The 121095-nt window shown below is 39.0% G+C and overlaps 3 protein-coding genes across 9 annotated transcripts; 2 read left to right on the top strand and 1 right to left on the bottom strand.

Annotated features, from left to right (window-relative positions):
• Positions 1-4031: 4031 nt before the first annotated feature.
• On the bottom strand, positions 4032-10946 carry ebag9 (estrogen receptor binding site associated antigen 9). The gene is made up of 7 exons (XM_061675530.1): positions 10861-10946; positions 10339-10433; positions 10010-10091; positions 9613-9765; positions 7371-7481; positions 5499-5590; positions 4032-5322 (listed from the first exon to the last, which is right to left on the bottom strand). The coding sequence occupies exons 2-7, from the start codon at positions 10419-10421 to the stop codon at positions 5205-5207; spliced, it is 639 nt and encodes a 212-aa protein (XP_061531514.1). The 5' UTR covers positions 10422-10433; positions 10861-10946; the 3' UTR covers positions 4032-5204.
• A 1123-nt stretch (positions 10947-12069) lies between these two features.
• Positions 12070-35455, top strand: ttk (ttk protein kinase). 3 transcript variants are annotated; one of them, XM_061673843.1, is made up of 25 exons: positions 12070-12149; positions 13921-14008; positions 14089-14314; positions 15693-15799; positions 15875-15962; positions 16669-16767; positions 16860-16926; positions 17081-17196; positions 18335-18422; positions 18532-18640; positions 18758-18980; positions 20218-20324; positions 20497-20640; positions 21707-21828; positions 23746-23879; positions 24042-24171; positions 25370-25465; positions 25587-25744; positions 25939-26090; positions 26185-26309; positions 28444-28518; positions 28609-28785; positions 29571-29667; positions 34567-34652; positions 34724-35455. In XM_061673843.1, exons 2-25 carry the CDS (start codon positions 13921-13923, stop codon positions 34787-34789), a joined length of 2880 nt encoding a protein of 959 aa, XP_061529827.1. In that variant the 5' UTR covers positions 12070-12149; the 3' UTR covers positions 34790-35455. The 3 variants fall into 3 exon arrangements, with proteins under 3 accessions (XP_061529827.1, XP_061529826.1, XP_061529825.1); XM_061673842.1 differs by having other exon boundaries at positions 15875-16018; positions 16656-16767; positions 25373-25465; XM_061673841.1 differs by having other exon boundaries at positions 15875-16018; positions 16656-16767.
• Positions 35456-36645: 1190 nt separating this feature from the next.
• Positions 36646-109108, top strand: bckdhb (branched chain keto acid dehydrogenase E1 subunit beta). 5 transcript variants are annotated; one of them, XM_061673836.1, is made up of 11 exons: positions 36646-37067; positions 37879-37956; positions 40528-40596; positions 50311-50444; positions 53899-54054; positions 55668-55776; positions 62539-62636; positions 63468-63578; positions 85682-85768; positions 100022-100173; positions 108630-109107. In XM_061673836.1, the coding sequence occupies exons 1-10, from the start codon at positions 36872-36874 to the stop codon at positions 100160-100162; spliced, it is 1179 nt and encodes a 392-aa protein (XP_061529820.1). In that variant the 5' UTR covers positions 36646-36871; the 3' UTR covers positions 100163-100173; positions 108630-109107. The 5 variants fall into 5 exon arrangements, with proteins under 5 accessions (XP_061529820.1, XP_061529822.1, XP_061529821.1 ...); XM_061673838.1 differs by lacking the exon at positions 85682-85768 and having other exon boundaries at positions 108630-109108; XM_061673837.1 differs by lacking the exons at positions 100022-100173; positions 108630-109107 and adding an exon at positions 98236-99394.
• Positions 109109-121095: the final 11987 nt, after the last annotated feature.

Genomic DNA, 121095 nt, shown 5'->3' with positions numbered 1-121095 from the left:
CCATTAATTTTAATCATTTAGTTACGAACGTCATGAAACAAATGAAACTCTTATGTAAGAAGGCTGTAAAAGCTGGCAAATTATTTATTAAAATGTTCACAACATGAATAAATAAAGGGGAGCTATCCAGACTTTATCCAAACAGCATTCCCATGACTGCTCATTTTCGGTAAAAGCTTTGTCAATCTGCATTTTCACATCCCTTGGGGTAAAACAGTTGACAGGTTAAAGTGCATTAAATCGACTTAAGGGGTAGTCACTGAAGCTGTAAATCTGAAAACAAACTGGGTTAGCATCACTGCATATGCCGTATCCATCTACCCACACTTCGTCGTGATGTAACACCAATTCAAATATTCTAAAGAAAAATCTGACAACTCACGGAACGAACACTTAATTTCATCCCTATGATGACAACATTCCATTCTGCCATGCCGTGGTATCTCCATGTTACATAATCAACATATCTTGGTTCAGTAGGCATCAAAAGCCTGAGTCATAGGATGCTGTAACACCCTTCATGGTAGGCTTGTCTTCGGATGATGTGTGGTGAAATATTTACCCTTCAGGGAATAGGAAATATCGTGTATAAAGTTGTCTTTCTGAGCACACTGACTTATTTTCCAGTTTTGAAAGGACTGTAGTTCATCTCAAAAGCAGTTTTATCCAGCAAAAAGCAATCTCACAGGAGAGGCATCAGTGATTTCAAACATGAAACAAAGCAGTTCGAAGTGAGCAAACATGTTTTGTCCCCATGGAATATATCAGAACCTAATCATCTGTAACCGCCTTGGTAAATATATGACCTTTCTGACCTGTTTATCCATGCAGACAGAATATTGATGTCAAAATCTGAAATTTACTCCGGCGAGCGGCAATGCATTGTGGTCTAACAAAGCTTCAAGTCCTTCTTCAGTCACTTTTATCTGGCATATTCATTTGGTAAAAATGTTTTGTTTAGTTCATGGCTAGAGGTGTTTTGTTTTATTCATTTAGCAGCTATATTAACTAGAGCCTGAACAATATGGAATTTGAGGGCTGATGGCAATACTGATATTGAAGGCTAACAAAAAAAAAAGCAGATATCAGCTCTATTGACGGATATCCAATATAGCGATACTGATATCTTATATACTTGGGAAATACTGTATACTGTACATGAGCACAAATTGCTATAATACCCAAAATAACTTTCAATATAAAGAAGCAGAAGAATACTAAATTACAAGGAACTTTAAATATTAACACTGTGAACATAAAGACTGTAAATTGTAAGATTTATAATAGTTTTATTTTAGAAACTGATGGACATAGGAATAAAGTTGCATAACTGTTTATCCCACAAAATTTACACCACTTCCTAAATGTGGACATGCGAATTAACAGTTGTGTATATATTTCACAAAAATGCAACTTAAACAATGATATGCTCTCTAAAACCTATATTTGCCCGTTATTAGAATTCCCCCAGTTTCTCGGCAGGACATGCCCCACTACAACATGATTGGCTCCTGCGTCCAGGAAGGGCAGGCTACGCAGATGTAACATGATGACCATCCCAAACATGTCTCACATTTGTGCGAAATAAAACAAAGAAGTTTGTAATTTATGGTTAGGTTTAGCCCTTAAAGCGGTTTAGGATGGGTTAAGGTTAGGATTGGGCCCTTTTAATGCACCACATACACCCATCTCTAGGGGGGACCTGCCAGTCATAGTAACAGGGGGGGAGGTGGGTTTTCACTAGCCTTATGGCGGTGACCCTGACGACGGGCCCCTTCGGGCTGAATTGCTGGGGGGATGGCATTAGGTGCCCGCGTCCTCCTCCGGGTCGCCGGTTCTCAGGGCGCCTCGGTGGGGCCGGTGTCCCGTCCACCGGGCTTGCTCTCGGGTGGACTCTTAGGCCCGACCCTGCCTCTCAATTGATTGGGTGGGGTACTCAGCCTCTGCGGTGCAGGCACAGCAATTACAGGACACTTCTGTCAGTCATTGGGCATGTCCAGTCCTGTCCTATTTTGTCCTGTCCTTTCCTCACAGGGTGTAACACTACTGCCCCATACTGCTTTGCCTTTTGTTGTCTTCTTTCTTCACTTCCCTCTAGAAACCTTGTTCTGTTCGATTAATCTACTCTTTGATTTGAAATAAACATCTATTAAAATACTAAGAAACCACAGCGGCAGCTTAAAAACTCTACTGTGACACAGTAAAGCTGTGTCGGCATAAAAGGGATACAGATCCTACTTTCTACTTGACCTAACAGCCAAACAGGACCAAAATTAATCATTTATGTACACACAGCACCCCATATTGAAAGAAAAAAAACATAATTGTTGAAATGTTTGCTGATTTATCAAAAAAAGAAAAACTGAAATATCACATTATACTGATTGGACTTGATGAGGAAAGCCACACACCTGTCTATATAAGACCTTACAGCTCGCCGTGCATGTCATAGCAAATGAGAATAATGAGGTCAAAGGAACTGCCTGAAGAGCTCAGAGACAGAATTGTGGCAAGGCGCAGATCTGGCCATGGTTACAAAAAAAAAATGTCTGCTGAACTTAATGTTCCTAAGAGCACACTGGCCTCCATAATCCTGAAATGGAAGACGTTTGGGAGGATCAGAACCCTTCCTAGAGCTGGCCGTCTGGCCAAACTGCGCAATCGGGGGAGAAGAGCCTTGGTGAGAGAGGTAAAGAAGAACCCAAAGATCAGTGTGGCTGAGCTCCAGAGAAGCAGTCGGGAGATGGGAGAAAGTTCTAGAAAGTCAACCATCACCGCAGCCCTCCACCAGTTGGGGCTTTATGGCAGAGTGGCCCGACGGAAGCCTCTCCTCAGTGCAAGACACTTGAAAGCCCGCATGGAGTTTGCTTAAAAAACACCTGAAGGACTCCAAGATGGTGAGAAATAAGATTCTATGGTCTGATGAGACCAAGATATAAATTGTTGGCCTTAACTCTAAGTGGCATGTGTGGAGAAAACCAGGCACTGCTCATCACCTGTCCAATACAGTCCCAACAGTGAAGCATGTTGGTGGCAGCATCATGCTGTGGGGCTGTTTGTCAGCTGCAGGGACAGGGAGGCTGGTTGCAATCGAAGGAAAGATGAATGTGGCCAAGTAGGCCAGAGCCCTGACTTAAACCTAAAAATCAAAACCGTACCATTAATTTGCTAAATTGTGTGCCGTATCCATTAAAGACCTCTTTCGTAAACTATGAATTTTAGTTAGTCTCTTGTCCAAAAATTGATAAATGATGTATTACAAACGAAAACACAAAAAAATTAAAAAGTGTTGCGTTTAGAATGAAACCCATTTTACCCAAATTGTATCACACGAGGCGGTACGGTGGATGGTCGACTGGTTAGCACATCTGCCTCACAGCACCTTCTGGGGACCCAGGTTCAAATCCAGCCTCCCGTGTGGAGTTTGCACATTCTCCCCATGCCTGCGTGGGTTTTCCGGTTTCCTCTAACATCCCAGAAACATACATGGTAGGTTAAATAAAGATTAAATTGCCCGTAGGTGCGAATGTGAGTGTGAATGGTTGATTGTTTATCTGTGCCCTGCGATTGGCTGCCGACCAGTCCAGGGTGAACACAGTCAGCTGGGAAAGGCTCCAGCACAGCCCATTTCTCGAGGATAAGCGCTACGGAAAATGGGTGTATAACTAGGAATAATAATAATAATAAAAAAAAAAAAATTCAAGTGGTCAAAAGTTTCCATGATATCTAAGCAATATTACAGATACACATTATTTAAAAAGCAGAAGTGGAAAATTTCAAAATCTGACAAAAATCGCCACAGTTAGGAAGTTTCATTTCATTTGCATTAATACTAAGCGTATTTTTTTTTTTAAAAGTTTAAAAAAATTAAATCTGCCGCATTCTGTAAACAACAGTGTGTTAATGTTGGTACAAAATGCCACTAAATTCTTGGGTGTCAGCAGTTATCATTGGCAATTCTTTTCAAATTGTGTGACCATCTTTGCTTCTGTATAAGGTTAGCTCAATTCTGGTGAGACATCCTTCACAACCCATTTTATTCAGAAAGCATGTTATTCACCTGAATCATAGAAGTTTATTCAAAAAGCTGTGAGGGTATACTTCAGGATGATGACTTCAGTGACAGTCCTGTTTCTTTAATAATCAAAACACTGTGTACTGCACATCAGAAATAATAAGAAACAATTCAATTTCTGAATCGACACACCAAAGTACCGTGCAAACTGTTGGTGAAACAGGGCGATCTTATTGCTTAATAATCTAGATTCTCAAAGGCAGTTCAATTAACTAAACCTGCTTTCTTTGTTTAAGCCTGATCATATCTTATCACTCGAGCTGTATTAACAATGGCCTATGTGGTTAAGTGATCCCTGACTTTGCATCCACCGCTTTCAGAAATCCAGACCACAAAGAAATGCACATTTCACTTCACAAAGGCTGCCAGTGAAAATCTAAAAGACAAAGGTAGGCTACAATAAGTGATGTAGCTAGTGAGAGCGATTCATACCTCATAAATAATGGCACCTATTTGCAGTTCTCCAAGACCAATTCATAAAAAATGACAATGAGTGACAGTATATTTTTAAATCAGTCTGTGGCTCATGTTAGTAGCCATGTTGTTACCATAGGAACCCACAGCTCATCCTTACAGGCTCGATTATGCCATTTACTAATTTTGCAGAGGTACAGTGCAAGCAATCATTGGGGGAAATGCTTTTTAAACAATGAAACATAAATATAAAAACAATTATTAAGCTGACCAATGTCACTGATAAACGGTGATTCTTAAAAAAATAGTTACACCTATGTCCTTTGCAGTTAGAAAGAAAGAAAAGCAATTGTACACCTGATATGAAAAGGTAGTACAGTACAGGTTCAGTTTATTGACATAGCTTTAATAGGGCACGTGCTAACTAGCACATACACCGAAAATAAATTGGGGGCACAGAAATCCTAATTCAGGCTTAAAAACCAAAATGGTTTCGAAACATGGGAAAATGGGGTTAGTGCGCTAACCCAAGAAGGAGTCACTGCTGCTGCTCGTAAACGCACAGGAATGGCTGCTGGACGAAGACACGTTACTGAAATGTTGCAGTGCAGCATGAGAACTTTGGATGGTTTGATGATTTTAAAGATAAACTCACAACTGATTCAGTGTCTTTCCCTTGTATTCCTCTGGCTCAAAACTGAGCATTAACAGAATGTTATGAAAGCTTAACAGCCATCTTCTGCTCTTTCTTCATCATCCTCTGAGCGTCTTTCTCAATCTTCTTCCTTTGCTGCTCCATGGATCGCTTTTCTCTCTCAGCCAGCTTCTGTTGTCTGTTACAAGGATTAAAAATTGTAAAATATGTCTGTTGATCATGAACGCAAACTCCACCTCTATTTCCATGTTGGAATACACTGTAGTGGTAAACGCTGCCATCTGTTGGTCAAAGAATGAACCTACACGCCTATGGACTGTGAACGTAGGTACAGAACTACAGTAGATGCATTACCTGAGCACCTCCTCTGCTTCCCAGGTGGCATCAGACTCATCCTCCCAAGCATTGGTGTCGCCCTGCCAGTTGTCCATTTCACCAAGCTCTGCCTGTACAAAGTGATACAATCGCACCAATAAGAATTTTATAGCATAAATACAACAGAAAGAAATCAAACTCCACTATATGACTCGCCTGTCATACAGCTTTTCTTTGTGTGTCATGCATCAGATGTATTATGAAGACTGCCTTTACTATAATTTCTAAGCTTGAACATATGGAGAGGGATTTTTGTTTTGAGTCAGGAGTTTGAATGGGTTCCAATGTACATTTTACTAGTAGACAAATGGATGAACTTTCATAATTAAAAAGCCTGGTGTCAGTGTATTTGGAATATAATAGTTGCCTTACAAAACACTGAATAAAGAGTAAGCAGAAAATGTAGAGTGAAATAGTTAATGTACAAAAATGTACCAAAGTCATTCCATTTGCATTTTAGACACATACATCTTAATAATTTGCAAACAACCATACCTAACATTTCTAACGCACTGGAGGTTTGAGTATCCACTTCAGTTGGCTTCATCACAGGTTTACTAATAACACTGCAAGAATTTGTGCTGCAAAAGTACCTGTATTTTCAGCCACAACTACTCTATGTATGGATCTGAGGACTCCTGCTTTGAGGTGTCAGGGGATGCAGGTAGTACTGTGCAAGTCAGTCTACTAGTCAAATGCTTGCCTTTTTATTTCTGCCTGTGTTCGTCTCTGCTTGCTTCACATATGATGCATCACTCTTCCTTTCTTTCTCCTTTGTGCAATAAAGGTTTCAAGGTTACACTTAAGTTCAGGTTATGCTTAAGACACTTTGTCAACTGTTACTTGATTCTAGTTTTCGATGTTTGTTTATTAAGTAGTTCAAATTTAATACAATTTGAATGTCATTGTAGTAGCACAATTTAGAATTTGTCCAAAATAATTAAGAACATATGCCTTTAAACTTAAAAAACAAACAAACAAATGAAGTTCAAATTACCATGTTGTGTGATGTCCTTTATTCCATTATTAGTATTAGTTTTAGTAGTACCGGTGATTGCATTGTTTTGTGTGCTTAATATTCTCACTGGGGGCTGTGCATCCCTAAATCCTGATTTGTACCCCGTGAAGACCTCTTTTTAATCCTTTAAACTTCAGTCAGGTAGGTTTTAGCATTGAACCGTTCCAACTTTTAGTCAGTCTGAAGAAATGTGAGTCCATGCTTCTTAAACTATAGCCCACAGTTTGGTCTGGATGATATAGACATTAAATGTATGTGCCAGAGGAGTAGTTCTTTCATAATTTGGAGCTGGCTCACTATGCTAATGTTGCAATATGGAGTAGATGCTCTTCTTAGTAGGGTTCTTTTACCATTTTACACATCACCAAGAGTTCTCCAGACCAGATTTCCCCTATGATGCCTTCCACATTGTGTTGAGCATGCATTTATTCATACATCTCAACATTGTTCTTGTGCATGATGCAAACACTTAAATTAGGGTTTTTTAGTCTGTGAGACCTTTCTTACAGTCTCTTTTTCAGTAAACCCACATTTAGTTGATAACAGCTCTTCTGTGATCCGATGACCAGACCGCTCCAAGTTCACACAGAATGCAGAGGTGACATCACTTAGGATCAAAGTTTTCCCCCCACATTACAAAAGGAGACATGGGACAGGGACTTCCTGACAAGCCCTGGCATACAATAATAGTATTACCATGTTAGGTGAAGCATTTACATGAGGATACAATTAATGTTAACGGTCATCAACAATAAAACCTTCACTTTCATGTCTTTCTCAGCCATAAACAGAATGCATGCCTGAAGCTTAAGAGAGGATAAAAGAGAACTCACTGAAGGTGGGCAGAAAGTCATCATATCCTGAGAGGCTGCTAGTCTGCTGGAGAAACCTGCTGAGCCATCAGGCACCAGGTAGTTCAATGGCTCCCTTTTCTTTAGCACTATCTGCAAAGTTGAAAATAGACAGAAACATGCCAAGTTTTTTTCACAAATCGATATTATTTATCTGTGCCCATGTCATCTGTTTTTTTTTTGTTTTTTTTTAGCATTACTAACCAATTAACAGTTGAAAATAGTTTGAGAAAAAAAATAGTCTGAGAAGTGATGTAAAACTTTGCCTATTCCCTATTTCCTCACTGTGAGAGATGTGTGGCATAAATTCACCTCGAAATTGAAAGTCTTGATATTTTTTAAGACAATAACGAGGTTTTAGGACCTGTGCTCTAGATGCAATGTAACGACACAAAAGTTAAATTGTCAGATGTGTCATTAAAGGAGACATTATGGTGAATCGACTTCTTAAATTTCTTGCATCCAAAAGTTGTAAGCCCTGACTAAGGTCCAAGTAAATCTTTTACCAGTCTATTTCTGTTAGTGAGCCCTTCTGAATTCCATCCCCACTGTTATGAAACAGTGCAGCCAAATTTACAGAACATGACGGTTCTCTGCCAATTACTTGGCAGCTAGGCTGGGCAAAGATCTGCCACTTTCAAATGATGGCCACAGTCCCGCCACCACACTACACTGTCTGAACACTGTATCAAAACCTAAAAAGGTAAGCGAAGCTCAATTGCATAATTGTGCATGCACGGATTAGCTGAGCTTCTGATAAATGGCACAGACTTGCTTGGTGCAGTTGCCGAAGAAGTGGAAGTATTTTTCTTTGGCGATGTGCGCTGCATGCGCCAGATACACTCATCCATTAATTGACGAGGGTAATTTGGCAGCTTGGCAAAAACAGTGCCGCTTCCACAAGGGAAGAAAATATTGCACGTATTTCGCACCAAACTTAAAAAATAAATAAATACATACAAAAATCAAAATTATACATTTTTTAAACTCAGGTCTCAACATGCATTGTATAACAGAAAAATGTGTGGCTTTCTGCTATTAAATATGAGCATATGGACAGAATGCAGAAACTTGCGATGGTTTTATCATAAGCTCAAGACGATATTACTTACAATAAACAATATATTTCATCATCTGTTGATTTTTCTTTCAAATGTCACAAACAAAAGTAACCACATAATCAGTTCAAGGTTTCCTGAAGCGTGTCTCCCATATTAGATTTGATACTTAGTAACTACATGATATGCTAACATTTTTTAGTGGGGATGTGAATAACAACTACTATAGTATGTAAGTATTAACAAATTAGCAAAGATGAAGACAAACATTTAATTTGTACAATCAAGTTGCAGTTTAAAAAAAAAAAAAAAAGCAGTAGGTCTATGAATACATATATCATTTGTTTCCATTTTCCATTGGAAATTGAAAAACAAAAAACAAAACAAAAATGCCTGATTTTTTACATTTCAATTTTAGGCTCATAAGAATATACAAAACGGGGAAAAAAGGCCACAGGACAGAATTTAATCGGCCATGTGTCCGCTATTGTTCGGACAGATGGTAACTAACATCAGTAAAGATGCATAAACCTGTTAGCTGCCACAATCAGTCAGGACCACAACCCATCAGCCAAATTAGAACATGGACAATTATGTTTTGTTGAAGGAACAAAACATCACTCTTAGAGAGGAAGGCACAGCAATTGATTCCCCACTGTTTGTCTGTTTTCAAGTCATATCCACAGGGAAGGAACACCACATGTGGACGAGTAGACTTGGGGCAAATCACTTGAAAAACAACGTCACTTTCATTCATTTTCCAACCATTGTGCAATGATACGTGAGGAACTTTGTGAATAAGTCTCGATCGGGGGGGGTGGAGCTCTGGAAAGTCAGTACACAGTATGCCTCAAAAAGACCAAACCAAAAGAAAACATTCACAAACCTATTCTTACTGCAGGAAAAGCATATCTTCCGTGTCAGAAGTAACGCATGAAGATGATTTTAATCACCAATCAAATATTAAAATCAAATTCAGTCCTGTGGCCTTTTTTTCAATGTTGTATTTTTGATTCTAACCTAATATTGAATTATAGTATTTTGTGTCATATTAATAAAACAAATCACAAATTAAGCAGTCACAGTTTCATTGTATTTTCAATTGCCAATTCAAAATGGAAAGAACAGACGCTAAACATATTTATTTGCAATAAGTATGGATATACCTTCTGTGTTTTCCTGATGGTTGGCGCCATGTCTTTGAAGTAGTCGGGCTCGTCAATTTCAGTGGGTTGAGGGTGGACGTTTCCATTACCACCTTCAATCTTAATACTTGTTGGAGCGTCTTCATCCCATGAACTCCATTCTTCAACATCTGGCTGTGTAGATTGAACAGTACAAAACACAGTTTGTAGGGAAATTATTTGTTAAAAATAATCTCTACTCTTTTTTCAGACAGACCTTTCCTGCCAAGTGCCACTAAGGTCTGAAACATTAAGAATCTTCCCACACAAAATGGAAGTACTGTATGATATTAAACCTTACAACATGTTGCTTGTCCTTGTTTTTTTTTTCCTAATCAGACTGGAGCAGCTGGTTAAGTCCACAGAGTTCACTATTAACCTGTTTTGGTACTGATGATGAGAAATCCACTGTTGTCGGGAGAGTTATTTGATCCCCACTGAGCTTTCGGCCCCTTCCGCTCCTTTATTGCCCAAAGATAAGAAAGACGATAAAAAGGGGAATTAGGGTCACACCTGAAGTTTGAGTTTTAACTGTTTTTGCATGCAAGAACAACATTTACATGACAATCAGATAATTGAAATAGAAAATTGATGGATGACTATGTTAAGGGTAAATCTATTAAATGTGATGCCAAAATCCTACAGCTACCACATTAGATAAAATACTGATAGATTTTAGATTGCTTTAATGTTTTCCTGAACTCTTACCTGCATATCAATCTCTTAAAGAAAGAGAGCAAACTGGCTAGGCAAGTGCAGATCTTAAACAGACGGAACTGAGTGATGGCCATGATGAAATTGATCTAGTGGGAGGAAAAAAAGAATCAATATTGGAATTTAGGTGGTTGGTGTGCTCTCTCAAAAGCTACGATATTGTCGTCTAAAACAATGCAAATAGGCAAGCGCCAAATGCAGCAAACAGAATATCAAGTAACCCTTCGTAAAATGTAAGGTTTGTGCCCTTTAGGGCAGTCTTGCAAGCTTTCTCTTTATCAATAACTAAAGAATACAGCAACTAGCGAAAATTACCGAATGCAAAGCCAATGTTTCCTTTTGCGTTGCTGACGAGACAAGTTCATTTATTTGCCGACCGCTGCTTGCTAGCTTCGCCAACGGAAAAGCATGTTCTCTAAAAATATTTCAATAGTCTTTTGGAGTGTGACGAAATTTGCTAGGTATTACATATTACTGCCATATCATGTCATGACAAAGACCACAAGAGCTACATACTCCGAGGCTGTTTCATGACAGAACTCTGATGTGTCGTCGCTCAGCTCATCTCCCTCGCGCAGCTGCCATCTTGGCGCTGAGCTGGGAGGAGCAGGAACAAGGAAATGCGTGCATGCGTGCTGCGTTCACACACTCAAAATGTGTCGGACTTTGTGCAGTCACATGCTATTATTTTGGTGCAGTATTCAAAACTGTACGTTTTGTATTTGTATGTGCTTATTTAATTGATGGATTGACCCGCTGAGTCTTTAGTACAGCATGTTATTGAAGACATAATCTGTGTCACAGACACTGATTTGTGTAGCTATTAATACATTTCGGAATAATACTACTATTACAACGATCTCAAAAACTACATTACAATCCATTATTACAATCCATCCATCCATTTTCCTTACTGCTCATCCTCACGAGGGTCGCGGGCGTGCTGAAGCCTCTCCCAGCTGACTCTGGGCGAGGGTCAGGGTGCACCCTGAACAAAACCCTGTTTAAATCATTGGTTGAACGAGTCTCTGCTTTGGTACAAATCTTTGAAGTTTGTAATGAATAAGAAAGCCCTTAAATTTAATTATCTTCTTAGTAGATTTAACTTATATTTATGAGGCCATCTTCTGTATTTTAAAAAAATTATTTATTTATTTACTTACTTATTATTTATTTTAAAAATATATATTCTTATTTTTCCTCCCTGGATTCTACTGTAAAGTTCGACATATGGCTCATGATGTACAGTATGTGTGATATTTAAGGAATGATTTACATTGTTCATTGTTTACATTTGTTCTTTCAATTAAAAAAATAATCTGTGCAAAATAAAAACAATCAAATTTGTTCAGGTTAGGGTGGGTTAGGGTGAGTAGGATCCATAACAACGCCGCCACACTGAAATCAGATACTGCCGTTTCTGCCTGCCTAAGACAAATGGCAAATCTTCAGTAGAAAAACCGAAAAATATTAAAAGTAAACAGGTCTGGCTAGTAGAATATGGGGAATATTATTATTAGAAATAGGATGTACTGTATGGATAGTTTATTTTGATTTTGATTTTTATGAAATTGGTTTGTAGGCGTACCTAATCCACACTCCATACCAGTAAGTGGCGGTAATGTACCGAAACGTTTCTTGCCAGCCGCCATAAAATACTACTAGAAAAAGAAGAGGAAAAAGAAGCCAATCAACACGCGACTCAGACGGAAGGGATATATTTTGAAAACTGTCAGTTGAGGGCGAACGTATCGTCCATTTTCGGTGGTAAAAAAAAGGATAATCTTCCTAGCATCATAACCAAGGTAAGAGTTGAGCAATTATATTTAATCTTAAAACAAACAAACACATATGCGCCGCATCAGTAGAAGCCACGTATCGTGATCAGTTTCGGAATAAACTGAAAGTCATATGGCGGTGCAACGTGCTAACCTACGTTAGCTTCTGTCAGATTGAAAATCTATAGAAAATAGTCCTTTTGCTGACGGCTATAACCAGGGGTGGACTGGCGCAAACAAAGCGGCCCTGGCATTTTTGGTTGAGCACAACCGGCTAGTAATTATGTATGCGTTCCCCGAAGGAATGCATTTTACAATTATTCAAAACCCAACCGATCTATTTAGCTCTATGCAGTAACTTAAGGTTAGTTTAGATTTTTTTTATTTGTATTTTTTAAAATTATAATCACGAGAGGTTCATAGTCATGCATGACAACAAACAAGATAACCAAAAAAGAGAGGGCTAGCGTTGGCTTCAGGCATGCTTTTAACCAAATAAATAATAGCAGCAGCATATATATATATATATATATATATATATATATATATATATAAAACAGTTAGCCTTATGGCTACTTAGAGTTTAAAGTTAATCATGACTTTAGAAGTCTATCAAATAACCTTTGTGGAAAGCAAATAAGTAAATTTACTCAATGCGTATAGTTCTACCTCCTTATGTATATTCTATTTAGAATATAATCAGGGCTTGACATTATTTTTACTCACCAGCCACTGTGGTGGTTTCCTAGAGTTAGTAGCCATTCAGCCTTTTCACTAGCCCCAATTTTGATGTTGGATAATTGTTTAATATGATTATAAGTAGATTAAAGAACTGGATTTACAACCCTCTTAAAAGTATTTGACCCCTGTGCACAACCAAAACAAGACTACATAAACTATACTGAGTCTGAACCACCACAGACTTCAGTGAGTCTTTTTTTAAATAAAAAATTAAATATAATGGAAAAAAATCATTTTAGTATACACTTCAGCAGGTCTATGTCTGAACAATCAGTTGATTCTCTCACAGCAATAGACATACTGTAAATTCTTCTTTTCCACAGGTTTCCAGAAGCTTTCCTGCAACATCCTTTGCAAGTAGTAGTAGTAGTTGCTATCTGAGAGAGAGGCACTTTTTTTTATCGTTGAAGTGACAAGCTGCTTAGTTTTGCTGTCAACTTACTTTACTTAATACTTGATGTGTAAATAGTTGACTGATTGTCTAAAAGGTGCTCCCTCCCTTAAAAACTATAACATGTATTTTTATCAGGCAAAAACAGGGCTGCTTTGTGATCTCATGCAAAGCAACTACAGTACTCTTTGTTTTAAAAGTGCCTAAGGGGAAAATTGACACACTGTGTCCTATGGTGGTAGATAACATGTCATGCAACCCTGTGGACATTACTTCATTTCACTACAACACTGAAGTGGTGGGACTTCTATGGCTTGATATGTTTTGAAGACAATGCCGAGATGTCTCCCCTGAGAAACAAGTCCATTGATGAACAAATATAGTAATGTCCTTCAGGGGGATGGACAACTCATATAGAAGGGTAAGGTCAACCCTTGGAGATTTCAAATGACCAATTTAATTCCTGAAAACACCCAATGTTACAATATTATATATATGTAAAATTAGTTATTTGCCACCAGATGGTGCAATTTCATAAACTTCCAAAATATTTTCCTTGTAGTCCTCTTGGTCTGTGTTACACCCAACATAATTTTCCTTCATGGAGAAATGGGTCTGGGTTCTTCCGGGTTAATCTGAACAGACGTCGTTATTTTTTTATTTTAGATGGAAGAAGATGATCATACGGACAGAATGCAGAGACTTGCCATGGTTTGTCAAAAGCTTAACAAGATTAGAAAACATCTAAATACAGGTACTTGGATTTGCTGTTGTCATATCACTTACAGGAAATTTAGTCTTATATTTAATTAGCTCTGTTGATTTTTCTTCCAGATCATGACACTGACAATATTAACCAGATCATCAGTTCAACGTCGTCTGAAGCTTGTCTGTCATATATGATAGATCTGGAGCAAAAAGGGGAACCTCACTCGGATCCTAACCATCTCACTCGGCTCCTCAGTTTTTATACCAGAGTGTTCTCAAATTTGCCACTCGGATTACACTGTCAAAATGAGAGCTATGCCAGGATGTTGGTCAGATTTGCAGAGTTGAAAGCGTGAGTGACCTTGATGTACAGTAACTCGTGCAAATGCTTTTCCCTTCTTGTCAGTACTACTCCTACTACCAGTATAGTTCTACTACATTGTACTACAACCCCAATTCCAATGAAGTTGGGACGTTGTGTTAAATATAAATCAAAACAGAATACAATGATTTGCAAATCATGTTCAACCTATATTTAATTGAATACACTACAAAGACAAGATATTTAGTGTTCAAACTGATAAACTTGGTTTTTAGCAAATAATTATTAATTTAGAATTTTATGGCTGCAACGCGTTCCAAAAAAACTGGGACAGGGTCATGTTTACCACTGTGTTACATCACCTTTTCTTTTAACAACATTCAATAAATGTTTGGGAACTGAGGACACAAATTGTTGAAGCTTTGTAGGTGGAATTCTTTCCCATTCTTGCTTTATGTACAGCTTCTCCGTTGTCGCATTTTCCGCTTCATAATGCGCTACACATTTTCAATGGCAGACAGGTCTGGACTGCAGGCAGGCCAGTCTCGTACCCACACTCTTTTACTACAAAGCCACGCTGTTGTAACACATGCAGAATGTGGTTTGGCGTTGTCGAGCTGAAATAAGCAGGGGCGTCCATGAAAAAGACGTTTCTTGGATGGTAGCATATGTTTCTCCAAAACTTGTATGTACCTTTCAGAATTAATGGTGCATTCACAGATGTGTAAGTTACCCATGCCAGATGTGTAAGTTACCCATGGCATTGGCACTAACACAGCCCCATACCATCACATCTTTTGAACTTTGCGTCCATAACAGTCCAGATGGTTCTTTTCCTCTTTGGCCCGGAGGACACGCCATCCACAATTTCCAAAAACAATTTGAAATGTAGACTTTTCCACTTTGCATCAGTCCATCTTTGATGAGCACGGGCCCAGAGAAGCCGGCGACGTTTCTGGGTGTTGTTGACAAATGGCTTTTGCTTTGCATAGTAGAGTTTCAAGTTGCACTTACGGATGTAGCGCCGAACTGTATTTACTGACATTGGTTTTCTGGAGTGTTCCTGAACCCATGTGGTGATATCCTTTACACATTGATGTCGCTTTTTGATGCAGTTCCACCTGAGGGATTGAAGGTAACGGGCATTCAATATTGGTTTTCGGCCTTGCCGTTTACATGCAGTGATTTCTCCACAGGTTGAACATGATTTGCAAATCATTGTATTCTGTTTTTATTTGTTTAACACAACATCACAACTGCTTTGGAATTGGGGTTGTAGTTACTATATCTAAAATGATTAACCCATTATGTTCCTTTTGTTTGCATACATATTTGGCTGGTGTTATTAATATTTGCATTTAAATTCTGCAGTGCTACTTTCAGCTGACTGGTGTTTTTTGTTTCGTAGAATTCAAGATGTTAATGAAGCTGAGGCCAACTTCGATGTGGCAAGATCTCATAGCCAGAACTTTGCATTTGTCCACATTGCACATGCAGAGTTTGCACATTCTCAAGGTACAGACATTTTCACAATAGTCTAAATTAACACGATATCTGACATATTTATCTGTGTTTTTTCAAAATTATCAGGCAACACAAAGCGATCCATGTACATACTGCAGAAGGCAATTGAACTGGGTGCCGAACCAAAGGAACTGCTCGAGGCTGCCTTGCAGAGGTTTCAGGCAGAGAAAAATCCCATTTCTCCCTCAGAAGACAAGGAAAATGACCCATGTAAGAATCTTATCTTTAATGTCAACAATTAGTTTACTGAGCTACCCATCAAAATTAATTTTACATATATTTGAACAAAAAGTACTTAATTTATACTGGTAGTTGGTAGAAGTCTATCCATTTTGTGTATATACATCGTTATTTAAAGATGCAAATGTACCATTAAATTATGTTTGTCTATTGTCATGCATGATCACTAGGGGTGCAACAATACATGTATCTATCAAACCATTCAATAAAGTGGTATCTGTTCTGTACGTATTACAGTATATCAAACAATACACAATTTTATATTGACTTCGGACGGTGAGGATCTGCAGATCGACTAAACTGCCCCTCCCACGTTCATTCAGACCAAGCTGCTGGGACAGAAGCTACATGCGAAGCTAGCCTTTGCAACATGGCTAATACCTTAAATGTACCTGAAATCAAATGTCCTTCATCATCCTTCAGATCTATCTATATATATGTGTATGTATATATATATATATATATATGACTTATCGGCCGATATTTAGCTTTTAATGTTGATTTTATTTCATTCGCTATTCTAACACATCAGTCTTATTTGTTGTATTAAAACCTTTCAAGTTTACATTATATCTGACATTAATGTTCTTCATTGTATTTTTGACAGTATTTTTCAACAGTACTCCACATGATGTCAAAAAAAGCTCAGAGATCCAGAAAGTGAACAGGAAATCAGATGGGAGCAGTTCATTGCATCTGTCAAGCATTTTCAATTTAGGGTAAGGCAAACAACTGCTTCGGTCTTTAAAACCGCTTCTTTTCATTTTGGAAAACATGTCACCTTTTTTTCCTCTCCTCCCACTCACAATAGTGAACTTCTCAGTTCAGATGACCAGCTGCAGAACTGGAGGAGGTCTGCATCTCAATGCAAGAATTTGGTGAGACTGATTTTAAAAAAAAAAAAAAAAATCCTGTTTGTCTTGATTCGTATTTAACTTATTTATTGGGGTTGTAATCTGTGATTTTTTTTCTTTTCTTTTTTTCCCTCTTGTTTAAAAAAAAATAAATAAATAAATACAATTTGCATTCCAGCCAGGCAGCGTTCCCAATGTTCTTTTCTCCGTCCCAGAAAAGGATGGCGATGGAGATTACTTTGATGGGAGCCCATCAAACAGCAGTGATGGATCAGTCATAAAGAATTTGTTCAGGTAATTTTTCCCCAATAAGACTAGTTTTAATGCAGCCGAAAATGCATATACAGTATCTGTCTATGTATATAGCTGGGAAATGGCATAATGACCAAAATCTTGAGGTACAACAGTAAAGGCACCCTTCCGGTTCGCCGCTGCCTTTCAATGCACCGTGCATGGGGCCAGACACCAGAGACACTTGCCCAAATAACACAAAACCAATTACACTTCAGGGAAGATGTTTTTTTTCCAAGTTGTGGGCATAGTTTGTTGGCCAGTTGCATGCTATACTGGTAGTATTGGATCAGGTTAAAATTAATGAGGAAATGTCAATTCAGCCGAATGGCCACTGCATGGAATAAGAGTGCTTGGTATTAATATGGTGGGGGAGGGCCTCATGCTAGAAAGTATATGCCTCAGCCCACTGTTGTCACCAGGCTAGTTTTTAGCCCCGCCTCTAAAAATTAGGCCAATTTAGATGTAAAAATAATTTTTAGCTATAGCTCATCAATTATGTACTATGTTTTTCTCAGTCTTTGCACACGCTTCCAGCACTTCAAACATATTTAATGTCTTTAGAAACAAAACACGACAATAAATTCAGTTCAACTTTAATCAGTCAGGGCCGAGGGCTATTGCCAATAGTTTTTTTCCCCCCTAACATTATAATGCAAATTTTATTTTAAACTGCAATTCATAATTCTATGCTTATAGGTGTGTGAGAACTGTTTCGCGACGGCCCTGTTCTGTCAAGCATGTATATGCGTTGGGAAGAACTTGGAAGCTGGGACTCATCTCTGTAGTGAACTTGGAGATTGTGAGCCAGCTCAATCAACATCACTGACAAAAGTATCAAAAGCTCTTCTTGGAATTGTCAGAACTAGTCCAGTCAGGTCAAATCTTGTAGAAAGCCTTTCCAGAAGTATTATTTACAGGCAAAAAGTACTTCATTCTCCTTTTTGACTTTGTATATGCAGTATGCAATATGCCTGATATTTATTATTTATAGTATGGTTATTTTTGTTACTGATATTTAATGTTGTTTCATCCTCCAATTTTTGACCTGCGTCTGTTCTATAATCAAGTACCGTAATTGCCAAAATTGGTTATCTGCACAACAAAAGTGAGGTGTGTAAACGGTGTGATTGTGTTTCAGGCAAACATCTGGTTCAAACGTTAGTACAAACCTTGGGCTTCTCTCGTCAAAGAAAGCTGCTGTTGATGACTGCTTGGCCAGCTTTCCGGTTAGCATTTTGTATTGTTTAAGTATTAAGAGAGGCATTTTTTAGTGTTTAGTTGAGCAGTAATGTTGTTGCAGGGGTTGAAGAAGAATGTGTTGTATATTGTTTGCAGACACCAGCTGTCACTCCAGAAAGTCAACCTTTGCAAGACCAGGCCTCTGTGGAGTTCACGACCACTCATCTTTATACACATGATATGAAGAACACCCTGAAATTGGACGGTATGATAGCTCTAAGATAAATATATGCCTGCCTACTAATATGTTGTCCAAAGTATAAAGACATTGGAATGTATTTTTTTATGTTTGCTTGACTGATTTTAGCTTTTTCCTTTTCAGATGTAACTTACAATTTTGAGCAAGTCCTCATTTCAAATTCCCCCGAGTCATGTTGGATTTACCTGATTAACCTAGAAAAAAGAGGCAACCCTCATACAGACATCAACCTTCTTAATAAACTCAAGGATTGTTATTCTAAATTATTTTCATGTCTGCCAATAAGACAGTACAGCAAGAACTCCAGCTATGCAAGAATACTGATCAGATATGCAGAACTCAAGGCGTAAGTGTGAACTCTCTACAGACTATTTACTGTATGTTTCCCAACCTTTATTGAGTAAGTTCAGTGTGCACCTCATTTACAGTTGGAAAAATCTCACGGAACACCACCAAAAACTGTCACAAACAGTATGAAGACTGTAATAATGACGTATTTGTCTTAATTTACTCACACACTGACTGACACAGTGTGAAATGTGGGCCAGTTAATTTGAACACAAAGCTAATATACTCGCAGAAAGCCATGACTTATTCTGTTGTTGTATGAAAGGCAACTGGTAGATACACAGGTTTATTGTACCTTCTGTCATCTAATGGAATGGGATTTAATTGTTCTGCCTATCACTATACGATGCTGACATAAATGAACAAAGATATATATTTTTAATTAAGAAATATTGTTCAGGTTAATTAAGTGAAATTGGATAAATTTTCTGATCTTTCGTAGCAAAATCGTGTGCCAGAGCACCCTGGTTGGAATCACTGACCTATACTCCTTGTACTAAGCTATACAGTGGACGCACCCCATACTCTCGTTACGACACCCGCTGAATCGCCTATTCGCTTTATTCAATTTTGTTCATTTAGTTTTTCTTTCTTTTCTTTTTAGGGGGGAACCAACCCCAAAAACGCTTCCTTGCTTTTTGAGATTGTTTTGGGGGGTTTATTTAAAAAAGAGAGCGAGAGAAATAATTATTTCTTTTTAAATCCAATTATAATGGGTGTCAATTAGCTGTGGACTTTTGCTATTCACGGTCTGGCCCGGTCCCTATCCCCCGTGAATGGTGAGCCGTTTTTAAAACTCTTCTTAAAACCCATTTTTATTCTTTGGCTTTCAACTCAGCATGAGACTCTTCACTGTTTTAGTGTTTTATTGTTTTTCATGTTGCTATTAATCTGTTTGAATTTTCCCTATGTTTAATTGTTTTATTTTTATATAATGTACAGCACTGTGTGCAGCTGTAGTTGTTTTAAAGTGCTGTATAAATACGGTAAAGTTTTAGTGTTTTATTGTTTTTCATGTTGCTATTAATCTGTTTGAATTTGCCCTATGTTTAATTGTTTTATTTTTATATAATGTACAGCACTGTGTGCAGCTGTAGTTGTTTTAAAGTGCTGTATAAATACGGTAAAGTTATTCAATTTTAAGTGTGATGTACTGTTAGACCTCCAATAAGACAAATATGATAGTTTGACACATTTTACCTTTTTGTATTGAATTTTCTCTCTTGCCTTTAAAGCATTGATGACCCTGATGAAGCTGAAGACCATTTTGTAGTTGCAAGATCCCACTGTAAAGCCTTTGCATTTGTCCATGTAGCACATGCTCAGTTTGAGGCTTCCCAAGGTATAGTAGTTCAATTTTTTTTTCTTTTTTTTTTCTTTTACGTAACATTTACTACAGACAGCTAAAGTCTCATTTGGAGACTACTATACATTTATTATGCATGGATACTTAAAGCATGTCTGTCAGTTGATTGATTGTAAATTTAGAATGCTATTTTGTCCTCTTTATTAAGGAAATGTGATCAAAGCGAATTCAATACTGCTCAAAGCCCAATCATTAAATGCCAAGCCAGCTGAGCTGCTGGAGGTGGCCCTGCGGAACCTGAAAGCTGGAAAGAAACAACTTGTTTCCACCAAGAAGGAGCAGCTCTCCATCGGTATTGTCAAAGCCAAAAAGAGGAAAGTCTGGACAGCACCTTTTCGCGCCATATTGTTACAACGCCTGACATAATGTCACTATGCAATGCAATGCAACACAGTTGATCATTTCTAAAATGTACCATCTATAAAGTATATTTTACACAAAATTGATAAATTAAGATCACCATCGTGACCAGTTAGTAAAAACTATGGGAGAAATGGTTAAGTATAGTAGAGTATTATACACATACAATTATATATTACATTACATACAATAATCAGTCTATATTGTATCTGTACTATATACTTTAGGGCCGGGGCGATATAGTGTTTCAGTATATATCGTGACAGACACGTGAACAATAGCAATAGAAAATGCGTTCGCTAAAATGTTTGATAGAAAAAAAATCTTGAAAACCATGCTGGTGATGCCGCAAGGCATTCTGCGGGAGGCTACAATAGAGGCTTTGTAGCACATTTCATTTCTCCTATTGCCGGGTTGCTTTCGATGTATATGGAGGAGGTAGAAGCTAGGAAAAGACTTGAGATTTAGCCTCAGCCGTGACTTATCTTATTAAAAAAATAATAATAATAATAATTAATAGTTTCCTAAATTCAGCCTTTTTTCTCCAGGTCCTTATTTTCAATATAAAAAAATAAAATACATTTGATAACAACTGATATGAAATACGTTTATAATGATAATATTTTCAGCCATATTGCTCAGCCCTACTATATACTATATTTACTATATACTCTGATAAAGATTTTATATATTAATTGTATAAATATGAATAGTGTATAGTCTAGTACGGTTTCGATAATATATGTACAGTGTATTGTGTGTAATGTAATATTGTATCGTAAGCATATAGTAAAGAAATTGCCAAAAATCCACTTACAAAAAGCCAGAAGTTGACCATGGGTACTGGTCAACTTCAAAGTGTCCAGGCTTCCCTTTATACAGATTTTGGTATTCTTGCATTTTAAAAATCAAAATGGGGTACATCCATGTAAAGTATCCCTAATCCCTTAAGTTATTTCGTTTTTGAAATTAACGTCAATATGTGGTGTAAATCAAAGTGCCGCAGCTTCCTGCTAGGGTTGCTGTGAACGAAACAGTGGAACAACTCAAACCTGCCAGCAAGGAAAGCGTATCAGTTGGAGAATGGAAGATGCCAACACTGAAGGATACATGTGCAGAGGTTTGACATTTTTATACACTTCCTGCTCTTGCTCACCCAACTTGCAATAAGTTGGTTTGGTAAAATATGGGACCTTCAATGGGGCTGACCGTAATTCCTCGTGTATCATGCAAAGGTCAATAGTGCGCATTATACGTGCATAGGGGAAAATGGGAAAAAAAACTTTCACATTTTATAAATGTATGCCACCATCTAGAGGTTATGAAAAAGCTGTACACTTTCATTCCCATATGCTACCGCCACCTAGAGGTTATGGGAAAGGTGTACACTTTCATTGTAATAGGCCACTGCCGCCTAGAGGTTATGAAAAAGGTGTAGCTTCCACTTTCATTCCAATATGACGGGTACGTATGACTGCATATATGTACAGTTGTGCTACATACCCTGGCAGAATTTGTGAATTTTATTTTATTTTTTAAAATATGACTTGTAGTGTATATTAGTCAAATAAAAATGTAATTAATTTAGAAGAAAAGAATAAGCCAGAAGCGACGCTTGCGTTACTTCCGGTTTACCATAGTTTTAAGTTTAATTGTTAAAATCAAACTAATATGTCTCGAAAAGGGGAACCACGTCACTTTTTATAGGTATAACATTTAGGGAAAGTGAAGCTTTTTCATCAGTCTCGTAATCTGGACGTTGCTACACTTTATGACATTTTAACTAAAGCGGAAGTAACACTAATAATGATAAAAATAAGTAAAATAGGTGTACGAAAAGGGAAATAAAACATTGTGTGTTAGACTAAAGTTGGAAATATTAGCGTTTGCTAGATCCAATGCGGACGGGAGAGAGAGCGGACAAAGTTGAGATTTTGTCTAAAGCTAGTAATTTCCCCGAAATTATTAGTCACTAATATTGTACAGTCTGGCAAAAGTTTTGCTGTGTGTAAATTCAAGCTGGTGGGTGGTAGTCTCTCTCCCTCTCTGGAAGTGACTCAGGAAGCAAGGCGACAGGTTTGGTTGCAGAAGAAAAAGATGTAGAAAAATAAAGCAAAACAAAAGAGGCGGAAGAAGAAAAATTGTTCGTCACGCCTTGTTGGGAGAGTAATGACTGTTCATCTTCCTGCCCGTCAGCTTGAATCCAGTCTACAAATTAAAAAAAATGGGTTTAAAATCATATATTAATATAAAATAACCTCAACTTGGCACTCTCTTTACTCACAGGTCAAGCACATGGAATGTTTATACTTTAGTTTTGGCAAATCAACTGCTTATTCAAGTCACATTCCATGCTGCTGGGAGTCAAATCAAGACAAACAATTCTCAAAATCTCACAGCTGCGTTTGTAAAGTTGACACAATGGTTTGACCTGACTGATTAGAATACATGACCTGACTAGATCAGTGATTTCCAATCTTTATGGAGTGAAGGCACATATTTTACTATTCAAAAATATCACGGCACACCAACAAACAAAAATGTCACAAAAAGTACAACATAGTAATTACTGTATGTACTTCCTGGCATCTAATAGAAGATCGTTTGTTCTGTCTGTCACTATGCCTCACTGGCATAAATAGAGGGAAAAAAAGATACATTATTTCTTGTAAATGAATACTTTTTTGAGCAGTTAAGTAAAATTTTATAATTTCCCACGGCACACCTGAAGATCGCTCATGACACACTAATGTGCCACGGCACACTGGTTGGGAATCACAGGACTAGATAATACTTTTGAAGATACTCAGTATAGAGTACACAACTATATACAGTAAATGAACAAGTCATTTAAATAAGACATTGCTCCATCTTGTGATTGGTTATCCTTTTTTTAAACTCTGTGATCAGTGATCGGCCCCAAAACTCCTGATCGTGTAAAGCCTAGTAATTATCTGTCCACTGTGTACACAATGTATTTAGTGATTGTTTTCTGTCAAAATGAACCTCTTTTTGCATGCACTCATCTTCTTTTCAGGTCCAATGTATAACTCCACCTGATTCCAAACCAGTTCCTTGTGGGTTGAAATCCATTCCGACTCAATCTAGGCCACTTCCATCAAAATTAGATCAACAGACTCCAAACTACTACAGAAACCCATGTGCTAATAGGTAACACCTGATAGCACATCTACTGTATTTTTTGTGCTTGCTTTTTAATGCAAAGAACCTTTTGATTTAGATGTAAATTGGGGTGATTGTTGTGAATTCATCTCTATCTTAAGTTTATGTAGCTGTAAAATAAACCTTAACTTCTATTCTTTTCCCCTTCAGCTCTGTTACTCCTATTGTAAAGAGAGACCCTGCGGTGTTGTATTCATCTGCAATAGTAGCACACAAAGGTGGACCTGTTCAACAGCCATGCAGACTTCTGAACCCATTAGATGGTTTTCATACTCAACAGGTACAGCCCCTTAACTTGTGCCACATTTGCATTCACTCAGGGGTGCACATAAGTGTTGCACGTGTCCACTGAAAACAATAAAAGTGCACCAGTTTAAAGTGTATCACTGTGCATTTAAATAGCAAGCATTTGTTTTGGGGGGTGATAGCGGAGCGATAGACAGGGCTCGAGTAGTGTTGTCGTCCACGCACAACTCAGAGTGAACCTACTGAATGAAATCACTTCATGAACTGATGCGTTTCTTAGTTCAGTTCAGCTCAGCCGTGAGCACGTGCTGCACAAGAGACTCTCCCACAAAAAGGGGCCACTCGTGGGTCATCGACAGTGGCTCATAAGCGGGGAGGGGCTACGATGACGGCATTTTTACCTGAAACTGGTCCGTGGTGCGAAAAAGACTGGGCACCGCTGCCATAGAGAACTGCACCAAATCAGCTGATTGCACAGTCCCATGCTGTCAGCCGTCAAGTGTCAAATCAACTTAAATAGCTATTGAACCGCTGTATTCAGTGTTTCACTGCATTCGCGTTATTTTCCTTACTGCTATATACCAATACTGTTGACGTTAAACTACAAATGCCTCTTTACTGTGCTGTATTTATTCCTTACTATGTAATTTAACATCTTATGGAGTGTTTGTTTATTCTCCGCTCTTAGTTTTTTTTTTTTAAGCGTGTTTTGAGTGCCAACATCTAATTAAACTTTGGAATTAATAAAAAATAATTAACATCATTATTATATGTTGTCAGTTTTTTCTACCAACCTTTGAAAATTGGATAAAGGTTCAGGAAGTTCTGAAAGGTCATAACGAAGGTCTTGACCCCTATTGACTTAAGTTGGCCAGAAATTAGTAAATTTTCACCAGTTTTAAAGATTCATAACATTCTTCACATTTAGCACAGAAAAATTACACTTATATCGCTGGAATCGGCTTTAAAAGATATGTCTGATGTGCTCCTTTGAGAACCAGACCAATATTTTTATCTACACCCTTGGATATACTGTACAGTATAGTCTAATTTCCAGTTTGTATCACAAGCATGAGGATGTTCTTTGTATTTTGCTGTCTGGATACATAATTTGGTATAAATATTAAGTCTAAATATGCTACTTTACTGTTTCCAACTAGGCAACAGCACAAAACTGTTAAACTGAATTTTTTAACCATTTGAAACTAATAAGATGCATTTTCTTATACCAGCAGGCTTCCATCACGTCACTGTCAAATGAATCCATTATCATTAAAGAGAAGCGGTTCTTCATTCTTAAAATGATTGGACGAGGTGGATCCAGCAAGGTAAATAATGACAGATATATGATGCGAATGTGTTGTCTACCTAAGTCATTTATATACTGTAAATATAATGATTGGTATTGGTCCTCATTGTCGTAGTCTTAACTCTTTCTCTTTTCTTAAGGTGTACCAGGTTTTGGATGAAAAAAAACAGTTGTTTGCAGTGAAATATGTAAACCTTGAGGAAGCAGATGCTCAGACTGCGGAAAGTTACAAAAATGAGATTGAACATCTGAACCACTTGCAGCAATACAGTGATCAAATTATAAAGCTCTATGACTAGTAAGTACACAGACTGGTTGAAAAGAATTGAGTTTTATACAAATCAGTGTGTATCATGTTATTCTGGTTATCATATTATGTTAACTGATGTGTGGATTCAATATCACACATAATACTTGAAGGAACAATACATGGAAATGCACCGTACAACAGTTTGGAGTTATTTTAATGTTCTGGTGGTCATGTATTTGCAGTGAAATAACAAACAACTACATTTATATGCTGATGGAGTGTGGTAACTTAGATCTGAACACTTGGTTGCGGAACCGAACGACTGTCAATCCACTTGAGAGGAAGTTCTACTGGAAGAACATGCTAGAGGCTGTCCACACTATCCACAAACATGGTACTTTTTTTCTCTCTATGCCCCTAATTACAGTTACTAACGACTAGTTTTTATTTCAAACCAATCTTATGCTTGCTTTGTCTCTTGTATGCAGGCATTGTCCACAGTGACTTGAAGCCAGCAAATTTTGTCATTGTAAATGCATCACTGAAGCTAATTGACTTTGGCATTGCAAACCGTATCCAACCAGATGTGACAAGCATTGTGAAGGATTCCCAAGTAAGGGCCCTAGATTTAGAGTTAAATTATGGATGTCCTAATCCAATTTTTTCAGTTCCAATGCGATCCTGATATTTCAGCTTTGAGTATTGGTCAGTACCAATATTGATCCTATATGATATCAGCACGAATCATGCATAGTTTTACTTATTTTGTTGTATGGAATGTTCGAAAGGGCTTTATATTAGTTGGTCTGTCAGAAACGGACCCATTTACAGTATTATTAACCAATTAGTTATATAGAGTTTAACCTCAAACAAAAATATACTACAATTGAATAAAATAAAAATTTAATTAGAAAACCCTGGAAAATTACCTCAATAAAACTAACCCAAAAAAAATATTTAAATTGCAACCACGGTTTAGGTTAAATATAAGCATATTCTATAATTGAATAGCTTAAATAAAACAAATTAGAAAACCATGAAAAATAACCTGAATAAATCCAATACTTACAAATTATACTTTTGAAGTGCAAAATAACAATTTAAGTTCACTTCAGTTATTTTTTTAACTGTCATTATATGGTGGGACCAGCATTTGATTTCTCTACATGTGTGCCAATACACTTTTGAACTTCTTTATGCATCTGGGGTATAGTTTTATCGACAATGTCGTGGGGGATAGGAATGAGGCTCATGGTGCTTGGACTACTCATTTGTGTGTGCCTTGTCGAGAGCGCGGGTTCCTGCTGTGCACGTCTTGACCTGAGGGGCAGTGTTGCGCAAGCAATGAGACGCATACTTGCAGTGAAATAAAGTAGAAAAGAAAGTCCCGATCGCATGTAGTTTTTTTCACAGTATTTCAAAAATAAATGCCTGGGTGCTTGTTATATTGCCTGTTTCTATGCATTTATATAGTATTTGTATACCAATATTCATTATTTTGTGACATATAAGTTCAAAGGAAATTTACGGTTGCTCGTCAATTGTGTTTTTCGTTGTGTGCTGGCTTTGAGCTGGGATTTATTTATTTATTTATTTATTTTAAACAGAAACAAACAAAGTTTGATGTATTTCAACATACACTAGTTGTAATCTTTGTTGTTATGTGTTTAGTTTTACAGTGAGCTTCAACTGGAGTGTCAGTATACTACTATCAGCAAGCAACATTCAGTCTTAGTCCTTGCTACTTTGTTAGCACCTGACCAGCACGTTGTGATCACGTCGACTCTGTATGCCGTGTGGTCCGGGCGCTGTTGGATAGAATTCCGGAGAGTCTAGAATGGACTGCTTGTATAAGAGTCCTTATATCAGAGCTTTTAGATCCGGTCCGATATAATGCAATAAAAAAACAAAAACAAACAAAAAAAAAAATTATATATATATATATATATATATATATATGTATATATATATATATATATATATATGTATATATATATATGTATATATATATATATATATATATGTATATATATATATGTATATATATATGTATATATATATGTATATATATATATATATATATATATATGTATATATATATGTATATATATATATATATATATATATATGTATATATATATATATATATATATATATATATATATATATATATATATATGTATATATATATATATATATGTATATATATATATGTATATGTATATATATATATGTATATGTATATATATATATATATGTATATATATATATATATATGTGTATATATATGTATATATATATATATATATATATATATATATATGTATATATATATATGTATATATATATATATATATATATGTATATATATATATATATATATATATATGTATATATATATATATATATATATATATGTATATATATATATGTATATATATATATATATATGTATATATATATATATATATATATATATATATATATATATATATATATATATATGTGTCAGAGAGCAAGCCATTTTCAACACTGTTGATTGGTCAATAATGTGTAAAAATAACAGACCCATATAGAGACTGAACAAATAATATAGATTTGTGAAAAAAAATAAAATAAATATATATATATAAAAAAATTTTTTTTACTGCTATCGGACCGAGATCAGATCTCAACTCTTGGATTGGGACACCCCTACTAAAAAGTGGTAAATGTAGTGTAGTTATGTAAATGTTTCTCAATTACAGGTTGGAACCCTGAACTATATGCCGCCTGAGGCAATTAAAGACACTTCATCCCAGCATGGAAAAGGATGCTCAAAAGTACTTTTCTAATTGTTTATTCAACAATTACTAAATGGATTTCTGATTGCAGAAGTGTCTCTGCTGACTTTTTGGGGTTTTGTCTCTAAGATCAGTCCAAAAGGTGATGTGTGGTCCCTTGGATGTATCCTGTACTGTATGACATACAGAAAGACGCCATTCCAAAGCATCACCAATCAAATCACCAAGCTGCATGCCATCATCGATCCCTGCTATAAGATCGAATTTCCTGATATCTCAGAGAAGGATTTGCTGGATGTGTTGGAGGTAAGAGGCTAAAAAATAAATTTCAATATCCTTTATTTAACCACGTAGAAAAACTTTGTGAGATTTAAAACCTCTTTTCAAAGTGTAACCAAACTCATATTTATAATCAGTCATTTATACAGCAGTTATTCCCCGCATTTTATTATTTCTTTTTATGGTAATTTTCTCAATAATAGACTAATTCATATTTTGTGTTGTTTAAAACAAGCAAAACAAACGAAAATCTCAAGTTGCATACATAGTCAGTCGAAATCTTAATTACAATGTCACATGTACTACATTTGACAGTGAAATACAGTGGGTACGGAAAGTATTTGTAGTATACTGTACAATGTACATTCATATTTAATGAACGTGGGTTTTCTCCGGGTACTCCGGTTTCCTCCCACATCCCAAAAACATGTGTGGTAGGTTGATTGAAGACTCTAAATTGCCCGTAGGTAAGAATGTGAGTGCGAATTGTTGTTTGTTTATACGTGCCCTGTGGTTGGCTGCCGACCAGTTCAGGGTGTACTCCGCCTCTCGCTGGAAGATAGCTGGGCTAGCCTCCAGGACACCTGCGACCCAAGTGAGGATAAGCGGTACAGAAAATGGATGGATGGATGTGAAACTGACATAGCTCCTCTCAAGAAGAGATGATTTTGTTCTTTGGACACTTGAGAATCATTCTGGTCATAAATTATTCAACTTTTGGTGCAAAAAAATGTGGAGTGGTTTTCTTGTTTATAAAGTGTGGTTTCTAAAGTTTCTGTTAGTAACAGCTAATCTGACCTCTTCTTGGACAGAGGTGTTTGGTCCGAAGTCCAAGAGAGCGAATATCCATTGTAGAACTGCTAGAGCATCCATATCTACAACTGAAGCCACCAGGATCTCCGGAGCCAGGTACACACATTCACACACACAAACGCATACAATGTCAGAATCAGAATAATCTTTATTTGCTAAGTATGTAAAAAAACATACAAAGAATTTGTCTTCGGTAGTTGGAGCTGTCAATTGACAAAGACTACTTTTGAGACATAAAAACACAGTCACTGAGCAATAAAAGATTACCAGTAATGTGGTAATGCCGATAATTTTTGTTTTGTTTTTTGACAATTGTGCAAAATGATGCAGAGTCAATACAAAATTGTCATGTTACAATGGAATTGTAAGTTAACTGTTAAAGAAGGTAAGGCAAGAGGGAAGAAGCTGTTGGAATGTCTGCTTGTTTTAGTTTGCATTGAACGATAGCGCCTATCTGAAGGAAGGAGCTGGAAGTGGTGGTGATCAGGATGTGGAGGGTCCAAGAGGATTTTGCATGCTCTTGTCTTAGTTCTGGCAGTGTGAAGGTCCTCAAGGGTGGGTAGGATGGAACTGAAATTTTTTTTTCCAGCAGTTTTGATTGTCCATTGCAGTCAGCGTTTGTCCTTTATTGTGGCAGCACCAAACCAAATTGTGATGGATGAACACAGGACTGATTCAATGAGTGTTGTGTAGAACTGACTCAACAGCTCCTGTAGCAGGCCGTGCTACCTCAGAAGTCGCAGGAAGTACATCCTATGCTGGGCCTTTTTGAGGATGGAGTTGATGTTGATCTCCCACTTCAGATCCTGAGAGACTGTAATTCCCAGGAACTTGAAGGTCTCGATGCTTGACACAGGGCAGTTGGACAGCATGAGAGGCAGCTGTGGCGAAGAATGCCTCCTGAAGTCCACGATCATCTCTACAGTCTTGAGCGTGTTCAGCTCCAGGTTGTGTCGGCCACACCACAGCTCCAGCTGCTCCACTTCCTTAAGAATGCTGTGCTACTTTAGGATCTGCATAGCCACGATCCAGATGGATGGAGTTTTCAGTGAATTGGTGAATGGCCACCATGTCCCAACAAGGTTGCAATGTCAAGGAGGTAGCAGAGTGATATTTTGGTCTAGAACAATAGGGCAAAAGATGGTCGAGGGTGTCAAAATGACCCCTGCAAAATATGTGGAATTTCTGACAATTTCCTGCCATGATACAAAAAGAACAATGCCTTCCGCGGTAATAATTCTCATTCAAGACAATAACAATGCAACGATACGAATGTTGGTATCTGTGCCAATACTGTAGATCTCTACTCGTATAAAAACGCTCTGATACTACAACACCCGATACCAGCCTATCAAATATATACAATTCTTATATTATGTTGTTGCCGCCCCTTTTAGTCATGACCCCTGCGATGTTTTTGAAATTCACTAGACAGTGTACTGTAACAGGTGAGGGGTATTGTAGCCAAACATATTTTTCACCACTGTTCATTTGAAGGTCAGTTAGACCAAATTCTCTTAACATGTCTTATACATATGTTACTCGACAGCAGGGAGCAGGTGGCGGAACATTTATAAAAGTCAAAGCATGCATTGAAAAGGAGAGGAATGAAGATTAGCCAGCCGAAATAAGACGAATATATGTGGATGAGTGGAGGGGGAAGCGTAAGCCTACAGGGAAGAAGAGATGGCGAGGGTGGAGGACTTAAAATACAGTCCAAAGCAATGGTGAGTGTGGTAAGGAGGTGAAGAAATGGGTCCAGGCAGTTTGGAACGGGTGGAAAGTGTCAGGTGTGTTATGTGACAGAAGAGCCTCTGCTAGGATGAAGAGCAGTTTGACAGCGGTGAGGCCAGCCATGATTTACAGATGAGATACAGTGGCACTGGTGAGACAACAGGAAGCAGAGCTGGAGGTGGTAGAACTGAAGATGTTGTGGTTCTCTCTCGGTGTGACCATGTTTGATAGGATTAGCTCATCAAAGGGACAACCAAGGTTATATGTTTGAGAGACTAAGTTAGAGAGAGCAGACGTTGATAGTTTGGAGACATCCAGAGGAAAGAGAGAGAGAGAGAGAGAGAGAGAGAGAGAGAGAGAGAGAGAGAGAGAGAGAGTATATTGGTAGAAGGATGATGAGGATGGCGCTGACAGGTGAGAGAGCTTGTGGAAAACCAAAGAGAAGGTTGATAGATATAGTGGGGCAGGGCTCGAAGTTTATAGATTCCTGATTGCCTGGGGCAACTAAAAAACAGTCAAGGGCAAGCTAGCAAAAACATACAGACCTTTTCCAAAAAATTATAATTTGGAAAAGTTTTCATTTCTATAATTCCATTCAAAAAGTTAAACTTTTATAGATAGAGGGCCCACAATTTAAACAATTTCAAGTATGTTTATTTTTACATATGGGTTTCCAGATCATAAAACCCATGAAATCAGGAATTCAAAAAAATTGAATACTGTGACGAAATCAGCCCATATTTTGCAGGCCATAAATGTTTTAAACTGTGTCACACGCTAATCATTTACTAAACTCAAAGCACCTACACAGGTTTCCCCAGGTGTCATTAGATTGCTTCAGTTTGGTTCAATTGTCTCAGTTGGGTTCAATATGGGGAAGACTGCAGACTTGACAACTGGCCAGAAGACAGTCATTGATACCCTCCATCGGATGGGTAAGTTACAAATGTTCTTAGCTAAGGAGGCTGGCTTTTCACAGAGTGCTGTGTCCAAGCATATCAATGGCAAGTCTAGTGGAAGGACAAAATGTGTCAGGAGAAGATGCACCTGCAAAAGAGATGACCGTGGGCTTCAGTGGATTATCAAAGAAGATTCAAGAATCTAGCAGAAAGCCAGAAAAAGTGGAATAAGGCGGGAGTCACAGCTTCAAAAACCACCACATTTAGACGCATCCAGGTGATGGGTTACAACAGTCAGGTTCCTCTGGTCAAGCCACTTCTGAGGAAACATAGGAAGGGTCTCAACTGGGCCAAGGAGAAAGACTGGACTGTTGGCCAGTCTAAGGTCCTCTTTTCCGATGAAAGTAAAGTGTGCTTTTCATTCGGGAATCAAGGTCCAAGGGTTTGGAGCTAGACTGGTGAAGAACAGAACCCTAGCTGCTTGAGGTCCAGTGTGAAATATCCACTGTCAGTCATGATTTGGGGTGCAATGTCCAGTGCAGGTGTTTGTAAACTTTACTTTCTTAAATCCATTAAATCCAAGGTCACCATAACAGTCTACCAGAATGTTTTAGAGGACTTCGTGATCCGGATCTAAACCCCATTGAGAATCTATGGGGTATTATCAAGAGGAAAATGAGGAGCACCAGACCCAAAAACAAAGAACTGACCGCAAGCATCAAGGAAATATGGGCTTCCATAACTCCCAGGCAATGCCACAGGCTGACTGCCTCAATGCCACGGCGCATCGAGACTGATTAAAGTAAAGGGATTTCCAACCAAGTATTGAAGATTAACATATCGTTTTGAAAGTACCATATTTTGATTGATTTTAATGTGACCCTTTTTTTTCCTACAAAAACTGATAATTAAATGGTGATTCCTTCACAGTATTCACATTTTTGGGGTTTTATTCCGTCCATCCATTTTCTGAGCCGCTTCTCCTCACTAGGGTCGCGGGCGTGCTGGAGCCTATCCCGCGGGCGTGCTGGAGCCTATCCCAGCTCTCATCGGGCAGGAGGCTGGGTACACCCTGAACTGGTTGCCAGCCAATCGCAGGGCACATACAAACAAACAACCAACCATTCGCACTCACATTCACACCTATGGGCAATTTAGAGTTTTCAATTAACGTGCATGTTTTTGGGATGTGGGCGGAAACCGGAGTGCCCGGAGAAAACCCTCGCAGGCACGAGGAGAACATGCAAACTCCACACAGGCGGGGCCGGGGATTGAACCCCGCTCCTCAGAACTGTGAGGCTGACGCGCTAACCAGTCAGCCTCACAGTTCTATTCCATGATATTCAAATTTTTTGGAAAGGGTCTGTACAACAGTCCCCGATCGGGCAAGCGTAAGAAAAAAACAAAATTGTATGTAGGGATGTCGCAATACTCACGGTATCGTGACATTAAAAGTAATTAAAGTTACCGGTGCAGTACCAGCATTTTGGCGGTACTGTGTACGAATGTAAACATTGGATGGATTGATAGATTTGCAAGGTAATCTATGATGTGAAGATGTGTTTTTCCCCAAAAACTGTGGAGAATCTCTCAGAAATTACTGAAGCCTATTGAGAAGGACTCGGCGAGCAACAAAAAGAGAGGTTTTTCGGTATTACTGCTTTCACCTCTTCGCCCCACCTATACTGTCTACCCTACTGCAACACTGTGAGCTTTCCCACAATACTGCAATAATTATCGTACCGTGAGATTAATACCATGATAAAACTGAACTGTGAGATATAGCAAACATTTGAGTGCACTAGACCGAACAGGGCAAGCCAAAATGTTATGGCACTTGCCGAATATTAACTTCGAGCCCTGTGGGGGTAGACATAAGGGCAGTAGGTGTTAGGACGATGCAGAAAATAGGCTTACATGGAAAGGTGTGACGCACTCTGGCGACCCGTAACGGTACAAGCTGAAAGGAAAAGTAGTTTTGAACAATATTTGATTAAAATAAAGCATTTTCATAAAAGTTGCCAGACGTAATGGCCTTGTCGAGTATCTGTATTTATTTGTGGAAAACTCAAATGGAAGTACTTGTACCCTGTCTGAAAAGTCATATTGGTGCATCCCTACAAGAGAACACACAATCCCACGCTCCTAAAATACCTATTTATGCTTTTTCATTTAAAAACAAACTCCAGTTTATTTACGTATTGTAATTTTTGCAAATTTAAAAATATCCAGTTTAAGTTACAATGACGAGTTATGAAAATGAGCAAAAACTCTTATTTGGAACGTCATGTATATCAAAATTAGATTCAAAGGCTGACCTTTGGTGGACCATTTGACAGTGACATATTTTCAACTGTTTCAGAACGTCCATGCAACAGTGATCTCAAAAAAATCCTAACAGACCTCGCAGCCCTCCAGTCTCCCAACACCATCATCAGAGCTGCTAATGTAAGATTTAATTGAAAAATTGACTTATTTTCTCCAACCATTTCATCATCTTATAGTTTTTCTCTTCACAGAATTTGGCCAAAATGTGCAACAGCGGCAGGAAGCTGGATGTGGCAGAGTGTGCTAAGACAACTTAACAATCTAGAAAAAGAAATGTAAATGTTTGCTTTTTTTTTAATTTTTTTTTTTATGTTGATGCAGTAAAAATGTTACATACTGCAAGATAGAACAGAACTACAGTACACTTTTTTTCCTTGTAGCAAAATTGTTCGCCCACATCTTTTCATCATTGCCAAGTCCTGTTATGTATAAATCATAAATAAACTTGGTGTATCCTCAGGAGTTAGCCTAATCATCAATATTTGTTCCTGTAATTTCTCACAGAGTAGTGCCAAACCACAAAAGGTTAAATGTTACACAAAAGACAGTTACAAGCATTTGCAATTTGCTGTAATTTGGGGTATAGAATATAATTCAAGAAAAAGAGACTAGTGCTGCAGCACTTTTCTATTAGACAAGGCTATGGCATGACTAAATGAATGACCCTTTATCATAGTGCCTTGGCCACAAGATGGCACCAAAATAGTATTTTTATATTAGACATGGTTTGCGCCTGAGCACAAAAACGGCAAATATGTGAGCTTTTTCCAGCTAATAATGGAGGATAATTTAGAACTGAAGAGGCCTTTCGGAAAAAAGGTGGAACATCTTTTACAAACAAGAACAGTCCAGTTGCCTTGATTCAACATTTGCAGATTACCATGACCATGATGTTGGCATGTGCCAGTGATTTCGGTAAGTTTTCAGGTGACAATTAAAATTTTGTATTTATTTATTTTTTACATTGCAGTCATCTTTACATGACAGCAACTCTTGGGAAGAGAAGCAACAGTGTTGAACTTTCTCAATTTATAGACAGTTGTCTAACTGGACTGATGAACATCAACACTTTTTTGTGACCTCTTCCTGGTTTATACAAGTTTATATATAAAGTCCTGACCTTTACCCGATTTTTTGAGGTCATGCTGTGACATGACCTCAAAAGAGCTATTCACACCAGACATCCCAGGAATCTTGCTGAACTCCAACAGTTTTGTAAATAGAAATTGTCCACAATTCATCCTGATCATTGTGCACATCTGATTTGCAACTACAGGAAACAATTGGTAAAGGTTATTGCTATCAAAGGAGGGTCAACCAGTCATTAAATCCAAGGGTTCACAGATTTTTTATTTTTATTTATTTTTTTATCCCCAACCCCATGGTCCTATGAATATTTACGTTATTTTCAATAAAAATATGAAAACATATAATTGGTTGCATTGGATTAGTTCAAGCAGACTGTTTGTTTGTTTATCCTTGTGATGATGCTCAGACTACATTTCATGACCAGTTAATGCAGACATTTATGAAATTCCAAAGGGCTCACATCAAATTTTTTTTCTCCCACTGTATCCTATTTCAAGCATTTGCCTCTTTGGTTAGCTACTCGTTTGTATTGAATATTTATTAGTGCACATCTAAATATTTATTGCTTGTTTTCTACAGGCACAATTTGTCTGGACTAGAGAACACCGTATTCAATATTTACATCTTTACTGTAGTAATTTTAATCCCACGGGAGGAAATAAAATTTACACTACCACATTTTTTCCCTGCACACCACACAGAAGCGGACCATACATGCCAGGCAAGCAAAGATGTCAGAGTGACGTGGTGCACAGGCGGTATTGTAGCTAAAGTTGGGATGGAGGGGTGGGTACTCATGATGCAGGCTAGCATCTCTCCAACAACTAGTTGCAATTCATTTTGTCTTCAGGAGTCGAGGCTGCTTGGTAGTTTCTGGCATCTGCAATGTGTGAGGGGACTTATTTTACCAGTTTGGCTGAATATACCGGATTTGATCGAAATTCTCTGCGAACACGCCCCCTCCTCTTAACCAATCAAACAATTGTATGTAACTGAGCTGTTCTTCACGACTAAAGAAAGATGATTCACTCTAGCAACAGCAATTTAATCCGACACTGACACAATTAAATGCAAAAATTCATTTGTATGAAGCTGTTGTTGTATATAAAAAAACAAAATATTAGAGAGAGGTTATTGTATCTGCTAAATTTATATCTTAGATAGTTATTTTGCTCTGTGTTGATCTTGGGCGCTTCTTTTATAGACGATCTTCGTAGTTTAGTTCTGTTTTTGCCCCGGTCACAACAGTAATGGCGGCTGCAGCACGGCTTTTCCTTCGAGGTGTACACTCGAAATGTTCTGTCTCTGGCGTTTCCACCGTACCGCGGACCTCTTTTGGACCCAGGTTGCTGAAACTGTCACCGAGCTGCGACCCCCATACCAAAGCGCAGCGTAGACATGCAGCACACTTTACCTTCCAGCCTGACCTCGTCCCAACACAGTATGGTGAGTAGCAAGCCGTTCAGTTTAGCTTTTCAACTCGTCCACCTAGCATGAAAGATAAATACATTTATCGAGATAATCCCTATTTGCCAGTGCCCTGTGAACATTGTAAAACAATATCAAAACCGTCACCCAACGTTAAAACCTTTTTCTTACAACTTTGTTATATGTCGGACCGACCATCGTTTGCTACCAGATTGACATTGAGTCAGGAAAATGAGTTAAACCAAGACTGCAACATAAAGCATAAAATAACACATGAAAGTAAAACGTCTCCCTAATAATCCACTGAAATATGAGTTTAATCTTGTAAATCAAATTCAAAAACTAGTTTATTCACTCTGGCCATGCATTGCTCAAAAATAATTACTGGTTTGGTCACGTGTCAATCACTCTACTGTCAGCTTTGTCTGCACAACTGATCTAAATCGGTGAGATGATAATAGTAATAATACTGTAGGTGCACCGGGATCGCACGTGTAAATGAGTTAGAATTGATTCTCAGATGTCAACAATGGCTCATTAATTTATTATTTTATAAGTTTTATTTTATTTATTTATTTTATGATTATGGTAACGCTGGCGGAACACAAATGATTATAGAACAGTGAAGTCCTGTGCACGCCGGACAGCCCATGCAAATTTGGAACAATAATACCGTATTTCATTTATTGAGGTCTGGTTGTGTTATTTAAGCGTTCCCAATTGAACTAGTACATAAGTACTGTAAGTAACACATTAACATATTGCTTGTGGAAGTCCTGTATTAAGTACTTTTTGTCTTTGTTTTATTCGTATTTGTACCTCGTCATAGGGCCAACACAGAAGATGAATTTGTTCCAGTCAATTACAAGTGCCTTGGACAACACTCTTTCCAGTGACCCCACAGCAGGTATTTTGTTCAAACAAGATGTTTTAGTACAGAGTATTATAGAAGATTACAGTCATTTTTAACATCCATAAAACAAGAAGTCTACCAATTGATTCTGTTTACTAAATAATGTTTTGTTTGAATGCTTATAAAGTATTCTGCTGAAAATATAATGTTTCATATTCACAGCAGCTCCCAAAGTAATATTGTAAAATAGTTTTGTTGTAGACTTTCTCAGACACTTGTAGTATAATTTTCCAAAATTCTCACAGCTTGTCATACGGGCTCTAAATACTGTAGTATATTAACTTTCTCATTGATGGCGTGCAAATTACTCACGTAGAGGGTGTGTGCACAATTCTCGGCAACTAGTTAACTGTACACACAATTTCAAAAAACTGAAATTTCAACACATGTTCTTGTGATTATTATGAATCATTTTTATGAGTCGGTGTCAAAATTGTTCAGAGACAACTAACTGAAGCCTGGTGTACAGTGGAACCATTAAACTTGAATGCTATCCATTCAGAGGTTGCTTGTTTTACCTACTTACTCATTAAAGTTAAGGGTTTTTCTTACCTACAGTGCCTTGCAAATGGACTCACCCCCTTGGCTTTACATCTAATTTGAATGATTTTTTTTTTTTTTTTTTTTTTTTAAGATCTGACTGTATTTGAGCTGTATAAAATCGTCTTAAAGGGACACTGTATAGGAATTACTCCCATCTAGCGTTGAAATTGTGTATTAAAGCCAAATGAACCATTCACTCTGGCGCCTCAGTTTTCCAAATGTGTATTGCAACAACGGGAACTGTCGAAGACAGCAAAATTTGTTAGAACACCGGTTAATACAGGACCATTGGCCCCTACTGTGTTCTACCGCTTATGGTAAACAACACTGTCGAACAAAACTGAATGAAATTGGGCTTGGAAACCGCTTTACATTGTGCGTTGAGGCGGCCGCAATTGCTTACTAAGTAGGATGTGCAATGGCTGTGTATGTTGTGGACTGAAAACATGTTAAAAAGCATGAAACATGGGATTTTACAAAGAAAAACTAGACCACGAAGCCAGAGACCGATACCTTGAAAAAAATCGCTGTCGCCATAAGCCGTTTCATACAAGTTGGACGCTGGCAGCTAGAGCTATTCTACACATCCGCCGTCCACACACAGATATAATTTCTGAATGTTACTCGGCGGCGGACATATATGCGAGCGCATCGGCCTGAGGTTCCGCCTGTGCGCTTGAGACCTGCTTTGGATACGTCACAGGAGTTGACGAGACCAGAAAAAACACTTCCGCCGCTTCTCCTCCTAAGAAGTAACGGTACTTTTCCTGTTACAATGATCTAAATGTCGCTCGCTACTTTTATTAATCAATTATTGCTTATTTATCAACAATTTTATGCGCGAGACTACGACTTCGTCTTCCACACTGGACACTGTTTGGGTCAATCCAATTTATGCATTAGTGACGTTTAAGTCTAGTGCACCAATCAAACGACACAAAGTCACATGACCTAACACAATGTCTTCTATTGCGTTTCCCGGGCATAGGTATTAACACTAGATAAGCCAGGCCGGCTGATGGTCGTGTCTACGTGGCCACCATGTTGGGAAGGTCGTCATTACCAAGAAGGCAACGGCGCGCAACTCATGTTAACATTTAGACGAACAAAAACAACAGCTTTCATGTATTGTAGTATTTGTCTGGCACTGTCTGCCCAAATGTGGATATTTCAGCTTACTTATAACTTGAGAAAACACCATGCAGTAAATTGCAGATGTTTTTGTTGTTTATTTTTTTAATTGCTTGTGCTACTGTAATTTCTCAAATTTATTGAAACAAATAAAACAATTGAAAAATCATCCCCTTTGTTATGAAGCCCCTAAAAAGTTCTGATGCAACCAATTACCTTCAAAAGTCCCTTAAGTCTACCTGTGTACAATTTGTTACTTGGTCTTTCACGGTATACACACCTTTCTGCTCTTCCACAGTAGAATATCTAGAGTATTTGTCCATAGGGCCAACGTAATCCATGCACTTCATAGAGCTGGGCTTTATGGAAGAGTGGCCAGAAAAAAATGCTTACTTGCAGGTTAGAAATAAAAAAATAAGGATAGCACATTTTGAGCTTGCATAAAGGCGTGTGGGAGACTCCCAAAAGGATGCTCTGGTCAGATGAGACTAAAATTTATCTTTAGGGCCGTTAAGGAAAACTTTGCAATCCCCACTGCGAAACATGGTGGTGGCATTATGCTGTGGGGATGTTTTTTCAACAGGAGTCACTAAGAAACTGGTCTGAGTTAGGAGAGAGATTGTTGGTGCTCAATACAGCGATATTCGTCTGCAAAACCTCTACCAGTCTGCCAGTGACCATCAAACTTGAGGGAGCTGGAGAGGTTTTCCCATAAGGTTATGGGCAAAAATTCCAGTGGCAATCTCGTAGCGACTTATCAAAAACGACTTGCAGCCGTGATTACCGCAAAAGGTGGCTCTACAAAAAAAGTACTGACTTGGATTTTTACAAGACTATTCACTGTTTTTTCCCTGTGCACAGTAAAATTAACTGTGCTGTGTTTATTTGCAGTTATCTTTGGGGAAGATGTGGCCTTCGGTGGAGTGTTTCGATGCACAGTGGGTCTTAGAGACAAATATGGTAAGATTAAGCCTGCTCAGTACCATCCATTTCTTCACCATCGAAATCAAATCAAGCCCATGAAAGGCAGCACTTTATTCTCGGCCTTAATTATTTATTTTTTTGACACAAGATGGCAGCAGAGTATTAAAGACACCAAAAACCTCACTTTATGCGGCTCTTGAAAGAGTTCACTGTTCACCTAGAGGACCAACAGGACCCTTTTGCAAATATTTTTTCATTGTAGCCTAAGAAATCTAACGTGACAATACTTTATGTACAAAACACATGTAATTATTAGTGTTGGTATATCCCACTGTATGTACCTGATAACCTTTTCCATGTGGTATTATAATTACAGCTGTTATTCATTACAGAATCAGTGCCTACAGATCTTAAATACATATTGTTTAGTGTACTACTCGTAGTTAATACGTCAAAGAAGTAGGTATAATTAATGTTAGCAATGACTGAAACACAAAGCTTATCCACATTAAGGTAATTGCCACAGCGTCATGATTTCAATCACAACTGAGAAACTTGAATGGGGGCGAGTTATTGTGAATTGGAGGGTCCACGTTTGCGTATCCCTGCTCCTGTCATTCAAATGTCAGCTGTGAAACAGGTCTACAGTGTTACGTAATGACTAAAGCACAAGCCGATTAAAGTAACTTTTTGTGTGTGTGTTTGTGTGTGTTCTGACATGGTATCTTAGGCTTTAAGAGCTGTAGAACACCGGCTTTAGCAAACGATGCAAGTATTACGAGGAACCAAAAAAATGGATACCATTGTGATACTCATTCCAGTTACCCAGTTCTGGTATACAAGTCTGCATGTATGTATTTGAAAGTATTATATGGACAGGGCAGATGAGCAGAGAAGAAGAGGCAATTGCTATGCCTGTGACTGGAGTTGTCACTAGACTGTTGCATTGCACGTTTCTACAGCAACTGTTGAAACAAACTTGAGGCCTGTCTATCAACAGTTTGTGGAGCTCCTGTAGACTTGACATGATAAATGTGAATACATCATTTGTGTATGTATGACTGAAGTCCATAAGGGCTCAGCTCAAATGTTCAGTTTACAGCTTCTGAATTTTGTGTGACACCATTAAAACAGGTGCTTTTGGTTGCGTTTATCATATACAAAAACGTTGAAATGCAGCATTAGTATAGTACTCAAAATTGTAAATTGCTGTCATGTATGTTTGTTTTCTGTTATGTTTGAACAAGAAACCATGAATGTACTATGGTAGATCCCTCTCAACTCCAATTAGATAAACAAAAATAATTTATCACATGGCAGTAGTGTCATAAAGGTCACAGCTCCGACTCGACTTATGATTTTTTTTTTTCTGTTGTTTTCATTTATAGCTCAGTGTCTTGTTTTTTTGGGGGGGTATATTTTTAACCAAACCCAAAACGTATTCTCCAAATTGCCATATTTATGCTGATTTATACACATCTCTTGGCACTGAGTCATGAAACCTCTTAGACAATGTGGCTAAACAGGAGAAAAATCCCCGAGCCACACTTAGTGATGGGATGAGGATACCGCAAGGAGTGTATTGACACACTACACAAACTGTGTCGGCACTGTATTGGTCACTCAATAGAGACCCCTGCAGTAGTTCTAAAATCATTGCAGCTAAACAAAATTAAAATAAGATGGAAAAGTTTACATGCTGCAAACCCAACATCAGCTTGTGAAATAATATTTAATCGCTAGTCCTTTCCTTAACATATAATCTCATCGTATAATTTCATTTATTAAATTTTTTGGATGAGTTGTTTTTGAGAACAGTTTAAAATTAGATTAAAAGCTCGTTTGTGTAAATGCTAAAATTAGTTGGTATGTAAAATATAGCAAATTTGTCTGTAATAAGATTCTGTTAAAATGTTTAACGTATGGAATTTCATTAATTTAAGTGTTCAAACAAACAAAATAAAAGACTAAAAATGTTTTCATGTATGCATTTTTATTGAGGAACAAAATTTTTTTGAAGTGTCTTTGGTCCAAGGCGATTTCTCCTTAGGCACCTGTTCCCCTGCCTTAGAAAAAAACTCTTTCACAGGGTACAGATGAAGACGATGAGCATAAAAATTTAAGTGCAAGTTGATAAGTTTCAGGAGCTCCCTGAATCCCTCATTTTCAACAATGGTGAGTGGCTGACAATCTTTGATGATCATGTTGACCACAGCCTCATCCACTGCTTGCTTGTTCGGAACTGCAAGCCAAAAGGAAATATGTGGTTAAAAGCTTATTAAAGAACTGTAATTTTTACAAACAATATTACAGAGTCACACGAAGCCTTTTGTGTGTACTAACCCATTTTTGAAAATACATTTTTTTTGGTGAGAATTTCAACATACCTGGGGTACTCACACGAGTATCTGCCAATTCTTCATTGCCATGCCGAGCTCTATAATGCCTCAGCATTGATGAAGTGCTCTTATTGATGTAAGATAGCTCTGTGGAGCAGAGTCGATACTTCACCTACAATAAAATAAAAAGTTAATTTATCTGAAAAAAATTCAAACCTCTTACCAGAAAAGAGTACAAACATATTTAATTTAAAAAAAAAAAAAAAAAAAAACAGTAAACAATGCCCAAAGGCGAAACATATTACCGTATGTGGCATCAAAAGATCAAAATGATTCCAGACTGGGGATAACTTGGAACGATCCATGAAGTCACTGGAACAAGGTGAGGGCAACCAAAACTCCATCCAACAAATCCGCAACATGTCGACACAGTTTGCCTCTTTATAAACACAATTTGGCGCGGCGCATCCAAACCACACACTTCCTGTATTAATCAAATGATTTTTTTTTCTTAAAGCGAAACACACACCAACACGAGGTTTCACTCTTGTGTACTCTGCACAGCGCTGAAGCACCAGTGTTGTTTGTCCCTTCATTAGCCACACTTGTGGGTAGTTGGCCACAGCATCACGAATGTTTATGTAGCTAAAGCTTTTGCTACACTTATCCAGTCCTCTTCAATGGGAAACCAATAAGCTTCAACAATGTGGGCCCAATTAAAACTGTCTCGTCATCAACCAGGAGTTGGGCTGAACAATTTGGGAAAATACTCTAATTATTAGGGTTTTTTTGTTTCTTTCTTTCTTTTAAACAAATATTGTGGTTGCGATTTAGCATGTGATTTTTCGGAAGGAAGTTTATCTTCAGCAAACACAAGAAATTAATTATTCTATAGTATGACCAAAACAACATTGGATATACAGCTGTTGAAATAAGTATTTAACACTTCACCATTTTTCTCACTAAATATACTTTCAAAGGTACTATTGACCTGAAAATGTCACCAGAAAAATCATACCAGAGCAATGCATGTGACTAGTTTCTCCATGCAGGAGGCGTCTTGAAGCTGTCATTCCGAACATTAAATAAATACCTGTTGGCGTGTTCAATACTGTATGCCTGTGTCATTTCACGTAATTATACACAACTTAATTTCTGAGTTTATTTGTTCTACTGTTTTTGTTTGTATGGATTACTTGGGTTTTTCCCCTACGTCTGGTGAAATTTTCATGTTAATGGCACCTTGGGAAATGTAGTTGAGAAAATTGGTCACGTGTGAAATACTTATTTCAGCCACTCTTGCTTACAAATAACTCTTTCGTGTATGCCAGGCCTAAATGTTATGATGAATTGATATGAAGATAATCTTTATTTTCCTATTGAATTGTAATAAGAAAAACCTACAATCACAGTAGAATGTTGACCTGTAAAAATAATACTGTATAATTATGCTCTTGTAAGTAGCAGTAGCGCTCCTGTTAGTGTGAGCAGAGTATAGCAATCATCACCAAGATGTGAGTAAAAAAAGCGGTTGAAATGTTGATAAATGTTCTTATCAATTACATTAATCTTCTTTTCCTTTCGGCTTGTTGATTTACTTATTTGATAATCCTCAAGAAGGATATATACGACTTTATATCGAATTTTCTCAAATCCAAACTTTTTAGTTGAAGATAAACATGAATATTCTGAATCTTTAGTGGTAAATATTAGTAGGCTAACTTTAGCTGTCAGATAATTGTAACAGATTTCAAAAGCAGGACAAAGTGGTCTAAATTATTTATAATTATGGTACTATGTTTGTTTTAGGCTACCAAATCACTAGCCAGCTTTCTACGGCCCTGCTTCGAGCCAGCGCTGCCGGCGCTCAGCATAACAACCAAAGTGGGATTAGCAACCCGTACATTGATGAAGAAGGCAGCGAGCTAGCGCCGAGACCGAACGTAAATTGCAGAACACATTGGCCATTGACGCTTTATTAGGATTACCACTTAGTTTCCAGGCAGGACACACCCTGCTCCAATATTACTGGCTCCAATACGCGTGCTGCTGCAGTATGATTGGCTGTTGTATCCCTGTAGAATATGCCCTACTGCTTCCAGACAGGAAAAGATATGACTTCAGTGTGGCGGCATTGTGTTTCCCACTAACGTGAACACACCCTAATCCTAACCTTTACCCTTCCTAAACCGCCTTAAGACCCAACCGTAGCCCTAAACCAAACCATAATAAACTTCCTTGTTTTTATTTTGTCGAATGGTTGTTTGTTTCTATGTGCCCGGCGATTAGCTGGGGACCGGTTCAGGGTGTACTGTAAGATGGCTGGGACAGGCTCCAGTGGCCCACGATCCTAGTGAGGATAAGCGGTGAAGAAAATTGACAAATGTGATACGTTTGGGATGGTCATCTCTTCACATCTGCGTAGCCTGCCCTTCCCGTGACGCAGGAGCCAATCATGTTGTAGTGGGGGATGTCCTGCCTGGAAACTATGTGGGAATCCTGTTAACGCGCCATCAACACTTCAAACGTACATTGTGGTAATAAATAAGCATGCTTCAATTTGGCGGCAAACGGCATCGGGTCCTGTCTTCCCCGATGAGCCGCTCCCCGCAGCTGGGAAAGACCGTGAGCCTGACTGCTTAGCCAGCAGCGGCTGGACGGCCGATTGAAGCATTTTACGAAGCGGGGGAAAAAGGAAACCAGCACCGTTTACACACAGCAGAATGAGGGCACTCTAACATTTATCAGGAACGGCTTTTGAGTTTTGACGGAGGCAATTTTGATTCGCCAGCGTGGCGAATGTGGGCAATATTCACTTTGCCACATCCTGTTTCAGTGAGCCATTGGCAAGTTGGTGAATGGGCAGCGCGAACCCTGTCTTATGTGATGACCAAAATAGAAGAACAGTCGACTGTCTTCTACGTATTTTCTTCTACGTATTTTCAATTAATTTTGGTGCATTTGTTTTGTTTTTGTTTTTTTTGATAATGTGGAGCCTCAAACAAATTGCGCAGTAGCTGGCGTTGCCTTTTGTTTTCATTGACGTCAGAAATGTTGACCTTTTTGAGATGGATCATTATTTTACATCTCATCCTTGTGTCCAGTGACGAGTGCAAAGCTGTTTTTAATCCCTCTCTCTACTAAAAGGGAAGAATCACGCCTCTACCACCTGCAGCAAGTGTACAGAAAAGAGGTTAAAGCAGGGCGTGCTCTATATGATTGGCTTTTATGATGTCTGTCTCTGCTCTCCTCCACTTCGTTTTTGGATTGCTTTCCATCACAAAAAATTACTATTGTAAATATACTACTTCTAGTACAGACATACAACATATTCTCTCTATTTTTTCCAATAAAATCAGTGTTAGTGTCTGAGTGACCAAACGAATTAGTAATTGAATTACTGACTTCTGTGAAACACATTTGACATGAGAGTATGAAATCAACTTCCTACTACTTCTTGCACAGCGACAAAGTCCAATCTTCTTCGATTGAACATTTGCTGATCAATATTACGGAGACGGAGACATACTGAACCAACTACGCACCTTTCTACTTACTTACAAACCTCCAGTCAGAAAAGATTTTAGCATTTTGGCAGATTACTTTTTACCATTCCAAATCAACATGTGCCATTATAGGAGATTACCTACAAACCTCCAGTCAGAAAATATTTTAACATTTTGGCAGATTACCAAATCAATATGTACCATTATAGGAGATTTAAAAAAAAAAAAAAAAAAAAAATCTATTTTTATTTTACATTGATTGAACGCACAATTTTCATTCAAGGGTAATAATGAATGTATTCATCCTTTTATTATGCCTAGTCAATAAGTAAAGCTACTTTATTTTTCTTTGTTAGAAAAGACCCAAAGAAAACCCTGCTTTCTCCCTGAAACGGGCTTCAGTCAAGCTGAAGGGACTTCTGAACACTTGCAAATACTAGTCAAATTTGGCCCAAATCATTCAGATGTCTGCTAGAAAGCTGAAGCTGACTAGGAATTTCACCTTTTCAGTATGACAATGACCCCAAGCATGCATCCAAATCAGCAAATTGCTAAACCAGAAGAAAATGACATCCGGCCAAAAGCAGCAAACGTAGGGTGAGAGGTGGGGTACTTTGTGTACTGATGACCAAACTATCACATGGCTGACACACATTCACACATGCAGAGCCTTGAATTGACCAAACGTCGTTTTGGATTGTAGGTAGAAGCCAGTGAACCTGGAGAGAGCTTGGCTGAACACAGGGAGAGCATGCTTTTACTCCACACTATGCCTTGAACCCAGAGTCTTCTTTCTGCCAGGCAACAGGACTAACTATGCATTCACTATCCTCTCTATCTTGAATTGGAAGCAGATGTTGTACACCTTAAGACTGAAGACTAAAACACTCATTGTCAGTCACTTATTCTCTCGAAGTCTAAACATGAAGTGGTAGTGTAACTGTGTCACTGATTTAATAAATTGTATTGTAAATATTGTTGAAATAAACTGTAACGTTAATGAAGTTCATCAATATGTCATTGTTTATGTTAGTGTAACACAGGTATAGATATACAGATATTTTTTATGCTAATTTAGTTTATGTATGGCCACAATGTCTCTGACTTGGTGCAGGAGCTGAGTTAATGTCAATACCTTGACGACAGACAAATTTAGAGTCACGTGAGGTTGACTCTCGTCCCTTAGACAGAGTTCACGTTGATCGTTGAACTTTTCATCCGTTTTCAGGTCTGCGGAACTGTCCTAGCGAATTGAATTTAATGAGTTATACTGGCCAGAAAGACATTTTAAGCCGCCACAGACGAAAAGAAAGTAAAGAGTAAGCAAAAATAACATTCTCAATCCAAATTTAGACGACACATTCTTTCAGCTCCATTTTAGAATACAGGGTAGGGAATATGAGTGCTGAAAAAATAGGAACCTACTTTTTCATCTTTCTTTTTTTATTCTTTCTTTGGATAAGATGGATGATATATACAGTGGGTACGGAAAGTATTCAGAATCCCTTAAAATTTTCACGTATTTTCAAGTATTCAGACCCTTTGCTGTGACACTCATTTAACTCTGGTGCTGTCCATTTCTTCTGATCATCCTTGAGATGGTCCTACACCTTAATTGGAGTCCAGCTGTGTTTGATTATATTGATTGGACTTGATTAGGAAATCCACACACCTGTCTATATAAGACCTTACGGATTACAGTGCATGTCATAGCAAATGAGAATCATGAGGTCAAGTGAACTGCCTGACGAGCTCAGAGACAGAATTGTGGCAAGGCACAGATCTGCCCAAGGTTTAAAAAAATTCTGCTGCACTTAAAGTTCTTAAGAGCACAGTGGCTTCCATAATCCTTAAATAGAAGATGTTTGGGACAGCCAGAATCCTTCCTAGAGCTGGCCGTCCGGCCAAACTGAGCAATTGGGGGAGAAGAGCCTTGGTAAAAGAGGTAAAGAAGAACCCAAAGATCACAGTGGCTGAGCTCCAGAGATGCAGTCGGGAGATGGGACAAAGTTCTAGAAAGTCAACCATCACTGCAGCCCTCCACCAGTCGGGGCTTTATGACAGAGTGGCCCGATGGAAGCCTCTCCTCAGTGCAAGACAAATGAAAGCCTTAATGGAGTTTGCTAAAAAAAAAAAAAAAAAAAACCTGAAGGACTCCAAGATGGTGAGAAATAAAATTCTCTGGTCTGATGAGACCAAGATATAACTTTTTGTCCTTAATTCTAAGCGGTATGTGTGGCGAAAACCAAGCACGGCTCATCACTTGCCCAATACAGTCCCAACAGTGAAGGATGGTGGTGGCAGCATCATGTTGTGGGGGTGTTTTTCATCTGCAGGGACAGGACGACTGGTTGCAATCAAAGGAAAGATGAATGCGGCCAAGTAGAGGGATATCCTGGATAAAAATATTCTCCAGAGTACTCATGACCTCAGACTTGGCTGAAGTTTCACCTTGCAACAAGACAATGACCCTAAGCACACGGCTAAATTAATGAAGGAGTGGCTTTAGAACAACTCTGTGACTGTTCTTGAATGGCCCATTCATGGCCCTGGAGTTTGCTAAAAAACAAGTACAAGGATATCCTGGACGAAAACCTTCTCCAGGGTACTCAGGACCTCGGACTAGGCTGAAGGCTCACCTTCCAACAAGACAATGACCCTAAGCACACAGCTAAAATAACGGAGTGGCTTCAGAACAACTCAGTGACTGTTCTTGAATGGCCAAGCCAGACCCTTGACTTAAACCCAATTGAGCATCTCTGGAGAGACCTGAAAATGGCTGTCCACCAACGTTCACCATCCAACCTGACAGAACTGGAGAGGATCTGCAAGAAGGAATGGCAGAAGATCCCCAAATCTAGGTGTGCAAAACTTATTGCATCATTCCCAAAAAGACTCATGGCTGTATTAGCTCAAAAGGGTGCTTCTACTAAATACTGAGCAAAGGGTCTGACTACTTACTGGCTGTGTGATTTTTCAAGTTTTCTTTAATAAATCGGCAAAAATTTCAACAATTCCGTTTTTTTTCTGTCAATATGGGGTGCTGTGTGTACATTGAGGACAAAAAAAAGAACTTAAACGATTTTAGCAAATGGCTGTAATACAGCAAAATGGAAATTTGTTTAAGGGTGTTTGAATACTTTCCATACCCACTGTGTGTGTATATGTGTGTGTGTGTGTGTGTGTGTATATATATATATATATATATATATATATATATATATATATATATATATATATGTATATATGTGTGTGTGTGTATGTATGTATATATGTGTGTGTATGTAGACATATAGACATACAAAAAAAATATGTTTAAATATTAAGGCAGTACAGTGGATGAGTGGCCAGCATGTCTGCCTCATAGTTCTTAGGTAGCAGGTTTGGGACCGGCCTTCCTGCGTGGAGTTAGCATGTTCTTCTGAGCTTATATGGGTTTTCCTTGGGTGCTCTTTGAAGACTCTAAATTGACTCAATAAGAATCTTAGCATGAATTGCTGATAGCCAATCGCAGAGCATATATAGACAGTCAACCAGTCCAGAGTGTACAGTGCCCCGCTTTCCACCTAGAGTCAGCTTGGATAGGCTCCAGCGCACCCCTGACCCTAATGAGGATAAATGGTAGAAAATAGGTGGATGGGTGGATTATTTTTTAAAATATAATATAACATTACTTTCACTGTAGAAATAAACACGCAGGTCAATGGAGGACTGGAGAGGAAGGGGAAACCTCTGCCAAGTCTAGCATGGGTTGAATATCAGTGTGTGACTCCAGCCTCATACAGCTTACCTGAAACTGCTGTGTAAACTGCTACATCTATTGTTGTTTCTAGCAACCAGTGTACTTGTTTTTTTTGCAGGTCGCCAATGTACTTCCATATGTTTTTCTCTTAATGTCACCCCAGGTAAGGATCGGGTCTTCAACACGCCGCTTTGTGAGCAGGGGATTGTGGGATTTGGTATTGGTGTAGCTGTTGCAGGAGCCACAGCGATTGCTGAAATCCAATTTGCAGACTACATCTATCCTGCATTTGACCAGGTAATAATAATAAATAAAGAATCCACAAAATGAAAGTATACAGTACATTCTGGGGAGCCTCACATTTCATTAAAGACCCTGTCGAGTGAGTTTTTCTGAATGCATTACATAATGTTTGCAAAGACTGAGAACTATGTAGTATAAGGCTTTATTTTCCTGAATAGCACAATTCCGGAGTGGTGTAACTATGTGAAGGGGCAGGTTAGACCGGGTTGTTGTAATCTTGCAGACACTCACAGTGTGTAACCAGCGACTTTATTCGCCGCCAATTAACACGGCTTAATTCATTCATTCCCTTTAATTGAGGAGCAATGATGGTCTCGCATGCTTGGAGAGACCGATCCGTGCATGACTGGGCATGCTTGGAGCATTGTCGCTTGGATTCACTCGGACTTAATATGGGGCGTCTATACTGGTGTGGGTGTCACCACAGCCGTCATCGGTCCTCTCCAATCGAAGTGGGTTATTGCTGGCGACTTACAGTGCAAGTGTCTGCAGACCTCATTGATCTATATTCCCCCAAATGATCATTCGCCCTTTTTAAAGGTGTGACTTTGACACCCAATTGTACCTGAGCTTCGGGCTTGTGTGGCTGCTTTAGAGTCCCTTGTATTTTTATCATGAGTACACCCACGTCACAGAGAGGTAAAAGAGCAATCTGAAAAAAAAAATCTCCGATGTGACAGGGGCTTTGGGCAGGTGTGGCCCCTTTATAGCACATTATAGCTGAGTGAAAAAGGCCTGCAACGACTCGATGGGATATTTTCCAGCCACCGGAGGCTTTAAGCAGATGCATTTTTATGGCTCAAACATGTAGTTATATGTAGGCGTAATAAAGAGGCTAGACAAAGGAGCATTCATTTTTCCAGGACAAGTAGTGGTATTTGAAAGTTGAGCGGGGTGTGGTTTCAGTGCTTTTAGCGGACACGTCCATAGTGTCTGAGAGTTTAGAGAATGCTGTGATTTTTCACAATTTTGAAGTAGCTTCCTTTTATATACTTGGGGATTGTATTAATCATTAAAATTTGGCAGGGGTTGCTATTTATGATCTGGTGTGTCAAATTTAGAATAATTTGTTTTTCACTTTACAGGGGCTTTAAACTAACACAGTATTAAATAGGAATTTTCAATTTCTAAAAATAATACATATAATTATGTTTAAGTATTATATAATATACATGTAATTTTTCCTATTTTCCTCATCTACCCTCATCTGAATTTAGATTAACTTTAATTTTTTTGCCATTAATAAGATGGATGTGCATGGCTCCACAAATACAAAAGTAAAACATCCTAGTAGTGCTATTTTTGCTTGGCTAATACATGGTATTTTCAGTGTGATGTTTCACAATTTTGAACTAGCCTCATTTTATATACTAGGATTTTTTTTTAAATTATTATAAAAATTTGGCAGGGTTGATACTATCTAGTGTGTCAAATTTAGAAGACATTTAGTTTCACTTTACAGGGGCTTTAAACAATACAATATTAAATAGGAATTTTCAATTCATAAAAATACCAGTAATTATATTATTATATAGTTAACATGTAATTTTCTCTAATTTGCTCATCTAACCTAGTCTGAATTTACATTAACTTTAATTTATTTGACATTAATAACATGGATGTGCAAGACTCCACAAATACAAAAGTAAAACATCCACGTTGTGCTATTTTAGGTTGGGTAATGCATGGTATTTCCAACAGTGTGAGGGTGTTGTAAAAAGCCCTCAAATGTCTATTGTTTATATATTGCACAACACATCTTCTGAGGGAGATGAATTTGGAATATATATTTGTATGTGCTACCATTAGTGTCATACCGTGTGTCCTCCAGAAGATAAATGTGTGTCCCTGCTCTGTCAAAGGTGCATACAACAAAATATGCATCAATGGTGGTGTTTGAGGCCAATCTTGAAAGAGAATACATCTCCCATCTTCCAGTCAATTGATTAATCATTCAGAAAATACTTCACCTTAACCATTACCTTTCACTTCTGATGAATCAAATTGCTAAATAATTTGTCTGGCCAATTATGTAAATACTGTAGTATGTGAACCCTTTGGAATTACCTTAACTTCTGAATTGGTCTGATCTTCATCCAAGTCAGAACACAAATAGTCTGTCTGCCCAATCTAATAGCACAAAAACAATTGTTTTATTATTATTGGACACACCGTGTAAACAAAAGTTCAGATAGTTTTTCCACCTTGCACTGTGACCTTTATGTGTCGTGTTCAGTAAAAATAATAGAAACACAAATAGCTGTTATTGGTCGACGCCAGGGGGTCACCAACCTTTTTGAAACTGAGAGTTACTTTTTGGGTTCTGATTAATGCGAAGGGCTACCAGTTTGATACACATTTCTGAAATAACATATTTTGGTCAAATTACCTTTTATTGTTCAAGGTATTTACTATTTAGACCTCCATAGAGTGACTCTCATGGATGTATTATAATAGTGTCAATTTCATTAAAAAAATAAAAAAAAACACCTTGGTGTTGTCATACCAGTATCCAGAAAAGCTCCCTCTGATAGCTACGTACGTTTGACCCAATTTCTCATTCATCAGCATTGTCCAGGTTTGGCTCAGACCGTCCCCTTTCCTCTGATTGGTTGCCTCCGTGTAGAAGAACCACTTGTGAGAGCACGCATTTGTCATGTTAGCAGCGCTGGCTCGGGGCGGAGAGTGAGGGGGATATCTTCGCTAGTGACGTAGATAAGCTCGAGAAATTTGAATGACCTGTTTTCAGGCCTCTCGGAGGAACAACATCTGGGACTAAGGAATGCGTAGACGATTTTAATTTATATTTCACATGTTTACTAAGGCACCATTGAGCCAATATAACATCCCAAGTATTAGAAAAAGTTGGTTTGGTAAAATACAGGACCTTTAATGCCTTTTATTATTATTATTATTAATAATTGATAATCATCTATGTGAAGACAGAGCATGTTAATTTGTCAATTATCAACAATTATTTACTAGCATAGGAACCAGATAAATATCATTATGCCACACTTTCTATAAATCTCTGCAAGTCTACATTTTCAAATGATCATGTCTACAACATACTGAGGAAAATTACAATTTCCCATAACATGAGTAGTCCATCTCTTGAACAGGACCGTGGGCTACTCATGTTCCTCTTGGGGGTTACGTGGTTCCCGTGGGCACCATGTTGGTGACTCATAGTATAAGCAGGCTGTGTTTGTCTGATATTGTGGCTTAGATGATCTCATTTTATTACCGGCCTATTCTGAAATCCAGGTAATTCCAAAGGGTTCATGAGTGTTGTTGTAACTATTTGCAGTTGACACCAACATACCATTTTAGAACCTAAAAATAATAAAATTACTTCCCCTGCTACAACACCCAAACTGTGCCATTCGTAGGATTAAATGTGTCACCTACCAATTTTTGTGGAACTAACATATTGGTCTCTTTGTAGATTGTCAATGAAGCTGCCAAGTACCGCTACCGCTCTGGCAACTTGTTTGATTGTGGCAAGCTCACCATTCGGGCTCCCTGGGGATGTGTCGGCCATGGATCCCTCTACCACTCCCAAAGCCCCGAGGCATTTTTTGCCCATTGCCCTGGCATTAAGGTTAGCCTTACAGCACCCTACAGTTTCCTAATTATATTTACATTTTACAGTATACTTGTAACTGCTATTCTGTCAGTATATATATATGTACATATAATATTATATATGTATATATATATATATATATATGTATACATATATTTTTTTTTTTCACAAATCTATATTATTTGTTCAGTCTCTATATGGGTCTGTTATTTTTTTACACATTATTGACCAATCAACAGTGTTGAAAATGGCTTGCTCTCTGACAATGCAATGTTAATGGTTCAACAAACATGCTGGTTCTTTTTTTTGTTTCCTGAAAAGTGACGATTTATGGAGATGCTAGGACTCCGCTTGATGCCGGCGATATTAATGTCCTGCCCACACCTTTGTATACCCTTCATTGCACCACTAACAATAGTGTTGCTGACATGGATGTAACTGCACATGTTCTAAGCAGACATGTTACAATGTCACAAATAGCATCTCTCATTGTGCCTAGAAAAGCGCTATATGAGTGTAATGTATTATTATTATTATTATTGTCTGTCATCCTCTTAACATTCACGGGAACATCACGAAAGCATCTTATTTCACCAATGTCAAAGAATGATTCGATGGTTTACAGCAAATAGCAATTTGAGTAACCCTCTCTGAGAGCAGTAAACATGATGTCTCCCAACAAAGGTCAGGCTGATAAATGTTAATCTTTGTGCATACAGTCAGCACAGCCAGCTCCATCTAAGGGTTAGCAACACCTAAGTTCAACCACCCAGTTGATTGGCTATCATCATCTTTCTTTTGGTGTTGCTTTGACTTGAATGCTATTCACACTCATAGATCATTTTACAATTGAGACTATATGAGTCCCAGGATACACGTTTGGAAACAGCCCCAGAACAATGAGTCCCTGGAACTTACTGTAGCATCAGAGAGTACAGATACAGCAATCATCCGATATATGACGGTTGTTGCTTCGCGGTCCGGCTGTATTGCAGACTTTTACTTGCCCAATTCGTACAATGTTTTTGTGTTATCCACTGCTCTTGCTTTCTCTCAGTGTATTATATTTCAGTCTGCTACGTGAGCAAATTTTTTACGGATATAGTTTCCCAAGAACTATCACGATAAACGATCGTATCGTTTTTTTGTTTTTTTAAATGCCACTGATATAATGATGTTATAGAGCATAGGTGTCAAACTCAAGGCCCGGGGGCCAGATGCGGCCCGCTACATCATTTTATGTGGCCCGCGAAAGCAAATAATGCTCGTCAACTTCCGTGATTTTTGCTAAAATCTGTACCCAAATTCCAAATTGTCATAATAATAATCAATAATGTTGCGATATTGCATTTTTCTGTTACTAAACCCTTCCTCTACAGTAACTTAAACAATACTTGAACAAACTATTATCCTTGTCTTCTGACTGGTATTATCCTTGTCTTCTGACTGGTAAAGGTGGTTTCACTGGTCCATCGCTGTGTACTACAACAGGATACTTTTTCATGTTTGTAAGAACAAAATGTGGATATAATCACAGAACATCAGATACAGAATCATTTTTAGACATACTATTAGTATTACTATTCATAGTACACATGGATTTAACATAATGAAATATGTGTGCGCAGGTTGTAGTACCTCGTAGCCCAGTGCAGGCCAAGGGGCTGCTTCTCTCCTGCATCGCTGATAACAACCCCTGCATTTTCTTTGAGCCCAAGATCCTTTATAGAGCAGCAGGTAAGTTGGATTCCTTGTGAATGTAAATTGCGAGGCAAGTTTATTTACTGTAGCTCATATATTAATAAACACAGCGCTAATTCATGCTTCAAAACTAGTCAGGTAGTTAAGTATCGTTAACAGTAAAATATAAAGATGTTAAAATCCATTCATCAATCAATCAAACCTTTATTTGTATAGCACCTTTCATACTTAAAAGCAATAACAAAGTGCTTCAGAAGGCAAATGATAAAAGACACAAACCTCCCACCTCCACACCCACCCACAGTCTCTGAGCCCCTGTGACACCCAACACCCGTGAGTAAAAGTAGTTATAACAAAAAAAATGATTAAATACATAACATAGCAATTGAGTCATGGCTGAGCACAGAGTGGAGTGAAGAAGCACCACCATGGGGGGCCGTCAGCAACAGCATTTTCTACATTGCTTAGTTATCTTTGTTAGGGTCACAAGAAAGCTGTAAACTATCACAAGTGATTTAGGGCAGTGATCCCCAACCCTCGGTCCATGGACCGATACCGGTCCGTGAGGCATTTCTTACCGGACCACATAGAAGGAATGACCAATTTATATAACTTCCGTTGTATTGCGTTTTCGCGTGTCAAATGGGTTTTATTTTGAAAAATGACCGCATCTTCTCCGTTGCAACAGCTGCGTGTCGTAACTGACACGTCAAAACTGCACAGAATGCTGTAGCAGTTTCCGCTCCCATCCGACTCGTTCATGGCGGCGGCAAGCTCAAAGAACGAATCATTTCATTAACTGATTCAGTTCATTACGTTCACTGAAACGATTTGTTCTTTTGAACGAAACGTTTGCAAACGAAACAACACTAGACTGCATGTCGGTCACGTGATACGTCACTAAAAAAAAAAAGTCCACAAACGAGCAAAAATTAGTAAAAAAAACAAACGTCTTCGGAGAGCTTCTTTTCAAAAAGAAAAAGGCCGCCTGAGGACCCAGAAGAAGAGCCTAGGACCTCAAAGAAAAAGCAAGCTTCTTGTATCCGTTATGCGTTATGGTGAGTTGTATTTTTCATGCATTTAACATATGTTTTCAAGCCGGTCGTGTTACTTTATTTTTGGTCTGTGTGTGTGGATATGGGAGCCGGTCCGTGGTGAATAAAAGGTTGGGGACCACTAGGTCACCAGTTAATCACAGGGGTGACTTGCTCCACAAGCAATCATCTCTCGCTGTCATGGGACTGAAACACCTTGTAATGCTGGACAACAGTACTTGGAGTTTTTTCAATTTAGTATGTGAGTCCTCTTTACAGTACTTCTCTGATCACTGTTATCCTTTGAAAAAGTATTGCAAAAATGGTAAAAGCAAAATACACAGTTAATGCTTTTAAGATTGCTGAATGTACATAAATCTACTCAGATATATGACGGCTCACGTGATATGCTGCAGTCCCATATGATGACGGTTTGAATGTTGGGGTATATTTTTCTGGTACATTTTAGTTGAACTCCAAATTGTCTACATTTTGGGGTGTTCAGTCCTCAAGGTATCACAAAAAGTATTCCAAATGCTGAAATTTATGTAACAGCAATTTAAGAACATAGTTGGAGTAAATATAAAAAAGTGTCAGTATAAATTCTATATTCGAAACTGGTACAGCTCTATGTCAGAGAGAGTTGAAGAGTGCAGCAGCTGTAGTTCACAATAACAGTGGTATTCTAAACAAATATCTCGTAAGTAAGCTGTAACAGATGTTTCATTACGCTATTTATAGGAATAGAAGTGGTATTATAAATTTCCATTTATTTATTTATTTATTTGGTGCAAGCATCTTTTCATGTCTATTGATATTGATTGATGATCAAAGCAAAATCCATTGAAGTTGGCATCAGCACAGCTAGAGGATAAGCATTCTCCATTTTCAGAGCTAATGTTTGACCATCAGGCCTCCGGTTTAGGTTGAGTTTTTATTATTTAAAGGGCCTATCTCACTGGCGGAGACTTCACTGAGACTGATCTGTTGCAGAAAATCCAGGACTCGGGAGACCAAAATATTGCTTGCGCTCTCAACAGGATTGATGTCCGGGAGACGTCTCCCGACAAGGTGACAACCAATTCACCCGGACTTGGCAGCACGTAGCTGCAGGTGCTGCCTGTACCCATTTGAGAGTTCGACAGCAAAATAAATTAATACTTAGGTTACGAATAATTTATTAGTGACTCAAAGTTTCTTTTGCTGTAGAACTCTAAAAACAAAAAGCATTTTTTTTTCAACAGCAAAATGAAAGAATACTAGATCACTTATAATTTATTAATGACCAAAGTATTGTTTTCTTCTGCTCTCACTAATAATTTATTAGTGACCTAAGCATTGTTTTCCTTTGCTGTCAAACTCTCAAATGGGCGACATGTCCCAAAGTTTTGTTGGCGGCCCTCCATGCTCAGCTGCCAGAGCATGGACATCGGAACAGTCCTCTATAATGAGGAAAATGCTTTAAACTCCATAAAATCCAAAATATTGGTACAATTATTCTGATAGTTTTAGTGGTTGAAGTGGCCATAAGTGGAGATGTGCACAAAAATATTAGTGACGATTGTTAGCAGTTTCATGACATTAAGCTATGTTGAGCTTTTAAAAATAAAATGCAACCCTGTATTGCTCAGTGACTGTTTTTCTCAATGTCTTTGTCTCAAAAGTGTTCTCTGTCAATTGAGTGTCTGTTGTCGTACCAGAGCGGCTCCAATTACCGGAGACAAATTCCTTGTGTGTTTTTTGGACATACTTGGCAAATAAAGACGATTCTGATTCTGGTATGGAGGAGTCTTGAAAAGGTCCCCAGTGTAATCGAACATGTATATTGTATTTTTTTACACCATATTTCCCCTCTTGCAATATTCAAGCCTTTTTAAAGGCTGCCTGTCTTTTGCAAGTGAGCCAGCCCTCATTCCGCCGCACATACTGCTGAGCCTGGGCTAAATAAATACCAATTACCAAATAAATTTTTACAGTAACTGGAACAGTTGTTGAACAAACTATTATCCTTGACTTCTGATTTGAAAACTAGTTATCCATCATTTTGATGCGTATATAATACTATGATCAGGCAATGAAACATTTACATGGTTTCACGGTCATAACGGCCCTCTAAAGGAAACCGTATCAACAATGTGCCCTATGACAAAAATGAGTTTGACACTCCTGGCTTAAACATTTTAAACAGTCACAATAATTATCACATCACTCTAGAAAGATTCCCCACTTCTCTTGAGACTACAATTACAGCCTTGAGTTTCTATGTTGGAATGCTTTTCAAGCCCTCTGATCATCTGTTCACACTTGGAACACTGACATTTACAACTGTAATTGTGAAGAAGGTCTGGAAACACTTTGCATGTTGTTGTGGCATAAATATTGTTAATCAGCTGTAGGTACTAAAAAATTCTGTAGTGTGAGACAGGCCCTTTAAGTGGTATTTCATATACAGTGCTGAGTTGCACTATCTTGGGTTTAAAGAAGGGGTGTCAAACTCATTTTTGTCGCGGGGTGGCTTCTTTCATGACTGAAATTTCGATATTCTGCCCCCCATAGAATGTTTTTTTCTTTTTTACGCGAGTTGGCTTAGGCCAACTTGTTTTGTCATGGTGGATCACCTATGTCATATGCAGAACAGTATAAATTACGTAAATCTCACTATGGGTGAGTACTAGGCATGGGCCAAAAAGTCAAGGTTTCAAATCCACTACACTGTCAATTACGGGTAATTTGCTTTTTGGGGGGCGGGGGAGGGAGGGGAAGTCGCAATATGATTGGCTGCTTGCAAAGACGAGACTATCACACGCTAAACAATCAGCCTCTTTGAACTGAATGAGGGTAGCCATCAGCCTTTTTTCTCCTTCACAACTGAGCAGAAGGGGGAGGGGCAGCAGTGCACACACACGTAAGCAGAGTATTACGTGAGACCAACATGCTGACAAGGAAACCGTGACACCGGCACAAAAAGGAGACAATTCAGTTTTATTGACAATACAAATTCTCAAAGCTTGAACTTCTCAGTGCCAATCTTAACTGTAGGCAAGTTATCTGGATGGAGATTTTTTTCTTTTGTTTGTACTTCGTTATATTTCTTGTTTTGTCGTGATTGTTTTTGTTTTTCACAATAAATGTGTTTAGTAGAAAAAAGTTAAAAGCCTAAAATAGTTAAAAGTTGTAAATAAATGTGTTTTTGTATTTTGTATATATTTTTTGTCACACTGTGTAAGGGATCACCAACATCGCAGGCACCAGTTAGCCCCAAATGAAGACATGTAGCCAGCGGGTCTCTTCTAGAAATAGCTCACCATTGATGGAACATTGTGATTTACGAAGTGTAAATATTTATTTATTTAAACTTACCATGGAGCATGTTTTTTAATGTGCCAATTATTCTATATTGTGTTTTTAAAAATAAAATGGCTTGTGTTCAATGGGGAAAAAAAGTTGTTTTTATTCATCCAAATTGTTTTTTTTTTAAACAATAGATTTTAGAGCTGAGCTGGAATTTAAATACCATGATACAGCCGTGTTTTTGCTCAAGGTTATCGTACCGTCAAAATCCGATATCGTCGCTTGCCTAGGGAGTACTGTACAGCTCATACAGATAAGAAGACGCTGTTCATGTAATGACTTGCACGTTCAGCTGATGCCGTAGTGCGGGCCAATGTCATGCTGACTTCAAATTAATCCCACGGGCCGGATGAAATAGCTGCGCGGGCCGGGAGCTTGACATGTCTGGTTTAAAACATGAGTATGAGTCCTCCTCTTTTGGACAACAACAAAACACAGTTTTTCGGCAACGTTAATCAGTGTGTAGTTGGCAAACAATATTATTCACACATTATGTTGTGCTGATAAAAGCACATGCTCTCTCTTCTAGATGATGGCATTCTGGAAAAAGCATGTGGAAGCCTTTGAAATCGGCCAGGCCAGACTAAATGTACTGTTGAAGGAATGTGTGTTCGATGGGGTTGTCATTCCATTAGTTGTTCTACTCTTCTATTAAAGTTAGTCGTTTTGAAATCTTAGTATCTTGATAACCGCAGGGTTCATAATGTGTTCTGCATCAACCCTCATAAGTGTTGAGTCTGCATGTTATTGATTTTCTTAACAACTAAAACTAATACACTGTGTAAATATAGTGAAGAATTGAACTCTGGTTAAAACTGCTGGCTCACAGCAGGAAGGTTTGGAATCCTGTTCTGGATCCTGGCCTTGGGCCTTTCTATTAAATTTTAATGTTTGCCGCATGGATGTGTGGGTTTTCTCTGGTTACGCTGGCTTCTCCGCAAAAATAAGTACTGTATATTAAATGAATTACCCATGGATTTACAGCAAGCTATACTGTACAGTTCAGTTTAGATCAGGGGTGTCCAAACTTTTGCAAAGAGGGCCAGACTTGGTCAGATGAAAATGTATGCGGGCCGACCATTCGGCCTGACATTCCTCGAACCATTACCATTGTAAATTAATATGTAACTATATCACTTTGCTGTCTGCAGCTAGGTCGATATTGCAAATGAGAATCTATTTTCAATTGCATTACCAGGATAGTTAAAGCTTAAAATAATAATAAATTAAATACAAATGAACTATTTTATGAAAGTTATTAATAATAATAGTATTTTTTTAGAAACGTATTTATTCATTTTGTTTTAACAAATCACATCCCAGTGCATTTTGACAAAGAATAGCATAGTCACTATACTATTCTGTCATCTGATTTGACTACACTATAGTCAAATCAGATGACATTAAAATTATTAGTTTTTTTTTTTTTTTTTTAATGAATCCAACCAAATGCTATAAAACGTTGATTCCTTTCCCTACCTACCAATGAGGCAAAAGGTTAGTGTTTGTGATACTGTGAGACGTTTGTGAATTTCTCCCAATTCATTGTGATGTAAAGTTGCTACGGTGACGTTTTAGCTCAATATTAAGGTTGTTTTTTTTTCTGTCATCTGTTCTTACGTTGTTTTGAAGACTAAAATAAACACTAAAAACCATCAGTGTAATCTCAATGTTGGCAAAGACGTATTTTATTGTTTCACTCACCCAACTGACTGAGAGTAGACTTCACTGAAGCTCTGCACTGTGTCGGCTGAGGGTCGGAGCACGAGGGAGCATGTCAGACTTCGAGACATCGTGAAAGGCTCCTTTGCACATTATAATCTTATTCCAAGTGTTGCACTGAGGCGACTGGTTATTAATTTTAACAAACTCGAGAGAGATACTTTTGTTCGACGCCGCCATTGGGCACAAGCATGTCTTCGTCCGCGTTTGGAGGACTGTAGGCATTGAAACTGGGAACCGAAATGCATAAATTTGAACGATTCCTGGAGAACTGGAATGTTAGTCCCGGTTCCAATTGGTTCTCGATTCTCGCTGCCCAACCCGAGTCATGGTGAAGCAGCCACGAGTTTTCCTGCCACAAATCTTCCCTCTTCTCCCATAATGAAAGAAGCAAATGTCGCAGGATCTCTTTGTAGATGTGCTGCTTGATCGTCTGGCCCACACTGAAGGGGAAAACCTGTAGTTTGTAATTTGGATAAATAGATATTTTCTCTGAAACCTTTCTGACATGCCTCCTATTTTGTCCAATAGCATGGTTGAAACACAATGTTGATTGAGGTCGTGCTAGTAATCAAAAATAGATCCCTGTTGTTGATGGTCTAATGCAGGGTGTTAAGATTGAAGATGACCAACTAACTAACTGGATATCTTTGCAGGTAAGGAATTCATCTGTTTGTCTGTGTGTTTGCAGTGGAACAGGTTCCCACAGAACACTACACTATTACACTCTCCCAGGCTGAGGTTGTAGAGGAAGGAAGTGATGTCACTTTGATTGCCTGGGGGACGCAGGTAGGTGATCCTGCACATCATTAACAAGATCTCAATGGGTGTGCTGAATAGTTTAGTTACTGTCTATCTTTGGAACCCTGGACACTAGCAGAAGGGAGTCGCATGAACAATATATATTGGTCAAAGCCAGTGGATTAATTTTAAGTCCATTACTAGCCTCCTGTGTCACTGCAGGGTCTCTCAGCTGGCATGCTTAGACGATATCTGCACAGACATCTCAGCACCAAGGCTGTGCTTGGCTCTCCGGCGATTAACAGCACATGTCTGCAGCACACTTTCCATTGTTGATGGTCTTTTCAACAGTGAGCTTTGATTTATATGGCTTGGTATCACAGAGCCTGTAACTCGCCAGGAGTCAGATTGTGTTTGATTGTTCCCAACTACTTTATCTGGCTTATCTAGGCCCAAATGCACCTACATCTTGGGAGGAAGTTCAGGGGACACTGAGAGAAAGCGTCTCTATCAGAGCCAGTATTATTCTTGAAGTGTGTACTTGGCAAAAGTGATGTTCCAGTAAAGTAGTTGAAACAATGGCCTCCCCTTCTGAAATTCATTTCTTTGCTTCCTATTTCACTACTCCTCATCTGCCTGGCTTTCTAAGTGAGAAAGGAAACTATAGAAGTGGAATTTGAGATCCAAAAGAACAGATAAAGTATTTTCTTATGCTCGTCTTTACCACAGACAATAATATAAAATCAAATTTAAGTGCGATCAACTTGCAATGGACCTGGACTCTGTTGATATAATCACAGAAAATAATCAACAACATTTATTGAAACACAAAAAAGTATTATCATGATCATGTTTCCTTCTTCTTCTTCTTTTCATTAGGTACACGTAATGAAGGAAGTAGCCCAAATGGCCCAGGAGAAACTTGGTGTTTCCTGTGAGGTCATTGACCTGCGCACTATCCTACCATGGGATGTTGAAACTGTTTGCAAGGTACCGTGCAAACAAGTGCTCAGTTTGAGCAAAAATTTATTTCATACAATGACATATGTATTTGTACAGTGGCATAATTAATTTAAATTTACTTACTCACTGAGACTAAAGATGGGAAAAACAATTTAAGACTTCAACTTTAAAGTATTGTACTAGCTCTTTAGCAGTTATAGCCATTTTATTCTGGTTATCATTTTCAGTTATTTGAACAATTATATATCAGTTTGCATGACCTTTTCACTTTTTATTTCTGTATTCCTCAAAGAATAGGGAATACCCTTTGTTAAAATTACAGGGTACCAATATGCCTGAAACTTTAATAATTGTCGATTTTAAACATTTAAACTTTTGTTTAAAAACATTGTTGCAACTGTATTGCAATACAGTCAACCACTCAAATACATTAACATTTCTAAGTAAATTGTAGCATTCCATAGGGTAGATCAGGGATGGGCACAGAAACGCTCCCTCTCTATGGTAAGACATGCAACAAATCTGAAAAATAATGCTGCTCAGCACAGATGGATAGTGACCTAAGTCTTTTAGGAAAGAAAGAAAACTCAGTACCTTCTTTAGACAAATCTTCAAATTTCAAATTAGTCATCTGAATCCAATTAGGTTTGGTTTTCACTTACTGGATACAAGTCTAAATTCTAAAAATCACAGAAGACACAGCACACCGTGTAGCCATTCTTTCCTGGGATATCACATTTTAGTTCATTGTCCATAAAAATGCCACATGCTTCCCGTGTAAATAACTGAGTCACAACATAAAGTACGTTTTCATTTTGCATATTTAAATCTGTCCAATTTTCGGGGTCCTCAACTATATACAATGCAGCTCCTGCTGTCAAGCAACTGTTAATGCCACCACAGAAGGCCCAGGATGGAATTTCATTAGCAGGCAAGTAATTTAATAGGGTGTGAGTTGGAAGTGAAGGCACAGGCAGTAGTGGTTGTCACTTTGAGACTGTTTAAAGAAGGGATTCTCAAGTAACAGCTTTATTTTTAAACTACTGCCTGTCATAAAATGGAATGGTGGGTTTATGTGCCTGATGCACAGGCACGCACAAACACACACACACACACACACACACACACTGTCTCCAATTGTTTCCTGTGATTTTATAGCAACAGTGTTGAGATAAGTTGGTATACCTAGCGTTAAATTTTTCCATTATGGAACTGAAACGTCGGTAATTCGCTGCAGGCGGAACTCAATGAGAGGCGTTAATCAAGCAATTATCTAATTTAAGCAAAGGCACAGCGTGTTGGCTTACTCGTGAATACAGTGGTGGGTCCGCTTTACAACTGCGTTCTACTTAAAACACTGCCATAGTTGTGTCAGAAAAACACTTAAAAAACCCTAAATATAAAATAATCAAATTAAAAACAGTCATGAAAAAAAAATCAATTCCTTACCTTTACTCCTATCATTGGCTTTCTCACTAGAAGGGGTTCAAACTAGTGATGGGACAAACAACACTGGTGCGTCAGCACTGTGCCAAGCACACGAGAGTGAAACCCCGTATTGGTGCGTGTATTGATTTAAGAAAAATAAATCATGTGACCGATACAGTAAATGTCGTTTGGATGTGCAGCGCCAAATTGGGTTTATTTGTTGGATGGAATTTTGCTGTTGCTGTTGGATTTTGGATTTTTGCTTGCCCTCACCTTGATCCACTGACTTCATGGATCCTTCCAAGAAGTTTTCCCCAGTCTGGAATAATTTTGATCTTTTGATGCCAAATAAGGTAAATCTTTATCGCCTTTGGCCATTTTTTACTGTTAGTTTTTCAATTAAATATGTTTGTACTCTTTTCTGGTAAGAGGTTTGAAATGTTTTCAAACAAATTAACTTCTTATTTTATTGTAGGTGACGTGTCGGCTCTGCCCCACAGTGCTATCTTACATCAATAAGAGCACTTCATCAATGCTGAGGCATTAGAGCTCGGCATGGCAATGAAGAATTGGCAGATACTCGTGATGACCCCAGGTATGTTGAAATTCTCACAAAAAAAAATTATTTCCAAAAATTTTATTATACACAAAAGGCTTTGTGTGACTGTAATATTGTTTGTAAAAATTATAGTCCTTTAATAAGCCTTTAACAAAATATTTCCTTTTGGCTTGCAGTTCCTAACAAGCAAGCAGTGGATGAGGCTGTGGTCAACATGATCATCAAAGATGTTGAAAATGAGGGATTTAGGGAGCTCCTGAAGCTTATCAACTGGCACTTCAATTTTTATGCTCACCATCTTCATCTGTACCCTGTGAAAGAGTTTTATTTCTTAGGCAGGGGAACTGGTTTCTAAAGGCTTCTTTATACTCGCGCGGGCAGTGACCGTGCGCAGTTTGCTTTTATACTCGAACGCAACCCACGTGCGCAGTTTTGAAAATGTACTGCAATTCTCCTCCAAGTCGGGGGTGTCGCTACGGCTGATATTGGCTAGGACGCAACAGAGTGGAGTTTCCTATACATTTTTTGGCCATTTCCGATAGCCGTTTTTACTTTCCTTTCTGTAACAAGGAACAAAGCAACAACAATGAAAACCGTGGAACAGTGTCTGCTAGAACAAATAGACCTAAATGACCTGATGATGCGTTTAATTATGCTGCAAAATCGATCAAGAAGGCGACGGCGTAGATGGTATGTAGAACCAAGGGGCACGCTGAGTACTTCATCACGGCATGTGACTAAAACAAATCACGAGAGATGATCTTTGCGGCATTGTACGCGCAGCAACAGTTTTTGCCGTGCGCGGGTCAAGTGACGCAGACGGGCCGCGCCAATGCATCGGTCACGTGATGCAATGTGGGCGTTGTCGGTGAGTATAAAGAGGCCTTAAGAGGAGAAATCGCCTTGGAGCAAAGACACTTCGAAACCTTTTGTTCCTCAATAAAAATGCATAAATGAATACATTTTTGGTCTTTTATTTTGTATGATTGAACACTTAAGTTAACAAAATTCCATCCATAAGTTAAAAATTGTAAATGAATTTTATTACAGACGAATTTGCTATATTTTACATACCAACTAATTTTAGCATTTACACAAACAAGGTTTTAAGCAAATTTTAAACTCTTCTCATAAACAACTCAGCAAACAAATTGAGTAAATGAAATCATACAATGATGAGATCATATTTTAAGTAAAGGACTAGCGATTAAATATTTCACAGGCTGATGTGTTTGCAGCATGGAAAAGGCGGATACAAAACTGGGTCTAACAGAAGTAGCTGTCAGCGGGGCCTTTTCTGGATACTCGCATGACAAAACCAAGGTGTTTTTTTAAATTAAATTGACACTTTTATACTAAGACCATGTTAGAGAGTCACTCTACGGCGGTCTAAATAGCCAAAATCAGGACCTTTAAATGGCCAGTGTGAAAGAGGCTAGTTATGTTTTTGACAATAATTCATGGTCATGGCAATAATAATAATAATTTATTTGAAATTCTATGGAAAATGCGATTTTCACGTTGGTGCTACCCACGTATGTAGTTTCATCCGTTCATTGATGTTGAAATTAGTTGCTATAAAGTTAAATATAGGTTCAGATGTATCTGGACAATCTGATTTTTATTTTTTTATTTTATTTCTTTTATGATTTTGACTTAATGCACCCAGGATTTGATTGAAGTGTAGACCGCTTTGAATATGGTGCAGGTAATTACCATTTTAGGAGGTTATTGGGTCATGTACAGGCCTTATTACATCAAGACAAATCATTAAGTACAAACATAGAGTGCAGAGGAGAGTAGTGTTTTGCTTCATGTCACATTATACATTGCTGTTTTTTCCAGCAACCATAATTATATGGGCTAAATGATCATAAAAGCCAGAGTTTTATGAAGACCTGTATCAGTCTTGGATGAGTGAGGAAACATTACCTTTTTTTACATTCTAACTTTGATATGGAACAAAATCACCCAAAGATATCCAAACATTTTAATCATGTTTAAAAAGAGCACCATACTAAAAAGATGGTTGCGTAATAAGTCTTATAGTTGAAGATTAGAAGGCCACAAATATTTAGAGCAAATCTAACCAAAGCAGTTTTGATTTATAACATAAAAATATTTCTAAATATATTAAATATCAAAAGAGAGCTCAATTAACAACAGATAAGGAGTACAACAGAAAATCTTGTCAGTGAGTGATTCCCCAACATTTATTGTTTTGTTGTAGTCATGGAAAAAATAAACTGAACTAAAATTAATTTCAGTTGTTTAGAGGCTACTCATGCAAGCATTTTTAATAAAACAATGTTGTTGCTGTAAAAGGTGGGATGGCAGGGTAGATATCACCTGGTGATCCGTTGAAGTAACTTCTGTTGCAAATGGACAAACTTGTAGCCTGAACATGGCACAATAGTTTTATCTTTTTTTTTAAAAAGAAAAAAAAAAAAAGAAGTAAATTATGGCCATTATCACATCAAACACAGCTAGGCTACGTTTATACTATTTTCCCAGCAGCCCCCGGCATGGGGGCTCACATGTAGGATATATTGTCGCTCAATAAATGTTTGATATTACTTTTATGTCAATCAACAATACACTAATCCAGCCCTTGTACCAAAACATGCAAAACAGCTTATACTTATATTCACACTGCACAGCGTACATATGAATGTCTCTCTCTCTCTAGCTTTCTCTCTCTCTCACTCACGCTCTCTTTCTCACACACACACACATTCAACATTAAGCCTTATAAACAGTTATGCCACCACACCTGTTGTTTGTAGGTAAATTACACCTTATCACATACTGTCAGGTTTAGTTGCAAGCACTCCGTTTTACTATGGCCGACTTGACTGTCATGATCTTGTTGGCATCCGTGGCAATCACGGCCTGTCACGTGCGCCCATGCCTTACCCCAGAGTTGTCTCTCGAGCATTCCATTTTGTCCACAGTGGGCTGAAATGGAGCTGCCGTGGCCACTGTGAGTGAAGAAATGATGATGAGAAACAGTCATGCAGCGTGTGTTTGTAATTGAACACAAAACAATTTACCTGGTCTTGTTTTTATTGTCCACCCACCCCCCATTTAAAGTTACTCTGAAGGTCTTATCGAAGGAAAATACACGAGACTATGTGGATACATTGGATACATTGAATTTGGAATTTTACAGGCGGTACAAAATAGACGGTGGAATGAAAAGGTCCTTTTGTGTAATACTATGTAAAGATCAGCTATACTTAATTTTCTCATTGAGATGCATCGGCCAGAATTGACACTCAGCACAGCAGTGAACCGACTGTGCTTTAATTTGGAGCTGAATCAGGGATAGTTTAGGCAGCCTGTTACCAATTAGCACCGGCTCTCAGCCATCATTCCTGCTTTTCCATTTTATTTGAGGGGCGTCAGCTAGCATGGGCTTGTTGGCTTACCGCAACAATTGTGATATGTTTGGCCTGCTGTTAGTAAATAAGACAATGGCACTGGAAAAAAGTGACCAAAGGTTTGGAACCCACTCGTTCCATTTGTATTGTTGTCTCTGTCTGTAATTACAGCGTTGCGCACTTTGGATGAAACCAAGAGTACTCTGTGGAGTGAAAGTAAGCAAACATTTGTGGAAAGACAGGGATGGATAAAACCAGTCATGCATGTGAGAGTGGGTACATGTATTTCTTTCAATCTGAGAAAAATGTATTCAGTTTTAGGGTTTATGCCATGGTGTTGGAATAAATATGGCATCATCGGCATGAACCAGGCCACAATGTTTAACTGATATTAACTGATGAAATATATAATGCATTACAGATGTAATTGCATACTCTTTTTTTATCTACTAGGCCCTCGGCTTTCAAAAACATTCTCAATTCCTATAAATGGTGGGTAATATGTACATTTTCTGAGTAAGCCATTTATAGTGAAGAATCTTACCAGCTCATTCTTCTGGTAAAGGTACTAGGCGTTGTTTAACTGTTTTGGACAGAGAGAAATCCTGATGATACTGATGTGATGGAAATTCCATCTTGATGTTTTAAAATAAGCCCCTAGTTTAAAGTATAGAAGGGCTGCTGCTTCACTGGACCATATCTTAGTTCTTTTCTACTGAAGAGAGTACAAATCATTGGCTTGAGCTGTGGGCCAGTTGAGATCATTGGGGTCAGCTTGTTTGCCTCAAAGCAGGATTGGCTGAAAAAGGCAAGGTCTGAAATCATAAGCACACCATCCAATGCCCATACTATCAGATTTTCTGTAGCAAAATGATTCTCCAGATCCTCTGTAAGTTACAAATTATGAAATCAGTTATATAACCTTGAAAAGAGAGAGAGCACATATTGTAGGTGAGCAATGGATTAATCTTTGTTTTATAATCTTATATTGAATTTCCTTTTAAGAAGAAGAATCATCATCTTTTATTGTCACGAACATGCATGCATGCACACAAAATTTGTTCTCTGCATTTAACCCATCACAGTGAACACATACACGTTAGTGGAACACACTGGAGCAGGGGGCAGCTGAAGCGCACGGGGAGCATTTCGGGGTATCAGTGTCTTGCTCAAGAACACCACAGCTGTAAGTCTAGGGGATGTTGGCAGATGGTCCAGTCGGGGTCTTGAACCTAGGTCCCCCACGGTGGCAGGCGATGATCTTAATCATTGGGCCACGGCTGCCTTTCTTTCCTCAATATCACTTTTCTGTTGCTGTCATAAACTACCCAAAGCCATTAATGGGAAATATGTCCAAACCAACTTTACAGGTACTGTATTCGTTTTTTAGTGGAACAACCTGCTTGTAGGGAATGAGCAAAGGTGGCCATATATGCACAGTGGAACCTCGATCGAACGGACTAATAGGGGCGTGTGAGTCTTCCGATATAGCCGATTGTTCATTACATTGAAGTACTTTTGTTTGGATATATTACTGTACAGGACAAAATAGTTTTGTAGGTTTTTTCCGTGGCCTAAAACTCCTAGTACAGGACAAAGTCGTTAAATGTTTTAACAAAATTCACATTCACACATACGGGCAATTTAGAGTCTTCACTTAACATACCATGCATGTTTTTGGGATGTGGGAGGAAACCGGAGTGGCCCGAGAAAACCCACGCATGCACTGGGAGATGTAAACTCCACAGAGGCAAGGCCGGATTTGAACCCGGGTCCTCAGAACTGTGAGGCAGATGTGCGAACCAGTCGTCCACTGTACCGCCCTGTCTGTGTGTGTCTGTCCGTCCGTCCGTGTATGTATATGTGATGTGGAACAGGAAGGGGCCATTCCCAAACTGTTCCCACAAAGTTGGGGCCAATGAATTGTCCATAAGCTCTCTGTATGCTGAATCTTTTAGAGTTCCATTCACTGGAAGTAAGGAGCCAGTATTATGGACAATTCCATGCTCCCAACCTTGTGGGAACAGTTCCATAACGACATGCATGAGAGACTTTGGTGTGGATGAACTTGACTGGCTTGCACAGAGTCCTGACCTCAAACGGATAGAACACCATTGGGATGAATCAGAGCGGAGACTGAGAGCCAAGGCCTTCTCATCCAACATCCGTGTGTGACCTCACAAATGCGCTTTAGAAGAATGGTCAAAAATTCCCATAAACGCACTCTTAAACCTTGTGGACAGCTTTCCCAGAATAATTTAAGCTATTTTAGCTGCAAAGGGTGGACCAATGTCATATTGAACCCTATGGATTAGGAATGGAATGTCACTTACATTAGTATGTCAGTCAAGGCAGGTGAGCGAATACTTTAGACAATATAGTGTATCTACTGTATGAGCACTTCTAAGAGTGAGTAGTAGCGAATAGGTCCAAATGATGCTGCTTGCATCTTTCTCCATAAACAAGTGGCAGCTCTGGAAGCTCGGCAGCTTGCCATGTGCTTGATCCACTGGCTCGCACTCGCAGGAACGCACGCTCGCAGGAACACACACACACAGGACCCTCTACATAATTTCTCAGCTTTTTGTGAGCTTACCTTTGAGACACAATAGGAGTGCTATCGCTTATTTTTTTTGTTTTGGTCCTTTGAAAAACTAGTCCCGTGCAATTTTTGACGTCAAAATACCTCTGTTCAGTACTGGTATCGGTCTGCACTTGATGCAACACTAATGTATGATGTTCAACTTTAGGCTGTAGCGATACACCAAAGTTAGTAGATTTGATTCATATCTGTCTGACCCGTAGGTCGATAGACTATTTAATATTGTTTTATAAATCTCATATTTTCATAAACATTTATAAATAAATGTATACATTATGATTAATATATTACTATTACTTATTGATAATATATTTATTATAGTTATATGTAATTTGTTAATATAATAAATGTCAGGTTGTGTTTTCTTCCCTGCCCCACTTATGAATTCATTTTGGGATGGAGCCTTTGAACGTACATTAAGATGTTGCTTGTGACTTGGGGATGTTTTTTTTAAGCACGTAGGGCAAATAGTCGAGCTCATGCCACCCACGCATTTTCCATCTTTGTTCTCAACTGGGTAGCCGAAATGCTTCCATACAGCTGACCTAAATTCGCTTTGAAGGACCGTAATTTCAGGGTTATTAGTCGTACTAGCCATGATTCTTCCTCTTCTCTGCTCCACTTCCTGTAGTTTAACTAACATTAGGGCTAGCCACAGATTTGCCTTCTCCGGTCAAATGACTGTCACTGGAAAAAGTAGTCACATGGACACACAAATGGAGAAGGCTTGCTAAGAAATACATCTTCAATCTAGGCTTCTGCTTTTTATAACTGACAATAACAACTAATATTATTTATATTAAGTTTGGTAGCGCTGTGAGCTATCTGGAATGAAGGCACGAACTGTGAGTTGGAAATAGTGTGTCACAGTTCTGCTATTTCAAAGAGGACAATGGTTTGTGTCTTAGTGTCGTGTTTCAATACTGTCGTTACAGCTCTAACATTTATGTAATTGTCGCTTTGTGTAGGCTTCAACGTCTTCAATATATGCAATGGACCACCCATTTCTATCAATGCAAACAGGCTCAAGATTATTAAGTATTAACTTGCAATACATTAAACCATGAGGTGATGTATATTTGCAAATTTTCACTTTCAAATATCGTGGGAGTTACCCTTCCATACCAGATTGTGAATGTGAAAATCTCCAAAAACGTTGCCTCCTCTAAAAAAAAATGTTTTCCTAATTTTTACCTGAAATTGCCCTCACACACTCTTTGAACACATTCTAGACACAAATATATGAATATACGTACTGTAACTCATTTTAAAGTCCGTGTACATACCAGCGAATATGCAGAACTGAAGATAATGAGTCCACTTTGCAGTATTTTGTTCTGTATTTGGATTTGACTACAGAAATATTACCTTAATAAGTTCTTTGACAAACTTTGCTACTTGCAATAATTTCTTTCGCCTACTTGGGTCAAAATGTAGCCACTTGAAGCCATATATCTCACAGTGCTTGACTATTGTCCTACACTGAGGAAAACTGTCCCTTTACTAATATGACAAGCACCCTGAATTTTAAGTCATGCACAATGTAGTTGTCACCATCGTAATAAACTGGCCACAATTCCCCAACACTACAACAAAACAATAAATGTTTGACAGTAGTCCTCATGAATAGAAACCTCAACCCTCCGCAGGGCGAACGTTATGTTGGTAAGGTACATTAACAAATTTGCGCAACGTTCATCTCTTGGGTCTTCCACCGCATTGTGTGTGTCTTGCTTGAGAGACGTGTTGCATCACCGGTTCGCCTTCCTGGTCAGTCTGAAATGCTCCCACACTTTCGGCATTTTGTCTTTTTTTCTCGCATTTGTTTTCTCTGACGTCACCTTCTTTTGTCGTGTTTAACGGCGGTTTGCAAACTACCACGTCCTCGCCATTTTTGCACTCCTTGAATCAAATACGTACGCTACGCTTCCGCCTCCTTCCCTTGCGTTGATGACGTAATCAAGTTGTGCTAGTCCATGTATGCCGTTTAGCTTCACAATTAACTCATTCCTGCCATTAACTGGCAGCTACAGTATATACCAAAAGCATCAAACTGAGAGGGCTGGCAGTGAACGAGTTAAATAAGCGAATCCCCAAGGCAGAGGAAATTCCCTGGTCATTTTTTGTACTCAAAGTACTCAAAACACTCGTTCCAACCCTAAAGAATATACTCTATTAAAACATCTGTTGCAGGGACACTTGGAGTTAATTATTGTAGCAGATTCCATTCTGTTGAAGCAAGTAACTGATTTATTGACTGTTGTTGTGAATTGCTCCACTCTTGCAGGATCTCCCATTGTTCCTGGTGACCTTCTCCATTATGATAAGTCAATTAAATGCCCACTGTCGACTGAGAAAGTGCTTTTCATCCTAACTCACATTGTGTGTGTATCATAGTTTCTGTCCGCCCTCAAGAATTAATCTGTTTATTTTCCAGAAGCTTTGTTTAATTTCATTCTATACATAACCTGCGAAGAACAGATCCTCTTTACTAAACACGTTATATCCCATGCAAGAAGCCCTTTAAATTTACACCATTGACCCCTCTATCTGCTCATACCTTCTGGAGCCTGTTAGATATAGTACCTTGAAAGATGGTTCAATGCAGAGGTGGGATACAGTGGTGGTGTTGGACAGACAAGTAGTGTGTAAGTGTGTGTTAGGGTGTAATTGACTTAAATTGGCTTTAATGAGTTTTCATGCGATGTTAGCAGTTATTTCAGTCAAAGGTCTCCTGACATTCTACTCTTCCAGAGGCTGGCTTGGCCCTCTGTCCAGTGTTGAAGCAGTTCCTCACTTTCTTTCCTCTCTTTTTCTTTTGTGCGGTCCCCCCTCCTCCTTTGTTGTAGTTCTCACTCTCCCTCGCTGTCTGTCATAAGCATGAGTAAGTACATCGAGTTTAACACTTCACAAGTGTGTTTCCTTCCACCATCATTCCCTCTGTGTTAATTGAACAGGCCAATAATTCCCCCCTTTTGATAATTGCTGAGCACCAATTTTAAGAAGAAAATGTCATAAAGATAAAATTTTGGCACATGAGTTTGGACCCTTCCATGGTCAATCGATTATAGGGTCAGTGGACGGGAGCAAAGCCAGAGGGAATGAGACTGCTTCTCCATGGTGACACTGAGCTAAACTTTAAACACTTCCTGTCCTGGGAATCTGTGTGTGCGTGCGTTTTTTCTGTCGGTGTCATGACCACAGTTTTGAAGTCAGTGGAAAGTGTGCATTGGAAAACTACAGTAGCTTTAAATTCCATAGAGGAATTGTGCAAAACAGGAGCAATATATGAATGCCTAAGGACGTTTTGTATTATCTTAGAGGTCCCATATTTTGGCTATTTAACCCTCCATAAAGTGACTCTCTAACATGGACTTAGTATACAAATATACATTTCATTTTAAAAAAACCTTGGTTTTGTCATACGAGTGTCCAGAAAAGGCCCCTTTGATACCTACTTCTGTTTGACCCAGTTTTGTAGCCATTTCGTCCATATTTGGCTAAGACCGCCCCCTTTCCTCTGATTGGTTGCACCTGTGTAGAAGACCCACCTGTGAAAGCACACGTGTTTATGTTGACAGCGCTGGCTCAGGAGAGGAGAGGTAAGTGGAGAAGAGCTTCGCTAGTGGCGTAGATAAGTTTGAGAATTTTGAATGACCTGATTTCAGGCCTCTCTGCAAAAAACGTCTAGAACTCAGGAATGTGTGGACGATTTTAATTCATATTTTACGTTTACTGAGGCAGCATGGAAACTAGTACATCCCAAATACTACAAAAAGGAGCTTCTGTAATTCATTGTCATGAATAAATTCAGGAAAAACAGCTCTTGAAAAGCCTTTTGTGTCTGCACTTTAGGGTGTGTACTTCACATACAAGAGTATGCGTGAGTGTTTGATTCCATGTTGCAGTTGGGAGGCTCTCATCTGCCTATGTGTGCGATTGGATATGTATTCCATGGGAAAGTGACCTTAGCCTTTGAGTGTGTGCCAGGTCGTTGACTGCCAACCTTGGTGAGGCCGCATTGTGGGGAGTGCTGGAACTGAATCATGGACTTCACGAAAGCAAGCTAAATGGATGGTTTGAAAAATCGATGAAGGGAGAAGCGTAGAAAAACACGAGAATGAGACAAACCGCATCATGGAGGAACGACTGGGTTAGGAAAGCAGAAGCAGGAAGTGTACTGATGTAAAAAGAGACTGATAATAGAGGTAGTGTGGAATGGAGCAGCTGTGGCAGGATGAAACTTCTTGCTGCTCATTACATTGGGCGTGTATGGGAATGGCAGTAAACATGACATTTTGCTTGCCCGCCTTTGGAACAACTCTGGCATCTAATGACATCCCTATAGCACAATGAGTAGTAACATGGAAGCCACCAAGAGCTGCTGCCCTGCCCAACAATCATGAGCCCTCTATCAGAACAAGGGTAGAGGCTGGGGGAAATTTCATCAGTACACATTAAGGGAACAAACTCACCACAGTTTAAAAAAAAAAAAAAAAAACAGTATGACACTCTGGTGCAACAAAAACAACATATGAACAGGAGTGGCAACCATCATTGTAGACAGTTTTTCTCTTATCATCCTTGCAGACTTACGTCTCCAGGTTCTTCAGTGCCTCGACCAGTAACATGATTACACAAGTACTACATTCAGGTTACTTTGTATTTACCTAGTGCATTAATCTCATTGCCTACCAAGCAAATAGGTCTGCGGATGATGCAGTCAACATTAGTGATAGACCGATATGGTTTTCTCGGGGCCAATACCGATTATTAGTAGTCAAGGAGGCCGATAATTGGAGCCGATATTTGTTTTGCGTAAAAAGAAAAATATTGGTGTCAAACTTTAAAATAATAAAAAATCCAACACTTCATTTAAATGCCTTTAAGCACATTTATTAAACAGCTTTTCAGATTTGCAATGTTTTTTTTTTGTTTTTTTTTTTTATCTTCTAACGAGTCATCTTTGTTTTAAAATTCTAACCAAAAGTGCAAGGAGCTCCTAGGCTCAGCAGCATCTATTACAAAGTTAAATGAAAACTTTAACAAATAGCTCCCTAAAGTTTTCCAAATAAATAAAGGTTTCCAAAATTTCAATATAATTAAAATGTTAATATTTTACATAATGATAATAATAATTTTATTTAAAGTGCAAAAACCAAAAGTGCAGGGAGTTTCAGGGGTCAGCAGCATCTCTTATAAAGTTAACTAAAAATGAAAATAAATAGTTCCCTAAAGTTTTATAAAGTATATAAAATAGAGTTCGAGTTGTCACTTCCACCACTGGAGTGGATCCCTTTTACACCTGTCAATGAGTGGCTCCTTGAGATACAGATGTAGCTCATCCTCAACGCAGCTACTGGCCAGCAGGTCACCAGTGTGATGTTCCAGCAGAGAGCTAAACATCTCATGAGCACGGCTGCAGAAAGATCTAGTCATTCTCATGTGTTCAAATGCAGCTGCCTGCTCCTAATGTAGCAGCAGAAATAGTTAAACAGCCATTATTTCCCAACGATTTTTGTCATAAATGCTTTGCTGTCACGCACACGAAGGCACACACAGTCGCGCACACACAATTCTCGAGCCATCCCCTTAACGTGCGTGCTTCCCTGCAATAAAACTGAATTTTACTCTCCCTCGCTCTCTCTCACTCACAGACATGCATACACTTCTTACTTTTATCACTATTTCCCTATCAATATTATTAGCAGCCCTGTTTCAAGTGGTTAAACCTCTTCTCGGACGCACTAATGTGGTTGACATGGCAAATTAGCAGCTGGCTGGGTTTTAGCCTGCGAGCTAACCTCTTCAATTTGTCTCGCGGGGGTTAGCTCAAAAGACAAGGCACTGGCAGATATATTTATACAGTGCATTTAATGCACAGGGTAACCAAATAATTGAAAGTACATTTACTGTAAGCACCTTCACACGATTAACACTAACAGGCATGTCTGCAGGGACTGCGAGCGAGTAGAGCTGGCACGTGTTTTATATATATATATATATATATATATATATATATATATATTCATACACACATATAGATAGATCGATCTATAAAAACCTTAATGGGGTCATAATAATGGTACAAGTAGTTGTGCGCTGTAACGGACTAGGATTTATTACAATTTATGTAGATTATGATGCTGTAATTTACCTTTGAAACATATATTTGCTCCCTGGACCGTCTCCAGTTGGTAAAACCTTCTCTGTCCCGTGTATGAGACTGATAGCATTGTGCATGCATTGCACAGCTTTTACTTCACTGTGTTGTGGGACAATGCTGGAGAGACGTCACAGACAGAGAGGCTCGCAGCGGCTGCATCAGAGCCAAAATAACCCGGTATTAAATTATCGGCCCTCTCTTGAAGTTTGCAGATGACACTGAGGTCATCGGCCTCATCAAAGACTGTGTTGACATAAATTGACAGGAAGTGGAGTGGTTGGTGCTCTGATGCAGCCAGCAACACCTGGGGTTGAACACACTCACTGTAGAGATGATTGTGGGCATCAGTTAACATCCCTTGCCATAGCTGCCCCTTGCACTGCCCACCTGCCCTGTGTCAACTATGAAGACCTTCAAGATCCTGGGGATTAGTCTCTCAGGACCTGATATGGGAGGCCAACATCAACTCCATCCTCAGAAAGGTCCTGCAGTGGATGTACCCTAATTTCTCATGTATAATGCGCACCTCCAAAGTTGACCTAAAAATTCTGGAAAGCCCTTCTACCTATGTATAATCCATTTTTACAATGCATGATTTTGCTTCTACCCATACGATCAAAACATGACGTATTATCTGTATTTTGTTAGTTTTTTTCAAAGAATTATTTTGCAGTTAAGCACTTTATTTGAACATGTACAACCCCAATTCCAATGAAGTTGGGACGTTGTGTTAAATAAAAACAGAATAGAATGATTTGCAAATCATGTTCAACCTATATTTAATTGAATACAAAGACAAGATATTTAATGTTCAAACTGATCAACTTTATTGTTTTTAGCAAATAATCATTATCTTAGAATTTTAGGGCAGCAACATGTTCCAAAAAGCTGCAACAGGTGGCAAAAAAGGCAGAGAAAGTTGAGGAATGCTCATCAAACACCTGTTAGGAACATCCCACAGGTGAACAGGCTAATTGGGAACAGGTAGGTGCCATGTTTGGGTATAAAAGGAGCTTCCCTGAATTGCTCAGTCATTCACAAGCAAAGATGCGGTGAGGTTCACCTCTTTGTGAACAAGTGCGTGAGAAAATAGTCGAACAGTTTGAGGACAATGTTCCTCAACGTACAATTGCAAGGAATTTAGGGATTTCATCATCTACGGTCTATAATATCATCAAAGGGTTCAGAGAATGTGGAGAAATCACTGCATGGAAGGGGCAAGGCCGAAAACCAACATTGAATGCCCGTGACCTTCAATCCCTCAGGCAGCACTGCATCAAAAAGCGACATCAATGTGGAAAGGATATCACCACATGGGCTCAGGAACACTTCAGAAAACCAATGTCAGTAAATACAGTTCAGTGCTACATCCGTAAGTGCAACTTGAAACTCTGCTATGCAAAGCAAAAGCCATTTATCAACAACACCCAGAAGATGGACTGATGCAAATTGGAAAAGTGTTCTGTGGTCCGACGAGTCCACATTTCAAACTGTTTTTGGAAATTGTGGACGTCGTGTCCTCCGGGCCAAAGAGTAAAAGAACCATCCGGACTGTTATGGATGCAAAGTTCAAAAGCCAGCATCTGTGATGGTATGGGGCTGTGTTAGTGCCAATGGAATGGGTAACTTACACATCTGTGAAGGCACCATTAACGCTGAACGCTACATACAGGTTTTGGAGAAACATATGCTCCCATCCAAGCAATGCTGCTTATTTCAGCAAGACAATGCCAAACCACATTCTGCATGTGTTACAACAGCGTGGCTTCGTAGTAAAAGAGTGCGAGTACGAGACTGGCCTGCCTCCCATTGAAAATGTGTGGCGCATTATGAAGCGTAAAATACGACAACGGATACCCCGGACTGTTGAACAGCTGAAGCTGTACATCAAGCAAGAATGGGAAAGAATTCCACCTACAAAGCTTCAACAATTAGTGTCCTCAGTTCCCAAACGTTTATTGAATGTTGTAAAAAGAAAAGGTGATGTAACACAGTGGTAAACATGACCCTGTCCCAGCTTTTTTGGAACGTGTCGCAGCCATAAGATTCTAAGTTAATGATTATTTGCTAAAAACAAAGTTCATCAATATGAACACCAAATATCTTGTCTTTGTAGTGTATTCAATTAAATATAGGTTGAACATGATTTGCAAATCATTCTATTCTGTTTTTATTTGTTTAACACAACGTCCCAACTTCATTGGAATTGGGGTTGTAATTCTTTCAATGTACGTGTTTTTTTTTTTTTTTAATTCACAGCCGTACGTTTATTTAGTAAATGAGAAAACACTTAGTTGTGCTCATATGTTTAATTACCCAAGCAGAATTTGTAAAATGGGTATAATCCTTTAAAGAAAACATGAAGGACCATGCAAAACACATTTAATTTTATTTTAATCTGATTCAAATTAAACTGTCAAGCATTTCCAAAAAGCGTTATCATAAATAAATAAATAACTATAAAGACATTAATGATGGTTGTTGTTCAGTCATCAGTCATATTCATAAAAACAAAAAACACAAAAAAACCCACAATATTTCACAAATTCTACCAGGTTATGTAAACATATGAGCACAAATGTACATATTTTGCAGTCATATGTACCCCTGTCATATTGGAATGAAAGTTTAGGCTACACCTTTTTCATAACCTGTAGGTGGCGGTGGTATATTAAAATGAAATTGTACACCTTTCTCATAACCTCTAGGTGGCGGTGGCCTATTGGAACAAAAGTGGAGAGCTTTTTCATAACCTCTAGATGGCGGCATACATTTATAAAATGGGAAAGGTTTTTTTTTTTCTTCCAATTTTCCCCAATACCTATGTATAAAGCCCACCATTGATTTTTGACCTTTTTTGGGGGGTAAAAAAAATGCGCATGATACACGAGAAATTACAGAACTTCCTGCGACTGCCGAGGAAGGATGGCATGCTACAGGAGCTGTTGAGGCAGTTCTACACAGCAGTCATTGAATCAGTACTTCAGAAAATCTGACTGGAACATACAGGTAGGAATGCTGAAAGGCGAATTAAAACCAGCAGACATTCGAATACCTTCTTTCCCCATGCCATTAACCTCTAAAACAGTTGACTCTCTCTGTAGTGCCATAACTACTCTAGTCATCGTTATAGCTTCATCACTCTGCATTCTTACCGCACCACTGGACACTTCACAGGTAGGCCTATATTGTTTAATAACTCTAAATTATTTGCAAATTTTTTGCTGGTCAGTATTACCATACAAATGGACACTTTATATTGCTTGGATGATGGAAATCGGAAACACTTGGTATTTTTTGCAGGGGAGAACCCGTTCCCAGTAATTTGATTCCTAGAAATTGTTTGTTTGCTTGCCTGACAATTGCATGTATAGATACTTCTTGCATCGCAAATGAGTGATGTCACAAACAAGAAGTGTATTTTGGTTCTAAACTTTTCCAACATGGCGTAAATATTGTACTACGATACAAAAACGTTTCTGGTAAGATATAACCCGCTTTCATTTATATTGTTAATTTGATGAATGGGATATTGTGTTAGCTCTGTTGCTACACTGTTTTGTCCAAGATGGTCACACAAGTCACTTTTCTATTACAACATCCTTGTGCAGCACTCTTCAGGCATGATCAATGAACCTTTAATCCAACTGGTAGATCAGTGTGACAGCTGGATTGAACGTAAAAAGTATAAAAAGTGTTTTCTAAATAAAAGGATACAAATTTTGTATTGTCATAGCATATATATTGGTATAATGATAATGACATCAGTGATAGCAAAAATCATTTGTACTATTTAATTCCCTCACCCATGGAGAATCAATACGAAAATTGATAAGGAATCACCTTCATAAGCAGTATCGATAATTGAATCATAATTGCTAAATGCTTATCAATTTCCATCACTATTCATGACTTTGCATCATTTGTGCAGTTGTTGTATTGGTATCACCACACTACTAGACACTTTAGATTGCTTTATGACTCACTGTACTTTTGTGTTTATGTCCTGAATGTATATTTTGTTATAGTGGCTTGTTTGCTGTAGTACTAGAGCAGCTGCAACTACCGGACACAAATTCCTTGTGTTTATACGTAACTGGCCAATAAAGATGTATATTGATATCTGACTTATAAACCCTACAAAAAGAGAAAAAGGACATTTGTCTTGCACTTGGATAATAACTTCTCATTTATGCAACCAACCAAACTTCTTTCTGCTCTTACTAAGAGAGTGTTCTTTGGCATGTGCTACTATTCAAATATAAACCAATATGGATGTAATCAACCCAAGGAGGAAAAGGAAAGCCTTGCCAATATGGGGTCTTAAGTTTTTATATTCATATATTCACTTTCCTCAGTTTACACATTGAATTTTCCCCTTTTAAATCCATCAAACTGGTCAACTTGTGTCCAAATATTTTCTAATGGCTTCATCTTTATCTAAAATAATAGTTTCCCCAGGTCTCTAAAGACAAGTAGATGTCAAAGACAAATAAATAATAATAATGCGCCACACATTTTCAATGGGAGACAGGTCTGGACTGTAGGCAGGCCAGTCTAGTACCCGTACTCTTTTACCACGAAGCCACACTGTTATAACACGTGCAGAATATGGTTTGGCATTGTCTTGCTGAAATAAGCAGGGGCGTCCATGAAAAAGACGTTGCTTGGATGGCAACATATGTTTCTCCAAAACCTGTATGTACCTTTCAGCATTAATGGTGCCTTCACAGATGTGTAAGTTACCCATGCCATTGGCACTAACACAGCCCCATACCATCACAGATGTTGGCTTTTGAACTTTGCGCCTATAACAGTCTAAATGGTTCTTTTCCTCTTTGGCCCGGAGGACACGACGTCCACAATATCCAAAAACAGTTTGAAATGTGGACTCGTCGGACCACAGAACACTTTTCCAATTTGCATCAGTCCATCTTTGATGAGCTCGGGCCCAGAGAAGCCGGCGACGTTTCTGGGGGTTGTTGATAAATGTCTTTTGCTTTGCATAGTAGAGTTTCAAGTTGCACTTACGGATGTAGCCCCAAACTGACATTGGTTTTCTGTGTGTTCCTGACCCCATGTGGTGATATCCTTTCCACATTGATGTTGGTTTTTGATGCAGTGCCGCCTGAGGGATCGAAGGTCACGGGCATTCAATGTTGGTTTTTGGCCTTGCCGCTTACATGCAGTGATTTCTCCAGATTCTCTGAGCCTTTTGATGATAATATGGACCGGAGATGATGAAATCCCTAAATTCCTTGCAATTGTACGTTGAGGAACATTGTCCATTCTTTTTTAGTGTCTAAACACCTGTAATAACCATACCGCGCAAAGGAGGCCCCTCAAGATGGGCAGCGCCCGACGTGCCCCGAGGCCCAGCCCACACCGCACGGAGCCCCATCGAAGCCCCCACCGAATCCATTCCCCAGTCAACCAGGCGAGCGGAACAAATGAAATACGTCCATCCCAACACCGAGACAGCCAACAAGGCAAACGGCTGGCCGCACCCCGCACCAACGGTCCTCAGCGCCCACTCTTGTCCACAAACCAACGCAAGCGCCAACGACAGAAAAAACAACAACTCACCAACGAGCCAAATTCAAGGAAAATTGGTAAAGGGGGTTGTTCACCATTATTAAGCACCTGACAGTTTTGTCTTGATGATGATGAAAAGCGTGAAATGCATAGCCCAATGTCCTGCGAAAGGAATGAAAGCATTTTAAGCAAATGTAAGGAAGTACTGTTAAAAACAATTTGTGACTCGGGTTCGTTTGGCAGTTTCTGCAAGACAAATACATTGTATTAAGAGAACAGCTTTTAAAAGTCTACTGAGAAGCAAGCTGGTACTTGAAGCTGCTGGAATCTGGCAACTTTTGCATCCTCAAATGAGACAGGCAGAAACTATCCATGGATTTACAAGTCGATGAGGTACTCCTGTCTTATCATGTAGCTTTGTTCTAGAAGCTCATAGGATTGTTGATTATTGTATTGAAAATCACATGGGCTAGATAGAGAAATGAACAAAAACACCATATACCTAATACAGTAAATGCCTCCTGAGTGGTCAAGTTGATGCGGGTTTCACATGGTAAATTCATTGTCATTTGATAAAATACCAAACCCCCACTTCCAATGAAGTTGGGATGTTGTGGAAAACAAATAAAATTAGGGTACAATGATTTGCAAATCATTTTCAACCTATATTTAATTGAATACACTGCAAAGACTAACTTATTATTAATTTAATATTTAATTTAACTAATGTTCAAACTGATAAACTTTTGTTGTTGTTTTTGTATTCCCCCATTTTGAATTTGATGCCTGCAACACGTTCCAAAAAAGTATGTTTACCAGTGTTACATCACCTTTCCTTCAAACGACACTCAATAAGCAAATTGTTGCTGTGTTGATGGAATTCTTTCTTGATGTACAACTTCAGTTGCTCAACAGTCTGGGGTCTCTTTTGTCATATTTTATGCTTCATAATCCCCCCACACCTTTACAGTTGGGGACAGGTCTGGACTGCTGGCAGCCCAATCTAGTACCCACACTCTCTCTCTCTCTCTCAATACGTCTAGTTTTTTAATTGTCATGTTTTAGGATATGTTTTCTCAAAAACTAACACGACAAATGGTAGTAATGTTGATGTTTTTTTATGCCACTGATGTAGTGATATTAGAACGTAATAATGCAAGTATATCAGAAACCAGATGGTGTTCATGTGTCTGCTATAAAATCGCAGGGATTTTTTTTTCTTCCTCGAATGGCTGGGCGTACAGTTGGACTCTCTCTCTCTCTTTTTTTTTCTTTTTTTAGCAGCACCATTCAGAAATTAGGGCGCCTATGCGACCAAATTAGTCACACTCTAGAGCTCTGTCTTGTCAAAAGAATTCATACGCCGAATTTCCACCACCACGCAGGAATACTAATCCATAGCATTGCATACTCGGACGCAGATTGATCTTCCTTTATGCATCCCTACTCGTTTTTGTGTGTCTCAAACGCGGGACGCACATCAAACGAGAACCCTCCATTTTAATTCATTATTGCCGACTACCTTTTAGTGCATTGGATTAAAATCTATATTTAAAGAGCAGAGGTACTTGTGCAAATGTTTTAACGGTGGGGATTTATATTGTTCATGGGTTAGTGCACCTGTAAAGATAAAATTTAAATATAATGTACAAATTAGCATGTCCACATGGATTCTACCTTTTAAGTGCAAAAGTATGCAAAGTAATGTTGAGGTTTGTAAAGGAAAGAATGAATGAGGCCATGTATTGTGAGATTTTGAGTGAAACCCTCCTTCCATCAGTAAAGGCATTGAAGATGATGCTGGGTCTTTCAGCATGACAATGATCCCAAACACACTGCCCGGGCAACGAAGGACTGGCTTTGTAGGAAGCATTTCTAGCCAGTCTCCAGATCTCAACCCTATCGAAAATCTTTGGAGGGAGTTGAAAGTCTGTGTTGCCCAACAACAGCCCCAAAACATCACTGCTCTAGAGGATATCTGCATGGAGGAATGGGCCAAAATACCAGCAACAGTGTGTGAAAACCGTGTGAAGATTTACAGAAAACGTGTGACCTCTGTCATTGACTATAAAGGGTATTTAACAAAGTATTGAGATGAACTTTTGTTATTGACCAAATACTTATTTTCCACCATAATTTGCTAATAAATTATTTAAAAATCAGACACCTACATACCTATGATGAAAATTACAGGCCTCTCTCATCTTTTTAAGTGGGAGAACTTTCACAATTGGTGGCTGACTAAATACTTTTTTGTGCCACTGTAGCCGTGTAATGTGACTGTATTACCTGAAACACAAAAATAATGTAAACCGTTCAGTTTCTTTCTGCACGCTGTGTACACTTTTGTTTTTAAAATGTTTATTTAACTTATTTAACCCTTTTATCTAAATTGTGTCTTTTAAGACTCTTGCTGTGTAGAGATTCTAGAGTTTTTTGTTTTTCTTTGTATTGCAGTCAGTGGTGAAAACTGGACGCTTGCTCATTAGTCATGAGGCCCCAATCACTGGAGGGTTCGCTGCTGAAATCAGCTCTACAATACAAGTGAGTTTTTTTCTATTTTGAGAGCATTTTTTTAATATTATATCATAGTATTACATTTTTTTGTTTGAGACTCCCACATGTAGGAGAGATCATCTTCATAGGATTATGTCCTCGCCTCAAAGGTTTTGACAATAAAAACCCTAATTTGTATTAAAGCTAAATAGCCCTTCACTGAGTGTTCCAGAGCAGTACAGTCCTTGTGCAACTACCCCTCGGAAGGCCTCACATCTTAATGTTTACTAGAAGTTTTTTTTTTATCATCTCCCTTTTCTGTAAGCGCAACTCAAGAATTCTTCTCTCATGAATAATATAACGTTTTGCTTCCTGCTAATCAAGACATGTATTCAGGGTCATTTATAGGGAGATAAGAAAACACTGACAAAAACTAAAGGACGGTTAACTGCAGAAAGACATCCATCCATTTTCTGAGCCGCTTCTCCTCACTAGGGTCGCGGGCATGCTGGAGCCCATCCCAGCTATCATCGGGCAGGAGGCGGGGGTTGCCAGCCAATCGCAGGGCACATAAAAACAAACAACCATTCGCACTCACATTCACACCTACGGGCAATTTAGAGTCGTCAATTAACCTACCATGCATGTTTTTGGGATGTGGGAGGAAACCGGAGTGCCCGGAGAAAACCCAGGCAGGCACGGGGAGAACATGCGAACTCTATACAAGCGGGGCCGGGGATTGAACCCCGGTCCTCAGAACTGTGAGGCAGACGCTCTAACCAGTTGTCCACCGTGCCGCCTGGACAATGCAATCCAGCTGAGCGGATTGCGAAGTAATATGGAAGTGTGACTAAATGTAGTGTTCCTTTGACCATCCTAATTACATAATTTTTTTTACTGAGAGATCTTTGTTAACACTGTTGGCTATTATTGTTTTAGTCATGAGACTAAACTGTTAGGAGCCTACCACTCCTCTCTCAATGACAGTTCTTTGTTTCAGATGTGATTCTTCAGAAGTTACTATATGAGTAGATCCCTTACATTTTCTGTGAGAAAAGGTTTCCTTGTTAATGTTCATGAACTCTGTTCAGTTATTGTCAGTCAAATTCCCTCCCCTTCCCCTATCACTGAAAGCTTGGATAGCAATGTATCCATGTTTTCACATTGTGAACTGGTGATGTAACTCACCAGTTCACAACTCCCACACAGCCCCAGGCAGTTTGGAAATAATTCTGTTGATTTTCTATTTTGTTTTGTTTTTAAAGACGGTGAAGCATGATTTATATGGGTCTGTTGCATTAAATTATTATGATTAGGATGTTCTTCAAATACTTTTTTCTGTGCTGCTAGAATCCTGCAACAAAGTTCTCATACACACAAAAAAAACTTGCTTGAAGCTGTTTTAATATTATATAATCCCTTATTAATCCCAGTGTTACAGCAGTAAAGAAGATCAAGGTAAAGAACAACCACACAATGGTAATTCTGTGGGGTTTTTGCCAAAGTATACACATAAAAATGGTCTAATGTTATTCTGCATCTTCTATGCATTTGTGAAATCAAAGGTAAATGGGTGAAAACATTTTTCTGACTAATTTAGGTTTCAATTTAAGAAGTTGTTTCGCAAATGTGGAGGTTACATTCCAAGCATCTCACCTTGTCTCGTCAATACAAAATGCAAAAGGGAACTCTTCTGGGATGTTCTTTCATTTGTGAAACAGTAGCTGAAAGGTCATGTGGAACGTTTACCTGGAATTATTCTAGAAAATAAGAACTGGCTCAAAGTATACTATGGTTGGTAATTACTGTATATTAAACTTGCCAACCTTTGGCAACTCTGATTCCCTCTTTAACAGAAGACCCTTCCCTGTGCTCCAGTGTAGGGATGCTTGTTAAATATTGTGTGGAATTGGGATTAACTAGAATCTTGGCCAAGATTACTTGGCAGGGATGAAGTATTTCCTCACAGTCACGATTCAAAATCTGTGACAGGTTGCAGTTCCTGAACTGGCTCAGTGTCCTGATACTTTCATCAGTGGTATGTCACTCTGTAAATACTCCTTGAAATTAGAGCATGGATTGCTCATAATTTGTGAAAGGAGCCTCTTCACAGCAGTACAGTAACATTTAAAGTACCAACAACTCCACTTGTGATGTTTTATTTCTAATGGGTAATGTCACATTTATTGCAGCCTAAAATCTCAGAAGTGGCTTATAGGTATTGAGTGAAATGTTTTCATTTTTCACTTTAATTACTTTAATTAAAAGCATCCCTCTGAGGATACGCACATTAAAGCAGAAATATTGTTTAAAATCTCTCTTAAGGGAAAAAAATCTCCCTTGGAAGCTGTGACTATTTACTGTATACTATATTTTAAGTAAAGTTTGTAAAATGTTTTTTTTCTTACTGCTGCTGCTCCAAAAACATAGTTCAACAGTGAACAGTTGCACTGACTTTGAAGTATTGAGGTGGTGTTTTGAATGTACAGAGTGCCCAAATTCTGAATTTAATGATGACTTGTATTTTAGATCAGTTCGTGGTAATTGTTAAAAAAATTCTATTCATCCACTATCAACCAGCAATAAAAGACAGCATTGTATGCTGGTACTATCTGAACGCAAATATTTGTCACCCATCTAGAATTGTCTACATTACAAGAATAATAATATAGGTGAAAAGGGAATTTACACTGTATGTACCTTATACCTTTATAAAGTAGTGAAGCTTTACTCCTAATAAAAATATAAGGCACAAAAATTTCATCATGGCACAGCAAGCGTTAAAATGGATGGGGCCTGAATTGTGCCTGAGGTCAATGGTGGCGATCTTGTTTTCAACAAAATGAGTGGAGTCTTGAATGAGAGAATGATGAGAGATGGCTGATAATGTTGCTACTGTGCACCAGAGGAATGTAAAGGTACACATTGTAGGGGGGGGGGGAGTGTCCAGACACGGCTGTGTCATGAATTAATCAATGAGGACTTGGACTACACCTCTTACTTTCCCTGTAGTCTACAGTGGGTACGGAAAGTATTCAGACCCCCTTAAATTTTTCACTCTTTGTTATATTGCAGCCATTTGCTAAAATCATTTAAGTTCATTTTTTCCTCATCAATGTGCACACAGCACCACATATTGACGGGGGAAAAACGGAATTGTTGAAATATTTGCATATTTATTGAAAAAGAAAAACTGAAATATCACACAGTATTGAGACACTTTGCTCAGTATTTAGTCGAAGCACTCTTGAGCTAATACAGCCATGAGTCTTTTTGGGAATGATGCAATGTTGCCTTGTAGTTTGATTGCTTAAACATTAGATAGTGCTTGTTTTTGGCTTTGGGTTTCAGCTGTGAAAACTGCATTTGCTGTTACGCAAACATGAAGACCAGAGAGCTGTCTATGGAAGAAAAGCAAACCAATTTACAGCTGAGAGGAGAGGGAAAATCAACTATTCAACTATTGCACAAACATTGGACATAGCCAATACAACAATTTGGAAAGTCCTGAAAAGGAAAGAAACTACTGGTGTACTGAGCAGCAGACATTGAACAGGTCGGCCAGGGGTATCAACAGCAGTTGATGAGAGAAACATTGTGAGAGCTGTGAAGAAACACCCAAAGACACCAGTCAATGACATCACGCCCAACCTCCATTTTCTCTGGGGCTTTTAAATTGCCTGGTATTATTTCCACTCATGGTGTTTTCCATTATATCGGCATGTAACTTGACCCTACAGCATTTTGTCCAATCTGCCAGGCTGTTCTTGTACGTGGTTTAGAAGTGTTTCCCAAAGTTTATTGAGCCAAGGCTCATATTTCACATTGCCAAAAAATCTCACCGCACACCACCAAACAAAAATGCCGCTAAAAAGGATTACCGTACAACAGGCTAATTATGTATCTTTTGCCATCTCGTGGAAGAGCATTTATTCTTGTGCCTCTCACTCTATATATAAATTGCTGGCATAGCTCGTTGAACAAAGATAAATTACTTGTCGTGAATAAATAATTTTCAAACAGATTAAGTAAAATTGGATCATTTCCCACAGCACATTTGATCTCTCACGGCACACTAATGTGCAACGGCACACTGGTCTGATCAATGGTTTCTATTCATGGAACACTGGTCCAAATGGTGTTAACCTAGGATGACGGCTTTTTTTGTCTGCCATTGTTACACATTAGGCATGTATGACTGAGAGGCAACGTCGGCCCAATGCGTCAAGCATTGTGCCCCATCGTAAAAGTAATTGCCCTCCTCCTTCAAAGGATAATGTTTATACAAGAATGTAAACTTTTTACTGACTCAGAAATTGCACTAAAGTACTTCTAGTTTGGTTGGTTGTATAATCATTCCTTTCAGCTGTTATACTCAAACAGTTCCCTGTTTACCCATTTGTTTCCTTTTGTGATAGTGTAATTTTTATTTTTGCAATTCTTGTTGTTCGTGTGAACCCTGTCGTTTCTAAATTTAAATAAATGTGGTATTAAATCAGACATACTTATTTTGTAGTTGAATGTATTGTTTGGCCAAACTCCTTGCATTTTTGCTTTAATGAGACCAAAAGTATCATTGTAAGACAGTTCTTAAGCTACCTGTACAATAGCAAGGCAGCTGGACATCCTTACTCTTCCTCTTTGTTGAGAATTTCGCGTGTGGAATTTGGCAGACAGTGTACAGTTCTTCAAAAATTAAGTGTGCTTGCTTCAATCTGTCTATTTACAATCCCAGTTGACTTTTACAGTAAAACTAATGCAAAATAAAGATAATTACCCATTCTATATTTCAGCATACACATCGCTTCGGCTTGCAAATGACCATTTGCTTAATGCTAACTAGACTTTACACCGATTTGATCGGGCTGATCGGTATCGGCCGATATTTAGCATTTTATGCTGATCGGCTTTAATGTCATTTTTCGCCGGGATCGGATCCGCAAACGACATTTACTCCGCGTCGCCGCATGCACAGTATATTTGAACCAAAAGCTAGTTTATTTTTAGCCTCGTCACGTGTCTTTTGACGTAGTACTGTAAATATCTGACGGCCAATGATGTTTTTAAAAAAAAAAAAAAAACATGTCTGTGGTGTGGAACAGACAACACGTCAGAGACAGGCAACACGTAATGCCCGGATCAGACTACAAGACAAATTTGCTCTTTCACGATTGCACTGTCAGACTACTGCAATAAAATCTTGTATTCCGATACCAGCGCATCCCGTTTTTTTACGATCATTGGGCTTTATCTTGTCAACTAAAATACGACCGGATACACTCGTTACCGTGGCGACGACAACAAGAGTGGAGCGAGCTGACTGTATTGGGGAAAAACGTGTGTTGGTGGTCACCGGTGCTCAGGACAGGAGAGAACGTTCGTTTAAGGCTTGCTTGAGGTATGTTCACGTACTTTTAATACGATGCAATAAAATGTTATGTAGCCTAGCAAGCTAGCGGTAGCACGAACGGTTGGACGTAAACATGCCGCCCGTCTGTCGAATCATGCTCTAACGTTTGTTAGAGAAAATGTCGATAAATTAATTACTGTATTTACTTCAAACCATCTAATAGAAGACCATTCATTTGTTCTGTCTGTCACTATGCCTCACTGGCATAAATAGAGGAACAAAGATACATTATTCATTGTAAATATAATTTTTTGAGCAATTAAGTACACACGTATATACCGTAAATGAACAGGTCATTTAAATAGACACATTCCTCCATCTTGTGATCGGTAATCGTTTTTTTAAACTCGCTGATCGGTGATCGACCCCAAAAATCCTGATCGTGGAAAGCCTAATGCTAACGCATAATGCGAAACACTATGGACGGACTAACAAATAGCATCAATGTAGCAGTAAAAACCTTGTAATAACGAATATATTCAAACACAAATGATGGAGTAGCATATACAGAAAGATGATATCGCAATTCACACTCGCAGACATATTCTTTATACTCTGCAAAAAAAAAAAGTTATATTACTGCAACTTTACCGCAATGTTCTTTGTGTCTTTTCATCAAATCTACATGCATTATCTGCGTGTGTGCACCACACTGCTCTATTGGAGGCCAAGGCATGCACAACAGAAGTAGCACATACCTTGCAGGCAAGTGGTGTGGGATACTCCAATTGTAGAAGAAGTGTTATATTTAAGTAAAACGTATGCAATGTTCAAGAAAAGTCCTGGCACCCGCCTGGGTGCCCCGCTCTGGCTACTGGTGAGGGCGGTGGGGCCCCCCTGTCGCTCCTCGGGCCTGCTTCCTCCTCTTCTCTCCGTTCCTTGCGTCCTGCTGCGATCACCTCTTCCTCTTCCCGTGGGGGAGCCGGGCGGTGCCCTGCGGGCTGTGGGGCCTACTGTGGGGTTCTTTTCCCTTGCTAATCACTCACTTAGCATGCACTCACACACTGTATATATTTTTCTCACTAAACACATCTGGGCACATGCACATATCAAAGGGTTCCTGGGGGACTGGTATGGGATCGGGAGGGTGTGGGTGTCAGATCGGGTTTCAGCACGTTTGTGCTGTGCCAATGACTGCCAGTCGGGGACCTGGCTGTCATAGTAACAGGGGAGGAGGTGGGTCTCACTGACTTGCATGGCGGTGCTCCTGAGACTGGGCCCCCCGGGCTGGATGACTGCTTGGTGTTGGGGCTGACCTCTCATGGCCCGCGGCTGATCCTTGCCCCCCCCCCCCCCCCCCCCTTTATCGTTCCCATGTCAGGTGCACCTATCTGCCCTCCTTTCCAACAATCATGGGACACTTTCCCGCCCTCGGGCTGGGCGGGGACTGGCTGCATTGCGGGACCTGCGTGTTGGCGGGGCCTCTTGCTCTCCTGGGGGTGGGGTGGCGTGGCGTGGCGTGTAAAGCGGTGGGTGGGGTGGGGAGGTTGCCTGGGGGGGTGGCATTGCGTCCATGCGGTCCCCACTGGGTGGCCATTGACCTGGGCGGACCGCCCTGGGTCCCTCGGTGTGGGATGTGTCCCGTTCGCCGGGCTGCTCTCGCGTGGACCCCTGGGCCTAATCCCGCCCCTCGATTGATTGGCTGGGGTCCTCAGCCGCCGCGGTGCGGGCACAGCAATTACAGGACACTTCTCTCAGTCTTTGTGCATGTAAAACGGTACCAATTCACTTGCATATATCCGCAGACACACTCCCCTAGGACTCTTTCACTGGGTGTAGGGTCACGCACTTACTGCGACAAATAACTCATGAATATGCAAATCACTTGTGTATCCCCTCACTTATACTCTCGTCCTGTAGACTTTTATAATTCACATAATTAATGCGACCACACTTCAGTTGTATAGTCGGATTCACAACCCTTGTCCTGCATGCTTCTTCTCCTGTCCTTTTCCTGTTCTATCTTGTCCTGTCCTTCCCTCACAGGGTGTAGCACTACAGCCCCATGCAACACTCATATTTAATGTTTCATTGTTGTACATAATGTAATGATTTACTTCTCTCATCCTGTTTACAATTAGTGCTTTGTCTTTTGTTTTTGTTTCTCTCTCCCTTCTAGAAACTTTGTTCTGTTTGACTGATCAAGTCTGATTCTCAATAAAGCTCAATTATAATACCACAGCGGAAGCTTTAAAACTCCACTGTGACACATTAAAACTGTTACGGCATGAAAGGGATAAAGATTTTCCATTCTGCTTGACCTAACAGCCGAACAAAAAAAAAAAAAAAAAGAAAAGTCCGTTTTGAATAGTATTTGATTAAAATAAAACACATATTCATCAAACTTGCAAGACATAATGGCTTGATCAAGTATCGGTACTCGGTATGAGCGAGTACGCAAATGTAAGTACTCGGTCTGAAAAAAGTGGTATCAGTGCATCCCTAGTTCACAGTATTTACAAATACAGTGCGTCCCTGCTAATCCTAATACGTTTTCACGGCACTGTATGTTGTCCGAAAACATTTTGGTCTCTCCGAATGAGTTCTCCTGTCCCATACAAAGGGGTTTTTCAATGGTAATTAAGATTGATGTCACTTTTCAAGAGTATGACATTCACATCATTTGCTTCAGGCCAAGTGTATCCATGTGTACTCCGGCTCACTTTCCATTGCTTAAAATAGCCAGAAATAGGCTTCGGGTGCTGTACTTAAAAATTACAGTTTTAAAATATAAGCTAATAGAAAGTGTTGCTTAAAATCTGTGAGTATTAGAGTATTAAAATAAAATGTAGGTAAAAGAGAGGATAAGCAGTTGAAGCATGTACTCGTGGTAGCGACACTTTATGCAAATTACTCTATCTTTCAGTGTAGCTGGCATTTTCAACGAGCATTGTCACCTGTACTCCTGCAAGAGTGGGTCTTGATGTGGTTCCAAACAGTGCATATGTGCGGTAACACAACAATATTAGTGATAGTTTTGGCAGCTAACTGGATGGGGCAAAGTGTTATGCTCTCACCATGTTCCAAAATCAATTATATTGATGTCATGTAACTACTGTACGCGGGATGTAAGCAAACTGTTGAATTAAGGGTTATGTGCATTTCTATCTGCTAATTTGTCCAGATAATTATTATTTATATTTCAAACCACATGCTTTGTTGTGATACATTTACACTTTACATTTACACTTTTAATGTTTGCTGCCTGAACCCAAACGGGGGACAGTCCATGTTTACAAATTTATCAACAGTTTCGTGCAGAAAAAAACAAAACAAAGCTATTTCACTATCCCTGATATAGTTAGTCTTATTTATAGTTTTAGCACTAAATACAATATTCTTAAAGCAAAGAGAAAAAAAACTTGGAAAATAGAGTTCCAGTTTTACTTGTATATTTTGGTTATTGTTTGGATCTACCACAGTCTGTTGGAAAGAATCTGTCAAGTTGTGTTCCAGTCAAAGGCTGAGGGCAAAGAAAGTGATGAAGAGGAGGGTGTGTTCAACTCATTGTCCCCATTCATTGCACATTAATTAAACTTAATTTCATATAATAAAACAAATAGCAATTAATTAGCTTTTTAAGTCTGTGTTCAGACATAGTACCACAGTCATAACAGAGGTGGGACAGCACCTTTGTGTAAGGAAATGCCATAATGCAGGAACAGGGCTGTGAAGTTTAGATCTAAGCAATTGTCCCTTGATGACATGCAGTGCTGAACATACAGTGGATACGGAAAGTATTCAAATCCCCTTAAATTTTTCACTATTGCAGCCATTTGCTAAAATCATTTGAGTTCATTATGTTCGTCATTAATGTACACACAGCACCCCATATCGACAGAAAAAAAAAGAATTGTTGAAATTTTTGCAGATTTATGAAAAAACGAAAAACTGAAATATCACACACAATATCACCATAAGTATTCAGACCCTTTCCTGTGACACTCATATTTAACTCGGGTGCTGTCCATTTCTTCTGATCATCCTTGAGATGGTTCTACACCTAAGGGTTATATTATTAATTTCAAAATTTGCATTATGCCAGATTGGGGAGAGCATACTGGGAGCTAATTGAGATCCTGTAGATTCTAAACTTTTCCACCAAGCCGTTAAGGTGGATGTAATTATTGGGTTCTTGAAGCATTTATGGCATTTATGACTTGAGATGTTATTGCAGTCTATTTGTTCCAATTCTAGCCCGGAATGATACTCCTCATTGTGGTGCAACCATTTGATGAGGTATTGTAATTGGTTAGCTAAATAATAGTGTTTTAAGTTGGGAGCATTTAGGCCTCCCTCCTGTTTACTTCTCTGAAGAGTGGATAGACTAATTATATTTTTCTTATTTTTTGAATACAAATTTAGTACAGCAGAATCTAATGTTTGAAACCATTTAAATGTGGTCTTAAATGGAATCATTGAGAATAAATAATTAATTTGAGGTAAGGTTTTCATTTTTATTGTTGCTATTCTTCCCAGTAATGATATAGTTATTCCAGCATCTTAAATCAGATGAGAGTTTTAACAGAAGTGGTGTGTAATTTAGATTGGTTAACTCTGTAAGTTTTGTTGAAATTTTAATACCTAAATACTTAATGTTTCCTATAGGAATGGGGTAAACTGGGATTTGATCTGCAGGAGTCCATGAGGTTGCTATTATTGGGAGTATTGTTGATTTTGTCCCTTTGATAGAGTAATCTGATATTTGTGAAAATGTTTTAATGAGATTGAAAACTGACTGAAGAGAAGACTTGGGTTCCTGTAAATAAAGATGAATATCATCAGCATACAGATTGATTTTGTGTTCTGTCACAAGTGAACAGATACCTTTTAATATTAGCATTCTGACGTATAGCGGCAGCAAGAGGTTCGATGAATATTGCAAATAGCATTGGTGAGAGTGGACATCCTTGTCTGGTTCCTCTTTGTAGATTAAAACTTTGTGATGTTATCCTATTTGTGGTGACTGTCGTTTTTGGCAAGTTGTATAATGTTGCTATCCAATGTATAAATGAGTGTCCAAAGCTTAATTTGCAAAGTACTGGAAACAGGAAAGCCTGATGATTGTTTGAATCTTGAATCTTGAATGAATGACTTGAATGACTTTTCTTTATTGCGCTGAATTTGGTTCGCAAGAAATTTTCCTGATTTATTATTGTACTCAAAGTTAGTGTATCTTAACTATTGTTGTGGAAAATCTGTTCTTTTTGATAAGATAACATCTAATTGATGTTTTGCCTTTTGAAGTTGGTTTCTAAGCGTATCTCCATCCATCCATTTTCTACCGCTTATGCGAGGTCGGGTCGCGGGGGCAGTAGCTTTAACAGGGACGCCCAGACTTCCCTATCCCCAGCCACTTCATCCAGCTCTTCCGGGGGGTTATCCCGAGGCATTCACAGGCCAGCCGAGAGACGTAGTCTTGCCAGTGTGTCCAGGGTCGTCCCCGGGGACTCCTCCCGGTGGGACGTGCCCGGAACACCTCACCAGGGAAGCGTCCGGGAGGCATCCGAGTCAGATGCCCCAGCCACCTCATCTGGCTCCTCTCAATGTGGAGGAGCAGCGGTTCTACTCTGAGCTCCTCCCGGATGACTGAGCTTCTCACCCTATCGCTAAGGGAGAGCCCGGACACCCTGCGGCGGAAACCCATTTCGGCCGGTTGTATCCGGGATCTTGTTCTTTTGGTCACGACCCACAGCTCATGACCATAGGTGAGGGTAGGAACGTAGATCGACCGCTAAATCGAGAGCTTCTCCTTTCGGCTTAGCTCCTTCTTTACCACAACGGATCGATACTGTTATAATAGGCTGAGATAGCCTGAGTGGAATTAGTGGAATGCGGCATTTTTCTTCTGACTCAATAAGTTTATATATAATCTTTATTCTCTTTGGCTGTGATCGAATGCCATTGACATTCCATGACGGAAATGTTAAGTGTGACATATGATTGGTGAGTGTATAGTAATTTTAAATAGATTGGGTACTATGTATTCTTTGTTGTTGTTTTTGACAGTTTTCGGTAGATTTGTTTTGGTATTATGTTGACAAATGTTATTTAAAGAGGGTGATAGAGATGCTATATTTAAGTACAGCAAAGCCAGGGTACATAGAAGGGTAACGAACAAACACTGAACATAGAAAACGAACATTAGTGACAAGGGGATGATATGGTGTGTTGTGGTTGTTTGTAGTGTGCAAGAAGAGTTTTGAGCGAATTGTGTGTTTAGTGTGTGTGGAAACAAGCAGAGCAGGAAAGCAGACAGATACGAGTGAGAATTCATGCTGGTGGCATTTGTGATTCCATTTTTTTTGTTTGTCAAAGCAAAAGTGGAAAGAATGAAACAAAATACAATACGCTTTTGACAATTAATAACGACAACATATCAAAAGAAGTACTTATCTAGAAGAGCCAGGGCGTGACGTTGGCGTCACGAAACAGTTGTCCGTCGACATATAGCTGCTCGACAACTAGCCACACTCGTTTGCTTTCTCACGGTAATTCTTCATCATCGAGTACAAGATTTTACGCCTCTCGTTGATTTCCTTAGGGAACTGGTCGTTCATTCCAAACGAAATCCCTTTGAGCTTACGACCTTTTGATTTCGCAAGCACATTTTGCTGAAAGTGTTCAAACTTTGCATTGATGGGACGGGGTCAGTTTCTTGGACGAAGGCCTCCCAATCGGTGAACATGGCGAAAGGTAATTTTGTCGACTATATCTTGAGTGTCGACATCATGAACCTTTTAATCTGCACCTGGGGGTCTTCCTAAGGATTTTCTGGAATGCCCGTTAAAATTAGATTGTTGCGCATGCTTCGTGATTGAATGTCCAGCATGGTTTCTTTCATGATTTTGTATTCCAGTCTAAGAGTTTGTAGTTCCGATGATGTTGACATTATGTTTGATCGAAGCGCAATATTATTTAATCTTAGTTCTTGCACTTGTTGTGTGATTTTCAAGCTCTTTCTGAGTTTGGCGAGCTCTTGACGAATCAAGTCAAGTGTAATTGAAAATGTCTTGTTGATTGAGAGGAGGACACAAGTCAGTGTCTGTGTCGAATCAAGTAAATCCTCAGTTGAAGTGGAAGAATCCGCTTTTTTTCTCTTCAGCGGCAGCTCAACGCGCGGGCTGGTACCCTCCATGACAGACGAGCCGGCGTTGACATAGCTGCGTGAATCTCAAGTGGCTCTCTGCGAGTTACCGCGGATAGCGAAGCTGGCGAAGGAAAAGAGAAAAGAACGACGCGACCATCTGCCGCTGAAAAAGGAAAGAGAATTTTGTCTTGTAATAGCTGCTTTTCCAAGTGTATGCAAGGGGCGCTGCCATGTTTTTCGTCTTCTGAACTCACGCAATCTCTCGCATTGTCACACCATGCTCTCCCTCTCCATCTCCCTCCCTTCTCCATAATCCTGAAACGGATGACCCTTCCCAGAGCTGTCCGTCCGGCCAAACAGAGCAATCAGGAGAGAAGAGCCTTGGTGACAGAGGTAAAGAAGAACCCAAAGATCACTGTGGCTGCGCTGCAGAGATGCAATCGGGAGATGGGAGAAAGTTCTAGAAAGTCAACCATCACTGTAGCCCTCCACCAGTCATGGCTTTATGGCAGAGTGGCCAGACAGAAGCCTCTCCTAAGTGCAAGACATGATAAGCCCGCGTGGAGTTTGCTAAAAAACAAGTACAAGGATATCCTGGACGAAAACCTTCTCCAGGGTACTCAGGACCTCGGACTAGGCTGAAGGTTCACCTTCCAACAAGACAATGACCCTAAGCACACAGCTAAAATAACGGAGTGGCTTCAGAACAACTCAGTGACTGTTCTTGAATGGCCAAGCCAGACCCTTGACCAACGTTCACCATCCAACCTGACAGAACTGGAGAGGATCTGCAAAGAGGAATGGCAGAGAATCTCCAAATCCAAGTGTGAAAAACTTGTTGCATCATTCCCAAAAAGACTCATGGCTGTATTAGCTCAAAAGGATGCTTCTACTAAATACTGAGCAAAGGGTCTGAATACTTTTGGCTGTGTGATATTTCAGTTTTCAGTTCTTTTTTAATAAATCTGCAAAAAATGTCAACAATTCCGTTTTTTTTTCTGTCAATATGGGGTGCTGTGTGTACATTGAGGGAAAAAATTAACAAATGATTTTAGCAAATGGCTGCAATGTAAAAAAGAGTGAAACATTTAAGGGGTAATCCTTTTTTACAAAAAGTAGAAGTATATTATGATTTTCTTTTTAATTCAGATGTCAAGTTATTGTTTTTTAAAAATATCTTTAGTATAAAACCAATCCAATAGTTGATTAATGTTACGCTTGATTGATTTCAGACTTCAAATAATTCACAGCAGGTAATAATACTGTTCAGTGTGCTGAATTTTCTGGCTGATCAGTTTTCTGGCTGATAAGTAAATATTTGATAATATTTGAAATAGTATAGCCAGAGGCTGAGATATACTGTGTTTGTTTGCAGAATAGCATTTGGCTACAGTGTGAGGCAGTTAAACATCATGTTACTTCCCTAATATGTTCCATGTGGGAGTATGGGTGTCCACTGTAGGAGCTCATGCTTTTCCTGCTCGCAAAACAACTTGAATCAGATACATTTGAAGAGCTTGCTAGAAAGAGTGGGCAAACATTGGCAAATGAAGATGTGCCATGCTAATAGAGGACAGAGAACAGCTTGTAAAGATATCCTACCAAAAGGAAGAGCATTCATAGAGAAGTTCCAATTAAAATGAAAATAACCCATTAAAACCTCTTCATCTAAGCCTATAATCACTGAAAGAGCACGCTTCATTTTGTAATGTCGGTTTGTTATTTCGTTACATGCGTAATTTTATGCTCTATTTTTCTGGTATTTGTACTGATTTGTTTCTTTTCAATTTTCTTTTTTTAGGAAGAGTGTTTCCTTAATTTGGAGGCTCCCATTAGTAGAGTGTGTGGTTATGACACCCCCTTCCCTCATATTTTTGAACCATTCTACATCCCAGATAAGTGGAAGTGTTTTGAAGGAATCAAGAAGATGATCAACTACTAAACTGGAATATGGTAAGCAAAACCTCATAGATATCTTTGAACACGATTTATGATGTGGAAGAATCCAATTTTGATGAATTTATTCTTTATTAAGGTTAGTCAATGTGCAGCTTGTAATTTGTGTCGTTAATGAGAGGTGAAAAGGATCTTTAAAACTCATCTTATTGCCATCACACAACATATCTCGACAGCTCTGTAATTATGTATTTTCCTCTTAGATCATCTCATCATCGTAGGACATCACTAATAGCCCTTTGCAAACTGAAATTAGAATTTTGAGTTTTCACAGACCCCACCAGAGAGTTTAAAAGCAGTCATACAAGTATGTTTTTTAAACCACCATCTCAAATTTGAGCTAACATGCACATGGTCAGCACCCTAACAGTAGATATAAGCTTGAGTAATGCTACGAAAATTAAAAAATTCGCTTTTAAAAAAAGAATAATAATCCTGACGTGCAAGTAAAGTTAGAGGTTTTGGTGATTTACAGTCCTGCTCACCATGAAGTTTAACTAGTAAATGTGGAAGAAAGTGAAACAAGTCTATAAAGAACTTGTTTGATACAAAAGAGCAAATGATAAACATTTTATGGACAGATGAAACAAAAATAGAGCTTTTTGGCGATCCAGACAAACAGTATGTTTTCAGACAGCGAAATGAAGCCTTGAAGGAAAAGAACACCTTGCCAACAGTCAAGCATGGTGGAGGATCCATAATGCTGTGGGGCTGCCTGCGGCATCTGGTACTGGATGTCTTGACTATATCACAAGTATCATGAAATCAGAAAAAGATTTTAGAGCAAAATGTCTTACCCAGTGTAGGAAAACTTGGTTTGAAGCGAAGCTCATGGGTCCTCCAGCAAGACAAAGATCCAAAGCACACAGGAATGGCTGAAAGGAGAGAAAAAAGGTTAAAAATTATAAAATTGTTTTAAAATGATCAGCATTGAGTCCTGATCTCAATCCAGTTGAAAATCTTTGGGAGGGAGGGCAGCTGAAAACTTCCATTGGGGAAAAGAACCCTGCAAAGCTTGAACAAACTGCAAAGGAAGAGTGGGAGAAAATACCACCAGAGAAGTGCAAAAAAGCTTATAGTTGGATACAAGAAACGTTTGGAGGCTGTCATCGCTGCCAAAGGGTTTGCAACCAAATTACTCATATTGTGGCAATATTGCTGCAAAGGCTGCTTTCTGTTTTTTCTTTGAAATTACAATATATATATTTACAGTCACCTCCAAAAGTATTGGAACAGAAATTTCAATTCCTTTGCTTTTGTTGTATAACTGAAGACATTTGGGTTTCAGCTCAAAAGATCGATATGAGACAGAAGTTCTGAATTCCAGCTTTTATTTCATGGTATTTACATCTAGCTGTGTTAAACAACTGAGGACAGAGCACCTTTTTGTTTGAAGCCACCCACTTTTCAAGTGAGCAAAAGTATTGGAACAGAAATTATTAAATTAACTTAGTGTTGTTTGAAGTTAATATTTGGTGGCATAACCCTTACTTGCAAAAACTGCATCAAGCCTGCGACCCATTGACTTCACCAGATTGTCTTCATTTGAAATGCTTTTCCAGGCCTTTACTGCAGCCTCTTTCAGTTCTTGTTTGTTTCTGGGGGGTTCTCCCTTCAGTCTCCACTTCAGGAGGTAAAATGCATGCTCAGTTGGGTTAAGGTCTGGTGATTGACTTGCCCAGTCTGAGATCTTCCACTTTTTCCCCCTGTTGTGGTCCTTTGTTGTGTTGGCAGTGTGTTTTGGCTATTTGTCTTGTTGCATGATGAAGTTTTCCCGATTAGTTTGGATTTTTCAGTAAATTGCCAGAGAAAATGGTTTTGTAGAAGAATTAATTCTGCTGCTACCATAATAAGTTAAATCATCAATACAGACCAGTGAGCCAGTTCCAGAAGCAGCAAGCCCAAGCCATGAAATTACCTCCACCGTGCTTCACAGATGAGCTTCTGTTTTTTGGATCATAAGCAGATCCTTTCGTTCTCCATACTTTGGCATTTCCATCACATTGGTAGAGGTTAATCTTGGTCTCATAAATCCATAAAACCTTGTTCCAAACATTTGTGGCACTTCTCTGTACTACTTTGCAAAATCCAATCTAGCCTTCCAATTCTTTTTGCTGATGAGTGGTTTGCATCTTGTGGGATGGCCTCTATATTTCTTCCCTCAAAGTCTTTTTCGAACAGTGGATTGTGATACCTTCACCCCTGCCATGTAGGTTGGCAGTGATGTCACTTACTGTTGTCTTTGGGTGTTTCTTCACAGCTCTCACAATGTTTCTGTCATCAACTGCTGTTGATACCCTTGGCCGACCTGTTCGATGTCTGCTGCTCAGTACACCAGTAGTTTATTTATTTTTCAGGACATTCCAATTGTATTTGCCCAGTGTTTGTGCAATAGCTCTGATCGATTTTACCTCTTCTCTCAGCTTCAAAATGGTTTGCTTTTCTCCCTGAGACAGCTCTCGGGTCTTCATGTTTGCTTAACAGCAAATGCATTTTTCACAGGTGAAACCCAAGGCTGAAAGCAAGCACTAGCTAATGTTTAAGCAATCAATCTAAAAGGCAACACCTGAGCAACTACAAACAACCATCAGTCACATGTTCCAATTATTTTGCTCACTTGAAAAGTGGGTGGCTTCAAGCAAAAGGTGCTGTGTCCTGAGTTGTTTACCAAATTTAGATGTAAATACCATGAAATAAAAGCTGGAATTCTAAACTTTTATCTCATATTCATCTTTTGATCTGAAACCCAAATGTCTTCAGTATACAACAAAAACAAAGGAATTGACCTTGCCCTTCCAATGCTTTTGGAGGGGACTCTATATAAGTAGAAAAAAAGGTCTTTGTTAAATAAGTTTGGACCTCCAATTAAAAGATCATGATGATATTTTTGGTACATTTTCATTATTTCTGAAGATATTATGCAGCTTATGTAAAAAATGAAGGGGTGGCAATAATGGTGAGCAGGACTTTATGTAAGGTGGACCAAGATGAATACAACCCCAATTCCAATGAAGTTGGGACGTTGTGTTAAACCTAAATAAAAACAGAATACAATGATTTGTAAATCATGTTCAACCTATATTTAATTGACTACACTATAAAGACAATATATTCAATGTTCAAACTGATAAACTTTGTTTTTAGCAAGTAATAAAAAAAAAAGCTGGGACAGGTGGGGAAAAAAAGACTGAGAAAGTTGAGGAATGCTCATCAAACACCTCTTTGGAACATCCCACAGGTGAACAGGCTAATTGGGAACAGGTGGGTGCCATGATTGGGTATAAAAGGAGCTTCCCTGAATTGCTCAGTCATTCACAAGCAAAGATGGGGTGAGGTTCACCTCTTTGTGAACAAGTGCGTGAGAAAAAGGTTGAACAGTTTAAGGACAATGTTCTTCAACATACAATTGCAAGGAATTTAGGGATTTCATCATCTACGGTCCATAATATCATCAAAAGGTTCAGAGAATCTGGAGAAATCACTGCATTATTATTAATCAGTTTATTTGAAAGGGGACAATGCAATTTCATAAAACACATGAAATACACATGGTTAAAAAAGCCAGAATTAGCCAGAAGGCTAGTTTTCATCTGTAGTCCCCTCCATGTAAGCGGCAAGGCCGAAAACCAACATTGAATGCCAGTGACCTTCGATCCCTCAGGCGGCACTGCATTAAAACGCGACATCAATGTGTAAAGGATATCACCACATGGGCTCAGGAACACTTTAGAAAACCAATGTCAGTAAATACAGTTCGGTGCTACATCCGTAAGTGCAACTTTAAACTCTACTATGCAAAGCAAAAGCCATTTATCAACAACACCCAGAAACGTCGCCGGCTTCTCTGGGCCCGAGCTCATCAAAGATGGACTGATGCAAATTAGAAAAGTGTTCTGTGGTCCGACGAGTCCACATTTCAAACTGTTTTTGGAAATTGTGGACGTCGTGTCCTCCGGGCCAAAGAGGAAAAGAACCATCCGGACTGTTACACGCACATTAGGCTGGTCTCAATTTTGCAAGAAGACATCTTGATGATCCCCAAGACATCTGGGAAAATACTCTGGTCTGATGAGACAAAGGTTTTTGGAAGGTGTGTGTTCCATTACATCTGGCGTAAAAGTAACACCGCTTTTCAGAAAAAGAACATCATACCAACAGTACAATATGTCATACCTCATCAGGCTCCTCTCAATGTGGAGGAGCAGCAGCTCTCCTCTGAACCCCTCCCGGATGACTCTATGGGAGGGCCCGGACACCCTGTGGAGGAAACTCATTTCGGCTGCTTGTATCGGGGATCTTGTTCTTTCGGTCACGACCCACAGCTTGTGACCATAGGTGAGGGTAGGAACGTAGATCGACCGGTAAATTCAAAGTTTCAACTTTCGGCTTAGCTCCTTCACCTCAACAGACTGATACAAAGTCCGGATCACTGCAGACGCTGCACCAATCCACCTGTCGCTCTCCCGTTCCATTCTTCCCTCACTCGTGAACAAGACCCCAAGATACTTGAACTCCTCCACTTGGTGCAGTATATGACCCCCGACCTGGAGAGGGCAAGCCACCCTTTTCTGACTGAGGACTATGGTCTCAGGTTTGGAGGTGCTGATTTTCCAACCCAACCGCTTCACCCTCAGCTGCGAACCGCTCCAGTGAGAGTTGGAGATCACGGCTTGATGAAGCCAACAGAACCACATCATCTGCAAAACCCAGAAATGCAATACTGAGGCCACCAAATCGGACCCCCTCTACGCCTCGGCTGCGCCTAGAAATTCTGTCCATAAAATTAATGAACAGAATTCCGTAACAAAGGACAGCCTTGGCGGAGTCCAACCCTCACCGGAAAGTCCGACTTACTGCCAGTAATGCGGACCAAACTCTGACACTGGCCGTGCAGGGACCGAACAGCCTGTATCAGGGGGTTCGGTACCCCATACTCCCGAAGCACCCCCCACAGGACTCCCCAAAGTCCAGAAAACACATGTAGACTTGTTGGGCGAACTCCCATGCACCCTCGAGGACCACACACTGCTCCATCTGAATCTGAGATTCACTCTCACTGTCATTGCCCACGTGAGCAATGAAGTCCCCCAGCACAAGGATGGAGTCCCCAGCGGGAATGCTGGGGACTGGCCAGGCCCCGTGGGTGCAGGGCTGGCCACCAGGCGCTCGCCTTCGAGCCCTACCTCCAGGTCTGGCTCCAGAGGGAGGCCCCAGTGACCCACGTCTGGGCAAGGGAAACCAACATATTATTCATCATAAGAGTCTTTTGGTCTTAAGGTGCTTTGTCTGAACCCTCACATATGACCTGTTTGCCATGGATGACACTACCAAGGGCGTGAAGCCCCAGACAACTTAGCTCCTAGGGTCATTGGGACACACAAACGCCTTCACCACGATAAGGTGACTGGTCCAGGAGGGGTACCAAAAAAAATAAAAAATCCTGAAGGAGAATGTCCGGCCATCTGTTCGTGACCTCAAGCTGTTCTGCAGCATGGCAATGATAGAAAACACACCAGCAAGTCCACCTCTGAATGGCTGAAGAAATGTTTTTCTTCATGAAGACTTTGGAGTGGCCTCGTCAAAGTCCTGACCTGAATCCTATTGAGATGGTGTGACATGACTTTAAAAAGGCGGTTTATGTTCCAATGTGGCTGAACAACAACAATTCTGCCAAAATTCTTCCACAGCTTTGTCAAAGATTCATTGCAAGTTATCGCAAACGCTTGATAGCTGCTAAGGGTGGCCCAACCAGTTACTAGGTTTAGGCGGCAATACATTTTTCACACAGGACCATGTACGTTTGGATTTTCTTTCTCCCTTAATAATAAAAACATTCATTTAAAAACTGCATTTTCTGTTTACTTGTGTTGTCTTTGACCAATCTTTATATTTGTTTGATAATGGGAAATATTTCAGCGTGAGAAACATGCAAAAAAATAAGAAATCAAGAAGGGGCAAACCATTTTTTCACACCACTGTATGAACTGTAATTTCTCGTGTATAATCCGCATTTTCCCCCCCCCAAAAAATGTCAAAAGTCAATAGTGCGCATTATACATAGGTAAACGGGCCAATGGGAAAAAACAAACGTTCACATTTTATAAATGAATGGCCCCATCTAGTGGTTATGAAAAAGCTGTACACTTTCATTTTAATATGCCACCGCCACCTAGTGGTTATCAAAAGGTGTCGCCTACACTTTCATTCCAATATGACTGGGGTAAGTATGACTGCACATATGTACAGTTATACTCATTAAGTTTACATACGCTGGCAGAATTTGTAAAATATATTGTTGTTGTTGTTTTTTTAAATATGACTGTAAAACAACCATCATTAATTTCTTTATGGTTATGTTTTGTTTAACGATAATGCTTTTCTGAAATGCTTAACTGTTTGAACCCCATTAAAATACAATTAAATGTGTTTCGCCAGGTCCTTCATGTTTTCTTTAAAGAATTGTACCCATCTTACAATTTCTGCCTGTATAATCAAACACAACTGTCTGTTTTCTAATTTACTAAATAAAAGTAGGGCTGTGAATTTCAAAATAAGAGCAAGTAAATTAAAAATGATTACGTCTTCAAATAAAGTTGCTTAACTTCAGAACAATTCTTTGAAAAAAAACACCTAACAAAATACAGATAATACTTCCTGTTTCGATCATATGGGTAGATGCAAAATCCTGCATTGTAAAAATGCAGTATACATAGGTAGAAGGGTTTTCCAGAATTTTGAGGTTAACTTTGGGGGTGCGCATACTACATGGGTGCGCATTATACATGAGAAATTGCGGTAGTTGTTTTAAATACACAATATGGAATTCTCTTGACAGTAACCTTCAACTGAGAGTGGCAGTAAACAGCTTGAAGCCTCTTTTTTGAAGAATATTTACTAATGTTAACTGCCAAATTGCTGCTTGTGAAGTGAGTTGACACTCGTATCTCAAGGCACAACAGTATTTGGATCCTCACCTAAACTTAGAGAATGCTTGCATGGGTGCCACCGCTCTACAATTTATCATAAACATTGGTTTTGTTTGTTTCATATGAAGGGCTTCCCTTTAAAGGTCCCGTATTTTGGCTATTTATACCTCCATAGAGTGACTCTCTAACATGGACTTAGTATAAAAATTGCAATTTAATTTAAAAAAATAAAATAAATAAAAACGTGTTTTTGTCATACGAGTGTCTAGAAAAGGCCCCTCTGACAGCTACTTCTGTTTGACCCAGTTTTGTAGCCGCTTTGTCCGTATTTGGCGAAGACCCCCTTTCCTCTGATTGGTTGCCTCCGTGTAGAAGACCCACTTGTTAGAACACATTTTTGTTATGTTAACAGTGCTGGCTCGGGAGCGGAGAGGTTGGTAGAGACTTAGATACAAAATTTTAATGACCTGATTCAGGTCTCTCGTCAGAAAAACGTCAGGAATTCAGGAATGCGTGGACGATTTTAATTCATATTTCACGTTTACTGCGGCACCATAGAGACATTACATCCCAAATACTAGAAAAAGTTCGTTTGGCAAAATATGTCCCCTACAAAGAAATGTTGAACTGTAATGTATTGAGGACCCGAAAGTGGCTGTTTTTTTTTTTTTTGTGTATTGGCATTTGTATTGATTAAAACTGTGCCTTTAAATGGCACAATTTAAAACAAAACATAAAAATGTATTTTTAATTTTACTGTTTTTCCTCCATTAAATAAAGGTGTTCAATATTGCTGGGATGGGCTGCATCCCTTAAATAAAGTGAGTTGCAGCATTTAGGCGATGCTGAACTTAATCTTTACTGTTCTTGTTTTCACATTAGCAGCTTTGAGCTTCACATAAATGTTGATGGAGCACTGTTATGTTTGTTGGCTGAACTTGAGTGCGAGGCATTACTTTCACCATGTGTTTAAAATATGTTCCTGTGAACAGAGAGTAGACGGCTAGTTCTGTCACAAATCTGTGCACAGGTTAAAAACAGCTCTCACTTAGTGCATGCCCATGTGATTTTGATGTGTGTGGCGTGTCCAACGTAGCATTGTCAATGTAAAACCAGATTTGTTATTCCTCTTCAGCATACTGCCAGCAACATCACTCATCCAGATTATTAATGCCATAAGGCTTTTCCCCCCAGTTCATCGTCATTCAAGTCCAGTGCTAATGCTGAGCAGACTTGGGTGACTCGAGGCTACACTGTTGCCTGATTGCTTCCAGGAGGGCTCAATAATCCTGTGAACTGGGGTGCTTTGAATCAGCCACACATTGGTTATCCCTTTTTAATTTTATTTTTGAGTTATAGTTACTGAAGAGTTGGCCTGAGGGCCACAGAACCATTAATCACGTTCTCAATCAAATCCGACCGACGTACTTATTCTCACTGTTCACCATCTCCAGCATGACTTTTCCGCCTCATCTGCCATCATCGCCAAGTGATTCACTTCAAATTTCTCAACCTCTCTTGTTCCAGAGCCAGCTCCTGAAAGCCCTAAACAACGTGCTCCCCATTTTCCTCCTCATGTATCCAATCGATGGAGAGCAGCCAGGAAAAGACACTTTGTTGACCATCCAGTATGAAAGCCGTGTCCAGATGACTCCATGTCCCCGTGTGCCCTCGCAACTAATACTTTTACATGACTTCTGATCTTAGGGAACCTCATTCTATGATGTCCACGGTGGCAACTATGATGATGACATGATCCATAGTGCATTATTATATTTAGTTGCATTTGAATTTGAGTTCAGCAATAAAATGGCATTCTATCATTTAATTACTCATACTTTCCACTTCTCACAACCCCAGTTCCTTCACACATTTTTTTTAGGGAAATAGAGAAAAGAAAATGTGGTATAATCGCCATTGTTTTTATTTGCTGTGTGCACATTTTTGCCCTGGCAGACTTTAACGTGACGGAGTTCACAACGGTGTCAGGAAATTTTAGAACACAATTTAGTTTACCACATCCTGATGATGGGATAATTGTAGAACATCCACAATGCGTTTAACAAATAGATGTTTATTTATTGCATTGGATTGTGTTTTTTTTTTTTCTTAATTGAGTCACTTAAAAATACAACTGGTTGTAGAAGTGTGTTCATGTTATAGTGCATGATTCCAAATGTCACACTTTTACATCTCCGGTGCTTTATACCCACTCTATAATGTATTGACTAGTGTAGTGTGAGTTCTTCCACAATCCAAGCAACAGGACAATGATTTACCAGATTCTCTTGTCATTAAAGGTGAGTCATGGGCCATATATTTGGAACCTCCTGAGGAATCTTTAATTATCCATACAAAACCTGTTAGTCGCAATCCTGACAGCAACTCTGACTTGAAGCAAAATAATTCCTGGTCTATGTATTCAGCAAAAGTTTAAAAAAAACAACTTTTGTCATATATGTTAAAACTGTATGACATGACAGTACAATATTATTAATCTTGATCTTTTGAAAAATCATCCCGCTGTGGCCTCCTTTTATGCCTCTAATTTAAAATAGGCTTAACATGATCAGGATTTTTGGGACCGATCAGCGAGTTTAAAAAAACGATAACCGATCACCAATCCTATCACAAGGAGGAGGAATGTGTCTATTTAAATGACCGGTTCATTTACTGTATATACTTGTGTACCCAATTGCTCAAAAAAATTCTATTTACAATAAATAATGTATCTTTGTTCTTCTATTTATGTCAGTGAGCCATAGTGACAGACAGAACAAACAAATTGTCTTCTATTAGATGGCAAGAAGTAAATACAGTCATTAAGGTATTCACTTTTTGTGACATTTGTTTGTTGGTGTGCCGTAAGATTTTTCATTTGTGAAATATGTTCCTTGGCTCTATAAGGTTGATAATCACTGCTCTTATCAGATCGTGTATTCTAATCAGTCAGGTCAAACCAACATTACAACATGACAGAAATAATGGGTGTGAACTTAATGTAATGAAATTACTTTATTTTTAATTAAATTACTTCACCCACACCGAAACTTTAGAGCATTATTAGAGCATTATTATTTACCTCTAACTGTTCGTGCTAGCAGTAGCTTGCTAGGCTGCATAACGTTTTGTTGCCTGCTTGTGAGCCGTATCGTATTAAAAGTATGTGAACATACCTCAAGCAAGCCTTAAATGAACGTCCACCAACACACATTTTTCCCCATTTTGTTTTTATAATACAATTGGCGTGAGCCACTCTTGTTGTCGTCGCCACGGTAACGAGTGTATCCGGTCACATTTGAGTTGACGAGATAAAGCCCACTGATCGTAAAAAACGGGATGCGGTGGAATACAAGATTTTATTGCAGTAGTCTGACATAGTGCAATCGTGAATGAGCAAATTTGTTTTGTAATTTGATCCGGCCATTACGTGTTGTCTGTCTCAGACGTGTTGTCTGTTCCACACCGCCATGTTTTTTTTTTTTTTTTTTTTTTAAATAACTTCATTGGCCATCAGATATTTACAGTACTACGTCAAAAGACACGCGACAAGGCTAAAAAGAAACTAGCTTTTGGATTAAAATATACTGTGCACGATAGCGACGCGGAATAAATGTCTTTTGCAGAGACGATCAATGACCGGCAAATTATGACATTAAAGCCGATCAGCATAAAATACTAATTATCGGCCGATACTGATAAGGCCGATAAAATCAGTGTAAAGTCTAATTTAAATGTTATTAATATTTTACAATTGATCATGGCGTGACAAGAATAGCTAAACAGAGACTGTAAAGGTGGGAGGTGTGATCGATAAGTGTGTCAATCATTTGCACATGCAGCCTCGCGGGACACATCGCACCCTCTCGCAGATGCACCATTCCTCCTTGCAGATCCTCTCCAGTTCTGTCAGGTTGGGTGGTGAGCATTGGTGGACAGCCATTTTCAGGTTTCTCCAGAGATGCTCAATTGGTTTTAAGTCAGGGCTCTGGCTTGGCCATTCAAGAACAGTCACGGAGTTGTTCTGAAGCCACTCCTTTGTTATTTTAGCTGTGTGCTTAGGGTCATTGTCTTGTTGGAAGTTGAACCTTCGGCCCAGTCTGAGGTCCTGAGCACTCAGGAGAAGGTTTTCGTCCAAGATATCCCTGTACTTGGCTGCATTCATCTTTCATTCGATTGCAACCAGTTGTCCTGTCCCTGCAGCTGAAAAACACCCCCACAGCATGATGCTGCCACCACCATGCTTCACTGTTGGGTGATGAGCGGTGCCTGGTTTTCTCCACACCTACCGCTTAGAATTAAGACCAAAAGGTTCTATCTTGGTCTCATCAGAGCAGAGAATCTTATTTCTCACCATCTTGGAGTCCTTCAGGTGTTGTTGTTGTTTTTTTTTTAGCAAACTAGCTTTGTTTGCTAAAAAGCAAAATAGCTTTTTAGCAAACTTAGCTTTCATGTGTCTTGCACTGAGGAGAGCCTTCCGACGGGTCACTCTGCCATAAAGCCCCGACTGGTGCAGGGCTACAGTGATGGTTGACTTTCTAGAACTTTCTCCCGACTGAATGAACTCAAATGATTTTAGCAAATGGCTGCAATATAACAGTGAAATATTTAAGGGGGTCTGAATACTTTCCATACCCACTGTATAACGGTGGCGTCCAATATGCGTACACCTGCCGTCAGCGTCACCAAATCTCTTATATTTGTAATTGATTGTACATGTAAAAAATACGACCTCAAAGCGGTAATATTTTGTGTTTGTTAATACTCCATCATGAATAAGTCATGCTTGCAATGTGGCTGACTTGGCGTGCTGCCGTGCACGCACATTGGTGAGCTGGGGGGGAACATTCAAGTTTCGCTAGCAGTTTGAAAACTGTCAAATCTACCTACAGGTTCCCCGCCATAAACAATTACTCTGCTATATGTCACAAGGCAGCACTTGTGTTAATAACATAATCAGACAGTCTCATAGATGAGTGGCTTCATGCTGACATCTGCCCAACTCCAGGATTGCGTTAGAGGACGCAGAAATAACAAGAATGCTGGTGCTCTAACAGAGTGGCCATTGTGTTCTTGGTTACTAAGCTGGCTTAACGCCCTTCATGCTTGGTTTAGACCGGCAGTTGGCTGTACATAGTCCTGGTATTTTCGAACTTCTTTCATTTACGGATGATAGAGGCCACTGGTCATTGGGAACATCAACAGCAGCAGATTTATTGGCGTACGCTTCCCCAGATCTATAAGTTTACATAAAATTCCTTTGACTTCATGGTTTGTGGTTTGATGTGCACAGCCAACTGTGGAACCTTATAGAAACAGGTGTGTGCCTTTCCAAATCCTGTCCGGAATTTACCACAGGTGGACCCCAATTAAGTTGTTGAAGCATCTCAAGGATGATCCGTAGATCTGAGCAGTGAACCTGAGCTTAATTTTGAGCTTCATGAAGAGGGCTGGTTTTTTTTGTTTTTTTTTGTTTTTTTAAACATAAATTGTCATTGTGTATGGGAAAAAAATATTTTATTCATTTTTGAATAAGACTGGAAGATAAATTGTGAAAAAGGTGAAGAACAATGAGTACTTCCTAGATGCACTGCAGGTTCCTGTACTCCGTCAATTCCAGACTGATTACATTCAAGAAAATTTGTTCACTTTTTTACTCTATACTATTTTGATGGTCTGCACATTTTTGTTGCTTTTATATGGCTGCCGGTGTTCCTTTGTAAATGTTTTGTCCCACTGGGTTTTCAGTATTGCTGCCTTATGGTTACATTTATGTAGCCTGTGGGAATGGAATCAGCAGCTTCCTAATGAAGCATTTAAGCAGGGTCCCAAGGAGAGGATGGCCTCGTGCCTTGGAGTTTTAACTTTTTATTTGCTCCTGAAGTGGTGAACTCGACACATCAGTAAAATTGAGGAGTAAGGCGAGAGTGACTTCAAAGTTTGACTAATGTATTAAAAAGTGATGTTTTCCCTCTTGCATCAGGTGGTGGGTGGGACTTTGAAATTTCTTTAAAGGATGTAAAGTTTAAAAGGAACACAGGAATCTGATAAAAGGATGAGACTACACTTTAGTGTTGTTGAAAAATGTATTCTGTGATGGCGTGACTTAATGGTTAAGTCCCTTTTAAAACAATATTCAAAAGTGATGTGTTGAAGTGTGCTGTTAGACAACAGTAATATACTTTCCCTGGAGTTATTCAGGGGAGCTGCACCAATTGTTGCTGTCTCTCGAACTGTCTGTCTATCATAACAATCCTGGTTCAAGTCATCAATCAGCAGAATGTGGGCAAAAGGGGAGAAAAAAAAAAAAAAAGACAGCAGCCAACGAAAGTGACATCCAATTTGAAATTGAAGAAGGCTTATTTAAAAAAACGTTTCTTGTTCATTAGCACAGTTATTATTTATTCATAATGTTTTATTTTATTTATTCATTTGTTATCATGAAAAGCAAAATGGAAAACTATATACTACTGTATAGTATGTGATGGTGTGAAATCTGTCAGCAACTGAAAATTGTGAAATCTTTCTTGTATCCCTGAAAACGTACAAATTTAGAATATTGGACATACAGTACCTTGGTAAATGGGTATGAATACATTTGGGCATACAACTTTTTGTTCAAAATATTGATGGTCGTAAATTCATACTTTTGGGGGTGGCATAGCAATGAACTGTTAGTTTCAAAGCAACAATGACCAGGCCTTTTTGACAGCCAAATTTCCCCTCTTTAAGTGGAGACCTTGTAAATAGTATCATTGGATTTTCACAGCACTGTAATGTTGCATATTCTTGCCTTTTACACTGTTGTCTTTCATAACTTTCATAACAGTTCAGATTTACCTCCAGATTGTCTGTACAAGGTATAGTTTATTAGGCCACTCAGAAAACCTCAATTCAGTTATGTAAACATTGCAAAGTAATTTCCCAAATCAACTTAATGGTCAGATGTTAAATTGTAATGTCTAAGAGTAATTCAGAATGAATAATTAGAGTTCATTATGATATGCAGTCTAGAGCTTTGAGTTAATGAAACCTCCATTGAGTAAGTTGTTTTGAACTACTGCCTTTGCAGACCATGTTAGTGTTTTAATATACAGGTACGTCCAATTACTGAATCCTCACTAACGCATAAGAAGTTAAACTTTGATAATTGAACGCTTTTGCTAAAACGCCTTTTGTACCCGTTTGGCCACCATAACTCTAGATTGGGGCATATACGACTAAGCTAAAAAATTGCAGAGAACTGTTATTATTCATGTTTTTACATGCACTTAGAGAGTTTTGATTACAACTGTATATGGCAATTTGTGATTCAAACATAATTTCTGCACCACTGCCTTTATGGATATCAGAAAATGACCACATGTACTGTCAACACTGACAGAGGACTTAATTTCTTTTTCTACGTTTTCCAGATAACATTCTTAGGAAGCTCATGAAATAAAATCAGGTAAACATTGGAGATACTGTATAAACTCATCTATCATTTTGGTCACCGTGAAAGCCGGTCCTTTGACCACATAGTGGTGATGCAGCCCCTCCTTTTGGGCGGGGTGGCAAAGATGACCTCTGCTTGGAAGGAAGGCCATAATACCATCTGTGCTCGGATAGTGTGTCATTACACACTATATTTACATAAAACACACAAACCAGTGGTGGTAGGTCCCACCATGAAGCTCCAGGACGTGAGGGTGCTGCGGTACATACTGTACAACCAGAGATTATTGGGGATTTAGAGAACCACTTAGCCTGTCATGTGGCCTCTTATGCATTTTAATGGTTAACTGGGTCGTGTTGTACAGCATCATTCCAAATTCACGCCATTGCTAGGATTGTGTTTGTCAACATCCAGCGGATAGTTCATTATAATGACTCCTGCCTGGGACAGCCTGTCCTGTGGTTAAAGCTGAATATGACGATGAACTAAATGTTGTTTCAGAAAGAAAATCTGAGGTGGATGTCAAATAAGTTCATTTCAGGTCAACGTCATGGAGAGTTTGTTCCCTTTCCCCCCCCCCCCCGTTTGTTTTTGGTGAGTTCTTTAACCTGAAATCTCTCATAGTATGAGCAAGTTGCGACAAGATGAATGATTCCCTCAAAGCCACTAAAGGTTGGAAATGGGGTTGTCTCTCACTTTTCTCTAAACCATTGACATGAAATTGATCTTGAAGAGAACTGTCTCTGTGGGAAAGTGCAGAAGCTTCAATCGAGTCATGCAAAAAAAAAAAAAAGTACAGCTCAGTCTTTGTCTGGCAGATATCATGGCAAGCAAAATGCCTTTGCTCGTGCAGCACCCATTTGAAAGGGAATTTAAAATATACCATCCTGTTTTCAGAGGCTATTTTAAAACAGAATTTCTTTGTTTTTCCGATCTATGAAAGTGGAAAATGCAGGTCTCAGGGTGACGAGTTGAGAACCTCTCTTCTAGATCACATCTGACTTTGTGTTCTTGAGCAGTCTCCTGTGCAATGGAACCATCTGACCAAGTTTTTTGGCAGTCCCTGGTGCCTGTGCGCTTTGGTGGCAACAGATGCGGCGGGTTCCCATGCTCCCTCCGGCTTTTGGGTGCAGGGTTCCAGGTAGTTCCATGGATTCTGTGTCCTGGTGGCTTCCCTAGCCCAATACATCAGCAACCATTTGCAACCCAATCTTCAGGTCTGGTTTTTTGTTTTGTTTTGTTTTGTTTTTTTAGGCTCAGAGAGGGCAGGCTAAGGTCACCACACTCAAATGCACAACAATAAAACTCGTTTGCTGCAAGACAAAACTGCATGTTGCAGTTCTCTTTAATGTTTTTTTTACCACTCGTGGCATAAACCATATATAAACAGCTGGAGGAAAGGCGAGTCAGCAAGTTTTGTTTAAATTCACAGTAAGAGAGAGTTGTGTAATGTGTCTTGTACTGTATGTAGTTTTCCAAAGTGGTTGTTTTTGGTGGTGATGTGTTAATGTGTGCTCTGTGCTGTGATGTGTACTCTATATACACAAATAATTCAACTTCACACTGCCATATATAAAGTTGTGGAATTCTGGGAGTGCATGTGACACGTACACATAAACAGGCCTAATCAAATCCACATTCATTTTTGCCTCGCATCAATCTGCATCAAACTTATGGAGTCCAAGCTAATGAAAAATTTGAATTCTGTGAACTGGTGATTTATTAAAACTGTTAAAAGAAATACTGCGTGCAAGTTGGGAAATTGACATGCACTGTACTCTGCCGTCCCAGAGACGTGTCTCCACCGCATCTGTGATCCCAGCCCTCCCGTTCCAGTTCAGACTTGGATTGGATAACTGAATTACGAGAAAGTGTTAATGCTACACTAGATATTTAATATTTTTCCTTTTTGATTTGATGCCTTGGTTGGTCATTTATAAAATATATTTGAGTTCAGTTCCTTAGACTGTGGTTCATATTTGTGTTATAGAAACAAAAATAATGATGTGTTACACATACAAATCTCACCTCAGTGACAGAAAACAAACCTTTCCAAACCTCAAAAGGGTGTATCGTGTTAAAAATAAAACAGTCAGTTCATTTCCCTATCTGTAACCTTTTGCTCTTCCAGTAAATGGTGCGTGTATGACACATTCACTAGAAACTGAGGGGAGATCAGTTTTTGTTCGATTAATTCAAAGCTTCATTGCCCCATTAAACATTTACCTGCATTTGCACGCACACACAGAGTATGTATTGAAGATGGCTTTCGTGTGGTCCACTGGCTCTTTAAGAGTATTCACCACAGATCTAACGACTCAAAACATGTCGATCTGAATCAGTGCTTTCACTTGCACAAGAAAGCTTGTACGTTTTCTCTATGATCATCGGCACCTTAAATTAAACAAAAAAAAAAGTGTTCTAAATTCAACAATTCTGAAAATGGTTGCTATGGGGATGGTGGGCTGCGGGCTTGGGTGACAAAAACATTTGGTCCGCGGGGGTAATTTTGCTTGCATCGCTGACACTCTTTAGACACTGAGTGCAGTTTCACTTCATCCGATGGGTACAGCACTAATTTGTGTGGCAAAGAAATGAAATGATTCCCGACCCTAAGGCTCATCACGTGATGGTCACGCGTGTCACGTCAAGCAGGGGGCCTGACTCCCTTGTCACAGCAACTGTAGCTCAGTGGGAGGAACACGTGAAAGTTGATGCAACGCAAATGCCGACCATCTGGCCAAGTCGAACATTAAGCGGAACAGGATATTTTGTAAGCGCCGGCTCACGGTTAAGTTTTGTAAACATTGAAAGCTTTTGGTGTGGGAAATATCAAAGTTATGGGTAAAATTAGGTCACTGTAGCATTGTCGGATCGAATCCAGTTTTCTTTTTTCTTTTTTTTTCAGAAAGCCAAGATGTGTAGTGAGCATTACAGTAAACACGCAGAGCCTCTGACTACTTTCTTCTTGAAGAGTGGCCATTTTTAAACAATGTTTCATAATCATATCATCGTGGGTTTTTTTTTTTTGTATCTATACCTGTTCTAATGCGTCATGTTGTTTTGTTTTTGGTCTTCTGCTCAAACAATCAATAAAAATGTGTTGGAATTGAGCGAGAAATTCTGAAATACATCCCGAATTACATAACAGATCACCTTCATATTCTGGTCAGGGTGAACAGAACGAAAAAGAGCGCAATTAAAACAATTAGGGGGAAACAGTCAATACATTCAACAGTGCTTCTGAGTCTGCATCTTTGCTACGGCAAAATATGAACCACAAATATATCCACTTGAGACTTTTCAGACATGCTTTGCGATCTGAAATGTGTTTCAATCTCCCCAAAAAAAAGTAATGTGAAGCATTCTATTTTAAGGACATACAGTTCAAATTACGTATGAAGGAGTTCTCCATCCCCCTGAGGATACGCGGAACGGAAGATGAATGAATGAATGAGTTCTCCATTCTCAAAATGCAGCTGTGCATACTTCTGTGGATTACATAATGATCACATTGCGTTTTTTATACATCTGTTCATTCACACATACTGTACTCAGGCCATCATCTATCTGTCCATTCACATACATATAATTCAACAATCGTATATAAAATAACTAATAATTTTGAATGTAATGCAATCACCACTCATCAAAGACACCTGTCGATTTGATAGATTTGTGTTGTTAAAATATATATATAAAATATTGGGGTACTTCAGCTCCCCAAAATGGGCTAGAAACACCCATTTGTCAAATCATTTAAAAAAAATGTTTTTTAAATTGAATATCCTAGACTGCTCTTTCCTCTGATCCAATGGGATTAACAGCAGCATTCAGATTCTCCCACGTCATTTTTTCCCTTTCGTTGGTAATACCTGCATTAATTGTTTCAAACAGTATTTTTGAGTTTCTTTCCACAAGTTTCTCAAATATTCCTTTCCTCTGCCCTCTTTGCCATGATTTCAGAGCATGAAGCATAGCCCGTTCCTAAAGGGATTGCTGCTACCATACAGTATATGGTCATTTTGAGGCATTTCCCAATGCAAATGAGGCTAGTATTACGCACTCTTTTTGATAAATGAGCCCCCTGTTCTTGTCCATCCATTTCTGTGCAGTCAGATGGAGCCCATACCAGCTGATTAATGAGGCCCCAGGTGTTGGTGTTCCAACATAACATGCGATGCAGACATTCTGCTCAAATGTTCAACTCATTCGAAAAAGTTGATAAGACTTACGGCTTCTGGAATGAATGTAGCTGCTTTTGAATATTTGTCTTCATTTGTCTTACTGTATTAGATGTATTGTGGCATGTTTAGTCAGCTGATGTTTACCAGATGCCTGATCGAAAGTTCAAGTCAGCCGTCATTCAAATTGGATTTATCTTCATCCAAAACTTTGTTGTCCATGTGGTAATGCTCACGCTCTGAAAGCACAATGTGATTTAATGAATGTAAACCACTTGTACCTCTTATCACAAAGGGTTTTAATTTTTAGCGGCATGTCCAAGATATACAAATGCAAATGTAATTCAAAGATTGGTAAAATGTCTGTACAGAGTTAAACTGCAATAGTTTTGTTTTTTTCCTTCTGGTTTACAAGCAGCTGGCGAAATAAAACATCTCCCACGTGTTGTGTTCATATAAAAGAATGGAGGTGATGTGGATACTCCAAGGAATAGAAATCCCTCACATTGTTATTAGATATTGCGACATATGCTACAGCATACATTTTAAGGGCATGCAAAAAAAATTTAAAAATAGAAAGCTGCTGAGTTCAAAGGTCAGTTCAGTGCATGTTTCTTGATACTGTAGTGCTTTGCCATATAAAGCAAGTTTTCATTGAATTGTGAAGTAGTGTTTTAACGTGAGAAGGGAATGTCTACAAAAAAAGTCTCAGCTGTATATTATAGTTAATTTTCTTTTCTTAAGAAAATGGTATAAACTATTGTAATACTTTAATAATAAAAAAAATGATAATAATCATTCCCTTTTGTAACAGTAAAATGGTGAATGGTAAAATATCATAGCGAGCAGTATCAGCAATTCGATGGTCCCGACATACCGATTGTTTTTCATTTGATTGTTTTAAATGTATGGACCAGAAAGATTTTGTTTTTTAAAATACAAATATTTTATGATCATTATGACTTTACTAATGTGTTTTTACTACAGCGTGTTCAGTCTTATGTACACATTTGGGTTACGTTGCCGCTGTAAGAAAGGAACTCGGTCGCAAACCGAGGACCCCCTCCATGTGCACAACTAAACGGTTGTTACAGCAGCTTGAAATTGTCAATATAAATAAGCCACAATATAAAAATAACAGTTTATAAAGTTAAAACCTCTTGAAAAGACTTTTATTAAGGGCACCCTAAAATCTTCAATGCAAGGTTTTGAGGGTGAAGGGTTAGGGTGTCGTTATGATGTAACTATCAGTTCCTTTGTGCTTTTTGCACTTCCTGATATCAACATATGGTGTTGGGTTACCTTTGAGTCATGCTCATGAACACACTTTGATGCCTGCACATATTTCCACCGTTTGACCATGCTGCACGAGGCTTGTGTCATGGCTTCCATCCTGCAACCCTTGATGCGTTCTCATTTTTCAAAAACACTTTTCGACACAGAGCACTTAATCCTCTCCCGGTTCCCAGATGTGTCAGATGTGCTGCTGAGTGGCGGTGCACAAGGATCTCAAGGAGCACTATTTTGCAGGGAGGGACGAGAGGACTGTTTTGAGGTTAGCAAGAGGGAAATGTGTTAACAGTAAAACATTTCACCTTCCTCCAAGCTGACTCAGGGCTCTTGTATCTGCTGGAAGGAAGGCAGGAGGGACGCCAATCGACTGACCTGTGACACTCCCAAGATCACGTTCCTCCAGTTACACAGACTGAAATGGAGAAAAACACTCAACACATCCATATTTTATCCCTGTGATTAGTATCTTTGTGTGAAATGTTGAATTTTGCAGATGTTGTACGTTTCTGCCTTTGAATCACTTAGTTAAATAATCCAAGACCTTACTTACATGTTGGCGCACCGCCACATTTACTTCGTTTGCATATTACTGTTTCACAACATACATTGTTTCCGTTGCCACCGAAACGCTAACTAATGAACAAAACCAGAGAATAAGCGTAACAGTGAAGCGGATTGTACTTGCAGAAGTGGAGCCCAGAGTGTGAAAAAACAATAGCGCACATGTAAACACAGTAAAACATTTTCAACCATGGAAACAACATTTCATTAGTCAGCCACGAAATAACACTTGTCAATTAGTGTGGCGGGTCCTTACTCCGGCCATCGGGGTTGGAACACACTTGATAGTGTGATTGAGAATTCCTACTATCGCAGAACTCTTTCGAATGGTGGAACATGAGGAAGTGAAGATTACAAGAGGTCTGGAACTATAAATGTTACTTGTGTGTATGATGCCAATGTGTAACTTGGCATTATTCAAAATGGAGGTATGAAATAACGACTTTGGTGCTCAGTCGACAACTGCTGCCCCTGTGGCCCAAAAATGTTAGATCAGTCGTCACAGTTTAACAACAAA

This window comes from Phycodurus eques, chromosome 4 (assembly GCF_024500275.1).
Source record: "Phycodurus eques isolate BA_2022a chromosome 4, UOR_Pequ_1.1, whole genome shotgun sequence".
Lineage (NCBI taxonomy): Eukaryota > Metazoa > Chordata > Actinopteri > Syngnathiformes > Syngnathidae > Phycodurus > Phycodurus eques.
This window is presented reverse-complemented; position numbering and strand designations above follow the sequence as displayed.

Excerpts from the sequence above, each read along its gene's own strand:
- ttk (XM_061673841.1), top strand. The coding sequence starts at position 13,921 with ATGGAAGAAGATGATCATACGGACAGAATGCAGAGACTTGCCATGGTT. Across the intron at positions 18,981-20,217 it reads AGATATGCAGAACTCAAGGC|CATTGATGACCCTGATGAAG; the intron begins GTAAGTGTGAAC and ends TTGCCTTTAAAG. Across the intron at positions 28,786-29,570 it reads ATTTGCTGGATGTGTTGGAG|AGGTGTTTGGTCCGAAGTCC; the intron begins GTAAGAGGCTAA and ends CTTCTTGGACAG.
- ebag9 (XM_061675530.1), bottom strand. The coding sequence starts at position 10,421 with ATGGCCATCACTCAGTTCCGTCTGTTTAAGATCTGCACTTGCCTAGCC. Across the intron at positions 9,766-10,009 it reads CATCATCAGTACCAAAACAG|CCAGATGTTGAAGAATGGAG; the intron begins GTTAATAGTGAA and ends CAATCTACACAG. Across the intron at positions 7,482-9,612 it reads CCATCAGGAAAACACAGAAG|ATAGTGCTAAAGAAAAGGGA; the intron begins GTATATCCATAC and ends TCAACTTTGCAG.
- bckdhb (XM_061673836.1), top strand. The coding sequence starts at position 36,872 with ATGGCGGCTGCAGCACGGCTTTTCCTTCGAGGTGTACACTCGAAATGT. Across the intron at positions 37,068-37,878 it reads CCTCGTCCCAACACAGTATG|GGCCAACACAGAAGATGAAT; the intron begins GTGAGTAGCAAG and ends ACCTCGTCATAG. Across the intron at positions 63,579-85,681 it reads ATGTTGAAACTGTTTGCAAG|TCAGTGGTGAAAACTGGACG; the intron begins GTACCGTGCAAA and ends TTTGTATTGCAG.